Source organism: Phaethon aethereus (assembly GCF_964289735.1).
Source record: "Phaethon aethereus genome assembly, chromosome: 2".
Classification (NCBI taxonomy): domain Eukaryota; kingdom Metazoa; phylum Chordata; class Aves; order Phaethontiformes; family Phaethontidae; genus Phaethon; species Phaethon aethereus.
This window is the reverse complement of record NC_138582.1, coordinates 20,290,516-20,412,411: the sequence shown is the minus strand read 5'-3', so window position 1 is coordinate 20,412,411 and position 121,896 is coordinate 20,290,516. Positions and strand designations below refer to the sequence as shown.

Sequence of the window (121,896 nt, the reverse complement as noted above, 5' to 3'; positions counted from 1 at the left end):
TCTAAGCTCCATGAAGCTTACAAATCCCATTATGTACTTTTTAATAAAATCCTCAGGGCAGTATTGGAGCAGCCTACCTAATGATCCACCTTCCTGACTCTTCCTAACTTAAAGCCTGGAATATAAAAGGTGATTTAAATGCCATAGCATATTTGAAATCAAGCTGTCCTTCCATGGAATACTCATGGCCTGAGGAAAATGTCACAGGGCTGCCTTCTCTTCTCACCAGAAGGTATGTTAAACTTGCAACAGAAAATGTTGTTACAAGTGTATATATTGAAAAGCTATTTGTGAAGCCTAACCTCCTTTTCTTTACTCTGAAATGCTCACCTGTAGAAGAGAGAAAAGGGATCCTTGAATTACAGCAGATTATTCTGACACAGTCTGTACCTATTTGAGGGGATCTGTTGGAATAATGTATAAATTCCCTAGATTATCAGGTTGACACTGAAAAATAGCTGCCAACATAACTGGCTTCAGCCAAAGATGAATTTTTTCTTAGCTGGGTGTGCTGGTGTGATCCAGTCTGGCATAGGAATATTGATAGATCTAGGGGTTAACTTGTGCTATAGTGCACACAGGATGAGCAGAGTCTTTCTTTGCTGATGACTTTTCAGTGACACTGGTTCTAAAATAAACAGTGTTTGTTCTCATCGTACACTTCCATCAAAATGGAAACTAAATTTTGGGTTTTGACTTAATGACTAGATTTATAATTTGTATATGCAAGACTTGCTCGAGCAAGTGTGAGCTTCTTAATGATGATTATTATGTTCTCCTTGCTTTGCTAATGTTTAGTACCATTGTTAGTGTCTAAAACAGATCAGCTGTACAGTCACTGCAATTGATTGCCCACACTTGCCCTTTAAAAGTATCTGTAACTGTGACTTTACCTGTGATTATGTGCTGTTTTTTTAAAGGCCATATACATTAGGTACTTGTATATTTACATCAGTGAAACACCCTGATAGTAGGCAGGTAGTGTCTTTGCTCCAGGTACCTTCTCTCTTTTCTTGCATTAATATAGTTTCACAGAATGCTCCTTGCTTATCAGCAGCTAAGAAAATTGACTTTAAGAACTATGTAAAGATGTATAATCCTCTACATCTAACTTTTTTTCTTTTGCAGGAAGGGTTTCTCACCATGGCCATAACACAGTTTCGACTCTTTAAAATCTGTACTTGCCTGGCAGCAGTGCTTTCTTTCATTAAAAAGTTAATATGCAGGTAAACATGTCTTATTTAATTTGGTTACTTTTTTAATTACAGATTCTTGCACTTCTTTTCTTCTCCTGACACCCACCCACCACTTTTCCCAGTTCTGATTTTACTAATTGCAAACCAACCAAGACAGATAGAAACTAGGTCAAATTCATTCTTTAATCTGCATATTCCTTCAGAGTTCAAAAGTCTATGTAGTGTAGTTGTGAGTATATTTTGTGGTATGATAGCTCTGATGAGGAGTGCTTTCTAAACAGCTATGACAGGGTTTTAAAATTGCCTTTTAAAACTATCCTGTAACAAACTTTAAGAAAAATTGTTCTCCATATTTTCTAGTAGCACTTGGCAAGTGTTATTTTGTTTTTTTAAGAGGTTCAGTTAATGGCAGCATCCACCTGGTTATCAGTCAATTGGCTTTCATTATAAATGTGATTCTCATCCTTCTTTGTCAAGAAACAGTTGCCCGAGACTTCAGATCCTTCTGCCTATTGAAGATTGTTTCAAAAGTTTGGAGGACAGTGATTAAAGTTCAAGGGAACTGCATTTTTTTTAATGACCATGACTTATTTCTGCTTACTTTTGTAAGCCATACTATGTCCTTTTGAGCTGTAGACCGATGAGCACAGCAGTGTGGTACCTAGAAGCATTCAAAAACCCTCAAGAGTTATGATTATGTACAGTAGAGTTCAGTAGTACAGTAGCAGAGTACCTGAGGTAGATCTTCTCAGCACTGTGCTGTCATCTGAACTACTGTTGCTTCTTGCCATTCTCGCAGAATGTTGTTTTACATAAACTAATAGGAATTTAGAGAAATGTATTCTCCTTTTGTGTATGATGACGGTGAGGTTAAAGCATATGCAGAATATGTGGTAGACACAAAAACTTTATTTCCTGTTTACCTTTACTTATTCCAAAAATAAGAGGCAGCTCTCAAGTGGTTGGTAAATTCACTACAGATCTAGTGAAGCTTTAAAAAGATACATTTTAATGCTGCATACAAGGATATAGATGTCAACCTTAGTTCTGTGATGTGAATTCCAAATAAGAATTCTTGCTGTTCAAGTTCTAAAAGAAGTCAAAATACTGAGTTGATGATAGCTTCTATATTATATGGACCCTTCATCTAAGTGTTAAGATGGCTTTTATAAGCAGATAATTGCTTAGTAGGTGTAATGACAGTATATTCCTCTGTTTTTCAACTTTTGAATCAACTAAATCCTTGAAATGAACAGCTAAGGAACTGCTTGGGAATAAAAAGTGAGAGAACTTTTCTTCTGTGAATAACAGTTAGTTGAAAGAACGAAAATTTAAAATCTTTCACATAAGTGAGTCAGTGGATCAAATTAGTTGTCCATTAACTACAGACGTTTCTCCTGTTTAATGTCAGCTGCAAAGCATAGCTTGATAAACTTTGTTTTCCTATAACGCACCCCTACATATGAGTATGCCTGATAACCAGCAAATGTGATTTAATTAAATGTGCATTTTAATTCAATGACTATGAGCTAATGCTTATTTAGATTGTAGAGTTTACATTAGTAAACAAGGGCCTGTAAAGATTGTCCATCTTTCTAATCAGCGTAAAGTCTACGTATGGTACTAGTCATCTCTTTAGTTAAAACTTTTTTTGATAAACAACAGCCTGTCTGTTTCTAGGAAATAAAAGGTATAAGTATAAAAAGAGATGAAACTTAGTTCTGTTTAAAATCTCTAGTTGTCTTCTCCGGCTGAGAAATCTGGATGCTGCTAATTAGTAAGGAGAAACAAAACCAAGAATTCTTAAGGCATTTGGCATTCAAAGCAGTGATCAATATCTGTCTAATGATGGTTGTGAAGTAAGTGTTCCTATAAGCATCTTGTTTCCTTTGTCAAAAAAAGGAGTGGAGATACGTAGCATTCCTCAGTGCTGCCCTGTGTAGCATATTCTTTCCCATGCTGTATGACAGAAGCTGTTTCCTCCCACTTTCATCCTTGTCAGCATAGTAATTTTGGCTAGATGAATGTTTGTTATAAGCCACTTGCTGGAGTCTTCTAGATCATATGAACAGGGAGATATATATAATTGCAGAAGTCATGGCTTAGAATGTTATTAAAGATATGTATGTTGTACAAGTCTGAAGGAGGATGTTTCCAAGCTTGGGTTTCCTTTAGAGACATCAACTGAATCTAGTCAGCCAGAACCAGAAGTCTCTAATGTGTTTGAGGGAACAGTGTTTTCACCTTCCTTTACCCCTGAACTGTGTTGCTTTTCAGCTTAAGGGAATAGTTTCTAAAGGGGCTAGAGTTAATTATATAAAACTTCAAAATTTTATGATAGCACCTGATCTTCCCTAAGGAAGAATCTGTTGGGCTTAAAGTAGGAAAAATATATCTAATCACTCACTAGCATGCAGCAGAGGTGGTATTGCAAGCAATTCAGCTATGCTGAGTTGATGGTAGAATGTTCTATAATAGTAGAACTGATGGATACAAACTCCAAATTGTAGTTTCCCAGTTGTATGCTCATCAATAGTAATAAATGAAACATAACTTTTCCAAGCTGCATAAGGTCAATTACATGATTGTCTTTCTATAGGACCTTACAGTCCTTGGGAAAAACACGAGTGTGAGCCTGAATTTCATTCTTTTGTGCTGTAAGGTTTTAAAATACAGCGAATGTCAGCTAAGAATATTTTAATTATTATTGTGATCTTTGAACACTGCCATTAAATAAATAACTAGGTGATTTATTTGCAATGTATTAGTGTTTGTCTTAAATTAAAATTATTTGATACAGTTGCTGAAATGCTTCTACTTAAAGGCTACTGTTTCAATAAAAGCATGTATTGAACAGAAGCTGTTGACTTGCATAATCTTGTACTACCTCTGTTCAGACTTTGAAAGAGAAAGCGCTATAGCAGTTCAGAAGGCAATTTGTTAGACACAGCTTAACATCTAAGACCAGTTGAAAGATTACTTAGTTCACAGTAGAAATGATTATTTTTTAACAAATGTAGATTGATAGTGTTTGCTTCATAAGCACTGGCAATCTAAAAATTGTAACTGACTATATGCAAATAATTCAGTTAATTTGTCCATTATCATATTTCTTAAAGTTGCGTCTCCTCCATTTCCCTTGCAGTTTGAAAAGTAAATTGCACTTTGAAATTCTTGTAAGCACCATTTTAAATTCATGATGAGATTCCTTTGTTTAGCAGACTTTTACTGGCAGTAGTTAATACTAAGGTAGTTTAAGCACTTAATGTTTTAGCCATTACTATTTTCAGTAGTGCTGTTCTCAGACTTCCTTTTTGTTTTTTTTAAACTTAGTGCTCATGTTTTCAGAGCTTGGAGGAATCCTACATTTTTCTTTCAGGTCTGGAAGAGGGCGAAAGTTAAGTGGAGACCAAATAACTTTGCCAACCACAGTGGATTATTCATCTGTTCCTAAACAGGTAATTGCTTAAGTGGTAGGTGACTTAATAGGTAATCACTTAACAGAGTGATTATACCAGTCCTACAAAAGGATTGGTATGTATCTTAGAAAGATATAATATTATTATATATGCTATATAATAATAAGTATATATCTAGCAAGATATAAGAAGACAAATTTTTACTTGAAGATAATATTAACTTGTACCATATACTTCTATTCAGCCAGAAGTAGAAGACTGGTCTTCATGGGATGAAGATGCACCTACTAGTGTGAAGATTGAAGGTGGCAATGGTAATGTGGCCGCTCAGCAAAATCCTTTGGAACAAATGGAACCTGATTATTTCAAAGATATGACACCAACTATAAGAAAAACTCAAAAAGTAGGTATCGCACTTTCAACTATACTTATGAAGGGTTTTTCTTCCTTTAAAATAGGCTATAAGTAAATTGGCAACTTAGAGAAGGTGGTTCTGGTGAAATTAAGCTGTCCTACTGAAATGAGAATAGGTGCTGATGTCTAGTCTAATATGTCCAATTAAAAATACTGGCTCTCTGAGATCTTACCAAATGTGGTGCTAGTCCATGTTTATGTCATTAGTCTTAATGTTATTGGAAACTTACGAAGAATTTCATAGTCTGAAGTCTCTGGGAAGTGTAATGTGAGAACCCTCAAGTCACTTTAATTCTGAAAATGGATCCACTGCACTAACATACTGCTGCTCATACCTTTCCATTATTTGAATAGAGACTTTCCATAGCCTGCTCTAATCAAGTTTGAGGTAGCAGCACTGCTGTTTCAGAAAACAGTCGTTACTTGTTTCACCAAGATATATTGGGGAGGCTGGAATTAGGGAGCTGATATTTCAAAATAGCTTGGTCTTCAAATATCCATTTTTATTATGGAGACAAGACAGAAGGGCATATCCACAAAAGCATCAACACCATAAATAAATGCTGATTAATCTTGCAGGTTTTGTTTCTATGTGGAAATCTTCCAGCTGGGTACTTACAGGGCTTTGAGTCCATTGGAAAACCTTTTCCACAGCAAAGGTAGTCAAGCACTGGAACAGGTTACCAGAGAGGTTCTGTAGGCTCCATCTCTGAAGGTCTTGAAGACCGAAGTGGATAAGTCCTGAATACCTTCATCAGCCTCCGAACTGACAGTGCTTTGAAGAGAAGGTTGGATCATAGACCTCCTGAGGCCCCGTCCAGCCTGAATCAAAAAAACTGTCAGCAAAACTGCTACCATGGACTTCCGGAGGGCAGACTTTGGCCTGTTCAGGTCACTGATTGAGAGAGTCCCTTGGGAGACAGTCCTGAAGGACAAAGGGGTCCAGGAAGGCTGGACAGTCTTCAAGAAGGAAATCTTAAAGGCACAGGAGCAGGCGGTCCCCATGTGCCGTAAGAAGAGCTGGCGGGGAAGGCGACCGGCCTGGCTGAACAGGGAGATTTTGCTGGGACTCAGGGAAAAGAGGAGAGTTTATCACCTCTGGAAGAAGGGGCAGGCAACTCACGAAGAGTACAAGGATCTAGTTAGGTCAAGCAGGGACAAAATTAGAAAGGCAAAAGCCCAGCTAGAGCTCAGTCTGGCCACAGTCGTAAAGGATAATAAAAATGTTTTTACAAATATATTAACAACAAACAGAGAGGCAAGGAGAATCTCCATCCCCTACTGGATACGGCGGGGAACATTGTCTCCAAGGACGAGGACAAGGCTGAGGTACTTAATGCCTTCTTTGCCGCAGTCTTTAATAGCCACTCCAGGTATCCACAGGATATTCAGCCCCCCGAGCTGGAAGATGGGGATGGAGAGCACAATGTACTCCTCATAATCCAGGAGGAAGCAGTCAAGGACATGCTAAACCACCTGGACACCCACAAGTCTATGGGGCCTGATGGCATCCACCCAAGAGTACTGAGAGAGCTGGCGGAGGAGCTTGCCAAGCCACTCTCCATCATTTATCAGCAGTCCTGGTTAACAGGGGAGGTCCCAGAAGACTGGAGGCTTGCCAATGTGACGCCCGTCTACAAGAAAGGCCGGAAGGAGGATCCTGGGAACTACAGACCTGTCAGCCTGACCTCTGTACCAGGGAAGATTATGGAGCGGTTGGTCTTGAGAGTGCTCACAGGGCACCTGCAGGACAACCAAGGGATCAGGCCTAGCCAGCACGGGTTCATGAAAGGCAGGTCCTGATTGACCAACCTGATCTCCTTCTAGGACCAGGTGACCTGCTTAGTGGATGAGGGAAAGACTGTGGACGTTGTCTACCTGGACTTTAGTAAAGCCTTTGACAGCGTCTCCCATAGCATTCTCCTGGAGAAACTGGCGGCTCGTGGCTTAGACAGGTTTACTCTTCGCTGGGTGAGGAACTGGCTGGATGGCCGAGCCCAGAGAGTTGTGGTGAACGGCGTTAAATCCGGCTGGCGGCCGGTCACAAGCGGTGTTCCCCAGGGCTCGGTTCTGGATTTCCTCTGGATGAGGAAATTGAGTGCTCCCTCAGTAAGTTTGCAGATGACACCAAGTTGGGTGGGAGTGTTGATCTGCTGGAGGGTAGGAGGGCTCTGCAGAGGGATCTGGACAGGCTGGATCGATGGGCAGATGCCAACTGTATGAGGTTTAATAAGGCCAAGTGCAGGGACCTGCACTTTGGCCACAACAGCCCCATGCAACGCTACAGGCTTGGGGAGGAGTGGCTAGAGAGCAGCCCGGTGGAAAGGGACCTGGGGGTGCTGGTTGACAGCCGGCTGAACATGAGCCGGCAGTGTGCCCAGGTGGCCAAGAAGGCCAACAGCGTCCTGGCCTGTATCAGCAATAGTGTGGCAAGCAGGAGTAGGGAAGTGATTGTGCCCCTGTACTCGGCACTGGTGAGGCCGCACCTTGAATCCTGTGTTCAGTTTTGGGCCCCTCACTACAAGAAGGACGTTGAGGTGCTGGAGCGTGTCCAGAGAAGGGCAACGAAGCTGGTGAGGGGGCTGGAGCACAAGTCTTATGAGGAGCGTCTGAGGGAACTGGGGTTGTTTAGTCTGGAGAAGAGGAGGCTGAGGGGAGACCTTATCACTCTCTACAACTACCTGAAAGGGGGTTGTGGCGACGAGGGTGTTGGTCTCTTCTCCCAAGTAACTAGTGATAGGACGAGAGGAAATGGCCTCAAGTTGCGCCAGGTGAGGTTTAGATTGGATATTAGGAAAAATTTCTTCACCGAGAGAATGGTCAGGCATTGGCACAGGCTGCCCAGGGAGGTGGTGGAGTTGCCATCTCTGGAAGTGTTCAAAAAATGTGTGGATGTGGCGCTTCAGGACATGGTTTAGGGTCATGGTGGCGCTGGATAGTTAGACTTGATGATCTTGAAGGTCCTTTCCAACCTAGTGATTTTGTGATGCTGTGAATCTTCCTGGGGTCCTATGAACTGGAGATGATACTGCAGGCAGTTTTCTGTACATTGAGGATCTGTAGTATTCTGTGGACTAAGGTCTTCTAAGGATTTTGATCTACCAAAATCTGGGCAGCAGAGAAGGATTGGGGACGAGGTAGAATTATCCTTTGTATCTAATGGCATTTTTAACCTAATAGATTGAGCTTCATGTACATAACAAAACTTGAGAAGAGTCCATGCTGTTTGAATACTGTATAATGGTTTTAGTTTAAACGTATCTCTAGGGATGACTACAGGCACTGTAAAGAATATTCCTGCTAACTTGGCCTTGTTACCATCCTTAAATAGGAATTTGCGCTTGTATTTCCACCAAGTCTGGGCTCAATATGGACCCTAATATCTGAGGTAGAATCTACTTGTGTTACTGCTCCTATTTACAATGTCTGGAAATGGACTTTTAGTCAAATAACAGTCTATCGTTGCTAAATAAGATAGTCTAGTCCTGTTTCCTTTTCTTGTACTGGTACTAGCATTTGTACAGTCAGTGGAACTGTGACTCTACCTCTTTTGGAAGCAGCAGAAACTTTAAGTAGGCTAAATGAAGTGAGTAAGTTTGTATCTTGAGGTCAAGACAAGTAAGGGATACATGATCTTAGCAACCATGTTAAATTTGCTGATATGAGTACTGGGAGATGTGGCTATTTGATCTGTAATTCTTTGTGGCCTTTCGCTATCTTCATACAGTCATAGATTTCCATGTGACTTAAGAAAAAGCTAGTGGGGGGAGGAGGGAGTTCTTGTGTCTTTTGTGTTTAGCTTCTCTTACTTATCAGTTCACTTGGCTGTACAGCTTCCAGAACCTGAGTAGGTTTGAGATGCAGTGTGGTGTTGTGTAGCTGTACCTTCACAGGCACAGAGATATATGGTCACCAAGGAATCCGTGCAGTGCTTTGACTTAAAACTTTTCATTTTTTTTTTTTTAATATTTTCAGATAGTTATTAAAAAACGAGAGCCTTTAAATTTTGGGATTCCAGAGGGAAACACAGGATTCTCTAGCAGATTAGCAGCTACACAAGATATTCCTTTTATTCACCAGTCTGTAAGTATTCTCTAAGTATTGATTGTATGTTTGACAGTTAAATGACTGCTCTGTAGGAGAAGGAATAGTCTGTCTAAGGTCTGCATTGTGTGGAGCAAGAAGAATAGTGTGGAATAATGTAAATTGTTTTAAAATTGAGTACTTGGTTCAAAGCAATGAAGTTGTTAACCTAATTTTAACTGAATTATTCTACTGAGAAACTTAACAGATCGATGATAAAAACAGAAGAAGCTTCCAAACACTTGTATACTTGCAAATCTTCTAAAGCAACAGACTGTACTTCTTTTTATTATCCACAGTAAGTTCCTAACAATAGAGTAGGCGCTTTTTTTTTTCTCCTTGAAAGCCTCTGGGTTACCTTTGCTTCATTATCTTGGATGCATTTTTAATTTTCTCCTTCTCCCTTCCTTTTTGTAGGGATCGTATTCTAGCAGTCGCCTAATTTTTGCTCTTTAGCCTTTGAAAAAAATAGTCTAGTTACCTAATAGCCTAGCTGTTTAGAGGGAGATGGTCTCTCTCTTCCCCTTTGCTTTCTTTCATGGTGCTTCTGCTTTGATTAACATAGTGCACAAAAGGGTCTACACAGAAAGTGGTACAGAATGGCCACACCACTTCCTTAGACTGTCCCTAATGAAAATAATTCAGGAAAGAGCTTCTAATGAGTAAAAGCAGCACTCCAGTGATACTGGATATAAAAACACGTGGATGTACGTGTTGGTTTGTCTGTGCAACTTCCAGAAATCTCTTGCCCTATCTACTCAATTCACTTGCTCAATTATCTTCTCCTTCCTAAAAATGCACTTCAGTGCTTCTTCCCTTCCTTTGTTACCAACCAGTGGAATCCAAAAAACCTTCTCAAAATTAACTGGAAAAAGTCAGTATTAGAGCAGGGGAAAACATATAGACAATAAGCTGAGAAGTACTGTCATATCCCAAATATTTCTGGAAGTCTGAAACCTCAAGGTTAAAAATGTTTTATCTATTTTTTCTATGTGCTTAGAGCTTCTCTTCTTTTGTTTCAGCCTGAACTGGGAGACTTGGATACTTGGCAAGAAAATACCAATGCCTGGGAAGAAGAGGAAGATGCTGCCTGGCAGGCAGAAGAAGTTCTCAGGTAACTGAAAATAATGTAATAACATGTAAACTTTTTCATGTAAAAGAATCAAATACAGGTTTGTTGTCACACCTTTCTGATAAGTGCTAAGAATTGTTAAATAGTTCTTAAGACAAATTATTTTTATGCATCTAATCTCTATGTAACTGGTAGTTGGCAGAATACATTTTTTTATCTAATCAATTTAGTGAATGAGATAGTGGGGGAAATCAGAGAATCATTGGAACATTGGAACAACATATTAACCCCCCCTCCAAAAAATAACAGTGCCCCACCTCCCCCCTAACAATTTATTATGTCCAAATAACATGTTTCAACTTGATTAAGTAAAGTACCACTGAATGTCCTTATAAAATGGTTCATAATCATGTGTTGTAAAGTAAAAATAATTCAGGACAGAAGGTGAAGTTATAAGTATGTTCTTGGTATCCTCATAGGAGCTATGCTTTTCTAGCTAACTTAACTAAACTAGCTCATAAGGCTGGAATGTAAAAAGTGTCTCGCACGAAGTTAGTGTGAATGCTTCATCTGTTCCATTTGTGTTCTTTTTTTTTTTTTCTACTCTTAAGAGTATGTGGAAGGAGTATGAAGCATAGAGAGATGCAGATTGTGTTTAAGCTAATCACATGCAATGATTTGCATTGGCAGTGACTTAATGTTAACCTGTTTCATTTCAAGGTTTTATCAAACTTAATTGCTTGCTACATCATCAGATAACCTGCCTCACATGGCTTCAGATTCCTAAACTGCTCTCATTCTACTCACAAAATCACAAATACAGTGATTCAGTGGGACAATAGTGCTATGAAATAAGGACATGATATATTAACAGATCATTCTAGAACTGTGGATCTTTAAAGAAAAAAGGTATTTTTTCCAAAAAAGGGTTCTGGTGAGCTATTTATTGTAATATTTGGGAAAATTTACTCTTTTCAACCAGTAGAATAAGACAAGAGGGAAGTCACCAGCATGCTTTTGATGCATTAATGATAGATGATTACATTCAATCAATTCTAATTCTGTCAGTCTTCCTCTGCAGCAGTTTAACATGTGAGAATATTGTTGTACTGCAAATATTTTTGTAAACTTAATCGGATACCTTCATGTGTACATTCTGGTCAATGTTTTGTTTGGGTTTGTTTTTTTTAATTCAGTACTTCTGCAAAAGACAAAGTACTTTTACAGTATTTCTGTAAAAGACAAGCTTTGTGATACACCTTTGATGTACCTTTGGGCTGCTTTTGTTCCAAGGATAGTACCTTTTCCCATAAAGAATATCAGTAGGCTCAGTAGTATCTTTAATCTCTAAAGTGCAATCTACTGAGACTTAATCTATGATGTACCAGAGAAAGAAAATTAATGACAACGAAAAATACTGCTTTTTTGAATTGAGAAATGAAACCACTACTTTTGCTAACTGTAGAGGCCATGTCATACTTTACTTAAACCATACCACATTCATAACCCATACCACATACGTAACACCCACATTATGAAAGAAGTATTCAAACTTTCTGAAGCAGAGACTTGTCTTATACAAATTATCTATTAAAAGTAATCCGGTGTGTGCATATGCCAGTTTATTTCTGGACTGTAAAATTTGTGTAGTGGATATTCCCAGGATGGTCAAAGGTTTATTGTCTACCAATTGCCAGGTTCATGATCTAGAATACTCAGTGAGAGAGATATCTGATGTGGAGATAGCAGTGGGGTTTTCCCACAAACTCCATTTTTCAAAGTGCCCTCTTATTTGGTTGAAGCTGTTCTAAATATTTCAGCCTGGCATCCTTACTATTGAAAGGCTTCAGCTCAAGCAGTTAATTTTCATAGAATTCCTTCCTCGCCCCACTAAAAAGTATCAGACTTTACTTGTTTTAGAAGGGATGTGTATGTGTCCAAATATTTCAAGTAAGTAAAAAGAACATGATCAGAACTGTAACTGTCTGTATTACATACCACTTGGCCAGCTGTGAATGGCCACTTCAGCACAACTATCATTGTGTCAGCTGTATCCCAGCTGTGTGAAGTAAAACCTGTGCTTTATTCATGGCACATCAAATTACAATGATTTGAACTGAGCACAGTGCTGGATGATATTTAGCAAGATTCATAGAAAATACCTTCTGGGTTTAGAGTTTCCCTTTGCAGTAGACATCTGTGGTGTAATTAACATCTGACATTTAACATAAAACTTCAAGTGTAGTACTTGACAGGCCTGGGTCTGTTTTCAACAGGCTGTAGTAAGGAAGTGATCTTGAGTCTCTTCTTAATGCTAGAAGACTGCATCTTGGTCTACAAAATGGTCTAAAGATATCAGACTGCTAGATGGGGGACAAAGTCCCCCTAACCCTCCAGAGTGTTTATGCTGACTGTACTCCAGCAGTACTTACTGAGAATAAAATGAATGTGCAGAAAAAGTAAGGATCTCCTTTAGCTGGCTGTGTCTGGGCACCTGTTGGTGCTCAGTTAGTATTCAGAAGTGTCTTAGACTGGAATAATTTTTGTGTAGTAATGGAGTCTAAAAATAGGCTGTGGCCTGCTGAATAGCAGGGAAGACCGTATCCTGTGGCCTTCTCTCTGGTGACTTAGTGCATATGTGTGGGGGTTTTTTTGGTGGTTTTTTTTCCCCACTCCCCAGGAGGTTCTAGGCTGGGATGCACTAGAATTTTCCAGTCAGTGATGAATCAGCATAGTGGATGATAAACTGGATTTTCAGTTAATTGAAGTTAGTTAGAACTTGGTTTCTTCTGCAGACTGTAGGTACCAATCTGCACCTTTAGACTTTCTAATACCAATGAAGTCTTCTTCCCAGTGGGAACAGTTAAGCTAAATGCTGGTACATTTTTAATTATGTCAAAGTAAAAGACCAAATGGTATGAGGTCGTTCTTATTGCAGTTATTCAGTACATATACAGTAAATAAAAACACGCTGGAATAAGAATGTCTGCTAACAGTGTTCTGATTATAATTAGTGTTCTGCTAACCAATGAGAGAGGTTTAGCATGGTTTTTTTTGGACGCAACTTTGTTAGGAATGCCAAGCAAGGTTGACATCAGGAATGAATACTTTCCTGGTTTAAACATACTGCATCATTCCGTCCAAACTCTGCTGAATTCCTTGCTTTGGAACCTAGAAAAGGTAAGTCAAATGTGGCTGCAGTTCATCATAGGCTCTTCCTTTATTGAGAAATAAAACCTTTCTGAGCCTGAAAGTTAGTAACCTTATGTTGAAAACATGCAGGAGGTTTGGAATAGAGATCAATGTTTTGACTAATGACCAAGTAAAAGAGCAGTGGAAAGATAATCACTTTGTGCTAAGCTACTTGTTTATGTGTTTTTTTGTGACTTCAGTTCCTCTGTCTGAGGTGATGTGAAGGTCTCTTCTCATTTGGGAATAACTGAAGTCCAGTAAAACCACTCAGCCAGTGAGAGGGCATGGAAACCATTTCTCTGTGCAGGAGAGTTCTGTGTCGTCCAGTTTATAGCGGGGGGAGAGAAACATGATCTGCTATGATTTTTCTCACTTCAGAATTGCAAATGAATAGCAGCATTGCTTAACACCTCATGTGGCTTTTTGGAACTACTGCCTCTATGTGCTGGCTGGTGTACATACAGCTTCTTCCCTTCTGCATCAGTTCAGAGGTGTGGGGAATATAAGAAAATCTGCTACTGTAAAGTGGCAAATATTATTACTCTGTGTATGCTAGGCTGACAGCACTGTCACCTATCTGGCTTTCTGGTGGAATGTAGAATGATCTGAAAAAAAAAAAAAGTTCGGGCTTCTATTAACTTGGGAAGTAGATCCTGATATGAATGACTAATTTTAGTCTTCCACGACAGATAGCAGAGCAGCTTAATAGAAAAACTTCTACCCACTAATAATCAATCCAGGGAAACCATGAAGGTATTAAATAAGTGCAGTCCCTGTCCTGTCTAATACAAAGACAGTATGTAGCCTTTGTACCTCAAATTTTTCTAAGTTTTGTGTGCCCAGTTTGTCCATAGTTGGAGTCTACCAGAGAAGGTTACTTCAGGTGATTAGCTAGCTTTTAATTCTGTATGTTTTACATACTTAAGTGGATGTGCACAGGTAATTTAGATACACTGAAAGTTAACTCCCTAGTGCCTTGTCAATTAAGAGTTCTTTATTCTCTTTTAATAAGCAATTCTTTCTTCTTACTGAATCTGTGTTCAATTTCACCTTTTGAAGTTAAAGAAGCTTCATTTTTGTTTCTAAAGTTCTCTTGCGAGCAACTTAGCAAATTTTTCATATCTAATAAACTGAATCCAAAGTAGGAGTGACCTCCTTATGCGATTCTGTTACTATTTATGCTATACAGGAGAGACCTGCAATGTGCCACGTGGAGTATGGATCCAGTTGTTGCCCCCTGTGACACTCAGTGATGTGTTCTAGCTGAAATGAGGGAATAAAATGAGTGAATTTTTGTGTTCTTTTTTTTCGTCCTTCACTCTAGTCCGCTATGTTGAAATTGGAAGCCTATTTCTGTAGACAGATTCTTTGAGCTAGCCCATAGTGATGTCTGGGGTTTTGTAGCAGTGATAAGAAATAATGCTAAAAGGATACATAAATTAAGACTTTAAATTTTTTTTTTTTAATTTCCTTAAAGGCTGTTGTCTATACTTGTACTGAACAATAGAGTACAACAATAGAGTACAATAGATCCTGAACATGTGAAAGGGAATATTAGAAGTTATCTGAGGGAAAGGGGAGACACGAGTCAGTGTTCTAGACAAGTCAAACTGTTTTGGTCTGAATTTGGAATTATGGGTAATCTTGCTACTCAAAGCATTAGATAGAATTTTTTTTTTTTATTCTAAGTAGCTCTAGGCCTTATAGCTGTCATACACTCTCGCTGATTCACTTACTGTGAACTTTTGAGAATGGAGTGGCTTTTAGATTGTAAAATAATTGAACAAATATTACTGCCCAAGACTAGATAATCTGAAAAAAGGACTTCACAATAAAAAACCTAACTACAGTAGGCTGAAGCTCTGTTTTTATTATTTATAGTAACAGGAATTTAAGGTATGACTGTGCTGAAAATCAGATTCCTGTTATTTACCAATTCATGTTTTCTTTAATTACAGACAACAGAAGATAGCAGAAAGGGAAAAAAGAGCAGCAGAACAACAAAGAAAGAAAATGGAGAAAGAGGCGCAAAGGCTAATGAAAAAAGAACAAAACAAAATTGGTGTAAAACTGTCCTAACAGAAATGAGGCGTCAATGGCAGCGCCAGTGAAAAAGAGAATTTCATCTCTACAACACACCTGTTGGTATCGATTTAAGTATTTCTAAGACTTCAACACACTGCTTGGTTTCAGTGCATTCTTCAGGTCATCTTGGAAGCCAGGATTCTCCCAAAATACCTTGAACTACAGAAACATCGTTCTTAAAGGAGAAGAAACCCACAGAAAATCATGCCTTGATGGAATGTTTCCTGCAATAGTTCTATTCCAGCACCCTTCTTTGGAGCAAAAGTGATTGAGCAAGGATATTGATTGAAAGACACTCTTAATGAACAGCTCAAGCCTAGAGGAAAGAATGTAAATATTTACTGGTGGGAAATCCATTGTATTGTCTGCGCTTACCTGAAACATGTAATTAAACAATTTTAAAGAACCCCTTGCTTCCTGCCTGATAAAGAATGTCTGCTTTTGCGTTTTTATAAAAGTATTTCCAAATACTTCAGAGTTTTCCATGGGAGATCATATTGACCTGTGCAGAAGAAAATGACTTGTTATGGATGACCTGCAATTCTAAATGTACTCCTGGTAGAGTACGCTGTAGTAGAGCACAAGTTGCAGCTGAACACTGAAGTGGATTTCTAGTCGCTTTGTCACTTGCAGCTTCCTGTGCCACCATGCCCATTTACAATGCTGCAGTGGCTACCAGCAGTGGCATCACTGCACAAGTGGTGCAGGCTGCTCCTTTCTTATGAAGGCTGACGTGAGTGTAGGGGAGCGGTTTAATCACTTACTTGTACTGGTAAATTCGTATTTCTAGCAGAAATTCTTTTACTTCCTGCAGTTGGAGGGAAAAAAAAAAATCTTCACACCTCATACTCATTGCATAGGTAGTATAATTGGGGAAAAAAAGCGTGTCCTATTAATAAAGCTAGTGTGAAAATTCTCAGTTAACAGCACTCTTAAAATTCTATTTTTGTACACTTACTGTATGTACTTACAGTGGAATTGCTCTGGGAAAAGTGTGCATGGTAGAAGACAACAGTGCTTTAATGAAGAAGAAAAGTTAATGTCTGCGGGACGGAAAGGTGTGTGTGTGGGAGGCGCAAAGTCTGGGTGGTTCTTATGTCCAGCTCAGAGCTTCAGTGAATACATTCTCCATCTTCTGGTGGCATGGATGCTGTTATCCCTGAATTCATGGGTTGTATGGATTTCTTTGCTTGTGACAGTTGAATGAAGACAGCAAATTCTGTGCCTGAGACTTGTTGCTTGTATACACAGGGAACAAGTGAAGTTGTAAAAGAATGGGAAGGGGTGGGGGGCTGTCTGACTAGATCATCTCTGCCTAGAAAAATAAAGTTTTTAACTAAGTTGTAAGTAGATTCTGACACAAATTTTGCTTAAAAGATAAGTGAGAAAGCAAAACAGTAAGAATTGCCTTTAATGCCTTAATCGTGGAGAAAAGCTTCTGAAAAATGTTCAGTATGCTTGTCATATTGCTTAAAATCTTGCACAGGTCAACTGATTTGACAGCGATTTTCAGATATAAAAGAAGTCCTTGAGAAATGTTAAATTTTGAAATATATTTCAGAAGGCAACCATATGCACTTTTGTGCATATTTTCTGGCTGGAGTAGAATGGATGACTGCAGCCTGTGCAGAGGTAACAGTGGTATAGCAAGCAAATCCGCTCCTACTGCACACCTCTGAAATATCTGATGGTGGATGGGAGATAAGGAGAACATCCATGAGTAAGTTTTAACAGTCCATGTCCTTTTAACCGCACTAATGAAGCAAGGAGGTTCAAGTCACAATTCTTTTGCTACTGCTGACACTTAGCAGGGAAACCTAAGGTCTATTGCCTACTTAAGGTAAAATCTGTTGGAAGCTGCATCTCATCTTTTAGAAAAAGTAGTTTAGTGCTTACTATTGCTATTTCTGAGACAAAATAGATGCAAATAAATATTATTTATTAAAAATAACAGTATGCTAGTTAATAAAAAGTACTCAGGAGCTTTGTTTCTAACATCATGAAAGCGCAATTGTAAAAACTTTTTTAGCCTTCAGCCATTTTAAAAACCATTAGGTGTTGCCACCTTCATGCATGCCAGCCCTCCTGCATTGCTTTTCCCTCCTGCTGTGTACGCACACTGTTTTGCTGTTCTTGCCGCCATCTACCTGCCTGTACTTGAGCACAGCTGCCCTAGGAATTACTCCCATCTCCTCTACCATGTGCTGAGATAATGCCAGTAAGGATGCAGTGCTCTTGTATGTAGTATTGTGCATGTTAAACCCCTTTTGCATTGGTATCTGTTTCATCTTTTTTCCTCTGCTATGTCTTCTTTCCTCCTTCCTATATCTTGATTTTTATCCTCAACAAATGTGAAAACATTTTTTTCTAAACCGTTTGTTTAGCTGCTGCTCTGTCATTATCTTTGCCATCAGTTTGAGTTCCTTGAGGGATCTTGTACACCCATTGGGTTTGCTCCTTTCCCTCCTGCTGCCATAGGCTCTTTTTCCCCTCTCCATATGTGGCCTATTGGCCATGTCCTTTTTTTTAATTATTTTACTGAAAGCTAGTGATTGCTTTCACCGTTATTCTTGATTGTGGAGGAGTGACCTGCCAGGAGGACTGAAAAATCATCCTTTCCTTGACTGCTGTAGTTGTTCGTGTTCACAAGGTCCTGTGTTCATTTGTCTGAAAGATTTTGGAGCAAATTAACAATTTGTTTTTCTCATGTAGCACATATATAAAATTGTGCTTTCATTTTAATATGTTTCTAGAGGTTGGGATTTAGGAGAGGTAGTTGATTTGGGGGAAAGGAAGGAGAAATGAGTAAGTAATCAGAAGTTAATAACAGCCTTGTGAGAAGGTGGACATAAGTAAGGGTGCAGATGAATCTCTGATGGGGAGGTGGGCAGTTCCTGTGCCTCAATGTTTTCAGCACCTTAGGGGCATGCTGGGTACCTCTAAGCTGAATGTTAAAGGCTTTTTTGTTCCTGGGTTAGAAAGAAAAATGCTTAGAGGATTATCAACAGGCATTGCTTCAGCCTGGGAAGGAGCTGACTTGGCTCCTATGCTGTCCTGTAAGCCTGAATTCAAGCAGACATCAGCTCTTTTGCCCATAGCTTGTGAGCTACATGTCCTCCCTACCTGCGCACTTTGAGACAGGACTTGCCAGTGCAGTATGGCTGTGGGTATGAACGTTTTTTGAACTCATGAGAAAAAAAAAAAGGGATAGGAGTTTTTTATTGAACTGTTTGAAGGCTGATGGTTCTGCCCTAGCTGCTCCGTACAGCACCAGCAGGATCCGGGTGAGACATGACTAAGACAAGCTCAATACTAGAGAGGAAAAAAATGAAGATGGTATGTTTGCAGCAACAGCCAGCGTATCCTCTGTGGACTGGGGAACACAGGCCAGACCCCCAAAGTCTGGGACTGGAGCATTTATCGTGGCATTTCAGGCCTCTTCTTAGAAAGGACACCTTGAGCTGTCTACATCCTTGCAGTATGGAGGAGGAAAGGGGGAGGCTTGGAAGCAAGCTGAATTTTGGTTGGATATCAGAGCAAGGACTTTTATTGGGAATAGGATGGGAACTCGGTCACCTCTCACTGAGCATAGTTAAATGCCTTATGAGACCTGAGCAGACAGAGAGGTTTCTAAGGGCAGGAAGCAACTTCGATGTTATTCTGGTGTTAGCACCTTATGTCTTAAATAGTCTTATGTCTTTAAATGCTTAAACATTTAAAAGCACTGCTGCTAAATGGAGCCTGCCCAAAACATGGTTTGAAATGAATTCAGCCTATTGAAATTTTACATGTAAGTGTATGTTTGTGCTGCCTTGTTGTCTGCTTGCTGCAAAAGAACCCATGTAGGCACAGGTGAATGTCTCTCCTAGAACTGAAGATCACTTTTTCCTCTAAAGTATGTTCCATTTCACCACCACTCAAAGTGAATATCACTTAAACAATAGTGGGTAGAAAAGAGGAACCCAAAATTGTAATAAAGTTGTTAACATCAGGTATAAAATATTCCTCTCTTCGCCTTGAACAGACATAGTTTGAAGTAGGCATAAGGCATTTTCTGTAATGTGTTCCAGTCTCAAGAGGAGATAATCTAGGAATGATGAAATTCCATAGTTGTGTAAAATTTAGATTAGCACGCTCCCAAACGATTTCGTCCTTTGTGTCTGTGTAATTAAAAGAAAAAGCTTTTGAAAGTGACCTTTGGGCAATATGTACTGCAGTAGTGTCATAAGGCAATCCAGCTGGCCTGCAGGAGCCCAGGAAGGCAGGAGAGCATGGAAGAAGTAGTTAATGGCAGAGAGAGCAAGATGCTCTTGTGGCCATCTTTGTGAACTCTTGGAGCCTATGTTATATCAAGTTGTCTATTAGATTTCTCTTCCTTAATATAATCCTTAATGAACCCTCCTGAATCTTTGTGGCAAACACAAGTAATTTGGAACCTGGGCATCACAGGGATGTGAAAAGTCTCCCGAGTCGCCTCTGTAAGCATTGGTGTGTATCACTCTGGAGTGTTGCAAATGCTCCCTGCAAGCCAGCCAATTACTCCTCCTCCCTTGTGTCTTACTGGTAACTCCCTTCTTGCCAAAAGCTGCAGAGCAATGCATGGTATTGTCTGGCTTCCCTAGACCTCTTCTGCTCTTCTCAGGGAAATACTGCACTTGCTTGCTGGAGGGGAAAATAGGAGGGGAGTGAGGCTTAAATGGCCAGGTTGGGTAGAGCCAGACAAACCCCACTGTCTTCTGTTGGGTAGGGTTGCCACCCTCTGATCTATGCACAGATCTCAAGTTTTGGATGTGGACAATTAGTGGTTTGATGGTCACAGTGGCATCTCAGTGTGCACACCAGGACTGCATGACTCCCGGCTGAGTTAAACAAGGCCTTCTGTACTTCTGTTAAACGCTAGGAAGACTAATGCTCTCCTGGCAGCGCAGAAACGAGATGTTACAAGCTTCTAGGAGATTGCATTGGGTTAAGGATCAGGTCACTTCCATCTCAGTGCAGCGTGGATGCAGCAGAGCGGGTGGCGTGCGTGTCCACAGACCCACTGGAGCCTTTTTCTTTGGCTGAGTGCTTACGCTGTGCTTGGGTTTTCTCAGTCTAACTCTGTTCTCCAGGTCCTGATGGTTCCTTATGCCCTGAGACAGTGCTTTCTCCAGTTCTGCCTGTGTCTGGCAGCTCAGCTGAGATGGGGTGTTTTAATAAAACACTTGCACATGTTTAACATTTCTAACATGCTTTACTGAACTTGTGATTATAAAGGTAATTTACAATAAAACAATTAAATAAACAATAAGTTAAAACACAAACACACTTACACATAGTATCAAAGGGCTCAAATGACTATCTGGTTCCAATACATTAAGATTTTAAAACAACATTAATAAGCAAAGTGTATCCACGCCTCTACTTATCATTGTAACATGTTTCAAGACTCCCAACAAGGTACACTTTTGGTTGCAGTCCCCGTATATGCACAGGACCAGTGAAATGCTCGAGCAATTGTACGACCGAGAAGAGCACTACACAAGACGGGCACGAGCAACGTGCTGGAAGCTGCCTGGGGAACACAGGCTTTACCTCTAAATTGAATTGACACTTCGGACAACAGCTGGGAAGCGCGAGCATGCTTTCTGGGGTGCACGTGGTAACAAGTCTCCATGTCACTTGCTTAACGCTGTAGTTTCACGAATTGTCTGGGTCGGTGCTGCCTAAAGAAAGACCCCACCTTCCTCTGGCTGTTTGCTCCCGTGCGCACCTCGCACTCCCCTCGAGGCAGTGCGAAGCGCTTGTACGTTTGCTCAGTGAACCAGCCAGGGAAACCGAGCTTAGTGCCAACTCAGCAAACAAACACAAAGGGGTGCTGGCTGTAGTTTTCCTTGATTTCCCTGGTCATGTTCACTCTGCAGCTGTGCTGGCACCAGAAGAACAGCAGCACAGGGGAGGGACACAACGCCTGGGAGAAGGAGGATTATTTCTGTAGGCAGCAGTACTGTTAAAAACACCAGATAAAAACATCTTGTGGAACTACAGGGTTCGGCTTTTTTGTTTTGAAACAAGGAACACGTTTTTAAACCTATTTATAGTGCAAATCAAATAGTCAAAAGCAAAACTATGGACTCTGCCAGAATATACAATAACTTTTTACGATCTATCTCATCTCTCTCTCTGCCTCAGCCAGTTGGTGCGCAGGGACAGAGTGGACTTAGGTTTCGATGTTGAAAGGTGTATGGCGTAAAGAGTGCAGGGCCACCAGGCAGCAACCACGAAGCAATGCTCCGATATTGTAAATGGGATCTGTTCCTCCTCTCCGAGTACTGAAAGCCCATATGATAGTTGGTATGACAGGGGCTGCTACACTCAGAACATCTCTGAAGAGGCTGCTGCTCCAGTATCTCCTCTTTATTCCTGCCTGAGAGAAAGTATTGGCATACTCTAAGGCTTCGTCATCCTGAGGTTCTGTAAAATCAAGTTCTTTCATGAAGCGGTTTTCATTAACTCTATGCTCCACCTCCCTGCATGGAGACTCCATAGGAGACAAAAGGATAGCGGAATTTGGATCACTTGGAGTTAAGTCCACTATGATCCCGGAATCACTGAAGCTTCCAAGAGAAAAATCACCCAATTCCTTCAGTGAAGAGGGTGGGCTTAGATGACAGGCATCTTGAGCTCTGAAGATGTTTTGAATGAGCTGCTCCACATCTAGGGTATATAGCACCACATCAGTCTGGATGGCCTGTTCCACCATCATGTTGCTGCTTTTCTCCTCCTGGGAAGAAGCTAGCTTTTCTTCCAGAACATTTTCAAGCATCTCTTTATTCACAACAGAACTGCAGGGAGCTGGATCATTCAACTGAGAGGTTGTTGTGGTCAAACTCTCTTCAGATGAATCAGTCCCCTTAGCTGTGTCCTCATTAAGAAGCAGCCCACTATCTGCCATCTCCTCCAGAGCTTGGTCCTCTGCAATGAGGCTGTCTGGCATCGTGGCACACAATGCTAATGGCTTCTCCTCTGAGTCACACGTGTACTCCAGGCATTGCTCATCCCTCACGGAGCTGTTCTGAGCCATCTCCATGTTCTGCAGCAAAGTTTCCAGTTTCTTGTTTTGAATGTTTATGTCTATGAAGTATTTCTGAATTTTTTTGTCTTTCTCAGCCAAGCTATTTTTCATGGTTTCAATAACCTGCTTGAGTTGTTTAATTTCACTTCTTGCTTCCTTTAAGGCCAGCTCTGCCTCCACACGATTACACTCTTCTTCAATCCAGTCTTCTCTCATCCGTCCCAGCTGAGCTTTGAGCTCTTCTATTTCTGTTTCCCTGTAGCAAAATAAAAATGTTGTAACACTTCTGCTGACTGGTCAGTTAACGAGTCAACATGAGGCTCCACCGCACTGGGATGGCCATGCTCCAGAGATGCTCCAAGAAGGAAGCAAATTCCTCCATGCACCATTTGCTGCCCCCTCTGAGAGAGCTGGCAGAGATGTAAGCCGGCTGCCAGGACATGCCGGCTGACGGCTAACTTGAGTCACCGACCTCGCCACACAGCCAGCAGCCTTGTGGGCTACGCCATGGTCCTGGACGTTTTGATGTGCAAGTGGTGACCTCTAGGTTAGGTCCAAGCGGTACAGCGCTTAACACCTCACCTACTGCCTCGCCCTGGAGGAAATGCGAAACAGCTGCCTGGATGCGTCCCCCGTGCCCGCCAGCAGCTCATCACATACAGCCAGAGCCGACGCTGGCCGCGGGCAGCAGGACGGCTCAGGGCTGCGGGCACCTGGCTTGCTTTGCCCAGCGCGGAGCCAGAGGCTGCTGCCTTCACCTCCAAGCAAGTGGGGAGAGGGGGCCCCTATGTGGGATCCAGCCCTTGCAGATGCAAGAGGTCCAAGCTCCTTGGACAGCCCCGGGCTGGACCAAAGGCTTGCTGGGACTCTGCCTTGGGGCTCCATCCAAACACCCCTTTGTCCCCGCTTGGGGTGTGTGGCCGGGAAGCCAGCTCTCCGAGTGAGGTTTTAGTAAAAGAGACGATATTCTGTTGCTGTGTAAGGCACACTGTCACCTCGTTGCTCAGCGTCCATAAAAAGGGCTATTGTGAAAAATTCAGTATCTAAGCGACAAAAACACAAGTGGGCACACTGGTTTGTGTAAGAGGGGAGAAGGAGGACATTTGTAGTCATATTTCACTGAGTGAGGTAGAACAGGAGACTAAGGTAATGCGTGCTGGCAGGTGGAAACGTTTTTATGTATGAAAGGTCTCAATGCTAAATCAGACATTTCAGATATTCTATCATGAAAGTTCAAAAAAGGGAAAAGAGACAGCTATATTCATAACTAAGATGTATGGTATGCATTCCCTGAGAATGCAATGAAAACTGAAATACCTGAAAACAACCTAATTAGACTGTTCAACTTTCTTAATGAAAACTTTATGTGGTCAAGAAATAGGTAAAAACGTTCAGGATTCCTACCCCTAAATGCTCCGGAATAGATCTTTCTAACTCTGATTTCTGAAGTGAAATTTACCTTTCTTTAAGTTTGCTCTCAGATTCCTTCAGCTTTGTTTTCAAATGCCGTACTGTCACTTCCTTCTGCTGCAGAGGAGTCAAATACTGCTCTGGATTTTGTGGCTTAATGCCATGATTGTCACCACAGGAATTGTGTCTCCCCGAGCGCCTGAAAAGAAAAAAAAAAAACCAAACCATCATGTAACATCACTCCTACAGTTCTACAGTCCTGGCAAAAAGAAAAACATCCCATTGACAGATACAAAGCTTGACTCATTTGGGGATCCTTGGTGTCCGCACAAGTGACTCCCTCTGGCAAACCCAAAGTACTTGAGGAAAAGGCTGATTTGCAGTTATAGTTAACTGTTTATTGCACTCGGTTTCAGCGCCATTATATCAAATGAGATCCCCTCACCCGAAAAGGGTGGTGTGCCCAAACGCAGGCAGCCGGGCCAGTGGCAAGGACAGCCGGCTGCAGACACGGCCAGGCGAGGTAGCGCAAGGACCGAGTTCAGCTCCACACATGAATTATGAAGCTGAGCACGCCAAAACCTAGATGCGTCCTATCTAGCTTTAGGTGTGTATCTGGCATGCCTGGCTGTTGAGTTGACTGAGGGCGAGCGAGGGAAACAGCAGCAGTGTGGTGGTAATTTCTTCTCTGCAATGTGCCGCAAGCTCTGGCAGAGATCTGCTTTCTTCCCTGGACAGGAAACTGCACTCCTTAGGGAGGTGCCTAAGGCTGGGCAGGGTGAATTTTCAAGTGTAGAACGTTTTCTATACTACCTCATCCAACTCTCTCCAAAGCAAAAGACCCTTAGATGAAAGAACAAGTAAATCCCCATGAGAACTGATGGCACCAAGCCACATGAAGGAGCCTGCCTTGGAGTGAAAACCAGCTACAAAGGGCTTTGACTAAAAGTAACCTTGAATTTTACAGTGCTGAAACAATAAAGCTTTTACAAGGGATGGAGCACCCTGATGACTGTTGAGCCACCAATATGAGTCGTCACACCTATGCTGAGGAGCAAGATGACCTGCTCGGCAGCCCAGACAGCTGATGCCACGTTAAAGTGCAGAGAAGGTAGGTCAGTGCGCTGAACACCGAGATGCTGAAATAAAGACTTGCCTCATCACCGGGCTGCTGTCGCTTCCTTTGTATGAGCCTGAGTTGCTGCTGCTGGCTGAAGAAGCTCTGTAACTCTGATGGATGTTAGCAGGACTCAGCTGGTTTTTGACCAGTGCTGACAAAGGGTCCTTTTCACGGGAAGCAGGTGGGCTGGCTCCGGACTTGTAGGGTAAGGATCCATTATTCCGACCATAAGGGCCACGGCTGGAGGGAAACCAAAACGGTTAAAGTGTATTGGATTACCCTCGTCATGCAACCCATTATGTGTCTTATTTTGCACACAAAGCTGTCTAAACACTAAACCAGATAGATAACTATGAGTAGCTCAGAAGAAAGAAAGTCCTGAAGTCATCAGCCACCGCATCTTCTTCCACTGACCGTGGGGCTCCTGGTCTGAATTAGGTGATCTAGGGAAACCTTGGCTATTTTCACATTTGTCTATGGATAGCACAGTTCCCCGTGCCTGCATCAGGCCGCTCACATTCCCTGAACCTCTGACTCCCTTAAGAAATGTGAGGGCCGCAGCCTGGGCTAGTGCCAAAAGAACGACGTTCCGGCTTTCCCCGGCCAGGCCTGCGGAGAGACGCCCATCCGCGGAGGGCTGCTCTGAGGCTGCTTTCATGCTGCTCGGCAAGCAGCCCGAGGGGTCGCAGCGTGCAGCGAACACAGACTTCATCTGAGCCACTGTTCTTTCCTACCTCGGGCAGACTGGGTGCTTCAGCTGCCGCTGCCAGCCGCTCACCCGCTCAGACAGGCTTCGAGCCCCGCTGTGAGCGGGCTGAAACGGCATTAAAATAGCCAAAGAAAAGCACAGCCTTTGCTTTCTTCCTTCCAGTTTCCCTCATACATATCTACTTTTCTTCTATGAAATATAATTTTATTAAAAAATCCGACTGTCAACTGTGTGTGCTTTTAAGCAACTGGTATCTGCACTGCCCGACAGCTGCCACCGGGCTGGGGTGCTCTGAGGACAGCTTCTTCTCACTTCGTTTGCCTTCCTGCACTACTGTGCTGGTACCTTCATCCTCCCCTGGAAGTTGCTCTTCTACACTGTAATGAAAGGGCTAGTTTCAAAAAAATACGGAAAAAGGCAGATCCAGCCAGCCGAAGAGAAGATTTGAACATAAAAACTTAAATACCACAGAATTAGGAAGCAAAATCTCTTCTTGAGACTGCCTGACTTGGTTTCCTCCCTTCTCTGAAAATGGAACACTTTATAAGGAACAGATGGTTGAGTGGCTGCTGCAAACCTTCATCACACTGCTGCGGCTTGGGTGATTTTATAATTATTTTACAGTGACGTGTAGGACTGTGGTTTGTGACAACACTGAAACGTTTCATAGTGAGTTAAGTCAAACATTTTAAAAAAGAACATATTGCAAAGGAGACATCTCCTTCCACTTTGTACAGTACAGCATCGACTCTGGCGTGAGGCAGAACTTGCAGAGACCGTGCATAACACAGCAGTGCATCTGAAGGAGCACTATTATAGAGGACTTCTGTCCAATTAAGTAGGTCAGTATGCTCTAATTTAAAGTTATATTTAAATACACAATAATATGTGAAAAGATCCATAATCTTACTGAAAGTCAGGTGATTTTAGGGCTTCATATTATACTTAGCACTGTTTTTTCCCCACAGCCAGTACCTTTACCTGTTAGACTTAACCTAGAGAGTGCTTAAATAATCTTTATTTTTCTAACAGTCTCAAGACACAGATGCTCATTAAGCATCATTCTGCCAATCTCTGTACACCAGTGCACGCTGCGACCTTGGAGGCGTCTGTGTGACTTAAGCATACGGGTACCCCGCTGCCAGTCCCAGCCTGCCTGCCAGCTCTTCCACAAAGGGCAGGAAACCAGCCCCGTCAATGTCAACTCTTTCCTCCTACTCCAAAAGATGTAACCAGCAGGGATTGCGTGGGCAGAGCACAACGCGCGCCGCTCCATCCCAACGCCCCCGTATTTGCAAGCTGCCTGGATTTGCACTTCACACACGATAGGGACAAATCTTACAGAAATCTTTCCTGAAAGGTTCATTCAGATAGATGACTATGATAATTTTTTAAAATTTACGTATCGTTTTAGTGATATAAAGGTTGGGCAAGGGTGATAAAGAAAAAAATGTCAAAGGCAATATTGTGTATTTCTTCCTACAAAAAAAAAAGGTCATGATCTGGAAAGGTATGTGCCGAGCTGACAATTTATTACAGAGAGAAAACAAAGGGGTAAGACCAAAAGGTTAAGGTTAACTGGTTAGAAGTATGGCTGTTAACTAACATACATCCAGTTGTTTCTTCCTCCCCTCCAGCCGACGCCTTTTCTGCCGTACCTGATTGTATCTCCCGTACTTGTTATGAATGCACAACAAAAAAATACCAGTGGACTGAGCTGTCATTGACAAATTTTTTTGCGCTCCAAATACAGTGTTTTTTTTTTCTTTCTGATATCACAGTTCTCATCAGTGTAAGTGCTGCCTGAGAGCATAGCCTTACCCAAATTGTTTTAAAACTCATAATACTGGTATTGTATGTATTAACTGCAATACCTGACACAGTAGTCTATCTTTGTACTAGCAACACTTGCAATATTCAGGAAAAATTGCTTTGCTTACTTGCGAGAAAAAGAAGATCTTTTGCTTCCAGCAGCAGACATATGGACTTCAGGCGCTGAAATACTGCCTGTGCTGCTTGAAGAGCTAAAATCAGCTTCGCTCCCTGGAAAGGAAAAGGGAAGAGTGAAAACATGATGGAAATTATAACTCAAAGACTGTTTTCAAAATAACAATGAATCACAAGCATCCTTCCTTTGTCTGTCCTGTGTGAATTTCAGGAGTTGCATGAATTTTCAAACATCCCTGAGGACAAGCACTGGATTTGTTCCAGGTTTTCAACATTTCTTCAGAACTGGCACTTCAACAAGAGCAGAAAAAACATTTGGACACAAAACCCTCATGCTGCAGAAGCCATTTTAGGACTCGGCTAGGAACATTTGCTGTGACAACCTGTTTGCTTTCTCACAGCCATCAACAGATAAATGAGGCTGCTCACGTGGCTCCTTCCAGAGCACACAACTGTAACTGGAGATTTCTCTTGTTTTAAACCATACGAAAATACTACCTGCTGGGAGGAAAGCTGCTTCTGTTTTGGTTTCTGAGATTATGTACACATACACGTATATATGTATAAATGCGTACAGGCTAACGGGGTATGTGCATATCACATACACACACACATATGCAGGTTTTCCTGTGGCACAGCAGCATAGTAAGGCAGTTCTAATAGCCTTAAAATAATCCAATAATCACGCGTGGCTCTTAAGTGCTAAGCCATCTATCTGATTACTGACTTCCTATGGATCACAGTTTTTATTTCCCATGCTCTGGCATATACAAGGAAAACTGCTCTCATTTTGCTAAGGTCAGTGGTAGGCAGATGTACTAGAAAGTCTTATCAACTGGAAAAAAACCCACCCTAAAGTTAGGGGTTTTTTCAGTCTGTCACTCAAATGGCAAATGTCCCAAGCCCTGTCCAGGTCTCACACTGCAGAGCCACCATAATGGATGATGACTTTATCTGAGGAGGTGGAAATAACTTTTCAGCATCCTTTAAGCAGCTGGTCAGGGGGGAGCATCTCTCACCTGAGAATTTCTGGGCGCCATGCCATGGACAGACACCCCCGGCTGGTGGCTGCAGATTTACCACAAATCCCATTTTTGCTATCTTTTCCACGAGGGGGAGATGCAGCTGCAGCTACCATCATCCCCACAGCGGCAGATAAACCTTCAAGTGCACAATCGCTCTTAAATCCTCCTCAGAGCTGATAGTGATGGGCACGTCTTGCACCCCTGAATGCCTGGGACTGGGAAAAGGCCTTGTTGGAGCATGTCTTCACAGCCTTCGAGAGGATGAGACATCCCGCAACCATCCTCACCGTCCCGCAACTCTTAGCAACTGGTCTTAGGATCAAACGTGGAGAGATTTAACCCGATATTTTCCCAACCTCACCAGGTCTGAGACCAGCCCCTCTTTCTCTGTGCCTCTAGTTCAGCCCAGCCCAGAATATTCCTCAGCCCAATTTCAAAGTGCTCAAATGCAAAGCTTAGTTCTTCAAAAGGGTATCGCGGGGACCCAGCTTTACCACCTCTGAACAACTCCATGCCCAGTACAGCACCGCGGGCAGTCAGACCCAAGCCACCGCTGCTGTAACCGGATCGGAGCCGTGCGCACATTTGCAAGGGGAGGGAGAGCAGAGAAGCCGTTTTGTTTCACAGAGTATTTATATCGTGGCTACAGATGTCGATGTCAGTGACCCCTCTCCTTGGGGAAGCAAAATGACTGTGGGACGTGATGTCTGAATCTGCAGCAGAGTTGTCCTGATAAACAAAACACTCCCACCTACCAGACTGAAGTACACTCCAAATACTGTCTCGGTACCATGCCACTCCCAGATCTACTTTTCCAAACAAGACCCAAGCAGGTAAGCACGTCGCACGGATACCGTACCTCTGGTGTTTTCGGGCCCTCAGCGCATTCCTGCCCTTGCAAGATGCCAACGGCTCTCCAAAGCCAAGTCCTGGCTGCAGCACCGAGAACAGGCGCCCCAGCCGGGGCTCAGCTTTGCTGAAGCAGACCACATCGTCATCCGACCTCGCTACCGAAAGCATTTCAAGGAAGCAAGGCTTAATGATCACCTCTCCCTGCCCCGCCTGGCTTGCAGCGTGGCGCTGGGAAGGGCTGCCGAGCTAGGCACTGCCGACACGAGTCAGCAGAGCCTGAAAACGCACCCGCCTCGAAGGCTGAGCTTTCCGAAAGGCTGAACTGAGAGACAAGGAACTGTCTCTGCAAAGCATGAATTAACCTTTCTGGCCCCAATTCTGGTAAGAGCTACACACAAGCTTAATACTGAGCACAGGAGGCTACTTATGCTTAAAACTAGGCATGTGGTTATTTATAGGATCTTCGAGAACATTTTATAAATTAAAGGGGTCACTGCTAGCATTGTTTCCAAGTGTGTTAGCGATGTTCAAGCCAGCAATGTTACTAGGAGACTAGATGTTCCGCAGCAATGTTACTAGGAGACTTTAAAAAATATTTTCTCCCATTAGGTAGACATCTCCAAGCAAAACAACGTGGCATCTATCCACCCGGTATAAATTGCAACACATTCTCCTGGGAAAGGATGACTTCTATTTTACAAATGTCTTAACAAAAGAGATGATACTCCTTGCCCAGCTGCAATGTGGGCAAGAGCCGAACATGGCCTCTCATCTCTGCTAACACCATGCTCCGGGCTGACAGCTCCCTGAGGATGCCTGTTGACTACTTTTGCCACTGTGACAATGTGATTGCACAAGCGCACACACACGTAAGCCCCGGACCAGCACGCTGATGCAGCGTTACCCATGAAAGAGGCTGACGTTTCTCAAAAACATGTTTTTTTGTCCTAACTGGCCATAACACTTGTTTTGCCCTGATCTGAGACTTTCCTGTTAAAAGTGCCGCCTTACACACCCTTTCCTGCGAAAGATGCTGCACGTCGAGCCGCTGGCTTCAGCACTACCATCTCGTCCGAAACTGTCGCACGTATTCTTCCACGCTGCAGCCGCGCAGCGTCACGGCACCCACGGCCTGCTGGCCGGCGAGACGGCCCGGGAGTACCGCAGGTATGGCAAGATGCTGGCAAGCCCATCGCTCCGGCCTCCCCCGCGCCTCGCAGCAGCGTGCCCGCGCCGCGGGAGCTGCGCGCTGCTCCGTGCGACGGGAAGAACAACACAAGGACGGCCAACGCAGCACTGTTGAGGCAGAAAGAGCCTACCAGGACAGTACGCAAGCACAGACATACCACGTCATATTATATGTATAGAGAGACAGTATATACATTTCTTACACACAATAACCCCACGGGCACACCTGTAGTACGGCATCCCAGTCTGCTACTTCTAGCTAGTACAGATGGTTGGATACCTTGCTGTATGCTCTTCTGGCCTCAACATTAACATTTTGCTTGCACTTCAGCACTGAATCTTTTTCTTTCTATAAGAATAAAGCTCAAACTTTCTTGTGTGCATTTTATTGCCTATTTGCTACCTAAATAGTAAGATTAAAATACGTAAAAAAGGAAAAAGTTCAAGTAATACCTGTGACAGGAACACTGACAGCTGAGCAGCAGAACTGGGTTCCCAAAACCCGGGATGCATATGAGCTAGTTAATTTAGTCTTTTTGTGCAAGTCTTTCCTATTTGCAACTTCACCACTGTCTCGTAGCTGACAAAGTATATAAACCACAGAGCTTTACCCATCTTTCTGACTACATAAACATGACTTCTTTATATATATATCACCCCTGATGCTAGGTTTTGCATATAGTCACCCAGTCAAACAGAGCTGTAAATAAAACAGGGCTGACAGAAACAGCTTGTCCTCAAAATGTAAAGCACTTAAATTTTCTGGGCTTCCTTGCCTTCAAAAGCATCCTGTTATACGGCAACGAGACCAAAATATGCATATATGTTCACCACGCCGGAGCAGCAGCTAGAGGAGTAAGTGGCGTGCTGTCTCTGTAGATAGCTTTATTTAGAGACCCCAGGGGAAGAGAGAGGGCCTGACTGCGTAAACTATTCCAGCAAAGCCATTAGAAGCAGCCAGAAAAGCAGAGGGAATTAGGTTGTAATGCCCACTATTGAAAGGACCTTCATTTTTAAGAGATGAACCCTTTAACTCACAGCTACATCTCTAGTTCCAATCTTTAACAGCATAAGCAGTATATTTCCAGGAAATGCTAATGCTGCTGCTTTTCTGTATTTAATATGTGGTCGTTTTCCTGCAAGATTGTTTTGCTACACCACAAGCAACCTAGGAGAGAAAACCATACTGCTCACATGCACGGACAAACGTAAGAAAAAGAAGCTGCAAAGAAGTGATGAAGTCTTGCTTTAGCATTTCAGGCTTTTCTTCAGACAACACCTTTAAAAATGACCCATTTCAAGAGCAAAGTTCCCTAGTGGGAATACTCGATTCACAGTGTCAAGCCCATAGCTGACAGCGGGTTTCGGGTTCAGTCCCCGGCCTTTGACTTATTACTTACTTGACTTGCTATTACTATCCGTGAGACTCCTATCTCGGACCTACCATTGCATTTCACACCAAAAAGTAACTGGGTAAAAGCAGATACAATCCTGGGAGCAAAGAACAGGACACAGGACTCTCCTCCACGTGGACTGTTCTACCCTTTGGGTGACACAAGCTGCTCCCACATGCTCTACCTCTGCCCATGTCTCATACTCTCCACTACCATGAAGTCTAGAGTCAGCGGAGGAAGCTGAGGATGCCCAGCAGGTCGCAGTGGTTCAGGAACTCTTAGGAGAGGTGTGGATTTGAACTCCTTACTCTAAGGAGGGCACCGAACTCAGACCTTTTCCCTGAGCTCTACCTGCTCAGCTGCGACACAAAACAGGGTGTTAGCACTAGCGCTGGCCATATTCCAGAGGAATGAAACGTGCTGGTTGCTTGCACTCCCAGAGATGGTCTAGCTCCAGCATGGAGGTTCAGAGCGCATCCGAGGCACGCACGCGGGCACACTCAGGACTACAAGTAGGTGTCCAAGTTTGGGAGACAGGTACTCCTCTCTGGCATCACCAGGCTGGTGGACTGGTGGAGGTGTGTTCCTGCCTGACATGCTCTCTGCTGTGAATCTTGGATTTTAGTACCTAACCATCCCCTCTGATTTTATCGTTTAGGCATCGAGCTCAGATTTGCGCTCCCAGTCTGATGGCGAGAAGCTGGGCACAGCAACGCCTGGCACGGTCCACCCTAAGGGTACCAACAGGTATCCCCTCCCCTATCCCACTGCACTGGCCAACGAAGCATCCCTCCCCGCTCCTCGGTGGACATCCACCCCACCGCTTGCCAGCGCTGCCTCATCAGACAGATCTGTTCACCACGTTTCAGCTGACGGCACAATGCAGCAACAGCTGGTAGCCGGGGCAGCTGGCAAAGATACGCTCAGAGGGGATGTGGAGCAAAACTTTCAGTGTGACTCTCCGTAAATTGTTCAAACCTGCTGGGTGAGGAGACTTCCAGCTCAAAACCAGACAGAAGACTCTGGGGAAGAACCAAAGCAACACAGATCCTGCTTCCCCACATTTGGATCTAAACTCGATTTTACAAATGATCTCCTCAATTCAGACTGCTGCTTGTGGGATCTAAAGTAATTATTTATCTTTATTTCTGCTCATTTTGCTTGCTTACTCTTCTTACTTTGGAAGAAGGTTCGTTATCAAATGATCAAAATTGATCTCATTAAGCGGTTTTCTGATCTCATCTAAATACTATAGTTTTGGTAGTAATCTGAACTACGTTAATGCAAATTATAAGCACTGCAGATCTCAACATGAGTGAAACCACAATCAATCAAGCTCTTCTCTAAAAACACAGTCACTACAAACTCATTACTGATACTGGCTGGGAGCCAGCATGCATACTCTGCATATCACTATGATCTGGGCTTGTGTTTTTCTTAATTGTTTTTAATTCATGGATTTGTAGAGTTGTCACAAGCAGATGCTGGAACAGACAAAGAGCATTGCAAGTTGGTTGGTTTGTTTTTTTTGTGGTGGGGTTTGTTTTTTTTTTTGCTTTATATATCTTAAGGAGATTCTTCACACAGAAATCAGCCTGACCTAATTATTTTTTGTGCTTCTGTACACAGTATGGCTCCCATAAATTTTCTCTTCCAGCCTGAAATGACCTTTGGCAGGGGGAACATATGTTCACAGAGCAGAAGGGAACAGTCTGGGTAACTTATCTTCCTGTTCAAGCAAAAAGGCTCTTTGGATCAGAGACAGAAGGATGCTCCTTTGCTATACCAACCTCAATAGAAATGTTGAAGCTGGATCTTCAAAAAATACACTGTTGTATAACATGACATGCAACTTGCATATGACAGTTTTATAAAATGTATGTGTAAATCTGCCTACGGACTAGTGTCTTTTTTATCAGCAAGCACGTAGTGTCACCTCAGGAGATTTTTCATATACCAGGCAGTATTATTTGGTCTGCTTGAAGGGAGACGGATAGGCTGGTCAGGAGTATTTTTAGGAGCTGGAAAATGTCATCTTTGGCAGGGATGACTTAGCAGTACACAGAAAGGGAGCGAACTCCATCACAGACTGGGAAAACATCCCAGCCCTCCCGTCACGTTGGTGGCAGAAGTTTAACAAAGGGCTTGCAGAGGCCACTCCACCACATCTCCTAAATCTGGTTCCCACGTGCAGGGAGGAGAGAGGCTGGCTGGTGCACAGCAATGAGCTGCGCAGGCACGCGTTCACAGCATATATGCAAATGCATGAAATCGCATACTAGACCTGAATCAGCTGAAAGGTTTTGCACAGTCACCCTTAATATAAGACATATGGTTTTCATTATAATGTGCATAAAACATTTCAAATCGGTTTGACATGTTTTCAACAGGGAAGAGAAAAGCACTGGAACAAGAAACATGTCTGGGAGGTAAGTAACTAAACAATGCTGCAGTCCCAGGATGAAAAGCAAAATTTGTTATAAGCTAATCAAATATTGTATTAACACACGTTGAAATGATTACAAAAAATAATAGAGTTCAAGTGTCATCTATTGAAAAGAACAGTAAAACCCTACCCAGTATATTGATTGGTTGCTTAAACTGTATTTTTTACAGTAATAAAGCCACGGGAGGTCTGAGGGCAACGCATTTTAAGTTATCGCAGCTGTCATTTGCTGCTTTTTACCCCCAATAGCACTCTCATCGTTAAGAAACATCAATGACAGACAAGCAGCCTGTGCTTTTTCACCTTACTAATCCTTGAGGGTTTGTGGTCACACCGTATCCTGCCAACTCTAGCAAACAGTCACAGCCTGCCTGGATTTCAGAAGCCAACAGCTTCCTATTACTCACAGAGTCTCAGAAGGGAGGAACACAGACCTGTAATGAAGCGCCTCAGCACGGAAGCAAGACAAGGCTAGTAATGCTAATAAAATATGAAACAAACCTGGCAGAATTTTTATTTCCTTTAAATACATTTTATGTAACAGTATATATAAGACACGCTATTACGAAGTAGGTTTACTCTTTTGTTATGTCACATTAAAGGCGATATATTTCAAGCTCCTTGGGGAAGCGATGCCCACCGCGCAGCGGCTGGAGGCTGGCTTTATGAAAGGATGCCCGGTCCCCAGCTCCCGGGGGCGGATTTTGGAAATGGCGCTCTCCCTATCTGCCACCTCACTCGGGAAATAAATACCTCCCGTCAGCCTCAATCAGCAAAGCTCCTCAGCCGTGTGAAAATCCTGTTTCTGGGCATGCCTGGAAGAAGGTCGGCTTTGAAAGCGCTGAACAGCCCGGTGCCTGGCTCCTGTCTGAAGAGCGGGGCGGGTGTTTCGCACTACACCAAACACATCAGGGTCCGTGCAAAAGCGGCCCAAGGAAAGCTCTCCTCTGCTGTCTGCTTTACTGGGGAAAGAAGGGATCCACGTGGGATTTGCAGGGCCAGATAGAGCTTTCAGCTGGGAGGAGGCTGCACACCACCTCCCCATCACGCCACCAGGAACACGCACTGCCTCCAGCAGTGAGAACTGGGCAAAGAGACAGGGTTCCCCTCCTCCCGGCTTATCGCACCCCTCTCCAGCTCCTCCGTAAATCCACCCAGTTTATGATACCTGCCGGTCTTCATTACACCCTGCTACATGGGGGAACCTAAGCAGGCCCGAATTCCCGCAGCTCCCACCTCCATCAGGAGACCCTACCCCACCCCTGCACCCAACACACCTGAGAAAACTAAGCTCTGCAATTTAGAGTTTTGGGAAAAGTTGGCCAACCTCTATCCAGTTGCTCTTCTGGCTACTGGGTTTTAATTTTACGTTTTTTAATTTGGGCTTACTTACTGGAACTGAGGACTGGACTTCTCCTAGGCTCTTCCTGAGCTCAGAATTGTAACTTCAACTGAGAACCAAAACTGAACGAAGGCATCTAAAACAGTTTCACCAGGATTTAGATATCTAGGTACATGGAAGTAAGTAAGATACCACTGCTTAAACAGGCCAAGTGTTCAAAATGCCACCACTATCTGCAGAAATCTGCTTACCAGTTTATGCTCGAGCTTCTGCTTTTGAGCCTGGTAACCACCAACTCACCCAATGACTTTATACCACAGTGAAATCAAATAAATGAGACTGCGTGACTAAAATAAAATCTTTCCCTTAGCTTTCCATGCCTACATATAAGTACAGATACACAAACACAATGAATATATAGACATATCCGCTCAAAAAGTATTAAAAGTGAACACTCTGAGGGAAACAAAAACTTTTAGGTAGTAATTTGGTCACCAAAAAACAAAATTCAAGAACATTGAAACTATGATTTGAAGTCAAACATGGCCAGAAAATGGAAAACCAGAATTTTCTACTTTCTGTTTGAAATGACGCTTTAATTTTGAAAACTGACAAGTTCCTTCTTCTTTTAAAAAGGGGATAAAAACATGGAAAAATCTCCCCAACCGTTCTAAATATTTTAGATTGAATATTGTCTTTGCTCAGTCTGAAACAAAGGTTTTCTTTAATGTTTTGATTTGGCAGCAAACCCGCAAATCAGTTATTTGCATAGCTCCACTTTGAACTTAATAAGATGTCACACAAAAAAGAAATACGGGATGTAAAGGAAAATAGAAAAGGAAATAATCTATCAATTCTTGAGTAAACGTTGCTCAGAAAACAGTTTAAATCCTGGGATTCTCATTAAATAGGCATTAATAACCTGGAGCAATTCCAAAAAAAGGTCAACAATAATGATAACAGGATTACAGGGCACTGTTTATGAAGGGAGATTAAGGGAATGCAATTTGTGTATTCTAAGATAAAAATAAATACTGGCGACACTGTTTATCATGAGGAGGAGGAATACAGCTGGAAAACTGTACAGAAAACCACGTAACAGTAACACAGGATTCTGGCTGCGACGCATGTTATTTCATGAAAAATGACTTGAAATAAAAACTTGGTTGGTGGGAGTTGTGCATAGTAAAATGTAACTGGAGTAGGTTCAGAATACTTTAACCGGGGAATCAGAAAGCTCTTTTAAACTCTGGCATAAATAATACAAATTGTAATTTAAAAGCAGAGCACACAAAAAAATCTCCTAAGGGAAGATCCATAATGGCCTCTTTTGCATGCACGGTATTTCTTTCTGCGGAGGGGAAGCAGGCTGAAAACCACAGAAAACAGCCAGGAGGAGCAAAAAATTCACGGCAAGTAAACACACAAATTTCAAAGCATGTTCTAGCTTGACCTCGCACATATTTAAAAACAAATACTTAAGAGTGTGCAGTGTGTATAGCATCGGTTTCTCTTTGTTGGCTCATACTGCGCTCCGCATTAGCAGAGGAGAGAAGAAAAAACCCGCCTGGATACACAAAAAGAAACGTGTTTGACTGCAGATCACCGCTATCGCCATCTTCCAGACCTGCCTCAGCTCCGACCTCTAACCCCAGCGCCCTCCTTGCGCCAGCCACTCGGCCACCTTCTCCAGATGCAGGAGCACGTCCCCACCACCCCGGGGGACCTGCCTCTCTGCCAGACGGCACCGCGGAGCTACGAGGCGAACTGGCTGGCGTAGGTCTCGCCCCGTCCGGCAGCCCGGGCGCTCCCTGCGGAAGTCCCGCAGCCGCGCCCCGCCTCACGCCGAGCTGCGGCGAGCGCCGCGGCGCGCTCAGGGAGCGAGCGCAACGCTAAGCTCGAGACTGCGGGCATCCCCAGCCGGGAGTCTCCCTTTAACGGTGGCTGTCCCGCTCTCCGTACATCTGGAGCGGTATCGGGACAATTAACGGGCCGGGGAGAGAGAGAGAAAAGGGAGTCACGGCGTGCCTGCTGGGACAGCGGCTCCGAACTCGCGACGAAACGGCTACTGAACCGCACCAAGTGGAACAGCTTCCCCGGGAGCAGAGTCCCTGCGTCCCCTCCGCCCGCCCAGCAGCCCCGGCGCAGGGCACTCTCCTCCCTCCTGCTCAAGCCCGTCCTCCAGCAGAGGTGCAAACAGATCTAAGTATCAGTTTCTTTTCCCTTTACAGAACTAAGTAGCAGGGATCTCCTTTTATTTATTTCTATTTTTTTTCTTTGTGAGGAAGGAGATAAGCACCTAACTGCAGAAGATTGTGCTCAAGACCCTGTGCTGCACGTGGCCTGTGCCACCAGCCCACAGCTGGGCAGGGCATTATCATGGGACTCAGGCTTTCACCTTTTACTTGCCAGTTCCTCCTTTGCAACTCACTGGCTCCTGTTTCGGATCCTCCACTTTTACTGTCACATCTGGATGCTCGCTGCAGCCCGAGAGTCTTCTGAACAAAAAGAGATACGTGTCTTGAGAGGCCACAGCCCAACCACTAATTGCCTCTGTCTCTACTAGGCAAGATCTAAAATAATTTTTTTGAAGGGAGGGCATCATAAAATTTGTGACACAGAATGAAAAGATTGTTTTTCTAGGCCACTTTAATTTAACTTGTAGGAACTTGTAGATTTGGGTTCAAAAATATGAAACACTTTAAAGCCGAAACACTCCTTGTAAGCTGCTACTTTGCTTATTCTCGTTTGAAAGAAATACTTGGCTATTTGAACATGTTTTCCACATCAATTCAAGCAAATTTGTTGAAATTCAAAGTTTAAATCCAAAATATTTTGCTCAAAATAATTATATCCGGATTATATTCCAGTATTATCTCTTGGAAGCCACAGAGCACTTTTTTGACTTGAGTGCGATTTAGCTAGCATATGCCCCAGAAGTATTTCATACCTGCGAATTCACGGTGCGAAATGAGATACAGAATCTCCCTGTGCAATGCTACGCACCTGGGGCAGCGGTCCTCAGAAACAGGACAAACAGAGAGTGCCTAAGCTTATCAGGGATGAACAGAAGAGGAAAAGGCATCTAATTAATTAGACCTACTTGAAGATCCATGCGCGATCTTCAAACACAAACTTTCTTTCATAACTGAATGTCTAACACTGACCTTGCTTTCTGTTAAATAGAAGAAAAAAGAGAAATAAAGGAGACAAAGACTGTACTTGGCTTCAATAAGGGCTAACAGCAGAGCTGCCGGAGACCTGATGAGGAACACAGGAGACGGGTGTGGGATTCATCTGACTAAACAAGGATGTCTCTAGTTTAGACGCCCGTGTCTGAGCCAACCTTGGTCCCATTTTTAGTCAATGGAGAGTTAGTCAGTATAACCAGTAATTTCAAGGGACTATTTATCTTATCCTAAAGTAAATGCTTAGATATTAGATTGCACACTAGATTCACTGATTTTATTTATTGTATCTCCTTTAAACCAAAATAGGACCCTAGTGCACTTGTGCAGGCAGAGAGGATTACAACTACATTACAGATACACAACTGAGGTCAGATAAATTACAGGCCATCTCTGCTCTATCCAACTTGGCTCAAGATCATGAATTCACATCTCCCTTACCTCTGAAACACGTCCCGTAACCACCAGAGAAAGGGAAATGGCAGATTCACCTGTTACAGCTGTTCCACCTCCTGTGAGCAACGGGACCAGTCACTGGACCGGTCAGCCAGTCCCCATCCACAGCCCACAGCTACTGAAGATGGTCTCAGGAGACCTGTAGATTCAAATTTTGCCTCTTCTGGATCACAAATAGCGAGGGATTTATGGCCAGAGGAGCTCCAATGGGCTCTACTGGCTGCGCTGGGTCCACTGACCCAACTGGGAGGAAACATTCCGAAAGTGCCATGGGGACCCAGGTGTTCTGAAGCATGCGTGGGGCTGGGCTATGCAAATGACGGACCCCTCCCTCCGCCAGCTCCCACTCCACCAGCACCCGCCACCCACGGCGCCGGCTGCCTTCCAGACCGCACAGAACTGACCGCTACGACGCGCCAAACCTTCGCAGGCTGACGCCCCGCCACGCTCAGCCCTAGGATGCAAGCTTCGAGGACAGCACGGGCTTGAACCCGGACACAGCACCCTCGCTCCCGGAGGGCGAGGTGCGTGGTCACCTCCCTGCCCCGCACCCCCCGGCACCCCCGGCGACCGAGTCCCTAATAACGCCCTGTGCTGGCAGGTCAAGGGAGCGTATCTACACAGCTCCGTAGCAACAGACGCGAAAGTAAAGCAGATCTCATCAGTACAACATGCAGGAGGGCTCAGTGCATACAGAATTATTATCTGGAAACACTTTTATTTAAAAAAAAAAAAAAATCAGCAGTAGCTGTTTGGTCTGGGCCCAAAATGAAAGGCGAACAGAAAGCAGAAAAGCAAATGAGAAAAAGGAACAGGGTTAAAACCTGCCACAACTGTATTTTGTAGACTTTGTGTTAGAAAAGATCTCAGAAACTTTACTGTCCCAAATAAAATTATGAAGTGCGCATACAGGAAAGGAAGAAGAGTGCGATTAAAACTGTACAGGAAATAAATGTTGCGTACCGTTGGATTTGAACGTCAGGATGATTACGTGGGGCAGAAGTGAAGCATTCAAAGCATGCGCTTACATCTGAGAAAGATGACACATGCTCAAGTGCTTCCTCCCTTTCCATTGCCAAGGTGATGTTCTGAAAAGCAGATGCTTTTAAAAAGCCTTCCAGAAGCACAAATAATTGACCACAGTGTATCTGTTCTTTGCCAAATATCGAGCTGCCTAAAAATCTACTGCTCATGTTAAAGCCATCCTCATCTGCTTTAAGTTACTCGGGGAACCTGGGCCTTTGCTCTTGCAAGCTTCTCTGCACCCCTGAGAGGATTTATGCTTTACACTTATCAAGAAACATGGCCACATCAAGAGATTGCTTATTATTAATTCGAATACTTTAAGGAGGTACAAAATAAACAAATATATGGAGAACTTACCGTCATAGGCAAGGTGCTCCATCATTTCTTACCAACTTACTTCACTCCGTCCATCTTCAGAACATTTTTTTTCCTATGACCAATTATTGAAAGTACACTGAACCAGGTGTAGCTCATTTCCTAATTTCAGTACTCTTATGCACGTGACACCAGCCACATATTTAACTATCTGAATACTCCCAGGAATGGAAGCATGAATCTTCCCATCTTCACCGCACGAATAAGGTTATGACTGATGGCAGGATGGGGGCATGGTGTACTCTGATTAAATCCTGCATCTGTAACCCGGTTAAATGTTTTTTGACATACCCTCGTTCTTAATTGTCCCTCCCTCAGAAAAGGTGCGGTCTTGGAATGTGGGTTATAAAGTACTGCTAAATAAGTCACAGCAGGAACAGAGACACACTGCGCTGAGGTCACCAGCCTTCTCGTCGCTCTCACCTTTGCGTGATTCTGGTTTTAAAATGAAGCACACCGATTTATTTTAGGGATCAGTCAAGGCAGATTGCAATCTCCTAATACACGTTTTCTGTTGTCTGGTTTTCTTAAACAAGCAGTGTGACTGCGTTAGAATACATAGCACACCGGCAGCATTTTAAAACGTATTTCAACAAGAGGTAGAAGTACCAACTAGTAGTTATAAAGAACAATGAATCTCTTTGCATGCCACAAGATCTGTTCAAGTTAGCATATTTTGTAACTTGGTTTTTGTGTTCTGTACTGTTGTTCCTGAACAACAGCGACAACAGTTCTATTATTTTTCCCACTGCTTGCAGAAATTTGGTACAGCAAATGAACAAAAGCCATGCAAATACAAGACACAATGTTGTTGGATAAAGGCACCAGTAAAACATGTCTTTCTGATATTTTATCAGCCTTTACAATATAAAACAAAGTCCTATTATTGCGTCCTTCTGCAATCAAAAAGGCAAAGTTCTTGAGTGAAGTATATTTCCAGCATTACCTCTAAGACAATCGTCTTGCAGAACTTAAAACACCAACTCATCTGTTTTTCAAGTGAAACACATACATACATATGTATCAGCCACACAGTATTATTCCCACACTGTCATGCTGAAGAGAGGAAGAGAGCTGACAAAAGATCTGTAAAATCATACACTCAGGATGTCCACAATATAACCTAAATCAGAGCTCTTATCTTTTGTTTCTAAAATAACTAGAATGACTGCCTTTAGAATACAGACACATATGGGAGTAGAGTAGCAATATGGATAAACTTACCTGCTAATTTTACACTAACGGATTAACTAGCCACTACTCTGCTTGCACAGGGTGCCCCCAACAATAAGTTCCTGGACATTTAGTATCCTGGGAATCTAATCCTCACAAACAAGACAATTAAAAAGAAATCAGCAGGAAAAGCATTACATTTTAACAGCTAGACATAATTTGCAGCTAACAAACACTTGCATTTCCTCTCTGATCTGTTTGGCTTATTTAGCTCTAACTGTAACATGCCCAATTGCCCAGTGTCATTTCCCTTGCCCCCTTTTTGGTCACTACCATCAGCTCCAACACTGATTAAAAAAGCACCGGCACCTACTGAGGACTCACAACCAGTTTAAGGCCGATACAGTCTGCCCCACCTGTATCTCCTGAAACTCCTAGTACTCCTTAAGCCTTCAAAGAGTAATCTGTTCAGACTGGGACATCCTACCCCAAGGCTCATTCACTCATGATTTGACAAATTCACCAGGAAGAAGCAGGAAAGATCATACTGACAACAACATGCTGAGTACAATGTTACTTGCTATTGCTCAAAGTTAAATGCATTTTGAATTCAATAGTGATTGTTAAAAGTTACTTTTTTTATACTTTCATTTCCATAAACTCATTATAAGCGAAATGTCAGTACACAAACGTGAAAGATAGGGCAGGAAAAGCACAAATTGTGCCTTGCAACTACTTAAGTACAGATCTGGGTGATGCACTATTTAAAATAAAAAAAGGTCAGGCAACACAATGGTGATTCTATGAATACAGAATCACAGAATCGCTGGGGGTAGAAGGGACCTCCTGAGAGACCACCTGGTCCAACTCCCTGCTCAAGCAAGTCTAGCTGGAGCAGGCTGCCCAGGACCACGTCCAGTTGAGTTTTGAGTATCTCCATGGATGGAGACTCCACAACTCCTCTGGGCAATTTGTGCCAGTGTCTGATGACTGTCACAGTAAAAAAATCTTGTGTTCAGATGTAATTTCATGTTTTTCAATTTGTGCTCATTGCCTATTGTCCAGCAAACATAGGTGCTCTATGTGGAGAAAGCCTCTGAGATTTTCCCATTAATTTGAACAGAACAAAGTTTTAATGCTTGAATTCTCAATGACCACCCCTCTTTAAATATAATCCATAGCAGTTCAACTTCACTGGAATCCAAAATGTTACTATTTTATCCAGATTCAGTAATAGATGGACAGAAGTTTTATCAACACTGAAAAAGAGTAACTTCTTGCATAGTCTGCTGCTACCTGGAACGGTTATTACTGAACTGAGCTGTGATGGACAGTCTTTACAAAGTTTGGGAGCTGACCGTAACTGTGGCTCACTTAGGTCTCCTTCCACGCAGTGGAGCTTACACCTCAACTCTGCAGGCTCCTGAAGATGCAAAAGATTGTTTTATCTTAAGTCTTAATAATTTCACGTGAAACTTCAGCAATTCCATGGGGTCTAAGAGGCAGCTCCAATAGTAACCTCAGCTCAGTCAGCAAACTGTCCCAAATGTGCCCATGACACCAAAAGCAATAAAGACCAGAACTTTGGCCAGAAATGCTGAACACAGTCAGCTAATCAGGTGCCCTTCTCAAATTATGATGCTCACAGACATTTAAAAGCAAGTACATCTCTGTGTTACTTTAAATATGCAAGGCTTTTAAAAGTTATTGACACAACTCTTGCCCAAGATTCCCTTCTTCATCCACATGACTTTGGAAGTTTATCAATACTTTGCAGTTTGCAGATCCAGATTTTGAATCCCTGCACTAAGCATTCTAATGGAAGTCAAAAAGTGAGATGAGAAAGACTCTAGAAGAAAGCAAAACAGTTCCCACCGTTCTCATCAAGATGGGGACATGAGCTGCAGGAATTCAAGATGGATCTTTACAGAAGGATTATACCAAGAATGTGAATATGCAGAAGTATTTACGTTCCTGTTTATTCAATTACAGAAACTGTAGAATCCAGCACAGCATCTTGATACAAAACTAAGTTTAGTGTTAATTATGCTTTTTGTGTCTTTTTGCAAGGGCATTTTCTGCAACAGATTTTCTATTGTTTTTTATATTGCATAAATGAATCGCATCCAAAAGAAGGAACAATTTCTAAAGTCTTGAAAATAAAAGGCTTGTAAGTTCCTCCTGGAGTGGATGTTACATATCTTCCTTGATGTTCCTGTCCTTTCTATCCTTTCCTGGGAAAGCAGGCACAGATTTTAAGCCAAATTCACCTATAACACTGCTGTGATTTGGATTTAATGCACAATAAAAACCATTACCAACTACCCCAAATGAGTAATTTCTTCATGATTATAAATCTTTCAGAGGTTTAGCAAGATGCAGTGATAATGCATTCCAGGGTTAAGTATGGTTCGCTATGCAAACAACATAAATTATGAAAGACATCCAAATCTAGTTTGTTAATACTTCAAGAGGTGAAGATGACTTAGATCCATATAACAAAGCCTTAGGCTATTAGAGAAAAAAAACCTATGCTGTATTTCGTATTTTGAAGTATAGAAAAGAAAGATGAAGTGATGTTGCTAGAGTAGGAGAAAAGCGTTAGAGCTTGGGAACAGCCTAAAAACATCTCAGGGTTCATTCTCAGTGCTATCCCACTCTGACATTTCCTGAATTATCTAAATATTTGTGTGAGTGTTACTTCTGAGATTCAGCATGTTCCAAGAAAACAATCCTGGAAACAGATAAATTTTCAGCAAAATGACAGACATTTTGAAGGTGCACACTGATTGATGTACTTGCCTACAAAATTATAGCGCAGGACAGAGTCTGCAAAAGATAGTGGTATGCTGGATTTTTGTCTCTCATGTCTGGCTCCTGCTATGTAGCTGTTATCACAAGATGTTTCAGATAAATATGTAGTTGAGATTATGTCCATAAATCAGTAAGGGCTTTTGGTAGAGAGAAAGATACTATGCACAACTCCTTTTGTGCTGTAGTTTGAGGTATCCATCTGCATGCAGAACTAGGTTATGTATGACAAGGACACGTTGCTGTTGTTCTCCTCCCACTTCCCTTCTACTGCTCCCCTGTTACTCCCTGCGTGTTTTGCTACATGACGATGCCTCCTCTTTGCACAAGGGCTAGATCTTCCCAACTGAGTCACCAGAAAATCATGTGCAAGTAGGTCATGGGGAAGAGACAGGATCCACCTGAAGCCAAGAGATAGCAATGGGAGAGAATTATATTAACCCCTGTGGCCAACAGTGAGGAAAATGAACCCCAGCCGTCCCCTGGCATGCTCTCTATTTCAGGAACGTCCCTCACCCGTCTCAGCTCTCGCACTGACTACGGTGTGGTTTTTGACAACTTTCCTCTAAAAAAAGTGTGATATATTTGGCAGGAGGAGCTTAGAAGTACGCTGTAAATCAGACCCGGTTCGTGCTCTGAGGGATGTGATGGATCTCAGGAGCGATATACTTAAAGTCTAGAGACAGGTTTTCCAACCTTAGAGATCAATCAATGCAGAGGTACTGACAGCTACAGAGCGGCCCCCTTACAAGAATACCTAAATACCTAAACACCTAAACTAAATCTGTTCAAAGACTTGGAATAATACTATCAACTAAAATGATGATGACTTCTGACTATTGCTGCAAAAGGCAAATAGCTTGATATTATAGGTCAATTTAAGTGTAATCAAAAACAATAAAGTAATTTATTGAAACAAGTGCATAACTCTTTTCCATGTGTATAGGACTCCTCAGTAGAAAAAACTTCCAAAATTCTTTATCCACACTCTGGCAAGCTACATCCATATGCACATACAAAATGGTTGTGGTAGCCGTGGCTGTAGATTTGACTGTCATATACCATATCCGCTACATTCTGCCTGCATTAGATTCCTTGCTTTTAATGGAACAGAGAGCAAACCTTGAAAAAATATTATCTATCATCCATTATGCAGAGCAATGGGAGGCTGGGAACACTCAAGTAACACAGTGCTATGAAATGAGCTGAAGAACTTGCAGGGATAGTGGTAAGTCAGATTTAATCAGCTCTTTCAATGACCAAGCCAGTGAAGAGTTTTCGCAGCAGATTCTCTACTGTTTCTGGAATAAACATGGTGCTGGTAAATCTGAGCTGGCTTCTCATGAAAGTATCTAAATTGCTTCCAGAGGTAAAATGACGCTGGAGACAGTATAGCCAGGAGGTACCTCAGCTCATAAACTGTGTCAGTTCTGCAGCTGGCTCCGTACAGGGTCAAAACCCTCTCTGTCTCCATGATTAATTAAATAACAGCACAAATATTCTGACCATTTGTAATCAAGAGCTGCTTGTACATGAATCACAAAAATATTTTGTATCTACTCATTAAAATTATAGCAGCCAATGACACACCAGGATATTTAGTCTTGGACGCGCGACAAGCAGGTGCTGATTTAGTTGGTGGTCTGAGATGGTCCCTTAGCCTGAGGCAATGGGAGACATGCTCTTGATTCAGGCAATGTAACATGGATCTACATCTGCCTAACTCCCACGCGTAGGCTGCCCGTTATCTTGCCTTGGTTTGACATGTTGTATCCCCAGAGCTATCACAGCCTGGCAGTGTAAACTTTAGGCAGGATCCAACAATAAATCTAACAACATCAGGAGACTATAATTCTTTGCTTTGATAGTAAGAGTCATTTATCTTTGGCCAGTGAAATATGTGTGCAATTACCATGAAATAGGATAAACCCCATTTCAGTTGTTATTTGACATCACCACTGAGCCTCATAAAAGAAAGTGAAGACGTCAATTAATTATATTTCCATGAAAAAGCTAATACCGATAGTGTATTCAAATCTTGCAAGTGGCTCCATAGAAAGAACCCAATTATTTTTTTTATTTACTATCAGCATTAGTGGTATCACAGGCAGCACAACACAATGTATGTATGTATGAGTCAATTAGAAAGTGTAATTAAGAAATGAAAAGAACTATACTAGACTCACCAGGCTTTACAAGGCTTGTCTTCGTCTCCTTCTTATATCGAGCCAGCTGCGCGTTCCCTTCGCTCATTGTCCCTGGAGTGAATTTCTTCCTGGAGAAGTCTCCATCACTACCAGTGCAAAAACTGATTGGACTGTTTCCAGCATCAGAAGGAGTCTTAACTGGAGATACTGACTGGCTACTAGGACAACCAGTGTCATCTGAAGAGAAAAGCGAAAACATCAACATTTCTAACTAAAAAGTACATGAACGTTAGCAGAATTAAAACAAAAAAAGAAGTATTTGGACTACAACTCTTTACAGTCGGTTACCTGATACACACAACCTTGGCTCTGAAACCTGATGAGAAGCTATTAGTTTCTCCCATTTTGTGAAGAAGTCTTGCGTACCTTATGGCAGACTAAAATAGCAAGTGCTTGTTTTGCTAAGCCTGACAAAACACAAAATCAGGGGCTACATCATGAAAACTCAGATCTAGGATAAATTCTTTTGACTTAGCTAGGTTAGGAAATACTATGGCATGAAGAAATGCACAGAAGATGCAAGAATGGCTTGTGTAGCGCACACCGGATGAAAAGCAAGCATGGGCCACATGCTCTCCTTCAAGACATGTTCCTATCCGAAGAAGAGAACAACCTACAGCCCATATGCACAAAGTCAGGATTTTCATTTAACTGGAATTAATAAAGGTTTCTCAAAATCATTTTTCCTTCTAAAGCAACAGTGATCACAGAGCTTTTCCATTCTTGACAAGTGGCTGTGAGGTACCTGGCTGTGAAGAGGGTGTGTTATACATAGACTGCTTTTGTTTAAAGCGGAATTCCTCTGAGGGCACACCAGCGCTTCACGGCATCAGCAGCCACCTCAGGAACAGACCCACGTTCCTGACCCCCAGGAACACAAACACTCCAGCTCCTAACAATTAGATGCAAAGTAAGAAGTCTGGGTCCGGGTGAAATCCACGTATCACACACCCCCTTCATCTAATAATGTCTCCTGTAATCACAGCTTCCCTAAAGTCACGGTGGTGTTAGAGATACACAACAAAAACAAACAGGCTACTCTGACACTGGGAAGCCTTGAATATTTACTCTGCTGGAGAAATGTAATTGTTTGATCTTTCCCAGGACAAAATGAAAGCTGCCATCTTAATTATGCAGTTGCACTCTGCTCCTAGTGCATTATCTTTACCTAACATGAAACTCAAAGAAGTGCCTGCAACTGAGCCAAATAATTTGCATGATGATATTGCACTTACTACTTCTACCCTGCTCATAATTTAGGTCAAGCCTGATCTTGCAATGAGCTTTGCATGGGCAGATTGTTTAAAAAGTCAGTATATGACTGTGCATTTATGAGGCAAAAGGAGCACCCCATAACTATCTAACCCCCTCCTTGCCCACCTCCCCTCTGCAGTGAAAACCTGTTTTCCTTTATGCCTGGCCAGTTAAACTGCCCCCACTTATTTGTTCCAGTGTTTTGCTTCTCACTTCCCTGTGTGCTGCCTCCAACGCTGAGCAGCATACCTATAGGTGCTGACCATCCAACGCATGCTATATGCACCAGCACGTAACAGCAGCCAGCAGCCTGAGGGTTGCTGCCCAGGCCTCTGCCAAGGGCCGGACATGATGCTAAGCCACGGGGGCAGCCCAGCCTATGGCCAGAATTACCTCCCAAGACACAAAGGACAGGAACGGTGCAAAGCACCTAATCCAGCGTAATCGTATTTCATTCCTTCAAATCAGCTCAGTTAAGCCTACAAGCATCTCCTTTTGCCGTCTTGCTGCTGCCTTCTGCAACTCAGATTTAGTTCCTAGAAAAATACTGGGAAGGAGAAGACCGCTAGTGACATTTTCAGCCCATCTCCACATTCACCTTGACTAAAGCAGGGTTGTTGCCCACATGATTTTAGTTTACTTTTTATCCTTTCCATTCCCATCAGCAACAAATATAACTCAATACAGAGAAGAGAGAAGGCGGCAATTTCCTCCCAGATCAGCGCCCATTTCCTTCTCCCAAGGGTTCAGAGTCTCTTCTGCAGGCTGAATGAATGCTACCTACAGGGCAGTGGATCAGCACGGCTGAGTGAGCTTCCGAACTGCATTTAAGCAGCTCCTTTACCTATGTCCAATGCACCTTCTCTTTAGAAGCACACAAACATTTATAATCAAATGTATTCAGGAACAAGTGCAGGTTCATGCAGTTTATTTTTTCTCACGACCTTTCCACTTAGATGTTTCTCTATGTGCCATTATTTTCAAAACTTTGTGTTAAGAAAAAACCCCAAACAAGAAACTATTTATTTCCTTCAGCTCTCCACCAAGAAAATCACTGCAATAGCTGGACAGGTTCTGCAGACCTCACTGATGTGTTTTGTATGGAAGACTTTATGTATAAATAACTCCAAAAGCTATCATAGAATCACAGAATATCTCAAGTTGGGAGGAATCCTTCTGGATCTATGAGTCCAATTCCCTGTTCCTTGCAGGACCACTGAAAACTAAACCATACAATTAAGAGCATCGTCCAGATATGCTCCTTGAACTCTGACAGGGTTGGTGCTGTGACCACTTCCCTGGGGACCCTGTTCCAGTGGCTGACCACCCTCTCAGTGAAGAAATCTATAGGGATGCTACCTGGAACAACCTCAGAAGCTGATAAAACCTTTAAACAACGAAAAAACTAAACTACAGTGTTAAGAATTAGGGCATTAAAAAAACAAGTATGTAAAACTAACTGCAATAAGGAAATAGAGTAGCTAAAGAAAGCATATAAAATAGCATATAAAATAAATATTTTAATTACCACTCCCCCCATCATTGCCTCTGATATGACACTGGTGACACTGGATGATCAGATTATGTCATATCTACATATCCTCATTTTACCTTAACGACTTCAGCTTTCCTTGCAATGGGGCATTTATTAAAGGAACAAATGAGCCTGGCACAAAGAATAGCTCTTCTCAACTCATACCCCGTGTGGCCTTTAGACATGCCAATCTCCAGGTGAGCATTCCCAAGCCAGATGAAGTAAATGAATGATTTTATTGTACTCCCTCTCCTCTGATTGTTTATTTTTCATATAATGTGTAACTTCTACTCCTTCTGCCTAGTATTACCCGGAAATGTGAACAAAATCATGAAGTTTCCAAATCTAGGGCAAGCTGCAGAGAAACATTTTTCTGTGTCAGCTTTTTGCAGTGCTTTGTGAAGAATCAAAATGTTTACTGTCACAGAAGGGAACAGCTGCATAACGAAACACCACCGCTCACCACCAAGGGCAAGCAAAGCTCTGCTGTGCCCTGGGGGGGATACACCTCCCAGACCGGCAACTCGCCGTTCCGGCACCAGGGAAAGCCCTGGTGAGCACTGAGGTGCTATCCAGCTGCTCGCTGCAGCCCAAATCGCCTGCACTTATCTTCACTCTTCCCTGCTATCGAAGCCTTGAAGGGCTATTTAATTGTATTTAATGTTGCAGGTGAAATCCCCGCAGAAGAGCAGCAGAGCCTCCCATGGACCCTGACCGTGCATCGCGCTGATGTCCCCTCCGTCCCGCAGACAGCCTGACCTGCTCACGGCTGCAGCGAACACCTCTGGTCCTCGTCCACCAGAGGAAGGATGCAGCCGCGGCAGCCTGGGTTCAGTATTTCCCGCAGACCTGCAGGCTCCTCCAAAACCCTGCTGACAACTCTGACGGAAGGAGGTGAAGACCTCCACCTGCCCAGAAGTGGACCAAGGTAAGGAATCTATCTCCAAAGTAGGCAATGGGTAACAGAAGCAGACGAGCCCACAATGGGATTCACTTTCTGCTGAAGACATGATGTGAATGTAGTTTTCAGAAAGGTCAGTTAAGGATTCAGTCCTGTAGCTCGGCAAGAGTTTTGCCTCAGTAAGGATTGCAGGTCCAGACTTCTCAGGAATACAAATAAACCTGATTTACTTTCTCAGACACATGAGCATCAGGAAGATAGAAGAGAGAAAGCTGGCCAGTACTGTTGTGCAAGTCCATACTTCTGATCTTGCCTGTATTATTTACTTGCAGAAGAGGGAAAAAACACATAAATTTATAACACACAACTCTCATTGCTTTCTTAGCAATATTCATGGTGTCTCTTTTCACAGTGGCCTCCTAAGAGCATTCTGGGAGTAGACTTTCCCTTTGAACATCAGCTGGATTTCATCACTGAAACTCTACGTCCAACCGCTCTCCCAGATCAGACTGCCAAGTTTCAAAGCCAAGCATTGGACGGTGACTCCTCGAACAAACAACTGGGGAAGTTGCTCAGAGTGTGCTGACATGTGCATGCACTGACTAACTTTCAAATAGTAAAGACAAAGTAGAAACAACAGTGTTAAAGATGGTAATCTCCAACAACTGACAAAAATACCGTTCTCGTAGACTTGAAGGCCATATGTTGTGATGCAATGATTTCTGGGCACAGAGACTTTAGGCTGGAATATGCCTTAGAACCTTCTTTAGAAAAATACTGGCTTTTCTTAAAGGCTTCATGAAATACTGAATATGCAACTTCCTTATATAATGCATTCAAATAATTAATGATGCTCTCGCTGAGGATCCACTGACTTACTTCTGCTTTCACTCCTAGCTGTCAGATCTAGTTATGCACTTTTACGAGTCTGAACTGTCCACCCGATCCCTATGCCACTGTCCCACTTTCATCTTCTCTTAAGGTTCCCTTCACCAATGTTCAGTCTGTACATACTCTGCATTTCCACTAAGAAATGTGGATTCCAGAATTAAACATGGGCCTCTAATGACCTTTTAAAAGTTCAATGTACCAAGGCAAAAAGTTTCCTGACTTTTAGCTGATGGTTCCCTTTCCATTCATCCCAGGACCTGTTAGTCCGGGTAGCCATGGCTCTGCCAGGATGGCACGCTGCGAGCTGGCCGACGGTGAATCACCAAGGGTATTTCAGAAGTTCTCAGGATAATCTCCCAACCTGCTTGTCTGTTCCACATTTTTTGACCCCCTGTGTGTTGCTCTGGTTCGTGACTGGTCTTGTAGCACAGAGGTGGTGTGTGCATTAATGAAAGCTGCTGACAGACACCGAAGGGAATATATCACCTAGTTTCGACCTGCTAAGGTTCTTTCTGTTTTAAATGGCGAGAAAGAGGCTGCTCTGGTGGATGAGTCAGAATGACAGCCCAGTTTAGGCTTCTCCAGTCATCCCACTGCTCTGGGTCACTGTCTGGAGGGTCTCATCTCTCTCCACTGGCTAGCACAACCACCGTCTGACTTGGGCAGCTGAACCGGTGAGGTGTAGGGGCTCGCCACCCAGTCAGAAAACATTGCCAAGAGGAGATTCACCGTTACCATTCTGGAACAACTGGGCAACACACGGGACCACACCAAAAGCAGCAGGATGAAACATAATAGTATGAAATGAGCAGAAAGACGGAGGTGGAGCACATTCACGTGCACACCATCAGGCTCACAACAAGTAGGAGTCTAACTGCTACCTCACCACGACACCGAATGGCACCCTCACCTGCCCAGCAACGATTACGGGACCATAGCTTAAGGTAAGAAGTGTGAATATTCTCCTCAGCTCCTATTTGTACTAAAACATTTCATTTTTACTGCAGCCATTTCAGAAGGTGATTTTATGTACTCTGGAAGATTAGCCATTTGCTACAAACCATTTGTCACCTGGAAACCTCAAAAATCACACAGACTGTTGAAAATAAAAGTTAACAACTTCACTAAAAGCAGAGTCCTAAAAATGCTACTAATTTTGGTCCTTCTGATCAATCCTAAACTCATTTTACAGCTATTTTTAAGATCTGTTGGGGTTGGTATTTAATAACATGAATGAGAATGTCATGTGCTTGTGAGGCAAGTGTCTTACCGACATCAAGCACACTAAAGCAGGGCAGAAGAGCAACCAAAACAATAGCCCTGTCAGGAAAAGAGAGGTTATTTGACAAGGCCTACTTATACAAAATCCTGCTAAGCAAATTAATTCCACATTTAATCTCTATGTCTCTGCAGACAGAACTTGAATTAACTATGCTCCATTTTGCCTGTGAACGAAGGCAGGCTAGCAGCTCCACCACTCCCTGAGGTCACCTAGCGAGGCTGTGCAAACTCTTGTCCTTGAAGGTTTTCTAGACTCGGATAGACAAAGCCATAGCTGATGTGATACAGTGCTGGAAGCAGTCCCGCTTCAAAAAAGAGGCTGGACAAAATGATCTCCAGAGGTCCCGTACAACCTACATACTTAGGATCATACTTTTCCTTTACATTTTGAAGATATTTCACAGCTGGGAACCACTCTCTTTTCCCAGTCCATCTTTCAAGCTCAAACTATTGATTTTATTTAGTCATAAAATCTAACCCAGCAGCAAAGTACGTAAAATCAAGACTAAACATCTTCAACTCCTTTTGACTGTTGCTGAGGTTCCTATCATTAATATACAGGCAACTTTTACACCTGCTCCTCACAGCCCCTTTGACCGTGCTTCCATCACACCCAGAGGCTGGCCACTAATAATCACGACTGAAAATTTAGCGTGGAAGCTGCTCACTGAATTTGGCAAGAGTCCCTCTCTGCTCACTCGCAGCACGGCATAAATGGCGACAGGCTCTGTGTAGAAGAGGGGAGAGGAAGGTGAAGGAAGATGGACTGACCCACTCCTAGAGCCTGGACATCTTTCACCAATGCAGTATTTCCCATAAACATGTCCTTAAAGGTATCAGCTCGTGACATCTGACTACACAATAGCTAAGTTACACTGTAGCAGCAAATTTTAATTGACTTTGGCAGCAAATGATGCCTCTACTAATCTTCCTTCTATTTGAAGATTTCAGTAATAAGCAGGACTGATGTGAGTTCTGGGAAACCATCTGAAAAAAAGGCTATATAGTTGTGGCTTACTGGCTTTGTCATTACATTTATTGCACCACTAATGGTATTAGTATTACAGAACAAAAGCATCAAGGCTTACTAGTAAAAATATCAATAAAAATAGTCCTGTAACTAGGAGAGCGCTGTGGTCAGGAATAGCACAGCTCCTAAAATCTTGATATCACATCACAGATAATGTTTGCACACAGGGTTTAAGACAATAAAGGACTGAAAATCTATTTGAAAATTTTAAAGAGAAGTTTTAACTAAAGGTGAGGAGAGGAAAGAGTCTGAAAAAGAGACAAAGAAGAGTCTTGGCTGTTCAATAGGGTTTTTTTTAAGTACTTTAGTAGACCTCACTAACCTTTCTTGAGGCCAGTAGCTGTAAGTGGAACCACTGCTGCTACCTCTGGTGGGAGAGCCTTGACTACATCCAGTGTAAGAAATATTCCCCATTTAATAGGAACCTTATGTGAAATACATGTGTATATATAGAGGGTTTCTGTGTGTGTTTTTATGTGTTTAATTCCATTATGGAGCAAAGGAATAAATATTCGATCCAATTTTGAAGGTACCATTTTTGGAAATAAAAATCTTCAATAGACCACATCATAGAAATTTGTGCCTGTTCCTCGAACGGCACAACATGTTATACTCCTTTGTTCTCTTACAGCTCTGCCTCCATGGCTGAGAGAACACGACTGTGACCCTCACAGCTTCAACATCACCTCATAACGTTGCACTGTTTACTTTCTAATGATGTTTGGAAACCACATATATTCTATCCATTGTCGTTTTATGCATTTTTTAAGTTTATTTAATTGCCACCAAACCCAGACTGGCACTTAGCATCACCACAGAACTCACTCACTGTATTTGGCAATACATATACATCAAAACACTGTTCCAAAATTTCAAGGACATATATTAACCCTATAAATGTTGGGTTAAAACATGTCATACAGAATTTCTTTTAAAATATCAGTATTTTCTTTTAATACAAAACAAATCAAAGACTTCTGATTAAAGGTTCATTTCTGCTACAAGTTGTGATGTTCTTCAATATGTATGGCAACATTCAACTCAATACACAATTGCATGAGAAGCACTTTAAAACAAAAGTATTCAATTATGCATTGGTGGCAAAGAAAATAACACGGTGTAGCTTAGAATTCAGTCCGTGGTACACAGCAAGCTGCGACAAACGGGGTAGTGGAAAGGGTGAGGTACTGACTGTTCTCAGGACACCATCCAAAATGTGCCAGAGAGAACGGGAACTCTTCTACTGACCTCAGGAGGCTCTCGGTCAGGCTTCAAGAGTTCACAGTGCTGACAGGTACATAAAAAGGTGACAACAAACATTCAAAAGGTCAAATACTTTGGCTTCCAGATGTTGTTGTGTGGCACAGGAACAAGAGGATCGCTATGTAGTAAGAGGGAATAAACAGGCTGAAAGGGAAGCAGGCAAAGGCCAAAAACTGAGGAACGGGCAGGCTTTGCTCTTTAGTACCTAGGCACTTTTCTCATTTCCATGTTTGGAACAGATCCCTGCGCTGCAGAAACAGAACTGGTGGTTAACAATATGAAGCAATAATAAATTACTGCACGTAAGCTGGCCCAGCAGGAAATTCTCCAGGGAAGCAGCAGTGAGAAAAGGAAGCATGTCACCAGTGCCGACCTTATGCAAAGGCCGTACGTGCATTTCTGAAAGCAGACTTCGTTTCAGCGTTTTTGTAAATCAACATCACAGTGATTACTGAACTGCCTTACGGAGTGCTGCAAACAAATGTGCAGAAGACCTCCGCTTGAAAAGTCTGAAAAAATGGCAAAAGGACTGTGGAAAAGCATAGCGTGAAGGACTGCAGGAAAGAGAAGCTAACTTTCAGTATCTCATACTTGAGCACTTTTAAGAATATCTCCTTGATTCAGTAAGTCAGACTATAAATAAATAAATAAACCAGTAAGGAACTATTTAAACAAAATATTTCATCATATAACAAGAAACAAGAATGGGAGAGTTCACTGTTTCCATAATAATACATACATATATACATACATATATACGCACACAAAAAATAGGAGTAATTATTTTCAGTCATTTATACTAACTCTCTGGCCTCAATCTGTTGACTTGTTAAAATACCGAAAATTTGTTTTCCTCAATCTTTTTCTGTTCAGAAATATGTATTTAAGCACATGCATTCTAATAGTGTAGCCTCCAAAGCTAGCTGGCTTACAATGCAACCTACTTCAATGCTCTAGCAAAGAAATTATTTATCGGAGTGCGAGAAGGTACAGCTTTTCATCCAGTAACACCCGTACGACCCTTTTCTTGTTGTCTGTGGCTAGCAATATGGGTCACGCATTCACATGGACTTTAATAAGCCTACCTAGAGCCTACATGCTTTTTTTGACATATGCACTGTGAACTCAGCCCCAGCATCCATCAACAGCTGGGCCAGTTGGCAAATAATCTCTGAGTTCAAAGGGACCGTGCACAGGAGCAAGCGAGCAGGGAACGATAACACTGAGATTCCTGTTGCAGCACCTACACCCCGGGGCTTACAGTGCAGCCATCGTACCAGAGTGTATTTATTGTGCCAGGCATGTAAGAAGCAAGATTAAAAAAAAAAAATCTTTACACCAGAGAAGAACAAGTTATGAAGTAAGCATTGAACCCAGATCTTGACATTTGAAAGGAAAAGCAAAAAAGAAGCTTCAACTCGTATTTTTGAAACCTTTGTTGGAGGTTTCATCACTCATGTACAGAGACGCTACTGGTTTTCAATGGCCCGTAGTACTATGCAGTCTAGTTCAAGCCGGGGTTTGCAGCTGAGTCCAAGAAAAGAGGAGCTGTTTGCTATGGGCATAAAGCAGTCAACCGGTTCACAAAGCCTTTTGCTGAACCTACTGTTAAATGCAGAAGTGCTTCCTGCAAACCTGCATCTCAGTAAACAAAGCGCTGCTGCATTACCTGCAGAGATGCAGGCTTCTGAAGAAGGGCTGAAGGAAAGCTGAGCTGTCGTTACAAAGGTAGCACGTAGCAAGTCTTCTTCATAAGGAGGAATTGAAAAGCTGAGCTATTGAGAGGCAAAAACTAGGAAAAAAGTGTATCCCAAACTGATTTCCTTTTTAAATGAAAAGCTAAACAGGCTGTTACTGACCTCAGCACATCCAGGCTGTCTTCGATCCAATACGCAACTGGCCCGGTATCAAAAGGCCGTGCACACAAAAATCAAGGATAACGCCCCGCCCTAAGTATCTTATTTCTTACAGGCCAAACACTGTAACCGGAATCTCCAGAGGCAGCCCAGCAGCCGCTCTGCCATGGACCTGCGAGCGGATGATTTGTTCACAATGATAAAATCACGCCCTCCCCGCGACTGGCCAGGTAAGCGCGCGGAGCCGCTTCAAAGCCAAGTGCAACTTATGAAGAAAACACGCATGACACGGGCAAAGGCTTGCTAGCAGCCGAGCCAGACAAAGCTGCTGGGAGAGTGTTTTTTTCATCCTTTGACATCACGCGAGCTCTGTGGCTGACATCCAAGCGGAAGGAGGGCAGCGGCTGAAGGAAGAGAAGTGCTCCCGTATCAAATGACAAACAGCACCCCAGATGCGCCAAGATTTTAAGGAAGGATTGCGCACGGTGAATACTGATACAAAAGCCCAATTGCCTACACACCATCCAGAGAGCATCCATGTTCACTTGGCAGAAACAAAGAATATTAAAACCAAATTTCGTCAGGGCTATCACAGATAAGATTAACAGCCTCACCGTGTTTCACACAAACTTACAAAGCAAAACTGACATAAAGTCTATTGCAAATAATTGACCAACGCGACCAAGTGAGTCTCTGATCCAGTCACACAAGACAAAGAGGGAGCTGATCACGCAAATGTAAAACTTACCTCAGCCAGAACTAACAACCTCTTCAAAAGAAACTAACCATTAAAACAAATTGCCTGTTGCCGAGTGGTATTTTTTGCTGTTGCCACCATGCCTGCAGCACTGCCATGGTTCCCAAAGGTTCTCCCTACCTAAACCAACAGTAATGATACCTAGAAGACCCTGCTGCTCTCCTGTAGAGAAAGAAGAACTCCAAGCCTTCATTTAAGCGTTGGGACCAATGTAAGCACAGAGGGAAAATGGACAACCTCAGAAGCTCTAGTGAATCAAGCAGGAAATACATATTTAAATGGACAAGGAAGAAAAAAATCATTTCTACTGGGGGAAAAAAAAAATCTACTGATCATAACCACTTGATGTCAATAATATAGGAAGAAAGGTAGAGAGCAACTTGTCAAGAGAAGGATAAAGAGGAAAGGAATTATTGCAGGGGTCAATTCACACTATATGCTGCTTATCAAGAACCTTTCAAAGTTTAATGCTCCAAAACTTAAAAAAAGACATTTATCCAAATGCTCATGAGCTTTTTCACACTGCCATCACACTATCATTCATATTATTCACTTGCTCACCTCTTCCAACTTTATTACTTGCTAATTTTAATACACTTTCTGCACATGCCACTTCTCAATTGAGATGGTAAGAGCCTCACGAAGCACCAGGAGAGGCAGGTTAGAGGCTGTGGCCCCTCCACTGACGTCTCCACGCAGCTCTTCGCCATCCCGTCCCCAGAAACAGGAACCAGCAGCCATCTGGTGCTGCTGGGGAATGACAATCTAAATTGGACATACTATGATAAAGAAGGACTGTAAGTCTAAGACAGGGAAGAGATATCAGAGAATGAGGAAACCAAGTCAGTGACTGTTGTCATACCTGCATCACAATGAAAAATCCATCCAACCTATCAACAACAAAACCACATACTGGGATGGAGGACAGTGCCTTGGCTGATCCTGGGCTGCATAAGGTTTGAAGACTCACAGCCATCAAACTGGGTAGTGCATACCTGTACGGGTGCTGCAGGCAGCTTGAGAAGCACGAAGCTCTCAGCAGGGGGAAAATTCAAACTAAATCAATGCAGCATTCATGGAATAAAAGGTGAATGAAGGAAATAAAACTATGAGCAGTTTTGCTTAAGAGGCAGGTTAAGAGACCAGCATCACACTCTTGAATACCTCTGTGAAAGGCACTTTAAAACTGTCAAGCCGTGAGATCAGACACACCCAGAGTAACTACAAAGCTCTGCTGGGACTCAAGACAGCCTACGTAGCGCAGTGGGACAGCAAGGGTATTTGGCAGCTCTGTGTTGAGTAGATCTGAAGAACATGATACAAACCCAAAAGATACAAAAAAGAATGTCAGTAACCAGGATGAAAGGCTTGTCAACACACAGGGGAAAAAAAAATCAGGATAAAAAGCAGCCATTTGGGAGAGATCATAAAAATAATGTATTTCTAGAAAGCTTCAAAAGATTTTACTTCTTTTTAACAGGCAAACTGAAGCAGGTAAAGTGGAGGGATTCAAAAGGCATGGGAAATAGGCTTCAGCATTCTTACAATACTATGTTGTTTGTTTAACTCTCTGCATTGTTCATTAAACAATAACCAAATAGATCATTCCACTGAGCCTGAATTGCAAAATCTATCCAAGCTAAGAAGGAAATGGTAGACTCAAATATGGATGTTCTGTTTCTCATCTAGGAAAACTGACTGTTTTTGTACACAGTGTTCAATACAAATGCTGCTTGTCATTCTAGGAATTAAAAAAAAAAAAATGGTCTGATCCACTGTAGTGAAGACACAGATAAATATGAGTGTTTCTGGCTGTTCTCAGGAAAACCTTTGGTAACTGAGTTTATGAGTAAACAAAAAGGAAGTTTAGGAACTTGCTCTGATAGTAACTATTACAAAAATACTTGTTATAATTCAGATTCCTAGTTCGACAGAGAATGTTATGCTCTGCAAAATACTGACTATTAAACCCAAATTTTTAGTCACCAAAATATCCTTAAAATTACCACACGCATACAGAGCCCAGGGTGTTCATGATGTGACCCTCAATGCTGTTATCCACATGCATAATGTCATACATGGTGAAGTTTCACTGAATTAAAAGATTACTCACCACTAGTAGGTATCTGAGTCATTCACTGCTAGGTGAAGTACTTAAATTGTGCTCAACTCTACACAGGACAGATATTTAACATAAAAAAATATGGTTTCAAATAGCCCGTGATGTAAAGGGATATACTTATTTTGAGAAGTAAATGACAATTTTGTGGTCCACAACTGAAGAGCAGTAATCTACTTCTGATACATCACACTGCCATTGCCCTTTCTGTAGAGAAGACATCATGCCCAGCTCACGCCTGGCAACACGCATGTCAGGAGAAGCCTGAATTCGCAAACAAACAAAACTCAATTCAATAGGACAGTGAAAACTTCACCTACGTATTTTCTTCTGGTTCATGCACGGAGATCATCGTCACAAAACCGAAAGGAATTGCAGTACTTGACCCACGTCTGATACCCTTAGTAGCAACTCCCCTGTTTTACAGACTCTTTGACTTACGGGCTTTCCAAAATGCCTCAAACCCACGCTGCAGTTTTGAAGGCAAATCTTTCTCTTTAAAGCAACTGCTCTGCCGCAGTAAAACCGCCAACTTTTTAGCAGCGGAGAGCAGAACTTGAAATGGAAACATCTGGTGTCGCTTACGGACACGTATTAAAAGAACAGATACTGGATTTCCCTGTAAAAAAAAAAATCAACGGTTGCCCTCCTTCCTCTGCAAAGCGGGATTGATGCTCCTCGGGGCTGGGTACGACCCCACGCAGCGATGCTGCGCCTGGGGCTGACAGCGAAGCCGGGGGCGTGGGGGGTGGGTCGGCGCGGCCGGGCCCACTGTGACCCCCAGGCTGGGGACCGCGGCCGGGGGGGTCCGTCTGCGGTACCTGAGCAGAAGCTGTTGCTGCTGACGGTCCTGCCGGAGCCGCCGGAGGAACTGAGTGGGTTAAACTCCCGGCTCTCCTCTTCCGAAAAGGGCGACTCGGAGGCGGGCGATACCTTCTGCTGAGGCCGGAGGACCAGGCGGGGGATGCGGCTGCGGGACACGTCCTTCTCCAGCTGCGGCTTCTGCTCCTGCTCGGGAAGGGACACCCCGGCGTCAGGGCCCCCACGGATGCGCCCTCCTCCTTCCACCATTCCGGGCAGGGGCAGGCAAACCCCGGCCTTGCCTGCCCCTGCCTCTCCCTCGGCCCCCGCAGCCATCCCTGCCACCCTCTCCATCCCCGGCTCCCCACCTTGCCGCTCTCCCGCAGGGGCCCCATCGCTCCTCAGTCGCCCTCAGTCAGCCGGGGACGGGCACCTGGCATGGGCGAGAAGGACGCCGGGGTTTGCTGCCGCTGCTGCTGCCGCTGCGGCGCTGGGGGCGGTGGAGCCCGGCCCGGCCCCGCCGCCGCTCCCCGCCCCGACACGTGGTGCCGCCGCCGGCCGCGCCCGGGGCCGCGGCTGCCGCCCGCCCCGAGGGCGCCGAGCAGGTGCGGGCACCGGGGAGCGTTCCCTTCCTCCTTCTCCCCCTCCCCCTCCCCCTCCTCCCCCTCCTCCTCCTCCTCCTCCTCCTCCTCCTCCTCCTCGGGTGCTGCATCCCCAGGCGGCTGCCGCATCAGTGGGGCTGCCCCGGGGTGCTGGTGGGGGGTGGAGGGGGGGCAGCTGCCGGCCCGCTGCCTGCCCCTGGTCGCAAAAGGAACGTAAACGTCTTAAAATCTGGGCAGCCTGAGGGCAGGCGGTGTGTGCCGTTTTACAGACTTCACGCTGAGGCACCAAAGCCCATACGTAACAGAGGGCAGATGTTACCAGTGCGAATATGATGGATGTGTAGCTGTATAAATAGCAAACTGCGTCAGATGCTTTCTGCTCCTCATTATTCAATGACAGCTTTTTATGGAACGTGTAGAGACGTAAAAACTTGATTCTTGGCCAAGACATTGCATAGTATGTTTAATTGTTGTATCATCTCTCTTACCTTTCATTGCCGTAATTGTTGACCCTCCTATCGATTAATGCACATGTTAACCTTGTTCATCTGCTCCCCAGAACGGGTCTACTTAAAAAGACACACATTTGTTAGCAAGACCGTGATCTGGGCTGTAGGCATATCCACACAGTTGGTGAAAAGGACTCCTTTTCCAGAAAAAGGCTGATGAAATTCTCGGTGTGGAGCTCGTTTGAGGTTCCACACAAATGTCTGCTTATAGGACTTAATGAACTTGCAGAAAGTGTACTTTCAGCAATAGTATTTTGGGCAAAGATTTCCTTTGCATGTTGACTTCCTACAAAGGGCCCCAGTTCCTGTTGGGAACTTCTGTTTGCTATTAGAGCGTAAATATTAAAAACTGTCTCAAAAATAATTAAGATCAAATGTGTCTTTTATGTGGAGTGCAGAGAACATACTATCAGTAATAGGAAAGGTGATGCATTAATCTAGTCCTTGAAGGGGAAAGAGGACACTGGTGAGTACTGACACGCTGATTGTTGCATATACAAAGAGTTATAATTACTAATTTATTAACCTGGCGTCAGGATTAGATCCATTACTTATGTAGAGCTCCAAGCTATGCTCTGCCAAAAATGTGATACCATCCTCCCCTGGCAGTGTCAAGACATCTATAATTCAAAGAAGTGAGATAGTCACAGCTAAAGAAAATGCTTAAAATTCCTGTGTTAAAAATGCTGCATGCTTATAAGATACCTCCTAAACCCTGGAATATACCTTCCTGAGGCGCAAAAGAGCAGGAAGAATCCTGGATATTTCCCTACTGCTCCAAGACTGTTTCCATGGAAAAAAGAATATTGCAAATCACATATTTTAATCACACAGATTTGCTCTTCCGTTCAGTAGAAACGAGGGCATCTGAGACCGTGGGTTTCTCCTGCGAGCCCCATGTGGCACGTGTGCAGTGGAAATTTCCCATGTACATTTACAAAACTGTTGTACCGGTAGAAAGAGTAAGAAGAAGCTGTGCAGCAGCACTGCCATTGCCATAGTAACTCAGCTCGAGAGTTGATGATGATGATTCAATTGTCAGAGCCTGCTTTATCTTTTTCCATTTCGAGCTTAAATTTTTGCCTTGCTAAGAAACAAGATATGAAAAGTGAAGTCTTCAGGCTGCCTCAGGATTCATCACGGGATGTGATTCCCTTTGATCTCCTCTCCTTTTGCATAGAGATTTACAGCCTTATCATAAATCATAAAACAATCATTAACTTTCAAGCAAACATTTTCTTTCCCTTACAGTCCATGTATATCTAATAAATAGATAGATATATAGAGGAGTTAGGTCACTTTTCAGCTTATTAAAATATTTTTACTGAGCACTAGTTAATCATCAGTACCGGGAGGAACACATGCTTGACACGGTCATGTGCTATCACTCTTACATTCCTCTTGATGCCTTTTACAAACCGGCAGGATTGCTGTATTACCCATGAAACTAAATTTCACAACTAGTGTGTAACGCCGAACAAAACCGTGTTTGCCGCGGAAAGGAAAAAGATTAGACATTCATAAGGGCCTCAGGAAACAGAAACACGGTATCTTCTTAGGCCTTTTTCTTGCTCTGCTCCCTCCCGAAAAAGAGCAGCTGCCCAGGCAGCCGCAGCGGGCGGCAGGTTTGGCAGAAGTGCCTGGGCTCCGGGAGCTGCCGGGCGAAGCTGGCAGCCGCGCCGGGCCCCTGGGCTGGACCTTGCGCTCTCCTGAAAGGGCGGCAAGGTACCCGAAGCGGTTTTTGTTCCAGGCTTTGCTACTAGGATCTCCACTCAGATGGAGTGCTCTTTCCGGAGAAGTCGGAAGGGAGAGAGGACGGGGCGTGTTGTAGCGGATCGCAGAGGACCTTCTGCTGTCGCCGCTGCTCCTGCTCCGCTGCTGCCTCTGAACCTTCTCCGCGGGAGGGGGGTCTCGCCCTGACCCGGCAGAGTTTTGTTCGCCAGCAGTTAGCTGCGTCCCGTAGCACAGAGACAAGGAGCTCGGTGCAGCCATCGCTGCTTCCACGTTTGAGCTGCTAAGAAAAAAGCTTCACCTGACGTTTTCGCAAAGCTTTCTGTGAAATTTGTTGTTGTAAGTTTTTTCGTTCCATCTGATGGTACGTTGTTTCCAGGTATCGGCAAACACCGTTTTCCAGTTTGCTTTCTTGCAGTATAGTATTTTTGCTCATGACTCATGTCAGAGTAACAGCAGCAAAGTTCAGTAAAGGTCTCAGAATCTTAATTAAGTACCCAAATATCTCTGTTCAGAATTGGACATAGCAGAAGAACAAGCAAAAAAAATACTGCACCCAGGAGAGAATCGCTTAGAGCTCAGAGGTACATACAAGGGTACCTTTGCACCTTCAGCACAAGAGGCTTATTCATGCCGCCAGCACCAAGTCTCAGTTGAGACCTTCTCTGTGGTGCAGCCTTGTATGCTGCCTTTCCAATCCCATGATTTTTCCTTCTTTTCTGTTCAGCTTCAGCAAGAAGACTTCCACTCCTAACTCACTTTACTTTTGACCAGTCCCTCACAGAGTGGAAGAAAGCAGGACTTCTAGGAAATCAGAGGCTGTTGCGTCCCTAGGCGGCAGAAGGAGTTGAACCTATACTTTTTGGTTTCTTTTTTTTTTTAGTGTAATAATTAAAAGGCTGCATAATGATTCCTGCCTTATGTGACTTCTCACTAAAAAGTCACCTCGTGCACCATTGCTGTTTTTATGCTGTCATCACTTGGTAGTGTTGCATATACTTGTAAAATTCGACTTTGTGGGGAAGAGGCATGCTTCTGCACTCAGTTTATCGCCTGGAGGATGCTGGTCCAAAACCAGGCTGGTTTGTTGCTCAGACCAAGGCAGTTTCAAATTTTTATAACACTGAAAGCACTTGTGGACATTTGGAACGAAAACCAAAGAGGCATTTTGTGACTTTATGTTTGTTAGGGTTAGGTGGCTTTCTTGCAAAGTTATTTTGGAGAGTTTTGGTGCATAAATCTGTCTAAATTCAATTTCAAATGGCTGAATTTTTCTTTTAAGTTTGGTATTGGGCTTTCACAGGTCAACAAAGCGCTGACAAAGCCTTATACTGCTTCAGGACCATAGGCCAGGCTTTGTTTTTGAATCACATCTCCTTCTGAGGTCAAAGGGAATGCTGAATGGGGCAGAGGGCAGAGCTGGGCCCTGTGATCCCGGTATTACAAAATTTCATTAACGCAGGCAGATAGCTGATAATGCTTCTGTCTATGAGCCGGAGAGTATCTTTACATTGCCAGCTGAGGCCTATGATGCTTTGACATTTTTTTCTCACCCAAACCATGAGAATGATGTTGAAATTAGGTTTTCAGAGTTTGAAAACGGGTAAATGTTGGGAAGATTGTGAAAGCACATGAAGCTGGGGAAAATGAAGGAAACACTGCAAATTGTCAGTATTAAAAATAATTGACTTGGAGATTTTCAAACATCTACTTTGTAACAAAGTGATTAATAAGTAGGTGAGCAAGCACAGTGCCTAGTATACAGGTTTATTCATTTGCAATCATCATGTGTACCAGTATATTAGTAGGGATAGGACAGAAATGGTGGAGAAATTAGCACTTGGAAAATCGGAAGATTATAAATAAATTTATGTTTAAAATGTCAGAATCAAAATACTTTGCATAAAGATTATAGATGAAAAACCAGTATAAAACACAATCAGATAAATGCAAAAATAGAGAAAAAAAAGATGAACAAGTAATTATGTATTGAATATCATATAGATGAATTTAATACCTATGAACGCTACCTGTACATTTCTTATTTTTGATGGGTGGTGGAAAATGGACATTTTTTCTACTTTAGAAACCAGGTGTCCAATACAATTAAAGTGCAAAGTCCTGCACCTGGGTCGGGACAACACCCGGTATCGATACAGGTTGGGGGATGAAGGGATTGAGAGCAACCCTGCTGAGAAGGACTTGAGGGTGCTGGTGGATGAAAAGCTGGACATGAGCCGGCAATGTGCGCTCGCAGAAGGCCAAACGTCTCCTAGGCTGCATCCAAAGCAGCGTGGCCAGCAGGTCGAGGGAGGGGATTCTGCCCCTCTGCTCTGCTCTGGTGAGACCCCACCTGGAGTCCTGCGTCCAGCTCTGGAGCCCTCAGCGCAGGAAAGACATGGATCTGTTGGAGCGGGTCTAGAGGAGGGACACAAAAACGCTCAGAGGGGTGGAACACCTCTCCTGTGAGGACAGGCTGAGATTGTTGGGGTTGTTCAGCCTGGAGAAGAGAAGGCTCTGGGGAGACCTTCTTGCAGCCTTCCAGTAGTTAAAGGGGCCTTATAAGAAAGATGGGAACAGACTTTTTACCAAGGCCTGCATTGACAGGACAAGGGGTAATGGTTTTAAACTGAAAGAGGGTAGATTTAGATTGGACATAAGGAAGTTTTTTTTATGATGAGGATGGTGAGACACAGGACCACGTTGCTCAGAGAAGCTGTGGATGCCCCATCACTGGAAGTGTTCAAGGTCAGGTTGAACGGGGCTTTGAGCAACGTGATCTAGTGAAAGATGTCCCTGCTCATTGCAGAGGGGTTGGATTAGATGACCTTTAAAGGTCCCTTCCAACCATTCTATTATTTTATGATCTCCATTCTGACTGGCTTTAGTCCAAATGAGTTCCAATTCCCCAAGCAGAATAACACCCTCTAGTTTGCTTATCAAATGTGTTGATCCTGTTTTTCTATTCAGATGGGTTGTATAACATATCCGCAGATCTCATGCAAACATTTCACAAATGCTAAAGAGAACACCAGCTGGAGCTAACCATTTTCATAGAAAAAGTTTACATTAAAGGTCTTCAGAGAATTACCTGAAAAATTCTCTCATCATCTTTAAGAAATACTGGAAAATGAAAGATGAGAAGACTATGAGTATCATTATGATATATAGAAAGAGCAAAAAGGAAGCATTGCTTCATGTTGGTCTCGGGCAAAGTAAGAGAATAATTAATTTGGGACTCCGACAACACAAATCTGAGGTTAAAAATGTAATTAATAGTTATCAGGATGTCTTTATAGAATGCGTATCTTGTAAAAAAGACTCATTAGATAGAATGAACTTTTTAAAAAAATACCGCCAAATTCAAAGAAAAACATCTGGGACAAATAATAAAGCTCTGCCAACAGGATGGGAAACTGTTTTGGAAAGCAGCTATGAGAAAAATACTTTGGACCCAGAGTAGTGAATGTCCCAATGTGAGTTCTTAGACCACGGCTGTGGTTAACAGAACTAATGCTGAAATAGGGGAAGGATCTTGCCTGTGTACACAGTGTAAGACATCTGCTGGAACAGTGTGTTCAATTCTAGTGGGGAAGAGTTCAAGGGAGATGTTATTTTCTGCAAGACATTTATTTAATCTGACTTCTGATAAGAATCGTGTGATCTGTTTGTACTAGACAGATCTCTGTCAGCACTACTCAGTGAAATGCAAGCCAGAAGGCAACCTAAAGCACTGCACGCCCTCAGATGTTTGTGTAGCAGCCTATATATGTAGAAAGGACTTGGGTTGACTTGTCTGACTTCAAGCATCTGATGTTACTGTGTGAAATTATGAGAGATACAGAGGCAGAGTGATGGCAAGCAGGCACATCCATGCCTGCACCCACACCAGATGGAGGTGCGAGGAAGGACCTGTGGCCAGTGACTGGCTGGATTTAAGCTTCCCTCCTCAGGGGTCCCAGAGCTCTGCCAAAACTCGTGACTCAGCTCTGCATCCAAACAGTTTGGGAAATATGGGAAACATGTTAAAGTGCGGTTTGGATCTGCTTTTAAAATACAGTGTAAACACATTAAAAAATCTACCTAGAAACAATTACTAAACTGCCATACCATAACAGGCGCTCCCATCAAAGCCTATTATTTTGTAAATATGCAGTATAAGTGGCACAGAAATATCCTGTGTGTTTTAGACTGCAGCTGTGCCTGAGCTTTAGTAGAATGAAATCTGATATTGCTATATAGGTCCAATTTATCTAATTCATAAAATGGGTGTATACAGCAGGACACATATTTTGGTAATCTCTGAGAAGATTATTGCTTGATCCAATGACAAAGTTTAGGAGGAGCCTCGTTATGACTCCTGAAATTCAACCATTTGAGCCGAATAACTGTAGCTTACTCTATCGTATGGCTTTTTTATATAATGTAAACTCTGTTCAGGTTTTCAGCAGAGCTTGGGATGTGGCTGTGCTGAGGTCCTGAAAAAGATGATGGTGTGTAGCTATTTCTGCTAGATGAGCCCTGGTGTAATCAATAAACCCAGTTGTTTTAGTGTTTGGTGTGATATTGCTGAAATATGAATACTCAAGGAAGACAGATTGCTCTGAGATGGACATGAACGTAATAACTCCTACCTAGTTTTGAACACTTTTTGCTTTGGAGCAAGCATTCTCCACCTTTATCTTGGCTAAGTGGATAACAGCCAACCATCATTTAAACTGGATACAGGTATGGTGGATCTGACAGAGACATTTTTCATATTAAATCAAAGTGAGTGAGAAAGTAAGTAGCAGTGGTATCCAGTGGTTAATTATTTCTGAATGCTGCATTTCCTGGGGTTATCAAGAAAATAATTTGAGTATCTTGCCTTATTTTCCTCAGTACCTTATGTATGTTTACATAGTACATAGCACTTGCAGCACAGAGTGGATAGAAAAAGCATTTGATTGGGAATCTGAAGTGCCACTTGTAGAGGCATAGTTGACGTTTTTAGGTCTATCTGGAGACAAGTGTCTGTTGATGAATACAGCACTTTTGGAAGGAGTTTTATGACCCCAAAATGGGTATCTGAGAAGTGTCTGCTCATTTATCTTGCACACCTAGTTGGGTCTTTCTGTTTTGAGGAGTAAAAGATTTATTTCTGAGCTACTTTTATTCTGTTCTTACCCTGCAGGTAGAGAGGAATCTGATTTCAAATCCTCTTCAGTGTGGGAAAGACAAAGGATGAAGTGATACCTGTATAACAGAAAGCTTCCCAGGAATTGTAGCACACCCTTAGAGAGGTCCTTAGGTGAGCTTGAAATTGGTTGATGACATTTAATAGGGTTAAGAGGATAAGCTCTCAATGACCTGGAATCTAACACGGTTCTTATGGGCTCTCCCCTTTGAATCAAAGTCATGCCTTGCCAATTACCACATGCTTCTGGCAAAATGTAATGATTGGAACTAGGGCAAATTTCATTAATTTACGGGAACACTCGCACAAGAGTGAAAGGCAAAATGAGAGACTGTCATGGTGGAGAAGGAGATGAGTTCTAGAACATCCCCACAGTTTCTGTTGTACAAGCCTGAAAACACTGCACATGCTGTAGCCAAGTGAGACATGATACAGGAGGTGATGATCAGTGCTAAAGTCCCTGGTGGGCAGACAAAAGGTAACGAGGAAAGGATATCTAGGGTGCAGTTGTGAGCCAAGGCACTGCTGGCCAAAATAATATGATTTCCCATGCTCATTATATGAAGCATGAATCTATCTATCTGAGCTGCCACTGAAATAAGAAAAACAGCATAAACAGTATACAATTGCCAACATCAGCAGCTGTTCCACTTAAGGGAAGAGCAGAAACTGTATTAGCAGAGCATTATAATTTGAGGTCAGGATAACTGAATTGAATTTTCACCATATTTCGTGAGTAACGGTAATGCAGAATGGTCGAAACAGAGGCTTTTTACCTCGTGTCCTTTTAAATGACAAAAATACGAACAATACTTCACCCCACACAAGTAGTCTTTAAAAAGTAAGAATCTTGCAAAGTCTTTTATCCTAATTACCTTATTAACTACTGTATTAGTCCTTCTGGGGTTGCTTTAATAATAAAATTTGGGATATGCATGTGTTTGTTCAGTACTGAGGTCCTGTGTCAAACAAGTAGAAATTTATATATGGGTATTCATGTGTAAATTAGTTCATGAAAATGTGAATAGCACCAAAGAGGAACCAGAAACATATGTTTTATATATTCAACTGATGATATAGTGTTTATATTTTGGTCTTATCCTTCCAAGCCTGGTCTTGCTTCTGTCAGCTTCACTGTATCAATGTATATAAGCCAAGGATCACATCATGGTTACTCTCATCCTCCTGCCCATGTTCCTTTCTGCTTTTATTGATGTTCTTGGCTAGACACTTATGCAGCAGTGCCCTCCACAGAGGCACTCTCCTGGAAGGTTTAGAGCCTGAACTATGAACAGGGACAAGGCCTTTTGATCTATTTTTTCACTACCTATTGCAATGTGGTTTTGAACAGGGCCTTGAAATGTTACTCTATATAAGCAATAGATGATAATATTAATAGGAGTAAATGATCTAGCTTAATACCTTCAATATCAAAAAGATTTTCGGGATGCCAGATGGGCTATAAATTCTTCAAGTAATCAAACCGATTCTGTAGTCCTTGACAGCTTTTAAATCACTGGCATAAGGATTTTGGAGACGTGTGTTTGTGGTTCATGTGTGTGGTTCCTGACAGGTACATTTTGGCTCAATAACATCCCCCATGTGAATGAATTATGTTGTTACCATCCTCTCATTCCCTCTCAATAAGATAGTTGTGCTATCTGGGGCAATTAAAAGGCAAATGTCACTTTTTTATCTAGGCATGTTAAGAAAAGAAAGTGAGATTTTTAATCTTCATGTTGCATCTGATTTGATAATTTTATTTACACTCTTAAGTTTGTAATTTGGTTTAATTTTTTGCTAAAAGCAGATAAGATAAACAAGAAAATATTTTCTACTGGTCCTGAATCGTTCAGCATGTCAAATATGCTGTTGATTTATAGTCTGTTTTTTTAGCTGAAAGAAACTGGTCCAGTTTGAGCCATGAATTTACATTAAATGTAAATTACATTTACATTTAAGGTGAAAGACTACATCAGCCTCCCTTACCTTGTGTTCAGACTCAGCTGTGTTTCGCAGACGTTGCCCTTCTCTCTGGACGAGGCCCTTCGGCTGTAGCCTGGCACGATGGCAAAACTTCTGCTGGGGTATGTGTTGGCTCACGCCGTGTTGTTCCGAGCTTGTCTGACAGCCAGCCGCTTGACGGGCTTTAACCGCTAATTGCACCAAATGCCTCATAGACCTTGAGTGCGGGGGGAGCAGGGATGCAGCAGGGCAGAGTCCCCTTGCGTCTCCCCCTCGCCGTCCCGTATTGAAATAGGCATTGGGAACTGGGAACTGGCCCCCTTTTGCTTTCACCAGCAAAAAAGAAAGCCGCCGTGTAAGGCTGTAGCACCCTGGCAGGGCAGGGATCTATGTGTAAGTGTAGGGGACGGGGAGGAAGGCTGTCAGAACCGATTCCGTATCCCGTTCCCCGCGGGAGGTGCCCGGGGTGCAGTGCTGCCTGGCGCAGCTGGATTTCAGCATCCCCTGCTGCAGCGCAAAGCAGGTGCTGGGCAAGCTTCACTTCAGGAAAGACTATAGGATCAGCCCAAATATTTCTGAAATATGATTCAATACCGTAGTCCTTGTATATCCATAATTACCAGCATTACTGAAAGGTTACGTCCTGCCCTGCAGTTCCTCCCTGAAGAAAAGGCTAAGCTCTGAAAGTCATCTACTGAGGGGTTCTTCTAGATACTAAAAGTAACTTAAGTGAATACAATTATTGTGTACCCACAATATAATAGTGATATGAATTGCAGAAGATTCAAAATCCTCATTCGTAGAAACATCTGTTATTAAAATTACCGATTTTACACATTTGTTTTCCTGATTTCCTTGTACTTTGCCATATTAATCAAATCACCGGTGGGCCTTTTAACTGATTTGGGGGGTAACCAATGCAGGCTCAACCTCTTAGTTTTAAAATTATTCATTTTTCCTTTGTAAAAGTGTGTTAAATGCATTTAAGTATAGTAAATGGTAGATTCCCTTTATTATTCCATATACTTCTTAATTTTTTGTAATTTTCCTGGATATATTTAATATAGATATTTTATGAGTCAATATAAGAGACTGTCATTACTGTTTACTGTGGGCTTGAATTGAGTTTATAGCAGTCAAGAGCACCCACTCAACCCATGTGAAGGATTGGCCTTGAATCTTCATGGAATGCAAATTTAACACACGTCAACACGTGATCCCACAAACGCATGAGCCTGGTGCAAGAAGGACTACCATTCTGTTCATCAGCAGTTATGCACTGGCGAGTCTGCAGGATCTGGCCTCAATCCAGTATTAAAGGAAGATAACTTGAAAAAAAAAAATCTGCAAACAATACTCAACTAAGGCCCAGTGTTATTTTTTGTGGTGTCAGTAGGGTTAAAAGATACATACTTCTAGCCTAGACTCAAGAGACAACTTGAGACAAAATGAAACATAGCCTGCTGAACCTACTGTAAGCAAATACCACAAGCTGTGCCAAACAATTATATTAGTTTCACTGTAAAAGTAACACCAAATAGAAGGGACGGACTTGCATATTCCTGTCACCGTTGTTTTTAAATGGTACATCCATGAAGAAGGCTAGCAATCATCTGGCTAAGCAGCCATTAAACCATAAATCTGTTTATATAAATATCCAATACAGACAGAAGCTTTAGGGACTTTTTTCTTTTATAAGCAAAAATGGATCTCAATATCAGATCTGCTTCCTAATACCACTTAGGAATATTAAGAAACTCCGTAGTTATTTCAGAATTTAATTTTCATTACAGTTTAAACAGTGGTTGGCTCCTCTGATCCTATAAGAGTACGCTCTTTTTCTGCTTTTCGTTTAGAAAAGCTATGGTGTAATGCATCTGCTGTTTGCAATAGAGCAGCAAAAATGAGATTAACGTTCAGTTCATGCCTAGTACATTATAATATTTGTAACTCTATAAATGGATTTCTGTGGACACGGCTGAAGTGGTGAGGTTATACATGCTTAAAACAATAGGTGAGGGGTACATGTGTCAAAACTAACAACTTCTGATGTACTCTTGCCAAAAGATACTAAGTTTTGTGTGCTTGTCTATGAAAAAATAGGCTGTCAACTGGTCTGGGATCACATACTCCTGGCTCAGGGCCCTTGATGCAATTTCTCATCAGATACTCCAGTGCTTTTTCAAACACTCCATGTCTGTAACCTGACCTCAGCCTCTTAAGAAACTCCCTTCTCCACCCCAGCAGATGAAACTGGACATGACTGGAGAATACAAAGCTTGATAACGAGGGGGGATTTTTATCTTTACAGTTTGTCAGAACACACTGCCAACAGTTTTGATTTCAGAGCAGAGTTCACCTTTTTTTTTTAAGGAACCCTTTGTTTTTACCAACTGTGAATCTTCACGAATCATAAAATCATAGAATAAAAGAATCGGAGAATCATAGAACATTTTGGGTTGGAAGGGACCTTTAAAGGCCATCTAGTCCAATCCCCTGCAATGAGCAGGGACATCCTCAACTAGACCAGGTTGTTCAAAGCCCCGTCCAACCTGACCTAGAATGTTTCTAGGGATGGGGCATCTACCACCTCTCTGGGAAACCTCTGCCAGCATTTCACCACCCTCATTGTAAAAAATTTCTTCCTTATATCTATTCTGAATATACCCTCTTCTGGTTTAAAACCTATTGTGCTACTGCAACAGGCTCTGTCCTGCTAAAAAGTCTGTCCCCATCTTTTTCAGAAGCACCCTCTAAGTACTGTCAGGCTGCAAGACGGTCTCCCCGGAGCCTTCTCTTCTCCACAGTGAACAACCCCAGCTCACTCAGCCTGTCCTGATGGGAGAGGTGTTCCATCCCTCTGATCATTTTTGTGGCCCTCCTCTGGACCTGCTCCAACAGGTCCATGTCTATCCTGTGCTGAGGGCTCCAGAGCTGGACACAAGACTCCAGGTGGGGTCTCACCAGAGTGGAGCGAAGCAGAGGGGCAGAATCCCCTCCCTCGACCTGCTGGCCACGCTGCTTTGGATGCAGCCCAGGACACGTTTGGCCTTCTGGGCTGTGAGCGCACATTGCTGGTTCCTGTCCAGCTTTTCATCCACCAGGACCCCCAAGTCCTTCTCAGCAGGACTGCTCTCAATCCCTTCATCCCCCAGTCTGTATTGATACCGGGGGTTGCCCCAACCCAGGTGCAGGACCCTGCACTTGGCCTTGTTGAACCTCATGAGGTTCACATGGGCCCATTCCTCGAGCTTGTCCAGGTCCCTCTGGATGGCATCCCGTTCCTCAGGCATGTCAACCACATCACCCAGCTTGGTGTCGCCTGCAAATTTGCTGAGGGTGCACTTCATCCCACTGTCTATGTCACTGATGAAGGTATTTTAAGAGTACTGGTCCTGATATGGACCCCTGAAGACACCACTCGTCACCCATCTCGATCTGGACATTGAGAGGTTGACCACTACTCTCTGGATGTGACAATACAACCAGTTCCTCATCCACCCAGCAGTCCACCCATCAAATCCATATCTCTCCAATGTAGAGAGAAGGATGTTGTGGGGGACCATGTCAAAGGCCTTAGAGAAGTCCAGATAGATGACATCTGTAGCTCTTCCCTTGTCCACTGATGTGGTCACTCTGTCCTGGAAGGCCATTAGGTTGGTCAGGCAGAACTTGCCTGTGGTGAAGCCATGCTGGCTGTCTCAAACCACCTCCCTGTCCTCCATGTGCCTTAGCAGAGCTTCTAGGAGGATCTCTTCTATGATCTCCCAGGCACAGACATGATACTGACAGGATCACAGGTAGATCCCAGGGTCCTCCTTTTGACCCTTTTTAAATATGGGTGCAATATTTCCCTTTTTCCAGTCTCCAGGGACTTCACCTGACTGCCATGACTTTTCAAATATCATGGAGAGGGGCTTGGCAACTACATCACCCAGATCCCTCAGGACTCTGGGATGCATCTCATCAGGTCCCATAGACATTGTACATGTTCAGGTTCCTCAGGTGGTCTCACACCTGAACTTCTCTTACAGTGGGAGGGACTTTGCTCCTCCAGTCTCTGTCTTGCAGGCCATCGCCTTAAAAGAGGTGTGGGAGGAGAGGCTGCCAGTGAAGACGGAGGCTAAGAAGTCATTGAGTACTTCAGCCTTCTCCCCATCCATTGTTACCTGTTTGCCAGTCTTTCTCATCAGGGTGGGTATGCTTTCTTTGACCTTCCTTTTCTGGCTGACATACCTGTAGAAGACCTTCTTGTTGTTCTTTACATCCCTTGCCAAGTTCAGCTCCAGTCATGCCTTGGCCTTCCTGACCCCATCCCTACACAACTGGGCAGCGTCCCTGTACTCATCCCAAGATACCTGTACCTGCTTTCACTGCCTGTGCATTTCCTTCTTGCCCTTCAGTTTGCCCAGCAGGTCTTGACTCAGCCATGCTGACCTCTTGCCTGCCTTTCCTGATTTCTTACACCTGGAGATTGAGAGCTCTTGAGCTCTCTCAAAGTGTCCTTAAAAGATCTGCCAGCTCTGTTGTGCTCCCTTGTCCCTGAGGGCAGTCTCCCAGCCGGTACACTCAGTTTCAGGAATGCTTCAACAGGAATACAAATATGTCAAGGGTTTATATGTATGTTTTTCAAAAGTTTGTAGATTGGTTTATCTGTAGCCCCAAATATCATATATTGGAATGAATTTTTCCACTGTACCTCACTAAATTTGTTTTTCACAGTCTGTCATGAGTTAAAAATATCCCCATGTCACTAATCCCATGCAGTGTAATCCCACCAAAAGTTACCGAATTTGGCAATTTTTTGCATCATCTAGCAAATCATTCCGTACATTTTCAGCTTTCCCTTATTTATCTTTTCCCAGGCACTGTAGAATTTCTCACTGTTGTGGCATAGGGTAGATGATGATTATATATATGAAGAACAGAAGGTGAAGTTCCAGCTTTGAAAGTGAATGAAGTATTGACATTACTAGCAAAATCTGCAATGCAAACTTCAAGCTTGTAGTCCTGCCTTATCAATAATATTTTATTTTCTCATGGATCCTATTTTCAAGCCATCAGAGAGAACTGAAAAGAGCTGTTTTTACTTTTTTTTTCTTCGTTTACTTTCTAAAGTTAGTCTTACAGTTTCTGCCATGACCTCAGCTAACTTTTAAAATCACACTAGCTTTTATGGGTGCTTTGACATGAACCATAAAATGATCTAAGCATTTTAATGACTTCACTGAAAGACACACTTTTAACAGTGCTTTTATCTGCTGGCTCCCTGTGACTTAGAAGGCAGTATATTGTTGAAATTGTTGAATTGTTGAAGGCAGAAATTGTTGATGACATACAGTTCTTGAAGAGGACAGGGATTTCTTTCTTGCTTTCCAGGTTAAAGCTGGTGCCATCTCCCATAAATTGTACAGGTTTATAATGAAAGGGCACAACAAATTATAAGAAGTCATTGAGAAACACGTTTCATGCTGTAGCATTTTTTAGATTTAGGAATATTAAAATATGAGCCAACAGTAGGAACCGAAAATACAGAAACTGTTGCATGAAAATGACCATTACGAGTTCTATAGCTTGACTGATGATACTAGTAACTCCTAATTTCTTATTCTGGTTATATATGTGCATATATATATGTATATATATATGTCCAAATTCATGTCATGATAGGTTTATCATTTGGTTTTGTGAGGTATTTGCATTTTTTCTATCGTGAACAATATAATGCAGTTTGGTAAAAGTCCATTTTCTGTCCACTTTGAGGTGTAAGAAACATTAGTTCAGAAAGCTGAAGATGGTTTTAATCTAAGACAAGAACATTTAGGGATTTTAGAAGCAAGCATTTTTTTGACAGTGGAAATATGGTTTGACAAGATCTACTTTCAGTGACAGGCAAGTAAGAGCATCAGGAGAGGTGGTGTTATTTCTTACTTCTCCAATTAGAATCTCATGTTCTGTAGACAGAAAAAGTAACTACATCTCTTACTCCTATTGCAATGCATCACAAATGCTGTTCATACTCCCTGGCTTTTTCGCAGTTCTTAGGTGATGTGATGCTTTTCTAAGTTTTCTTAATGATCACTTATTTCTGCTTTTATTTAAACCCTTGTAAGCTTTCTCCAGTTCCTTGTCAGAAGCCCCTATTGATTTCCCAATAGGACTAGAAAAAAAATTAACAATATGAAATCATTCTTGGAATTTTTCCCATTCAGAAAATGCTTTTAGATTAAAGAGCCTGACCTCATTTGATATTTAAAATAATGGCAATATTAAATAAATCTGAATTCACTTTGTTCTATGTAATGAAGAAATTAAATGGTACCTTATTCTGCAGAGTAATCAGGAAGTTTGCAAGGGTGTTGATTTAATGTTTCTAATAACAGGACTTTTTTATCATCCTCTGGCAGATTCTGGATCTTAGCAAATATAATTGTCTTTGTAATAATTATAACTGCATTTGAAATCTTCTGAGTGGTACAGATGGCATCTTATCCTGTTGCTTCTAACAGAGATGTTGGAGAAGCATGAGGGAAGCTTGACTCTGCAGGCAGTGGTGTGCATCTGCATTGCCCGGGGCCGTGCAAAGGCACAAGCATGTGCTTATCGGGAGACGCTCAGACTTTCTGTCGCTGCATGTAACAAATCAGGTTCCTTCCTAACCTCAGTGTGTGTGTTTTGGTTTTCTCCTTTGTCAAATGTATCAAATAATAAAACTTGTTCTCTGTAAATGGTAATTGAAATTATTCTAGTATTAGGAGTTTCAACTATACCTGTGCTGTTTATGGTGACTACAGGTCTAACTCACTCTTAGAAGTCTCCAGTGACGGCTTCCATAATGTCTCCAACTAAATTATTTCTTCACTCTTAATTATCTTTCCTTGGTGTTTGGTGTGAACTTTCTGTGCTAAAATGTTGAACTCATTATTTCTTGTCCTGTCGACCACAACCATTAAGAACAGAGTGCCTTTTCCATCTTTGTAGCAACTTTTCATGCACTTGAATATTGTGCTCTGCCTATCTCTTATGTATGCCTGACACTTGTATTTTGTGCAAACTTCTGTTTGAAGGTCTTGATTTGTAGTCCTCATCACACCTATAGCAGCTCTAAGTGGCATCCAAACCTGGACACGCTACTGCAGTTGAGCCCCTGCAAGCTGAAGTACTTCACGCTTAGCATCTATAGAAACCATGATGTGTTTTATTCTGCTCATGTGACAGTGGAGTTAGCTTGTGTTTCACAAGTCCTGGTCCTTTACTGCACAACTGCTACCTAACAAGTTCTTCCTCATTCTGTACAGCTCATTACTCCTTCATTAATTTTCTTTTATCCTTTTTAGAAAATCATCCTATTATACTAAGATGATATTATTTGTTAGGATGATTTTGAATTTGAAGCATTCTTCAAAGCACTGGCAGCCCCATTCAGCTTGGAGTTGTCTGCACATTAATAATATACTCCTTGTTTCATCACGCAGGCGATTAATGGAACTGCTTGCCAGACCCAGGGCAGATCCCTGAGGACCCTGCTGAAATATATGCTGCCATTTTTACAGTGAACCGTTGATAACTGTCCTCCTGATACGATTTTGTAACTGGTTTCGCACCCAGTCAATGATATTTTCATCTCTATTGTGTCCCTAGTTCACTTTGAGAGTGCACTGTCAGAACAGTGTCAGAAGAAGTACTAAAATACAAATACATGACTTCAGCTGTTTCTCTCTTACCCACAGGCCTGTCACCCTGGCACAAAGGAATTTATACTGGCTTAATTTATAATTAATTTATTCTTAACTGATCCACATTGGTTCTTTGTCATCTCCTGTTCCTCTGCATACTTACAGATGGTTTGTACAAAAATGATCATTTTGGTTAGGACTGGGGGGGAATTGAAATTGGCTGGCTCCCAGCTGCATGTCGGTGGATATTAGCAGAAAAAAATCTACCTCTCTAGGCTCTTCACCCCAGTCGCCCTTCAGACTGCAGCAGAGGTTGTGGCTGCTCGGGAGGTTACTAGCAGGGCTGTGTCTGTGCCAGTCAGCCCTTGTGCCAGGGACTGGTTCCTGGCATGTTCAACTGACTCCTTGGGATGCAGCTTCAGTCTTCTTAACCCCTTGCATCCCTTTTCAATCTGAGATCTTTCACACTTGTCACCAGTGGTAACCATTGATTGGCAAGTGATCTTTTTAGTGAAATGAAACTTGGCAGCATCATTTGTTCATACCCACTGAGTGGTAGGCTAACAGTTTGGTTTTTTCTCCTGTTATTGAAGTCCTCCAAATGTCTTTTGCTACTTGCGTCACTTTTTTATTCACCTGTACGAGAGTAATAAGTAACTGCAATTAAAATCTGATAGTCCTTTTAGAGCAAATTTGCACTGAAGTCTTGGCTGAAGTGTTTTTCACTAAAACATGAAACAGCTTAATATGTATATTCATGTCACTACATTTTAAAACATAATGTCTGAATTTTTTTTTTTTCAGAAAGTGGGCATCTCAAAGATGAGAACAAATACCATAAATCTATACATATTTGTATGTATATATAAACATAATAAATGTATTTCTCTAGGAATAAAGTGTGCATGTGTGCTTTTTTAAATAATAAATTCATCAAAATCAATTTAATGAAGCTATGTAATTATATACTTGGTTTTACCCCTTAAAAGGAATAAAATTGGTTTTGGTGTTAGGTAGTAAATGTACAGCAATATTTGAAAAGACAAAGTAATTCATAACTATGGTCTCCCTGCATAGTATTATAAATTATAATATTACTCCAGCTAAGCAGAACTTTCTATGCAATGAATAGAAATCCTTTCTCTGTGCCAAACCCAGAAAATATACTGTCTTCAGAAGGAATGTCTTTTGGCAGGTACTCATCCTATATGAGAAATGCAGTAAATAAGGCTACAGTTAAGTAAATAACACTGAAGTTGATATTTTCTGAATATAAGGGAAAAAGGTATAAGCTAAAATGCCATACTGAAAGGAGACTTTCCAAATTAAACAGGCATAAAAGTGATGTTGTACTGTCAATCTGTATGTAGAAATTTTTGAGGAAAATAAATTTTTTCCCCTTTGGTTTTTAAATTTGCATTTATTACAAAGCAAACACTTAAGCTGATGAAAACCTAAGAAAGGCCATAGGAGCTCAAGTTAAAGGGCTGTGTGACAGTGTCCCTCTTGCCACTGGCCAGCACTGAGTGCATGAGAGAGGGCAGGGTTAATCATGCAGTGATATGTTTGCAAAATACTTTCTCAGCCTGCGGCAATTTGTAGGTCAAGGGCTTTCTGCAGCAGAGCTGAAGTTATTGTATTTTATAGATGTAGCTAGATTTTGATCCATGAATTTGCCCATTTTTTTTCTGCAGGCATGTCTACACTCTAAAAATCCACCACCTTCTGCAGAATGGTGGTCCACTGCTTAATTAGATGTGGGGTCACATCACTACTTTTCATTAAAAGTTTTCTATGACATTACGGCCTAACTGCTCAGCTTCATAGAATCACAGAATCATTTAGGCTGGAGAGGCTTTTAAGATCATTGACTTCAACCGCAAACCTAGCACTGCCAAGTCCACCACTAAACCATGTCCCTAAACACCACACCTACACATCTTTTAAATACCTCCAGGGATGGTGACTCAACCACTTCCCTGGGCAGCCTGTTCCAATAATTGACAACCCTTTCAGTGCAGGAACTTCTCCTAATATCCAATCTAAACCTCACCTGGCACAACTTGAGGCCATTTCCTCTCGTCCTATCACTAGTTACTTGGGAGAAGAGACCAACACCCACGTCGCCACAACCCCCTTTCAGGTAATTGTAGAGAGCGATAAGGTCTCCCCTCAGCCTCCTCTTCTCCAGACTAAACAACCCAATTCCCTCAGCTGCTCCTCATAAGACTTGTGCTCCAGACCCATCACCAGCTTCGTTGCCCTTCTCTGGACACGCTCCAGCACCTCAGCATCCTTCTTGTAGTGAGGGGCCCAAAACTGAACACAATATTCAAGGTGTGGCCTCACCAGTGCCGAGTACAGGGGCACAATCACTTCCCTACTCCTGCTGGCCACACTATTTCTGATACAGACCAGGATGCTGTTGGCCTTCTTGGCCACCTGGACACACTGCTGGCTCATGTTCAGCCGGCTGTCAACCAGCAACCCCAGGTCCCTTTACGCCAGGCAGCTCTCCAGCCACTCCTCCCCAAGCCTGTAGCATTGCATGGGGTTGTTGTGACCCAAGTGCAGGACCCGGCACTTGGCCTTGTTAAACCTCATACAGTTGACCTCAGCCCATTGATCCAGCCTGTCCAGATTCCTCTGCAGAGCCCTCTTGCCCTTCAGCAGATCAACACTCCCACCCAGCTTGGTGTCATCTGCAAACTTGCTGAGGGAGCACTCGATCCCCTCATCCAGATCACCAATAAAGATACTGAACAAGACCGGCCTCAGAACCGAGCTCTGGGGAGCACCGCTTGTGACCGGCCGCCAGCCGGATTTAACACCATTCACCACAACTCTCTGGGCTTGGCCATCCAGCCAGTTCTTTACCCAGAAAAGAGTACACCTGTCTAAGACATGAGCTGCCCATTTCTCCAGGAGAATGCTGTGGGAGATGCTGTCAAAGGCTTTACTAAAGTCCAGGTAGACAACATCCACAGCCTTTCCCTCATCCACTAGGCGGGTCACCTGGTCATAGAAGGAGATCAGGTTGGTCAAGCAGGACCTGCCTTTCATGAACCCATGCTTGTTGGGCCTGATCCCTTGGTTGTCCTTCATATGCTCTGTGAGCATTCTCAAGACGAACTGCTCCATGATCTTCCCCGGTATGGAGGCCAGGCTGACAGGCCTGTAGTTACTCAGATCCTCCTTCCAGCCTTTCTTGTAGATGGGTGTCACATTGGCAAGCCTGCAGTCATCTGGGACCTCCCCTGTTAACCAGGACTGCTGATAAATGATGGAGAGTGGCTTGGCAAGCTCCTCCGCCAGCTCTCTCAGTACTCTCGGGTGGATCCGATCAGGCCCCATAGACTTGTGGGTGTCCAGGTGGCTTACCAGGACCTTATCTGCTTCCTCCTGGATTATGGGCAGGTTATTGTGCTCTCCATCCCTGTCTTCCAGCTCAGGGGGCTGAATACCCTGCGGATACCTGGACTGGCTATTAAAGGCTGAGGCAAAGAAGGCATTAAGTACCTCAACCTTGTCCTCATCCTTGGTGACAATGTTCCCCGCCATATCCAGTAAGGGATGGAGATTCTCCTTGGCTCTCTTCTTGTTGTTAATATATTTGTAGAAGCATTTTTTGTTATCCTAATATGGCAAAGAACTCCCTTATTTGCTTTGGTGGGTCACAAGAAAGTGATTCTGCTAGTAAGACTGGAGAACACAGGTGACAGTACATGTGGAAGCTCCTGTAAATAATGAAAGCATGCGAGAAGGGAGCTCATAAACACTGAGTTATACACTCTATGTTTGTTGTCATAAATACTTATTAATGTGGATGTTTTGTCTACCTGAATGCAATGCCATCTTTGCTCATTTTATTATTTAATTATTCTTACTGCTATCGGTCACTTTCTGAAGTCAAGCGATCATAGCAGCATTTATAAAAGTATCAACACCGTGGTGGTGTACTAACATTTTTTGTTTAATGCATCTAAAAATATCAGAAACATTCTGATGTAAAAGGTGAGATGCTGCACTACTTTATCTAAATACTTACCATTTCAAAGACTTCTGTTTCCTAATTCCAGGCTGCGAGCTAAGGAAGTTAACAAATTGTTCTTTGGAACAATGGGATAGCTAAAAGATTTGACTGAGATAGAACTTCCTGCCCCTAAGTTACTGATTCAAATCAAAGCTTAGGTTAAGTTAAATATTTCAATAATTTCCTTAACTAATAATAAGTAATAATTTTACAGCTGTTTGACAGTCTCTGTCTTGAAATAAGTGGGGATGTCACAATCTTCTTGTCAGCAGATCACAATTGTCCAAACTATCATCCTGGTGGATGAAAAACGACCTGAGTTGGCAATGTGTGTTGGCAGCCCCAAAAGCCAACTGTATCCTGGGCTGCATCCAAAGCAGCGTGGACAGCAGGTCAAGGGAGGGGATTCTGCCCCTCTACTCCACTCTGGTGAGACCCCACCTGGAGTCCTGTGCTCAGCTCTGGAGCCTTCAGCACAGGAAAGACATGGACCTGTTGGAGAGGGTCCAGAGGAGGCCACAAAAATGATCAGAGGGATGGAACACCTCTCCCATCAGGACAGGCTGAGTGGGCTGGGGTTGTTCGCTGTGGAGAAAAGAAGGCTCCGGGGAGACTGTCTTGCAGCCTGACAGTACTTAGAGGGTGCTTCTGAAAAAGATGGGGACAGACTTTTTAGCAGGACAGAGCCTGTTGCAGTAGCACAATAGGTTTTAAACCAGAAGAGGGTATATATGAGCTGATGGAGCTGAAGATGTCCCTGCTCATTGTGCGGGGGTTGGACTAGATGACCTTTAAAAGTCTCTCCCAACCCAAACTATCCCATGATACTATGATCAAATTTGGTAGATGCAACAGAGAAAATGAAGAAAATTATCCAAGAAAATCACTTTTACAGAACAATTAACAGGCAAGCCTGGTCCACACTGTGAGCTCGGTATAACCATGACAGGGAATGAAGGAGCAGCTGCAGCTTTCCTGTTTTTTCCCTGCAGTTTTCCTGCTACAGTGCCCCTGAGCACAGACCTTGTGGGCCACCTCTGACCCCCTTCTAAGTCTGCTCTTGATGTAACTCAGAGTAGGGATCTGTTAGAGCTGAGGTGCCCCACGTGCAGAGACATTAGCCCAAGCATGCTATGGTCTATTGGGACGCTCCTGCAAGCCAAGGCCATAGCACAGAGTTATGTAACCTCATACAAGTTTAAAAAATGAAACAGCAAGAAAAATAAATAAATGTAATTGTTTGGTTCTTCAAAGTTGTTCTCAGTCTGTTGTCATCTATTTCGATTTTGTAAGACCTTTGACATAGTTCCAGAACATCCTTGTTGCTAAATTGGAGAGAGATGGATTTGATGGATGGACTATTTGATGGACAAGGAATTTTCTGGATGGCTGCATCCAAAGAGTTGCAGTCAATTGCAAAGTCCATCGATTGGACATAAGGAAGGGTTTTTTTATGATGAGGCTGGTGAGACACTGGACCAAGTTGCCCAGAGAAGCTGTGGATGCCCCATCATTGGAAATGTTCAAGGTCAGGTTGAATAGGGCTTTGAGCAACCTGATTTGGTGAAAGATGTCCCTGCCCATGGCAGCAGGGCTGGACTAGATGATCTTTAAAGGTCCTTTCCAACCCAAATCATTCTATTGTTCCATGTTTCTATGATTTTCTACAGAACCTTTAAACAGATATGTGGGTGAGGCAGACATCTAAATTCATGTTTAAGATTAGAGGATGTTAAATCTTTTCCAAGTAACAGGTGAACTCATCTTAACAAAATCCCAGACCTGAAGAGATCTGGGTATATTATTTGCTTGTAATATGCCATTGTGACAGATACACTTGATCCCTAACCATACTTTGGTTCAGGCTGACTAAGGAGCTACCGGCCTCATGTCCTGTGGTGAACTTGTGAGCTGAAAGCTCCTGGCTCACGTACAAGGGTGTGAAGGTGCCTCGGAAAAAATATTTTTGGTACACTGTGAACCTCGTGACTCAATGGGAGAGTCTTCCTTACTTTTTGTAATTCTTCCATTAGACATAAACTGTTGTCCAAGTCTGAGACTAAGGTTGGACTTTTTCACACCTAAGTTCCATCAGGAATGTAGAAAGCAAGGGGGGTCCACTCTGAACTTCGTGACTCAACGGGAGGGTTGTCCTTACCCTTTGGGTCTCTGGTGTCTCTGTGAATAATTCTAACTTGATCCTAACTCAATTTTCCTTTGTATGTTTCTTCCATGCAGTAATGAATAGGGTGAACCTTGCCATCAAACTTATTGAACCTTGGTAAACCACTGTTAAACTTTGAAAGGGACAGAGTGGGCAGCAAGAAGTCTGAATTAGTAAAAGGATGAAGTGAAAAGATGGGATAACAGAAATGCAGAATACTTTTGATGGACTTCGGTTTGCATTTTGAGGAACAAAAGTACCCAGGGAGCTCTATGACAGACTCTGTTCTCCAGTACCCTCTTCTGGTTGGCTCATGAGTGGCATTACAGCCTTGAAAAGTGTCAGCGCTTTTGGAGGAGGTGAAGATGACAGACTACACCTACATTTTGAATGGAAAGTCAAAGTGGGAATGAAATGGATGAAAGAAACAAAACTATTTTTCTCTTTCCCGGCAGCCCTAAGACTACCTACAGGATTGGAGAGGGGTTAAATTTGTCATAAATTTATTATTCATGGCCAGCTGATCATAGAATCATAGAATGATTTGGGCTGGAAGGGACCTTTAAAGGTCATGTAGTCCAACCCCACTGCAATGATCAGGGACATCTTCAACTAGATCAAGTTGCTCAGAGCCCCGTCCAACTTGTCCTTGGATGTTTCCAGGGATGGGGCATCTGTTATATATTTTCAATAATATAATATAATAATTATTATTATTTTCAATAATATAGTATAATAATAATAATATATGTATTTTGGTTACTGACATGACACCTCAGTGATTTCAGCCAGGTATTGCAGGTCACACCTTTCCCATCTGACTCCATATGATGATGCTTATATTTGTCCCATGGCACAGTGACTTTACTTAGGCTACACAGATGGGAATGACTACATCAGGAAGAACCACACTCCAATGCTGTGGAGATATTTCTGGGCAAGTACCCTTGATACTTGGAAAAGGAAAATGTCCAGAGACAGTCTAGCTCTGCTCAACCTCGGGAAGAGGGTAATGGCAACCAGGGTTATGAGCTCCATGTCAACATCCAAGTGGAGATGTCCCTCTCTGATCATTGCAGTGGATGGGGATTCCTGTGGTTGTACCTCTAGCTTGCCCTCTAGCTTCTCATAGCTCCTAGCTACTAACATCTCCAAATTGTCTAACACTGAAAATTAATTTAGTTGATTCTTTTGTAAATAGAACTCTCTCAGTTCTTTACATGGCTCCTGATATATAGAATTTATTTTGGACAAAGGCTTTAGGTGTTATGGGAGAAGAAGGTCAGATCAGAAGACCGAAAAATGGTGTTTCTGAGAAACAGTTTAAGCAGTGTGTAAACTATAATTTTAGTTTTATAATTTTACTTGGCAGTATTGTAGTCATTTTGTCTTGAAACTGATGTAGCAACTTTGGTCACAATTGTTGAACAGGAAATGTTGAAACTGAAATAAAGATACCTGTTATCCCTATATTCTTCAGTGGTTTGTGTAACTTGTCAGATCTTAGTATCAATAGAAAGTCCTATAAGCACATATATTATTACTTACACATATATGTAAATCTCTTTCTAGTTACATATACAAATACAAAGGTAATTCAAGCTGATGTAAGAAAATGAACTTTTTTCAGAATCATTAAATCGGTCCTCTACTCAGAGTAGTTATATTCACACACCAACATCTCCAAACACATTAATTTTACCTCATATCACACCCCTTGTACTGTACGAACAATGGGAAGTAAGAGATTTTTCCTAATGCACTTCTTTTTCAACTGTTAGAGAAGCTGTTACTATGTGAATAGGAATAAAAAAATCTTGTAACTCATTAGCCAATTTTCAGTTAGTTTGCCAGCTATTTTTAGTTTTTTACAGAAATCACTTTTTTTGTAATTGTGCAGGGGATGAAAAAGTCCCTTAAAGATTCACTTATTCAGGTGTTAGGGAGACAAAAGCTCTGAAAAGAGCTGCTTGACATACTTGCCTTCATGGGCTTCATCAGAGATCCTGACCTATCTGAGCTGATGATTTTTGGTGGGTAAAAGCACTGTTCATTCTTTTAGTAGCCTCTGAAATTTCCTATGAATTCTATTAGAAATTTTCTCTGATCAAAATATATGTAATAATTAAATCTACATGAAGGACAAAGTGTGATTAGTGGCAATTAACTTGATAATCTGGAGTACTGCAAAAATTCCTGCAGTAGTTAACATTCCTTTGCCAAAGCCTTCAGTATTGAGATAGAGTGCGATTACTTTCATCCTGTCCAACACAAATGAAAATTGTAGTGATATCATTGAATTAATATAAATATTTTATATCAGGTGTGATTTTAATGCACTTTTAAAATAATAATCAGATCTGTTACACCTTGATTCTAAATCCCACATCTGCATTCAAACCGATTGCACTAAGGCCTTCCAGAAATACTGCAGAAATGTAGGTCAGGAAAAAATGCAATGCTACTCTCAATTTTACAGAATTTGATGGTATTATAGCAGTTTTCAGGCTATCAATTTTGAAATAAATTCACCGAAGTAGCACTATTTGAATGACCCAGTCACCATAACACCACTGTAGCTCACATGACTTGAATTAACTGTTATTATTTAGGCTCAAAGTCAATCTCACAAATAATATTGTCAATTCTATTCTTATTGAGATTTAATGGTAAACATTCTCACAAATCTTAGCATTCTACAGTATTGTAGTAAAAACTCACTTGATTTTAATGTCTTATCTGCATGTTAAATAGTTTTAACTTTATAGATAATTTTAAAGGATTTAAAATTAGTTTACTGTTCAGCTGCTCTAATTGTAGGCAACGAAGAAGGCAACATGAGCCATACAACCTTTGAAATGCATATAGAGGAATATACTGCTTTCTGAGGAAAGCACGGCATGGAAGTTTTGGTGTATACATACTACAAGTCATGGTCTACTAAAAATTAAATTGGTGACTTAGATGTGGACATCATTTGCAATTGCTAATCATGTAGTATTTATAAAAAAATCCAAGGAATCCTATCCCTAATTCAAAATGTTTGCGATTATTTAATTTAGGAAGAGGGAATGTGATAAAAGAAGTAGTCTTTCACATCCATGTGTCTGAATGAATGCTTCTTCAGTATCTAGTGTGAGATACTGGCTGGCCTTTTGACTTGTGCATATGAGTAGGGGAAGGGACAGCAGAAATATGGAGAAGGACACATGGATGTAAAAATATGATGTCTCCTGCTTCTTCGTCTATGCTTCACATTTAAATTTTCTTGCACAATTGTATTCCTTACAGGAGAGCACCTTAGGTAATTGATTGCTTGTTTGGGAGAGATGGCAAAAAAACTAGTTCCTCTTAATTACCTGTTCTCTCTCACAAATTTTATGAAGTTTTCAGTAATAAAGCATACGTGGATCCCTTACTTCTCTTGACTAGCGTATACACAACATTCTGAGATTTCGTAGTGTGCACCTAATCGATGTCTAGGACTGTTTTGCAAGCCACAGTCTAGATCATTGGCTCTGAGGACAGACTTACTGAAACATGTCCTCCCTCTGTCCCCTCATATAGATGATGGCTGAGATGATTGAGTACATCAGTGTTCTGGTTTTGGCTGGGATAGAGTTAATTTTCTGCATAGTAGCTAGTATGGGGCTGTGTTCTGGATTTGTGCTGGAATCAGTGTTGATGTTTTAGTTATTGCTGAGCAGTGCTTACACAGAATCAAGGCTTTTTCTGCTTCTCACCCTGCCCAACCAGCAAGTAGGCCAGGGGTGCACAAGAAATTGGGAGGGGACACAGCTGGGACAGCTGACCCCAACTGACCAAAAGGATATTCCATACCGTATGACGTCATGCTCAGCAATAAAACTAGTGGAAGGTTGGTGGGGATACGCTGCTCAGGGACTGGCTGCACATTGGTTGATTGGTGGTGAGCAATTGTTTTCATTTGCATTACTTTCTTGGGTTTTATTTCTCTCTCTTTATTATTTTCCTTTTCATTATTTTATTTTATTTTATTTTATTTTATTTTATTTTATTTTATTTTATTTTATTTTAATTTCAATTATTAAACTGTTCTTATCTCAACCCACAAGTTTTGTCATTTTTACCCTTCCAATTCTCTTCTCCCCATCCCACTGTGGGGAGAGTGAGTGAGCAGCTGTGTGGTGCTTAGTTGCCGGCTGGGTTAAATCACAACTAGCTTTACCTCAGCTGAGGGGTTCTCCCACAGCCAAGGAAAGGACAACACTTGAGGGTTCTGATAATTCTCAGGTGGAGCTCTCCTAAGCCCATTTGCCACAACCATTCCATCAGTTGCAAAATATTTATTAGAGCCAGCAAAAATTTGCCTGCCTAAACAGAGATGGATTTCCAAAATTATTTTCCAAACTATTTATATCCTTGAAGAAGATTGAAAACTAAAGGTCAAACCCTTTCCATGAACACAGAACTGAAGAAATTTGTCATGTCATTATCTAACAACTTTTCATAGGGGCATTTAAGGTCTGCCTATGGGTAGTTACTGCAGTTTGAGCCAATTTTCTTTTTTTATGCTGATGTTTATTGATGCAATTCTGCTGCATTCATTGAGAATAACAGATGCAAATGAAAGAAAAATAATTTCTTTTGCCATTTTCTGAATCGATGGTATACACAAAGGACACAACATGGTATTTTTTAATTGCTCAGCTTTATATGTATTCAGCATGTCTTAGAGAAAAGCAATTATAACTAATTCTTTCATAAAAGCGGTATCTTTAGTATGATAATTCCATAAGAAACAGTTAGCTCTAAAGCAAATAACCAACATTTGTAATCTCAAAGCCCATTACCATCAGGTGAATTATCTCTTTAAACACCTTTGCTCCAAGAGGATATATTATGTTGCCAGCGATCTTCCTTGGCATAATGCATAGCAATTTTATTAAGGTCATAGTAAATTTCTCCTCCTCTCCTTACACAGTTTATGTGACAAATACAATTAATTTACTTTTGCAATATAAAAACTTTAATGAAGTCATTGAAAATATGTCTCACTGTATGAGACACTTGGCAGTTGTTTTGCATCACTTAAAATTTGTTATTATTACAGATTAATGTCTTTGTGGACAGATAAGAAACTAGTGAATTTCTGAAAAACTCCGTTAACCTCAAACCCAATGCTATATTTACCTGTAAAAGCACAGAAGACTTACTCCAATGAAGTCACCATGGTTTTGTTCTAGGTTTTGTTCTTTTGTTTCTAAGGCTGCGCCAGGTGCAATGGAAAGCTGTAATTTCACAGCCTGACATCTTGTTCTTTCCCATAGTCAGCACAGGCTGAGAAACAAGGAATAGCATCTTCTTACTGTCAAAACTGGGTGTACTGCTGATAGCTCTACAAAATTACCGTCACATTCCTTCTTCACAGGTGGTGAAGCAGATTATCCATACACAAAAATTGGTCCTTAAATGATCCTAATAAAAGAAAGGACTCAGGCACAAATTTTCTATAATGCAGCAAGTTGTGTTGCATTAATTGAGCTATAGTGATGAACTACATGCTTATTTTTATGGTAGATGCAAAGTCACTTGAGTTAATTTAACCATTTTTCAATGCAGGCTAAAATGGCTTGAATTACATCACCCTTGTGCCAGACTAGGAAAGTTCAGCCTCTAATTCAGCTATAAATTTGATCACTTGTTTCAGTCCATAGACGGACTTTTTGTATGGAGTATTTTGTTTGTATTTTCCTTAAATAAATTAAGATACTTTAGAAACTGTATTAAGTTTGACCTTTCTGAAGAGTGAGGATATTTTGTACTTATACACAGATACATTATTTACTTAATACCTGTAGAGATTTAAAATCTAATCATGATCTTGGGTGTATAAAAATGGTACAAAATTCTGACCTTTACAAAATTTGCTAAAACATGACCAGCAATTCAGTGTATCCCAGATTAGACAGCTGATCATGAGTCTTCCCATGCAGAAGGTGTTTCTAAAGCGAACCAACACATCAGTAAGCTACTGTACATCAGTGGCTTTGCAGCAACTAGCTTTGAAACTGTTTGCTTCTCTCAAATGAATGGGGAATTGCCTTTCGATCTATAAAAGGTAAGTTACCCTAAATTACTTCACATTTCTTAGGTGATAAGAGGGCACATGGACAATCACTGTGGAAAAAATGATGTGTGGTAACTTATTCTGTGCACTCAAACTCCAAATATGAAATTGATGGAAGAGTTGAGCAGTGTCACAGCCTTTCCTGAGGTATACTGATTGGGAAAGAGGAAACTACTTTAAATGATATGGGGAACTTAAAGCAAATAAACATGGCAGATCAGATGGAGCACCTTTTCCTTCTTAATCCCTAATTATTGATAAAAAATTTTTTTCTTCACTGGTTCTGAGAAATATGTTTCATCAAATAAGGATGCAGTAAACTCAACTCATATAATTCCAATGTAGGTAAGACAATCTACCTTTTCTTAGAGAACCTTTTTTTAGGTCTTTTGAACAACAGAGATATATGTGGGTTTGCAACAAAACTGAAAACAATAAATAATTGAGGGAATATTTGAGACATAGATTTCACAGATGCTAGATACATTAATGTGTCCATTCTTTCTAGCATACAGAACCAAAAAATTGCTCGTACAGAAACTCCATATGAAATATTTATATGAGCCAGATAATTCCTGTAAATATCAAATGAGACTGTGCGTATAAAAGAGTAAAAGCTGACATTCAAGGTCATGTACTTCCTTTATTTCTGCTGACTTCAGCAAAGCTAACTGTGGAGTAAAGCAGAATTTGAGTGTGTCTCAGTGAAGCACATGGCCGTGGGCATCATTGGCGTGGGGAACTTAAAATATAAATGAGAATTTCAACTTTCATTTTCCTATGAAGATAGCACAGAAAAGGACACCCAGGTATTTCTGAGTGCTAGGTTATGACAGCAAAAACTAGGGCACCTGTCTGTAATGGTGTTGCCTAGACTTTATTCAGTCATAGACTCTTCTCATAAAAATTCACTGCTCTGCCTTTCCTCTCTGTAGCATATTTACCACAACATTCAGGAAGAAAGTAACAGCAATAAACTTCAATATATAACCACAAAAGATCAGGTCAGAAAGAACTGCATATACCATATGCTGCTCTTCTAGACTGCACACTAAGCACTATGAAGACCTCAGAATTAAAAGCAAAATGATTTGCCACTGCTTGTGAGCCCACATCTCTGAAGAAGACCATGCTGCCTTACCAGTTACGCAATGTTATGAGTTAAGCACCCTTAATGCACTCATTTACATATTTTGACCTCTTAACATTCTCTGACTTCAACAATTTCATGTTAAATATCAGCATTTTATAAAGGAGAAGGGTAAAAATATTTTACTTCAAATAATTTTATAGACTAGACTGGTTCAGTTGGAAGGGACCTACAAAGATCATCTAGTCCCACTGCCTGACCACTTCAGGGCTGACAAAAAGTGAAAGCATGTCAGTAAGGGCATTGTCCAAATGCCTCTTGAACATTGACAGGCATGACCACCTTTCTAGGAAGCCTCTTCCAGTGTTTGACTACCCTCTCAGTAAAGAAATGTTTCCTTTATACACTTCAAAACTCAGCAAACTTTCAAGAGATATATTTGTATATGTCAGACCTTTCCAACAAAGTTGTATCTTCCTGCAAAATTATAAGGCTAAATAATAATCCTCAGAAATATATATAAAGGAAACTGCAATCAGATTAATAACTACTGCTTGCCTGTCAGACACTGTCTAGTTATGCTGGATTGTACAGCAAATCTGAGCTGTTTTTCACTGACAGAAATGCTGCCTACACCGATAAAGACTATTAAAATTGGTTAGTATGAAATGCTCTCTAAAAGGCCGAAAGGTATCTAGCATAACAGTTTAAGGATTATTGTAACAGTCAAAGATTAAGATTTCTGTATTACTGAGGTGAAACATGCTGATTTCTTGATTGCTGTATTATTTTGAACGTATGAACATGAAGGATTTCCAATATTATCTTCCTCCTACAAACATTATTTTCTCAATCTTTTTAGTACTGACTCCTGGAACAAATCCTGTTGATTTGATTCAGGAAAGCAAGCAGAGCATGGGCCAGCAATGTCAGTACAATACAAATAATGAATCTCCTTCACACTTTAAACAGGAAAATACTTGCCTTTTGAGAAGAAATCAGCTAACACAGCAATGGCTGTGTTCTTCTTAGAGAAACCTGTCTTGGACACACTGGTAAAAGGTATCTTCCTTCTTCATCTGAATCCAAAGAAAGAAGCTGTTTAAATGCACTTAGCATGCGGTTGTTGTGCCCCTTCCAAAATAGAAAACAGAGACACATGCACTAAGTCCTTAGCTGCAGAATTGCACCTTTGTTCTAGGCAGAATGCTAATGGAAAACCTGCTACTTCACACTGCTCCTGTTACTTTGTTGAGCAATGATTTGATCTGACAAAGAGCTTCTAGCCAAATATCCTGTTAATAAAATAAGACCTGCTGTGCTGCACCCTTTCGGAGTGAATGTGGACAAAAAACCAACAACAGTTAAGGGCATGAATAAATGAAGCTGAAGGATATAAAAGCCTTGGCCATGGTAGTGTTTGTTGCCTTTCCAAGAAATTCTCCTACAGAGCATGTTCAAGCAATGACAATAATATTTGAATGTTGAGTAATTCCACCCCTTTCTTAACATGCTCGTATCAATTACAGTAAGCCTGTTTCAAAAACAGCCTGAATGAGACATGTCAGTACTGTTCTGGAGTATTATACACCTTCTGTGAAGGACATACTGTTTAAAATGAAAAAGATATATAAACAGGTGAAGGAGGTGAAATGAAGCCAAGTAAAACATAGTGTAAAATTAAGACTTTCTTTCCATGAAATCTATGATAAGATTTGAGTAATTTAATTCTATGTGGCATAAATCAGTGGAATCTGTTTTGGACAGTGCCATCTGTCCCATGGCAAGTGTCACAGCTGGAACTGTGATAAAATCCATCTTATTAATGAAGCTACTCACATGCTTGGAATACTGTAAGTTGAAAAAAAGTGAGTTACATGGACATTCAAATCCATGAATTTTGACCTTTTTTCCCCCACCTTTTAGTAAATGTTCACAAACTCCTAGCCAATAAGCAAAAAAAAAAAAAAAAAAAAAGAAAGAAAGAAAAAAAAAAGAGTAGCAGCTAATTGAATTGTAGGATAGCAATGGAGTTAATTAGACACTCCTAAAGGACCCCCAGGGATTTCCCAAGCCTACAAGCTAGGTTGCCCTTCTTCAGTATCTTTCTTTGGGATTTCCATCCTGTTTTCTTTGTCTCCAGAGTGCTTTTCTGCATTGCTTAAGAGCCTCGCTGCCTTATTACCTTTGTTTATGTGCTTCTCATTCATGTCCTTCTCTGGCCACTAGCCAACCAGAGAACAGCTTCCTATGTCCCATTTATCTTCCTAATAAGCCTCCTTCTCAAAACTCCTAGGCTCCCTGTATGAAGGACTTACTATCTCCCTGTGGAAGTAGTTGTTGTTGTGCTTCCTTGACTCAGATGTTTGATCTTGTCTTTCTCTGATCTCTTTGAACTACTTTATTAATTCCAGAAGAAAGAGAAAATCACCCAAAATCTGGGTTTCTTCTTAAGTTCATCTAGGTATTCTCCTGTTTTCAAGAAAGAAGGTAGAATCTCAACGCACTGTTAAAACCAGCTAACTGCTACCTAACACTTGGTCACAGGAATGCTGCCATAAATTAAGTATGATTATTTGTTTTAAACCTACAGCAGATTCTGAAACAATCACTGTGAAAAATCATGGCAGAAGACTGACTTCCCTCCGGTTCGAGAAAGCTGGTTTATTCTAGTGACATCGATATCAAAATGTGTCTCTTTTGGAAAGGGATTAGCACTGTTTTAATCTGTTTAAATATTCATAGAATAATAGAATGGTTTGGTTTGGAAGGGACCTTGAAAGATCCTCTAGTCCACGCCCCTTGCCATGGGAGGTGACATCATATAAAGATGTTTGTGTAAGAATTAATGTTCTCCCAGAGTCATTAGTTCGGATTATGTTTTGATCAGTGCAGGTAAGACTGTCTTGCGTTGTTTCTATCAGCATTCGCCGGGTTAACACAATTTCTAGCTTTTGCTGTGGCAAAAGCGTTTCCCTCCTGCCGCAGCGCCCACGGGGACGGGCGGCGGTGGCTTCTCGGCTCCCGCTCCCGCTCCAGCACCGCGGACAGCGCCCGGCGGCGGAGCCGGCCGCGCCCCGCGGAGCCGCCTGCCCCGCTTCTGGCGGGCGGGGCGGCCCGGGGGGCCGGGCAGCTCACCCTGCAGTCGGGCGGTGCTAGCCCAACGGCCTTCGTTAAATCCATTTTGCCTCTGAAGTGCGCATGACGCATGCATGCGACGGCCATTAGCCCTAATGGGATGCAAACCAGACTCCAGTCTTACGGGAATTGTGTTTATGGAAGGAGCATGATTGATGATAATGGGAAGTGGTCTCGCCCTTAGACATACCAAATAGAGGAGCTGAGAGTGATTTGCTCCTCTCCGAGTGCAATGTTGAGAGGGCTTTGAAACAGCAGAATATACCAAGGTATTTGTCCACTCAGCGTTACATTAGGTAAATTTGATCTACAGTATTTCACTTAGATGAGTCAGAGAGTGTGCAATCTTCATAAAACTTATGCTCAAAGGTAGACCGTATGAATTGCAAAAATGAAAAGGTATAAGCAAAACATTATTTACATCTTATGTTGGTCAAAGGATTGAGTCTATATACCAAATTACAACTATTGTGATGTTAAGTAACACAATTGAACAAAGTTGATAAAATAACATGCAAACAGATAATCTTTCTGATCCTTCTTGGCTGATTCCAGTGCTTCTGTGTTGCTTAGTAGATGAGTAGAAAGATTGATCGTTCTCAAATGCTTTGCTTTTATGCCGTATGTACCTCTGGCTGTGGAGCACATCCATGAGAAGATGTCATGATTTGCCTGCTTGCTAGATTTTGGCCCCTGATGAAAGATGTGAATGCACATGGTCATTGCTGTCATATAGCACTTGCAGAGTAGTTTGAGCCCTTTCATCTGTAACAAATTGTTATACAGACAAAAGTTCAAACAAGAGGGCAATTCTTCAAAACCATGCAGGCAAGATAGATCAGTGGAAAAGGATATGTGTTTTTGCAGTGTAAAAAACTGAATATATGCTAGTCCTGGTTATGGAGACATGGTCTTGACTCAACGGGGTTAAAGTAGCATTTGAGATTATTATTGGACGTGTTCACATGCACATTAGATGGGCTTTCATACATAGAGGTGTAGCTGTTTCTCCAATCCTGAAACAAGAAATGCCTTTCAAAAAATCAGACATACTTCTGAACTAGTGCAGCCTGTCAAGTGCTGTTCGTAAAAAGAAACCATCATATGACCTACTTCTCTGTTCAATGTGTTAGCTAAAATGTTTTTTGGCACAAAAGCAAGAGAAAGATGGCTCCTTGCTGTATCCCTCTCTCTCATACCTGGAGCCATCAGCTGCTTAACTCCCCTCCCTCTCTCCCTCACTGTTGCCCTAGAATACAAAATACTTGATAAATGTACATTGTGCTTGTACATTAATGATAATGATTGTCACATTCCAATATTAAATTGAATGTATATATGCTGATCTCAAAATATGGGTGGATAAGGTATCCTGTACGTAGGCTCTTAGAAAAGAGATAATTCACAGTAGTACTTTTAGGGGTATATGTGTTTAAAGGATCAGCCTTAATCCTTTGAGCTTCACACAGTCCCAGGATGCACTGACACTGATATTCTTAAACACAGCAGTGACATGGTACTTCAACAAGCCAGGATCTAAGCACAAACTGAATAATAACTTTCTTCTGTTGTGTTTGTGAAGGACAGAGAAGGTATGAGACATCATAGACCAGAGACATCACATTCACCCTACCAAAGCTCCTGTTGCAGCTGTGGAGATGGCAGAATAAGCTGTGAAGCAGCCATGCCATCTCCATAGTAACAGAAAGGCAAGGATGATGATTCAGTATTGAACATGCACTCTTCCCATTGCTATGCAACCTCTTGCCTCAGGATTTTTTAAGTGCAGCCTCCAAATAGAACATTCCTTCTGCCCTAAAACATCTGAAAATATAGGGATTGCAGAGCAATCCTGCACTGCTGGACAAGTCTGAATAAACAAGGTAAAATTTTATGTCAGAATGATAAGCCATCACAAATGTAAAAACCATAAACTTATTTGCTGAAGAGATTGTTGAATAAATCCGATACCTATTGAATAAAGAGTTAAGTGATGTTACATGCTTCTAGATTCCCACTGTTTCCTCCTCACTCAGGGAGCTCAGGTGTAAATCTTTCAGTCACTTAGTGAAAGGAGGTGGATTAAAGTGTATGTTACCCACAACCACCTCTGTGAACCACTTTGACAAATCTGTTGTTTTTCTTCACCAAAGAGGAAAGCAAAAATGGGTTCACATTAAATTGCCTGAAAATATCAAAGGGGAAAAACTATTTTCTAAACCATATCTAAAAAGCCTTTAGTAGTTTGGAACCTGGTTGCTGGTGGGTACATCTGTATGAATCTTTGTCAGCAGACTGGCGCCTGCTTTCCCCACATACTAGATTCCTCCACTTTCCTCCAAGCTAACTGGTACCCACATTACTATATTAGTGTAAAGATATACTATGCTGCACCTCTTAGCAATGCTTTCTAGCACAGACTTACTGTCACGCACACCACAGCTTCTGGGATGTGGCAACATAAGCTCAGTATTACAACTGACAGCCATGCTGATATACCACAAGGACTTTCATGTATTCTGTTCCTTTTTTAGTAAATTTGCAGTAAATGCAATAAATTTGGGTGCAGGCACCACTTTTCACATAAACACATGCTTGAGATTCAAGTTTGCATACGCCAAGGGCAGAACACGATGCAAAGACCCACACCTGGAACCATAACTTTTTTCTTCACTTATAAATTCAGAAAATAGGAAAGTGTGACTAGTTATTCTCCACATTTTTTTTTCATATTTTGTGCTGCTGTTGACACCTTTCTCATTTCTTTCCCCAGTAAATTGATCTCTTGCCTCTCTCCCTCTACTGTAAGGTTTTCATTGTTTTATTACTTTTATTGCTTCTTTCTCTGGGATTTTCTACTGTGTCTATATAGAGAATGTTGGCATGGTCCATAGGCAGAAGGATTGGAATCACTAAGGCAGTAAAAAATAATCTGATTTGCATAGCATTTTTCTGTAATGGTAAATCTTCCACTGAAGCATTGAAAAGAGGATTTATACATGGTCAAGGATTTAACCCATGATATGATGGTGATAAACATGTCAGAAATTCACCCCAAAAGACACTATTGCTAGTATGCACAGGAAATTAAGTATGTATAGCTGCCTATACTTGTTCTAATGACTAGATTCTGAATATTTTCCTGGCTTTAAAGGAAATGTTTTAATTACATTTATTTTTAATCTGTGCATGTTTTTTTTACTTAAAACATCAAGTTGGTGAGACATGAAACTGCATGTCTTAAGCAAGTGGGAAGAATAAAGAAAATGTTTCCGAGATGCTGGTTTTGATATGAACATTTACTGACAAGTTTGCTACGCTACCCAGCAGCACTGACCTTATTATGCCAGTCTCATCTTCAAGCAGCCTCCATGCAGCAACAGGAAAAGAGGATAGACTATTTTTATAAAATACAAAAAGTACACAGATCACAATGCTTACTGAAGGAAACATATCTTATTATGGCTTTAAAGGAACAGTAAAAAATAATAATAATGGGGTTGTTTTTTCTTTAGCTAGTAAGAGAAAAACTACTACTTTTTAACACATTGTGCTGGAGTCTAACCAAGACAGATATTTGCTTTACCTGAGAATTCAATGAGTAAGATATTTGAGAATAAATCCCTAAGACAGATGTTATTAACATTGGTATGTGTATTAGTATTTACATGGCAAGGTTTTCGTAGCAGGGGGGCTGCAGAGGTGGCTTCTCTGAGAAGACACCAGAAGCTTCCCCCAAATCAGAGCCAGTTCCAGCTGTCTCTAAAATGGACCTGCCCCTGGCCAAAGCAGAGTCCCTTAAGCTTTGTTGGTAGCACCTGTGATAACATATTTAAGAAAGCGTAAAAAATGCTGCACAGCAGATGGGAGAGATGAGTAAGAATATGTGAGAGAAAAAGCCCTGCAGACACCAAGGCCAGTGCAGAAGAAGGGGCAGGAGGGGCTCCAGGCACCAGAGCAGAGGTTCCCCTGCAGCCCATGGTGAAGACCATGGTGAGGCCGGCTGTGCCCCTGCAGCCCGTGGAGAACCCCACACCACAGAAGAGGGATATGCCCTGAGGGACGCTACAGCCCATGGAGAACCTGCACTGGAGCAGGCTCCTGGCAGAAGCTGTGGCCTATGGTGAGGTCCCACGCAGAAGTGGGTTTTCTGTCAGGATCTGTGGAGGACCCACACTGGAAACGTTTGTTCCTGAAGGACTGCACTGTGTGGGAAGGACCCACATTGGAGAAGTTTGTGAAGGACTGTATCCTGTGAGAGGCATGCCACACTGGACCAGTGGAAGAGCATGAGGAGGAAGGAGCAGCAGAGACAAAGTTATCAGTTATGAACCGACTCCAACCCCCATGCACCATCCCCCTGAGGTACTTGTGGCAGAGAAGGTAGAAAAGTCAGGAGTGAAGCTGAGCATCAGAAAAGGGATGGTGGAGAGGAAGGTGTTTTTAATTTTGTTGTTCTTTCTCACTATCCTACACTGTTATTAATTTGCAATAAATTAATTTCCCTGAAGTCATGTCTGTTTTGCCCATGAGAATAATTGGTGAATGATCTCCCTGTCCTTATCTCAACCCATGAGCTTTTCATTGTTTCTTCTCCCCCTGTCCTGCTGAGGAGGGGGAGTGATAGAGTGGCTGGGTGGGTACCTGGTGACCAGCCAAGGACAACCCACCACAGTGTGCTTGAATTTGAACAAACACATTTCACACTGTCAAGTTCCATTTGCATCTTTTTATTGGGAAACATTTTTAATGACCTTTAAAAAAGCACCAGATATTCGTAAGTTACAGGGTCTTTCCATTTTTTAGAATACCTTTGGTCTAGATCTCATAATCTGAAGGCCCTTTCACGACCCATTGGAAAGGAGTCCGTATTCTCAAGCTGTGTCCCACAGATATTACTCCTGTATGAGAATCTCACCATAGATACATTCAGCTGTTGCCCGAGGTCCCTCCTTCTGGAACAGGCTCACAGAAAAGCTAACCAAAGGCAAATACAAACCCATTCACTGGGAGCTAATGCTCTGGCTTCAGACCAGAACATGGCATTCAAACTGATCAGTGCTGCAAAAAGAGTGTGGTTTTATTCTGATGGGCACAGGGAAGACATCCATTCTCTTCTAGCTTAACCCCTCTATATCATGTGATAGTACAGCCTGGTCTAAAAGAGTTAGCAGAAATTCAGAATAAGTTGGTAAATTGTTTTGAGTACTTCCAGAAGGCAACAATAAAATGGGTAGTGATTGAAAGTTCATTCCTGGGGATTAGTTTTACTTGCAGAATAGTACAAGGATTAGCTGTTTCTCTATAATCCAATTTAACACCTACCTGCAGATAGATTAAAATGGTATGTAATGGCAGGTGATACAGAGCTACCCGAGTTTTACCACCCACAGGAACAGGACTGTTAGAAAAATGACAAGTGTTAGCATACGATCTGCCAGTGGGCGAAGAACAGGTAGAAACTGAGCAATTCTGGACAGTCTTGGTGCAGCTTTTTGTTAGAAGCAGTACACCTGTCACTGACTAATTCAGTTCCCTAATGAAGATCACTGCTGGCTTCCTCACTGACATTAAGTCTCAAGCATTTCAGGATGACTTCTGTTTTTCACATTTTTCTGTTGGCTCTACAGCTGTGATGTAGCTCCATGACCATTCATGGATCTGAAGCCCCCAGAACTTGGGAAGCTCCGGTTGGTACATACCACCACAGCATTAGTGGCAATGGCTGCTACAAACACATCAAACCAGTTTCAACTCAATGCTGGCTTCCCACAGAATATTAGATCAAGTTCAAAACCTTTGTCTCTTGTTTTTGAAGTACTAAAAGGTTTGAGTTCAAAGAGTCTAAAAAGTCATTTAACCTTCTAGGTTAAACACAGTGACTGAAGATAAAAGAACAAGCAAATGGCACAAGTTAATCACCTATGCTTAATACAGTAGCAGAAGAACTTGTATTATGGCAGAGGGAAAGAGGATAAAACATAGATGCTCTTGCTGATAATCTCAGTGGAGGTGATGTAAACAACTGCCATTTGTCACCAAAGGTGCTCCCTTGTGATGATAAGTGAACCATGCTTGTGAGAAGTTTGCTTGGTCATGGCTTACCTTATATTTCAGTCGTAGATCGAGGATTTCAGAGCTGTCAGCCTGATAGGTATTAGAATGTCTCATATCCACTGAGCTGCATCTGATATTTGCTTGATGGTATTAACCTTGCAAAGGTCTTATGTTCCAGTTTGACTCACATCCTAGCTTAAGTGATTGCCATGGAGTGAGATCTTTAGAAGATTATCTCCATCTCTGTGAGTTCATTTCATTTGATATCATCTGGAGGACTTGAGAGACATTGGAGTTGTGTCTTGGACATTAGTGGTAGGATGTTTCCAGCTGTCAGTCCCATCATTAGAGTGCACTTATGCTGTTTACACACTAAAGAAAAAAAGAAAACCTGATTTTCTGGAGACTTCAATCACATGCTGGTTAAGGAAGTTGGGAAACTTCTTGTTACCAAGTTTAAAAGCTGTGCACTTTTATGAATCAGTCAACCTGTGCTTTGGTGCTTCTGTAACTGGACATTTTAAATACCATAAATGAGAGGATAAAAGGTTGTAAATGACAATAAAGCACAAACTATAAAACAACCATATGACAACGGTATGAATTTAATGAAGGTGCAGATATACAAAGGTGGCAGGTATTTACTGTAAAGTTAAGAGGCAAGGTGATTGAAAAATCCTCATTTCATCAAGGAAATATGTTTACTTAACCTTATGTTTTCCTGCTTTCTTTAGTATCAAGGGAAATGTGGTATTTGTTTTCCTCTGATGCCAAAAACTACTGTGAAGTCCTGCTGAGAGTCCATGAGTATAGTCAGGAAGGAAATTTTCCTTCCTATTTTATGAGTAAATTAGAAAAATACAAAGCAGAAGAAATGTGCCCTTTTGCCAGCCAGGTGGAAGGATACACCTCACCCCAAGCTGTAGTGTCTTTGAAAGAAACCATTGCTTAGCATATATATAATTTGTCATGACTTGTCTGGATCCCTGCACTTTTTTTGAGAAGTGGTGGTGATAGCATGCTAGAAATATTTTACTGAACTTCAAAGACATCAGACAAAGAGAGAAAAGAGGGTGAGGGAAGCTGAACACTGATCAGACTTTTTATCTGACAGTGACTGCATTTTAGAACAAAAATATTATTTATGTGCAGAAACTGTAGTCCATCTCAGTAATCAAAACCATTTCTAACACCGCAGTGAAAACAAAGCCCATAAAATTGCCTGCTGGCTTTTCCAGGTTTTCCATAAGATTTCATCATCCCTTCTTCATCTGACAGGAAACAGGAGCCCTTCAAACTTTCTTTTTATCTTTTCATTATCTTACAAAACGTCCATGCTCTGTGCTCAAAAACTCTGGATCCACCCTCATGCAACGTCCATTGTATTAATTACTGAAGAATCACAAAATCTTAGGCGTGTGGACGACATCGCTTCCTTTCTCCACATTAATCCCTTTTGTTCAGGTGCTGTGTAACAGAGAGACCTCTGGAGCTGATAGCTCCTGATGTGGGTTTTTACTGGGTGAGTTGATTTGAAGAGATCCCAACTTAACCCAAATAGTTCTCTTACTGATTATTCTGAGCTGGTTTTGTCAACAGACAGCTTGTTTCAGGAGCACTTTTATTTCTAATCTTAAGCATCATATCAGTTCTGTATATCATCTGCAATTTTATTCATTGCAGAATTATACCTCCCAGATATTTTGTATTCGGAGTAAATTGTATTTTAAAAAAACATGAACATTTCTTTTAAGTTATAATGTGGTGGCCATCCTTGATGTACCATTTGTCTAAATTCAGTGTTGAGTACTTCTGCTCTTACGTTCAAAGTTAATAGGATACAAGTAGGATAGCAGTTATAAGACCACAAATATATCTATAAAGGCCCTTCCCTGTAATCTATAAAGTCTTAATGGAAGACAAAGGAAGTAACTGACAGTGAAGTAAGCAAAGATCACAACCACTAAATCACCTTCCATTCTTCAGGGTGTCTGACTTTCCTTGAGCTTGTCATGGGCGCTGTATTTCAGCAGAGACTGTATTTTCATGCACTATGCTGCACCAAGGAGTGTCAGAACTGATAATAATAGTAATTCACTTTGATTTGCTCATTGGAAATAAGCACTTATGCTTCTTTGCTCCTGGAGCAAAAAGAGAATGAACTCATGAACACAGGCAGATTCTGAGAGCTGTTCAATGCAACCTTGACCACCCAGCCTGTCTCTTTGGTTTGGCTGCGAGGATATTATAGGCTACTTACGCTTTGATAAAGCCATGTCTACAAGTCTCCAGCTGTTCAATGACCCAGTCATCTCATCATAGAAAGCCATCAGGCTCATCAGGCATGATATACCCTTGGTGTATCTGTGCTGGCTGCTCCCAATCAAATTCTTGTACTTCATGTGCCTGGAAATGGCCTCCAGGAGAATTTGCCTCTTAATTTTCCTGTGGACAGATATTAAGTGAACTGGCTAACCAGGTTTTTTTCTTGCTCTGTGAAGATGGGTGTGACATTTGCCTTTTTTTCAGTCATTGGGGATTTCACCTCATTTCCATGACCTCACAGTGATGATTCAGTGTGGCCTTACTACAGCATATGGCAGCCCTTGCAGTAGCCACAAACACATCCCATTCAGTCCTATGGGTGTGTTTATATCCACCTTCCTTAAGTGGTCCCTAATTTGGTTCAAAAGGCCAGAGTCAGCTGCGTAGCAGGTAAGTATCTTCACACTTGTATTGTAATATGAGAGCATTTACATCATTTTCATTACACTTGGGGATTGTAAAAGCATCTGTAAACCAAAACCATTTTAATGAGTGATTTGAAAAGGAGTCAAATTGTGCTATGACAATACTGCTCCACCATCTTTAGGTTAAATCAGACTACATTTAGCATGGCAGAGATTTCCTCTCTTATAAATTTCAGATTTTTTTAAAATTTGAATCTTACTTCGGGCAGCTGTAATTAAACAAAACAATTATGCCTGAGTTATTCAGTAACTGTCATGCATTAAATGTGATCAGAAAACAAGTGTCTTTCAATACAGAAGACAACAAGAACTCTTGAATGTTCCCTCCTTCTAAGACATTTTTTGTCTTAGCTCACATCCCAGTGCAATGAGTAAAAATAAAAGAACATTCCATGAATTCCAGCATAGAAGTGTAGGTCATGCTTCAGGGGGCAGCATTCTAACAACACATCGTGTTTGTCAGACTGAACTTGTTAATGTATGGATATAAACCCACATGGGACATAACATACTGGTTTGCATGCATGAATTGTCACTTACTATTTTCTCAAGAAATTAATTCTTAACTATATAATTTTCTTCCAGTAATTTTATGGGTTTATTTGGTTTTTTACATTGGAGATTATTAGATTACATATTATATTATTGGATTCAAGCACTGTATATCTAGCCAGTCGAGGGAGGTCATTGTCCTACTCTGCACCACACTGGTGTGGCCCCACCTTTAGTACTGTGTGCAGTTTTGGGTGCCTCAATATATGGAGGACATCAAACTATTAGAATGTGTCTAGAGGAGGGCGACCAAAATGCTGAAAGGCCTCAAGACTTATGAGGAGTGGCAGAGGTCACTTAGTCTGTTCACCTTGGAGAAGAGAAGGCTGAGGGGTGACCTCATTGCAGTCCAAAGATTCCTCAAGAGGAGTAGCAGAAGGGGAGGTGCTGATCTTGTCTCTTTGGTGGCCAGCGATAGGACATGAGGAAATGGAATGAAGCTGCATTGGGGGAAGTTCAGATTGGACTTTAGGAAAAGGTTCTTCACTGAGAGGGTGGCTGGTCACTGGAACAGGCTTCCCAGGGAAGTGGTCATGGCACCAAGCCTGTCAGAGTTCAAGGAGCATCTGGACAATGCTCTTAGCTATGTGGTTTAATTTTAGTTAGTCCTGTGAGGAGCAGAGAATTGGACTTGATGATCCTTATGGGTCCCTTCCAACTTGATTTTGAGTCTAACTGCGTCAAAATAAGAAGCAAAATATTCTAGGCAGACAGATTTCCACAGGACATGATTGATACCCAGTTACTGAGATCTAGAGAAACTTTACTAGCAGTGCCTCTGAGCTCACATATTAGGAAAAGCAGATAATCAGTCCCATGAGGTGCTGAGTTCCTTCAGATCTGTTGGGTGTCACTGAGAGCTGGGCGTGACAAAGAACCCTCTATGACTGAGCCTGCAAGAGTCACACTGCGAACTCACAGGGTTTGAGAGCTTACTAGTGTGCACCAGGAGAGAGATTGCAGGCGGGCTAGATTGGATAGGCATTATGGTCCTTCAGTTTAAATAATCACCGTTCTCTCTTTACACTCCTGCTCTCCCGCCACATGACGGCCACCACTCTGACAACATTCAGGAAGAGCAAGATCCCCTTTCTGATAGCTTTGTTCCCACCACCTGCCAGTATTGCAAGCTGGAATAATGCAGCCTCACACAGCTCTGGCCTCAGAGATAAGCTTTAGCTTGGAAGAAAAAGCTGTGTATGACTTTTGCTCACCTGAGAGTATATCAGCAAGTGGTTAGCATAGCAGGTGCTTGAACCTGTTCTATCTATTTCTTCTCATTTCTTGTTTCTTGCTCATGGTTTGCAGTCTGAATGTTGGGGAAAAAAGTGAATTCAGGTTTGAACCTCCTTCCCCTTACATCTTAGAAGTGAAATCCTGAAAAAAAAAATCCCTTCTTAATTACACAGAGCATATAAATTTCTGACTCAGGATGGATATTCCAGTTTACTTGAAAACACTCATAAGCCAGACCAAACTGTTCAGACTATTTCAGAATGAGAGTTGGAATCTGCTAAAATCCATCTGGCTTCAAGGTTTCTTAGAGACAAGCGATTCTAGGGACAATTTATAAACCTTTCCAAATGAGGGCAAATGCTGACATCCAGAGGCAGGAAAATGTAATACTTTACAGTGGCTTATGCAACTGTGAACACTGAATGCACGACAAAAGGAGCTTCAGGAATGGCTTCTAAGGAACTTGTTTACATATTTACTCCTGTAATACAGGTAAATATTACCATGAAAGAACAACAAAAAACCCTAAAAGAAACAAAAACTGAAGAGAAAAGATATACTTTGAAAAGAGATGTCCTGGATCCTTTAGAGGTCTATTTCTTGGAGATGGCAAACGTTAACAGGCAACAGCTGCAGCTTCAATGCTCCTTCTTATACATGGAACATTTTCCTATTCCACCTCAAACCAAAGCCACCAAGGCCACCATGTACTTCAAAGCCCTCCTCATGATTTCTACACCTGTGATGTCTGAAGCAAAAAAAGAACTATTTTACAGCCTTATTAGAGAGAAATTGTGTGAGTAGTTTTATTGTTGTCTATTATACAAAGAAACTTTACTGGAATGACCTTACTGAGGATGGAAAGAGAAGCATTTAAATGCTAGGAAAGATAAAGTTACAAATGTTTTAATTCATAACATTTTGTCCATGACCATGACAGATCATATTTTTTTCCCCACAGGATGCCATTTCTTTCTCAGTGTCTGGCCCAAAATGTTATTATTACTCACTGTTCAAATCTTGGTTTAAAAACACAGCTATACAGTCCTCATCCATTTGATACAAAATCATCTTAAAAGTTAATTAATTTAATTTCCCAGTACCAAACAGGAATATGTTGCATTAATCCCATTTTACAGACAGTGGGCTAAGGCAAACTGAAGATAATACTGAGAATCTCTTAATTCTGGTGCCCAGCTTTAGAGAAACAGGAATTGATTTTTAAATTCTCTGAAGCTAATATTATATAACACTTTAGATGTTCAAAGTACTGCCAGATTCTAGGGTATAAAGAATTCAAAATTCTGAGTGAAGTAAGGAGAGGGGTCTGCAAAACCACTACCATGGACTTCCAGAAGGCAGACTTTGGCCTGTTCAGGTCACTGGTTGAGAGAGTCCCTTGGGAGACAACCCTGAAGGACAAAGGGGTCCAGGAAGGCTGGACAGTCTTCAGGAAGGAAATCTTAAAGGCGCAGGAGCAGGCGGTCCCCATGTGCTGTAAGATGAGTTGGTGGGGAAGGCGATCGACCTGGCTGAACAGGGAGGTTTTGCTGGGACTCAGGAATAAAAGGAGAGTTTATGACCTTTGGAAGAAGGGGCAGGCAATTCAAGAAGAGTACAAGTATTTTGTTAGATCAAGCAGAGACAACATTAGAAAGGCAAAAGCCCAGCTAGAGTTCAATCCATCCACAGTCGTAAAGGAAAAAAAAAATGCTTCTACAAATATATTAACAACAAAAAGAGAGGCAGGGAGAATCTCCATCCCTTACTGGATTTGGAGGGGAACATTGTCACCAAGGATGAGGAAAAGGCTGAGGTATTTAATGCCTTCTTTGCCACAGACTTTAATAGCCAGACCAGGTATCCACAGGATATTCAGCCCCCTGAGCTGGAAGACAGGGATGGAGAGAAGAATAAACTCCTCATAATCCAGCATGAAACAGTTAAGGACCTGTTAAGCCACCTGGATACCCACAAGTCTATGGGGCCTGATCGGATCCGCCCAAGAGTACTGAGGGAGCTGGCAGAGGAGCTTACCAAGCAGCTCTCCATCATTTATCAGCAGTCCTGGTTAACAGGGGAGGTCCCAGAAGACTGGAGGCTTGCCAATGTGACACCCATCTACAAGAAAGGCCGGAAGGAGGATCTGAGTAACTACAGGCCTGTCAGCCTGGCCTCCGTACCGGGGAAGATTATGGAGCGGTTCATCTTGAAGGTGCTCACAGGGCATCTGCAGGACAACCAAGGGATCAGGCCTAGCCAGCACGGGTTCATGAAAGGCAGGTCCTGCTTGACCAACCTGATCTCCTTCTATGACCAGGTGACCCGCCTAGTGGATGAGGGAAAGGCTGTGGATGTTGTTTACCTGGACTTTAGTAAAGCCTTTGACAGCGTCTCCCATAGCATTCTCCTGGAGAAACAGGCAGCTCATGTCTTAGACAGGTGTACTTTTTTCTGGGTAAAGAACTGGCTGGATGGCCAAGCCCAGAGAGTTGTGGTGAATGGCGTTAAATCCAGCTGGTGGCCGGTCACAAGTGGTGTCCCCAGGGCTCGGTTCTGAGGCCGGTCTTGTTCAGTATCTTTATTGATGATCTGGATGAGGGGATCGAGTGCTCCCTCAGCAAGTTTGCATATGACACCAAGCTGGGTGGGAGTGTTGATCTGCTGAAGGGCAGGAGGGCTCTGCAGAGGGATCTGGACAGGCTGGATCGATGGTCAGATGCCAACTGTATGAGGTTTAACAAGGCCAAGTGCCGGGTCCTGCACTTGGGTCACAACAACCCCATGCAACGCTCCAGGCTTGGGGAGGAGTGGCTGGAGAGTTGCCTGGCGGAAAGGGACCTGGGGGTGCTGGTTGACAGCTGGCTGAACATGAGCCGGCAGTGTGCCCAGGTGGCCAAGGCCAACAGCGTCCTGGCCTGTATCAACAATAGTGTGGCCAGCAGGAGTAGGGAAGCAATTGTGCCCCTGTACTCGGCACTAGTGAGGCTGCACCTTGAATCCTGTGTTCAGTTTTGGGCCCCTCACTACAAGAAGGACGTTGAGGTGCTGGAGCATGTCCAGAGAAGGGCAATGAAGCTGGTGATGGATTCGGAGCACAAGTTTTATGAAGAAAAGCTGAGGGAACTGGGGCGGTTGTTCAGTCTGGAGAAGATGAGGCTGAGGGGATACATTGTCGCTCTCTACAACTACCTGAAAGGGGGTTGTGGCGAGGTAGGTGTTGGTCTCTTCTCCCAACTAACCAGTGATAGGACAAGAGGAAATGGCCTCAAGTTGCACCAGGGGAGGTTTAGATTGGATATTAGGAAAAATTTCTTCACCAAGAGAGTGGTCATGCATTGGCACAGGCTGCCCAGGGAGGTGATGGAGTCACCATCTCTGGAAGTGTTCAAAAAACGTGTGGATGTGGTGCTTTGGGACATGGTTTAGGGGATATGGTGGTGTTGGGTTAATGGTTCAAGGATCTCAAAGGTCCTTTCCAACCTTAGTGATTCTGTGATTCTCTGTGATTCTGTGAAAGAAAACCTTTTCACCATGAGGACAGTCAGGCGATGGGACAGGTTGCTTATCCTTGGGGTTGTTCAAAACTTGACTGGACATGGGCCTGAGCAATGTTGTCTCTCTCACAGCTGAGCCTGCTTTGAGCAGGAGGTCAGACTAAAGAACTCCTGAGGTCTCTTCCAGCCTGAATTGTTCTGTGATTCTGTGACTGAGCAATCAGGGAATTCACACAATATTAGAAGTTATGAAGAGCAAGGGACTAAGGAATACTTGCAGAAAGCTTTGTTTAATTGATTAGCTCAGCACGACTCTGGGATAGAAATAAATGAAGACACTCAGCTACTGAAATCAGCAAATAATTTTATCTCATTCTGTAACATGAGGCAAGAATAATCTAGACAACTACCTTTTAACCTGAAATTCAATCAGCCTGGGAGGCTGTAAAATATGAGAAAATATTGGACCATAGTCCATTAGAGATTTCATTTAAAAGAATACATTTGTCCTCAGAAAAAAGGCTAAAAATATAATGACCATTCATTGCTTTGCCTGACGTTTAGATGTTTAAAAATTAAAGCCTCTGTGGGCTTGATGGTCTGCAGAGATTTTCCTAAAATATTGAACAGTCCTTGCCTTACAGAAAAAGCAAGGGAAAACTGATCTAAGCAACAGCTTTTTCTTCCTGTTATCATAAAGGGCCTGAATGATGATGCCATGTACATCACTCAGAAGTAAATGTGTAACCATGTACTTAATGACTATGTCATGATGCTTCAGCGCTAGCATTTCCTGAGTGTGGAAAAGTGCCTCATTTTATACTATTGATAATACTTTGTTCTGACAGAAATGCTATCACATAGAATGAGTGTAAATGTTGGAGCTATTAAAGTCACTGCAAAGATCTTAAGAGATTTCCTCTTTCCTGCCTTTTCTCACCAGATTGTTCATCTTAACAGCATTTGACTTGCACTTTTCTGGTCTCAGCACTCTGTCTGCATGAATATAGCCCCTACAGACAGGGGCTGTGCTCAGTCTCTACCTGCCCTGCCAAGGAAAGGGATTTCTCTAATAACCTTTGCTGACGCTAGGCTGTGTGGATGGTGCAAGCTCTCATCACTAACAAGAAAGCAAGACCTGTGGATCTGATGCCAAAAGATCTCCAAGGATCTGGAATGTCTCTAGCTGGGATAAAGCAGCTGTGTATAGGATGGCATGTTGCTGGAGCTAATAAACTCTCTGTAGAGCCGTGCCTTCTGCTGATGTCCAAAACTTGTTGTGGCTGAGCAGGAGCCAGCCTGTGGCATGGTAGCTGTGGTGTGTTTGAAGAAGTAGCAACCTCTCTGCATGGCTGAGTGTGTTAATGTACAGTTCCAGCCACAACAGTAATGTCTGGTGTGACTTTAAAGACTCTCCTCTGACATGGACAGGGTCCTCTGTTGCTGCTTCAGCCCTTTCCTTCTGCCCCTTTCCCCCTGTGTTAGCCTGTTTCTCGTATTTGAAAAGGCAAGTCCAATTTTGTCTTACTTGCTGTGAAGCCTTGGGCAGGCTCTGCTCATATCTTGCACCATGGCTCTCTTTCCTATCACTGCTGACCCTCGTTCAATGTTCCCAAATCTGCCTGTGGCTGCTCCTGGTTCCTCCTCACTAGGTGTTATCCCCTACATCGCTTCATCCTTCCCTCCACAAATAATTACAGCAGGCAAAAAAAGCCTTCAGCTATTCTGGGCAAGATTTGACTCCCAGTTTGGTGAATTCTCTATTTTTCTAATCCAACCCCTTCTCACTCTGAACATCTTCCAACCCGTTGATGGGATGATTTTATTTTAGGTTTGTCACCAAGCTCTGGAAAAGGATGGAGTCCCTGTTACTATGACAGTGTTTAAAACGACATGAGGTGCCAAGGAGCACAGGGAGGGAACAAGCTCATAACCGCCGGATGGGCAACAACTTGGTTCTTCACTGCATCTCAGTCTAGAATGATGGCTTAAATGATGATTAGCTCTAGCTAAGCTAGAGCTGAATTAAATCTGTGCTGCCACAAGATGGCAGAAGGGAACAAGACAAAACTATAGGGAGGGGATTTCACAGACCAGTAGATTTTCCTCACCTTTGAGTTAAATAATAGTTATGGACAGTGATTCATCTACCTTGTGGGCCACAATGGGATCTCCATGGCAAACAAGGAAGTATTTTCATTGATGTCAAAGGGAAGAAGGTGACACTTGGGAGACAGCTGGCGCTAAAAGAATAGCCTAAAAACAGCTCAGAGACTAATGATGTCAAGATTTAAAGTAGAACTCTGGCTTTTATAATGCTGATCCTTGAAAGAAGTACATTTTATAGGTATGAATTTTAGACTCTCAAGTAAGAGCATAATTATAGAAAATGATGCTTTTTTTTTGGTACTTTTAAATTTTATTTATTATTACCTGAACTAAATATGCCCATCAGGATGCCATCCCCTTACCGAGGCAGTATGTGGCTTTCCACAGGCCATTCCCTCTTCCCCATTTTAATCTAAATAACCATCTCTCCTCCTTAGGTGACCGGAAGACTGAGAAAACTTCCCCTGCTCCAGGACAGTGCCCTGTTTGAGGCAGATAATCCAAAAACCCACCAAAGCTGGAGCTTTATTTTGTTCAGCTCTGAGCTGCTCTGAGCACCCTGAGAGCATGTCCCCTGCAGCATGGCCGCCGAGGTCCCTGCCAGGCACGCAGCTCCGCATGGCCCTCGCTGGGCGCAAGGGCCACTGCTCTGCTAAGAGGTTGAGACACTCGCTAAAAATCTTGGAAGAAATTGGCACATCAGTTTTAGAGCCCATGCTTCCAGCCACGTGACTTACAAGTGTTTCTTTCAGTGTTTTGAGGGGAGATAGGGGCTCCATGCAGATTTAATGTCACGGTGCAACGTAAGCTGCATATAAATTAAATAATACACTGTGATTTAGCAAGAAGCTAAACGACACCAGTCTGGCAGCTCTCCAGGGCACAGGCCCACTGAATTACAAGTGAAAATCAAATAGAGCAGCTTTTAAGCTTCTGCCCACCATCTGAAGCAGTCTTGTTAGAGGGCCCATGACTTCATGCCCCCACCAAAAAACAAGAGCGTGCAGAAGTGAGGGGTGTGAGTGCTGGGGGCCATGGCAGCTTGCAGGCCCTCAGCTACCTGCAGCCCATAGTTCCTTCCCCGAAAGGTGTTTCTGCTCTTCAGAGCTGGGCAGCCGGGGGGCACTGGGGCAGCCCCAGCCCTGGGCATCAGGCACTTCCCCTGGGCCGGGCCAAGGCCAGGCCGGGATAAGGGCCTGCAGGTGGGCCTGGCTCAGCAGGGCTCATGGCTGCGCAGGGCACAGCTGTGTGCGGTGGGGGCTGCAGCTCAGGCATTAGAGCCTCAGCTGAAAAGCAGCTGCCATGGGCCAGGGTGGGCCATGGCTCGGCCTCCCCAACAGGACAAGTGTCATCCTCGGCTGCTGCAACTCTGAGCTGGCCCTGAGCCCTGAAGCCAGACCTCCTGCCCTTCCAGCCACTGCAAAATCTGGTAGTCCTATTATTAGTTTAATCCTATTATTTCATTACTGGGATTGTCTTCCTCTTGGTTTTCAGGTAGCATTTTAAGCTTTTGATTTTACCCAGGAAGCCCTAAGTGGTCAAGTGATGCCTGTCTGAGGAATTAACCAGTGTTGACAATGGAGGCTGGCTGAAAAAATGGATCCCACCTTGCAGAATACCTTTACATCTGAAGGCTTGACATTTATTTTGCAAGCTGTGGACCAATACTAACACCTTTAAGGTTCCAGATAGCTAACAAATGGAGTCTTAAAGACCCACCAATGTAAGAGACCCCAGGTTCCAACCAGGCAGAGTGGAAGTTAGAGCAGTCTTTTATGTCCCAGCTGCATGATTGAGGCTGAAGAGCAATCCTCTCCTCAGCTTGCCTAATAGTTAAATATTCATTAGACCTCTGGGCTCTGTAGCACTTTCCTATTCCCTATTCTGCTTCACTGCACTGGTTGTCGTGGGTTGGTCTCTCAGTTGCGATCTGAACATATCTAAGGAGCCCATGAAGAGAAATTTTTCATGAGTTTGGATACTTTCTCAAGGAACATTGAAGTTTTGATGGAAGTAATGAAAAACTGTCCACCTTTCAGTGGGAAAAATGAGTTAAAAATATCTTAAGGATATTTGATATGGGCATGACATGATACCCTTCAGATTAAGAGTTGGAGAGTGCTGGCAATATAATCTCTCCTGTCTGTTAGCCTGCATTGGAACCATCTTAATATTTGCCTTGAAAGACCTGTAGTTTCTTTGTCCTTAAAACAGGCTCTACTGCCTTATCTTCCTGTGCTCTAGTAAAAGGGTAAGAATATGGAGGAATAAATGCTTTTGTGGAAATGGAGAAGGAAACTGTTTCTGGACAGCTAGGAAATAAAACAGTTTGTTAAATATTGATATGGCCTCACTAACTACCAGGGAGTAGCAAAAAGTATTTCTTTCCTGCACCTACAGATGCACATGAAAAGCTAACTTCTCTGACTATTCTCTTTCATGTTTCCTATTTCCCTGAATATTTCACGTGGGATTTCTCCACAGCAGCAGTGACTCAGTCCATGCAAACCAACAATTCTCCCATTTACCTTCTTGTGAAGGAAAATTTATTTTAGTTGAATTGAATGATTACAGTCATGGAGGAGAAATGAATGTTTGCCTTTTCAAGTGGAGGAGAAGTCAAAGAACCCTCAGAGATGGTGAGTTCTTAAATGAGGTTAATGGCATCTCCTAGTTGATTCCCTTGCATCCCCAAAGAAAGAACAAACTCTAGGCTACACTGAATGTGCTCTGATTTCAAGCCAAGATAGTCACTAGGCTTTTCAGGTATCACCTCCCAGTGCCAAGATTGCTGCCTTTGCTCATATTTACAACCATGTTCATATACAGTAGGGGAAGAATGACTCAAAACCCACTCTCTGGTGGTTTACAGGCAATATGAATTGATATAGACATTGCAAGAAACTGAAACAGATTAGACATCAGTCTGCAATGGCTTGGCCAAAAACAGGACTACATGACCTTTCTTCTTTGATGTCTGAATATAGGTATTTCAAGCATGGTGGACTTAACAGTCATCTATCTATATATGTGCATGTGTATATATACACACATACATATATATGTATATACATGCGCACATATCTCTCTATATATGCACATATATGATGGAAGCCACATGAGAGAACATCTGTTCCAGTATACATATATTATGCATATAATACACATATAATATACATATTGTACCTATACATATATAGGTCCATATGTTATTATAAGTGAGAATCACAATAACATATGTACCTTTAGGTACATAAATATACACACACACACATTATACATGCATGCATACTTATAGGTGTTCATATATGTATGTATAGTAGGTATAGATTATATACCTGAATATATACAGGTATCTGTGGTATTCATGTGGTTCCAAAAATTACAGCATTTAGAAACATATGCTATTCAGTAGCCATAATTCAGCTCTTTGTTGCCTAGAGACTGATGTCAAGAATGAAAGTGCACTACTCTTGGTCTGTTTCTTTCAGGCTATCTATGAGAGAGATACCCAATACTGAGGCACAGATCCTGATTTCTGAGACCCTCCATAACTTACATACCAGATACTGGACACTGACGTGTGATTAGCAGTAATCATCCTATACACTGTACTGTAAACAGGATTTTTGATGGTGCTTCTATAGACTCCTGCTGATAACAGTCACAATCTATTAAAATGTAAACAAATATGACATGCAAGGAGGGATTTCTTCTGGGAAAAGTTGTGCGATTGCAACAATCCTGAAAAGGCCAGACACTGCCATTTCAGGTTGTCATGTCTACCTTAATGCCAAAACATCCTCCTGTTGACGTTTTAGATACCAGAACCATAGCTAAAATGATCCCACAGAAATGTTGACAGGGAATCAAGTTTGTGGCTTTTTAACAGCAATCAGTTCCGGTGCTTCAGATTTTCTGTGAAGAAAAGAAAATGAAATTAATACCTCCCGAGCATGCAGAAAAAGAATATTCTTAGTAATTTTCCCAAAGAAAGATGATTATGAGACATTTCTGTCTGTTACTGCCCTCCTTGCAGTAGGTTTTGAATCTAAAGATTAATTTCAATCACATTTAATGAGTTATTCCAGTCCCAAAACTATGATGAAAAATGAGAGCACAGAAAGGAGAGAGATAAAATTAGTGTCTCTGATGAGATAAAGGCTTAGGTCTGAACTCAACTGATATTTCTTCTGTGGTTTGCAAGATTGTCATTCGGCATGTTCGCATGGCAAGCCAGTCACCATGGGCATAGCTGGAATCAGCTGGGAGTTAGGAGGAAGAGGAGAATTGTGAGAGTACGGATGTGGGGAAAATGTGCATAAATTTCACTTTTTAAGCTAAAAAAAAAAAATCTGTAGGAAGACAGGCTTCAGCAGCTACTAATATTCGAGGAACAATGTTTACATCTGTGATTAACTGGAAGATTTTATTCATCACTTGCCAGACCCATTAGTGCCCTTTGCAGCATTACACGGAAGTCCTGGACAGACCTCCAGCTTTAACCTTAGAGAGCACTCAGGGAGTCTGTTTAGCCACACATGAGGCAGGCTGTCGTGTTACTTGCTGTAGTTAGCTATTGTAAGTACACAGTACCTGTTGTGCTGCTTTCACATTCTTTTGCGGGTTCAATTCTACTAACTGTTTCTGGACACTGAGGTTTTACAGCAACACCTTTAGAAAAACACCTGGCTTTTGGTGCCTTTTCACAACAGTTAGCATAACCTGAAACACCTTAGTTGATGCTACTTCATCAATTACACTTAGATATGGAAGTTAATAATTTACAGTGGAAGTAACCCTGCACTTTCTTCACAGAATCACAAAATCACTAGGTTGGAAAGGACCTTCAAGATCATCAAGTCCAACCATTAATCCAGCGCCACCATGTCCCCTAAACCATGTCCTGAAGCGCCACATCCACACGTTTTTTGAACACTTCCAGAGATGGCGACTCCACCATCTCCCTGGGCAGCCTGTGCCAATGCCTGACCACTCTCTCAGCGAAGAAATTTTTCCTAATATCCAATTTAAACCTCCCCTGGTGCAACTTTAGGCCATTTCGCCTCGTCCTATTGCTGGTTACTTGGGAGAAGAGACCAACACCCACATCGCCACAACCCCCTTTCAGGTAGTTGTAGAGAGCGATAAGGTCTCCTCTCACCCTCCTCTTCTCCAGACTAAACAACCCCAGTTCCCTCAGCCGCTCCTCATAAGACTTGTGCTCCAGCCCCCTCACCAGCTTCGTTGCCCTTCTCTGGACACGCTCCAGCACCTCAGCATCCTTCTTGTAGTGAGGGGCCCAAAACTGAACACAATATTCAAGGTGTGGCCTCACCAGTGCCGAGTACAGGGGCATGATCACTTCCCTACTCCTGCTGGCCACACTATTTCTGATACAGGCCAGGACACTGTTGGCCTTCTTGGCCACCTGGGCACACTGCTGGCTCATGTTCAGCCGGCTGTCAACCAGCACCCCCAGGTCCCTTTCCACCGGGCTGCTCTCCAGCCACTCCTCCCCAAGCCTGTAGCATTGCATGGGGTTGTTGTGGCCAAAGTGCAGGACCCGGCACTTGGCCTTGTTAAACCTCATACAGTTGGCATCTGACCATCGATCCAGCCTGTCCAGATCCCTCTGCAGAGCCCTCCTGCCCTTCAGCAGATCAACACTCCCACCCAACTTGGTGTCATCTGCAAACTTACTGAGGGAGCACTCAATTCCCTCATCCAGATCATCAATAAAGATATTGAACAAGACCGGCCCCAGAACCGAGCCCTGGGGACACCACTTGTGACCGGCCGCCAGCCGGATTTAACGCCGTTCACTACAACTCTCTGGGCTCGGCCATCCAGCCAGTTCCTCACCCAGCGAAGAGTAAACCTGTCTAAGCCACGAGCCGCCAGTTTCTCCAGGAGAATGCTGTGGGAGATGCTGTCAAAGGCTTTACTAAAGTCCAGGTAGACAACGTCCACAGTCTTTCCCTCATCCACTAAGCAGGTCACCTGGTCCTAGAAGGAGATCAGGTTGGTCAATCAGGACCTGCCTTTCATGAACCCGTGCTGGCTAGGCCTGATCCCTTGGTTGTCCTGCAGGTGCCCTGTGAGCACTCTCAAGACCAACCGCTCCATAATCTTCCCTGGTACAGAGGTCAGGCTGACAGGTCTGTAGTTCCCAGGATCCTCCTTCCGGCCTTTCTTGTAGACGGGCGTCACATTGGCAAGCCTCCAGTCTTCTGGGACCTTCCCTGTTAACCACGACTGCTGATAAATGATGGAGAGTGGCTTAGCAAGCTCCTCTGCCAGCTCTCTCAGTACTCTTGGGTGGATGCCATCAGGCCCCATAGACTTGTGGGTGTCCAGGTGGTTTAGCATGTCCTTGACTGCTTCCTCCTGGATTATGAGGAGTACATTGTGCTCTCCATCCCTGTCTTCCAGCTCAGGGGGCTGAATACCCTGTGGATACCTGGACTGGCTATTAAAGACTGAGGCAAAGAAGACATTAAGTACCTCAGCCTTGTCCTCGTCCTTGGAGACAATGTTCACTGCCATATCCAGTAGGGGATGGAGATTCTCCTTGCCTCTCTTTTTGTTGTTAATATATTTGTAAAAACATTTCATTTTATTATCCTTTACGACTGTGGCCAGACTGAGCTCTAGCTAGTGCTTCTTCTTGCACTATCTAGCAGAAGCCAGTTTTTGCTGATATAGAAAGGCCGGGGTCAGATGTAGGTATAATTTTTTGGGGTTAAAAAAGCCTACAGCTGACAAATATTAGTCTATGTAGCAAGGGATGTTAGCAGAATGAGACTCCATATAACATTACTGAAGGGCTATAATGTTGAAAACTGTTCACAGTCAGTACAGGTCTCGCTAGTTGTCCTCAAAGAGGTTGTTGCAATGATGCCACAACTGTTCCAGCTGTCATTTAGAGTAAGATTAAGACTTCCAAGTATTTATTCAGGACAACTACTCCTATTAAAATCTACATTATGTACCTAGTAACATAAGAAAGACAATTTGTCATAATTACTCTGATTTGTGTGATGCCATCCATTTCACATTTGAGTGTTTAGCATCACAGACTTCTTCTATACTAGTAGATCGTACAGGTCAAACTTTGTCCTTTGGTTGTGAGGGCAAGCAGCATTGTATATCCCATATTTGTTCATCTAAATGATCTTCTTCCCTGATAACAGGATAGTCTGGTCTATGCAGCCTACTGGGGAGCGTTTGTGTTTCATGCTATTCCCTGAAACATGCTGAGATACTTCTTTTCTGGTAGCATGCTAGCTGGGTTATGTCAAAAGCATGCTGGGCACATGCTAAAGAATACAAACAATTATATTCCAATGTTTCAGTGAGGCTTTGGTGTTGCTAAGTTTAGTAGCATACACATAGTAGCTGTTTTTTCTAGGCTCACCACTTAAACGTCAACTATGTGATCAAACCTTTGGAAGACTGAAGCTTCATTTAGGGGACAAACATACAGTTAGATGCTGCAGTTTATAAGGAAAAATTAATTAATAGGAACAGAAGGACCCTGGATGTTGGCTAAGCAGTTGGATCAAAAGAGCCATGATACTACTAAAAAATCTTAAAATTCCAGGGTAAACCTTCAGCCTGAGGAGCAATAAAGTCAGTAGTCCATTACCCACCATCTTTCTAGAGCACATTTAAACATGGCGTCTTTGTTGCATGACAGGTGCATACCCGGTCACACAATGAGCACATGTGCATAGCTGCCGGACGGAGTGTGCATTTCTGACATGCCAAGTGCACTTCTGTTCATGTACTTGCAGGCTAGTCCCAAGAAGGGGCTAGGCCAGCTATGTGCAAGAGGATTGCAAAATGGAATTACGTCTTAATAATGTCATAGGGTTGAAATGCATTCAGTTGTGTCATGGATTAGCACTATGTTGGGTATGTTCAATTGTGTGACAAGGAGGGTGCCATTAAATGTAGTGCTTAAGTGCTTCCATAAATGTCTGTAGAGCTTACTGAAGGCAAGGATTCCTACCACCATTTTATCTTGGTAATTTGGACTTTGTACAGAACAGAGAGTGCCTATTGCTGCACAATGCCTGACACAAAAAATAGAGGCTAGTCTAAGAAAAAGCTTTTAGGTATTTCAGTAATTACAAATAAGCAGATAATGACACAAGATAGACAGACTTTCATATTTTGACCCAATTTCTTTTGGAGAAAATATGCTGTGAATACCATTTGCTAGGTTTCATGCAAACAACAAAAGACAGGTTTATTTAAAGACTGTAAAAGGTTTGGTGTGACCCTGGAGTCAAGGAAAAATGCCCTCTGCGAGACATGAGGCAGCTGTGGTCTGAGGGGAAAACAACTGTAATGAGAAAGGTAGTTTGAGGGGCCTGCTTAATTCATAGTATTAATTGAAGGAGTTAGGAACACAGGGAGCTAAAAACAAAACATTTTCTCAGCTGCTGTCACAGATGTGAATCTTTGTGCAGCAAGAACACTTTCACTAGTAACACACAAATAGAGAGGTGACAGCAAGTGCTTGGAGCCTTGTTTCATTGAGCAAGAGGAGAAAGGCACCTCTGGTACATTTGCGGGGTACTTCAAGGTCAAATCTAATTTCACTAAGTGGAGTACATTTACTGCTAGCAGGTATTTTTCCAGGATGAAGGATTCAGGAAGATAAAGTTCAAAATATCAATGCCATTCTTAGCACACATTTCAGTTTAGACCAATATGAGACCCGTTAATAAGGCGTACAATATTTTTTTTTAGTAACCAGCCTCACAGGAACTCAGAGATAAAGCCACGTCCTGTATAAAAGTACTTAACATCTTACCACTCAAGGGCTGTCTCTAATTACATGCATCAGAACTCCAGAGCATTTCTATTGTAAATGTGTAATTACTTTGCATACTAAAAATAATTCAGATCCTAAAGGTGTCTTAAAACTTAATTGTTGAGAGGCTGTTTCAAAAATACAGAATTCAGGACACAGACAAAGCTGCATCAGAAAGGTATTATCATGAGAAATTTTAGTGAGATTTACGTTGAACAATGAAACATCTGGGAAAAAATGCCTGTTATAATAAGGCTATGCATTCCTATATGATTGGTGCTATTTGTATTACTGTAGGGAAAAGACAAACAATAAACATCTCAAGGCAAGGGTTTATCAGGACTTTTCTACTGAAAACTCGTAAGAATATCTGAATATTTATAACCCTATGTATTTTCTTTGAATGGTAGTTGGGGTCTTAGGTTCTTTGCGTGACATCCTTTGCACACCTAACAGTCATACTAGTGGCAACTTCATATTAAATCAGAGACAGATTATTCTCTCTGATGAATAATATTAGTTCTTTCTTTGAATTACCTCTCATTTTCTGGTTTTCCCCAGCTGAGTCACAGAGGTAGCATGTTATTACCTCTTATTTCCAGAAGGATCATTGTATTTGCTTTATCCTCAAAAAACACTCGGCTGATGTCTGGAGGGATGCACACATGAAAATGAAGCAGCAGAAAGCTAAGCTCAAATGACTTTAGGACCTAGAACCAGAGGAACAGAGAAAATAACGGGGTTTCTTGTACTGTTGTTCTGTGTTTCTACACATTAACTCCAGACATTGCTTCTGGTGGCACTTCAAAAATATTTCTGCTCTGTGCTAGGTAGTGTGAAACGAAGGACTGCTGGAATATGAAAGTAGAGAAAGTCACTCAAAAGTTTTGTGGGAGAAAACTCATGTACTGCTCACACCATTTCACCTGCGGTCTTTTCACTCTTTCTCAAGAATGGTGCAATAAAGATTTGCAAGGTTGTAGGCTGAGTCTTTTAAGTATTTTTCTTCACAAGGTTCCCACTATCAACTAATGATGTTATGGCTTGTATTGCTTTGATGCTGAGACCATTATACAAATAGATTTTATGAATAAGGTTATTCCTGCTGAGGTCAACATCAAGAAACAACTTTACCTCAGAATTTTAGAATAAAGTTATGTCTGATTAAAGTAAACTCCTGAAGAAAGCAAGTAGAGTTTAACATTTACTTAGGAGGTAATAAACCCTCATGTTCTGCAGGGAGTGCCGTGCTCTTATGCCTCAGTGAAGCCTCATCAGCAGTATTTGGGATTCTTTCCATAAAACCTAGCTTGGACCTCAGTGGTTAATTTTTATCCAAATCTGCTGGGTAACGTTGCTGAGATCTGTTCAGCAGAACGCCAGCTCCTCTTCTTCTGGGCCAGCCAGATGCTGAACATCCCCTCTGAATTGAAAACTGAGCAGCATAGCATACAGCAGCTGCTCCCTGAAGGACAGGGAAAACACTAATAAATACAGAGTGTCCCACTAGAATTGAGACTCTAGAATTGAGGACAATCTTGGTGAAGTTTAGGAAAACGCATTGTATACTCCTTTTTCAGGTCTGGACTGTAACCCACCACATGAGGAACCTTGCTGCAGAGTAACCTTGAAAAATGTAAGCTGAAAACAAAAACAAAACCAAAAACAAACCCAAACAAAAGCCCCCCCCCCCCAAACCCAAATGAAGCCTAAACACCTTTAACATCTAGTTAAAGATGTCCCTACTTGTGGCAGGGGGGCTGGACTAGATGACCTTTAAATGTCCCTTCCAATCCAAACTATT

The 121,896-nt window shown here is 42.3% G+C and overlaps 2 protein-coding genes across 2 annotated transcripts; one reads left to right on the top strand and one right to left on the bottom strand.

Moving 5' to 3' along the window:
- Positions 1 to 1,143: 1,143 nt before the first annotated feature.
- EBAG9 (estrogen receptor binding site associated antigen 9) lies at positions 1,144 to 15,661 on the top strand (the record flags this gene model as incomplete). The annotated part of the gene is made up of 6 exons (XM_081996313.1): positions 1,144 to 1,226; positions 4,576 to 4,654; positions 4,860 to 5,018; positions 9,005 to 9,112; positions 10,135 to 10,226; positions 15,335 to 15,661. The coding sequence occupies 6 exons, from the start codon at positions 1,144 to 1,146 to the stop codon at positions 15,453 to 15,455; spliced, it is 642 nt and encodes a 213-aa protein (XP_081852439.1). The 3' UTR covers positions 15,456 to 15,661.
- Positions 15,662 to 21,660: 5,999 nt separating this feature from the next.
- SYBU (syntabulin) lies at positions 21,661 to 61,266 on the bottom strand (the record flags this gene model as incomplete). The annotated part of the gene is given in 9 exon segments (XM_082014749.1): positions 21,661 to 22,771; positions 23,975 to 24,124; positions 25,082 to 25,285; positions 27,695 to 27,797; positions 40,556 to 40,590; positions 40,592 to 40,622; positions 47,164 to 47,361; positions 60,892 to 61,081; positions 61,240 to 61,266. Coding segments are annotated over 9 exon segments (2,049 nt in total).
- Positions 61,267 to 121,896: the final 60,630 nt, after the last annotated feature.